Genomic DNA, 144,179 nt, shown 5'->3' with positions numbered 1-144,179 from the left:
AATAGTAATTAAACTTGGAGTAATAAGATGTTTTGATTGATGGTGACAACTTATTTCAAAACAAACGTATCATAATTTATTTATTCAAATGAAAGTGTTTCTACCCAAGTAATCTACTGGGAAGATGACACTCTTATTCCAACAATGCTGCTGTTGTTCAAAACATTTAAAAAATTGTCTTCAGACCTTGTAGTACAACTTAAAAATACTACCCAGCATAATAAATCATCCTTTGCCTGGTGAATTTAATATTTAGAAATCTCTAAAAGATATTTAAAGCCAAGTCTGGTGAGTAGGGTGTGTTGATGAAGATGAACTGTAGAGTTTTTTTGTAACTCTAACAACGTGATCTTTCTTGTATGGCTCATAAACTGTCTTTGACAGCCATTAAATAAGAAGAATTCAAACTAATGTTCTGATTAGTGATGCTCTTTGTAGAAGTCCTTCCAGAACTTCTGTGTGTAAAATATGTGTGAATACAGACTTTACACAGTGTGTCTGTGGCCTTCGGTGACCCCTTCTTTGCCTATTTCTTTCTTTAGGAAATTCCAAGAGGTTGTGGAAACACCTCTTATTTAGCTACTGCTGATTGGAAATCTGGTACCCTCACAAAGTGCTCTGAGGTCCTTGGCAGAAAAAAAACCCCTCTAAAATCAAGGTATGTTGTTCCTGGGATTATTTCCTATTTTTTAGTAGAAGACTCTTCTCGAATGTTCATCTTAAGGCAGCGCTGGAGGAAAATCATAATACATAAACTAGCCATAAATGAGTTCTTCCACTCTGTCCATTCTAGGAAAAGACTTAAATGTAATATAGGTTTGGATTTTTGGTGTGTTTGGCTTTGGGATCGCCCTCCTCTTTGACTTCTTTGGGGCCATTGTGTTGTTCTGCTTACTTTGGGGCTTAGATGTGTGTGTTCTGGCTGGCTCTGTGACTTCCCCCTGTGCTCACCTCTGCTACTGCTCTAGCCTTTATCTCTGATGTCTGCCTTGGCCTCTGGTATGCAGGGCAGTGGGGCAGGTGGAGGGTCATGAGTTAGTAGACGGTGAATTATGGCAGAGCGCCTGCAGGAAAGTTCTGCTCTTATTACTTTTATTGTTGACACATAGACTCTCTCAGTCTTATTTCTTTTATCTGTAAAATGGGGATAATACTCTCTGGCCTCTTCATCCCACACCTGAATCAGGACTTTGCCTTGTTCACCATATCTAGGTTAAGGCTTGGTGCCTAGTAACCACACAATAAATATATGTTGAATAAATGAATAAACATCATATAAAATTCTCCAATTCTGAATGAATTTAAGATATTGCTTTCTGGGAGAGGAGGTTGTACTTTAATCTGTTTTTATTAAACATAAGATAAAATAAAAATGTTTGACAATATTTCTGGCTTGACTTGTTTCTGGCCCTGGGCCATAGAACTATCAGACGAGCACAAGGAATCAGATTATCACAGATTTTTCCATATCAGTACTTACGGGCCTTTCAGAGAACACAGTGTTTTTTCCTAGGCATGGTTTTAGTGGAAAGTGATTATTACTATTTGTTATGTACTTTTAAAGGGAAAATCATTGCATAGACGCTTCATCTAGATTATTTGAATCTCAGTTTTTAAGATTTATGTGAAGAAGATATAGGATGTATGTAGATTTAGTGGATTTCTTAGTCCACTGCACTGTATATTGCCCAGAGACTTCAAAGCAGGGAGACCCCTGGTCTTGGCTTTCAGCCTGGGGAGGGTGAAGGCATCTACAGTCTTGATTCATAGGCATGATATACCCACACATGCATAGACACATGTATACACACATTATCAGGACAGTAGCAGCTCATTTGATGGCTAACCTTGTTGGAAAAGTGAAACTTGAGTGCGTGCTTTTGCCTTTTGTTAAGATTCCTTGTTGCTCTCATGTTGAATCTTACATAACTAGAGCTTACGTATGTCTTTGTTTAAATTACTCAGTGGTAATTTTCCTTCTTTGAACACTCCTATTATTAAAATTTGAAATGTTAGGACATTTTTGCCATTGGTAATCTGTCTGATCCTTTAGCTAAAAACGTCAAGACCACTTGAAACTTGGACTTTTTAGATTTGAATTTTTTAGAGATTTTAGACTTTAAACTTTAGATTTTTGAAAGACAATGAGGTGTATTTACTAGGTTATGTAACAGTGTCATCTGGGTCTGGACCAGCATCCATAGTGAGTCAAGTTTTTGCAGTGAAATGCATGATATGTATACCAAGAGGGACAAATCAAGAATGTAAATAGCCTCGTGGAAATTCAGGTCAGATTTTTGCCACCATATGAGTTTTCAGATCGAGCTAGGTTTGTCACCAAAAGAGTTTAGGAAAAAAAAAACCTTTTGCTTTTTAGAAACTTTTGGTTATCTGAGTTATAGAAAAAGGGTTGTCTAATAATTGTAGACACAATTATTAATTAGCTTTATTTTTTTGGATTTCATTAAGAAGAGAGAAACCTCATTTTATCCAGAGCCTTGTGGAGGGAGGCAGGTGGCTTGCCTTGGGGTCCATTGTCCTCTACAGAAAGCCTACAGTGTTTCTGCTCAGAGTCATTTGAAAATCAGCTCAATGTATTACTTTGTGCAGGCTGTTAAAATGGCTTGGATTCCACTAGAGGGCAGTTGGGCCTTATCTCAGTGGACTTTATGGTTATCAGATCTGGTACCGTCAAACTGGGTAATTTTCGCCATTGACCAACACTCATTTCTGTTTCTATTCAGCATCTGTCTGTCCCACTTCCATCACCTACACTTCTATATGTCACACTTATTCCCACACTTATATCCAGCCTAGGCTGTTCTTCTGAACTCTTACTCAGCATTTTCTTGTTGGCTGTTTTAAAGACCATTGAATCTAGACATGTTGAAGGTTGACCTCAAGAACTCCACTGCCTATTATCCACCCCCAATTCTCTTCTTCCTGTGCTCCTTGGCTCAGGGAAAGTCACCCCTGTCTATTTGCTTATGCAACCCTTGGAACCTAGGCTTCATCCTTGATACTCCCTTTTCCTACATAATTCCTCATCAGAGCCCCTCCATTTTACTTGCCAAATGTCTCTCAAGGTCTTTCTACTTTTGTATGTCTCCACTCCTAGCTACCACCTTCTTTTATTTGGCTACTAGCCACCTAACTGGTCTTCTAGCTCTAGGCTTGTCTTTCTCTCTTCTTCCAAATTCCTCTTTTATCCTCTGCTTTTCCTTCTGCCAACTCTAGACCTTTCAGTCAGTCTCAGCTTCTGTCCTCACACTTGTATATTTCTATCCATTATGAAATGCTGTTTTTCAAAAATGTGAAAGCCCAGTACACTGAGGATGAAGGTAGTAAGACTCAATTTCCCAAGAGAGTAAAGGGAGGTCATATATACAAGTAGTCCTCACTTTGCATGGTTCCTTATATGTATGAATTTCAGTTAGCACAAGTTAGTTAAATAACACCAGTCCAACACCAGTTTCCCAACAACACAGTACAAATTTTAGATCTCTATTTAGTCACTTCCTTTAGAGAAGCCTTCCCCTTGGAGATTTAAGAACATTTTAAAGGCACTCGTAGCTCTCTGTACTTTTTTTCCATGGCACTTATCATAGTTTGTAATTATCTATTTCCTCCTACCTTTCCTCCTTCTCTCCCTCCCTCCCTTCCTTTCTTTCTTCCTTCTGTAAATTAGCTTATTTTTGTCTGCCTTGTTCTTACATTAAAGGGCTGTGAGGTTATACTATCTTCAGCTTGTAACAGTGACTGGGAATTCTCAGTTAATAAAGGCGGAATGAATGAATGAATGGATAAGTGAACAAAAACAGGCCCCATTTATTTTTTCTTATCTACCAGAATCTCGAAAGGTTTTGGTTGAAATAGATTTTACACCTCAGCCCTAGCAATGAAGAGGGAGATATTTGCATTTTAATAAGAAACTAAGAAAGACAGAAAGAAAGGAATTTTAGCGTGGACTTTAGTTTATAGCATACCCTCGTAAAATATTCATTGAATGGATGACAAATCTCTGGTGCTGGAATTGATATGAAGGACATATTTAGGGAAACTGAGTCTTTCCAGTACCTTAAAAAGAATTATTTGAACAATTCAGGATTATGTATAAGAGAAAGTTAAAAAAAAATCGCTCATAATGCATCTTGCTCCCTCTTTTCTATTTTCTTTTATTACTTAAGTAATACATTGATACAGTCTTGTTTTAGATTCCAAACCTTACAGATGTTTGAAAAAATGAAGAATAAAAGATGAAAAACTCTTTCTACCGTCATTTCCATTCCCCTCCCAGAGGAAACCATTATCAAATCAGATGTACATTTTCTCTACTACCCCCTCTACGCATCTCATAGCTGTATATGTGCATGTACTCACATTAAAAAAAAAAAAAATGGAAGAGAGAGAAAAACCACTGAGAAGGCATGAGGGCCACATGGTGGGGGCCACCATGTGAGGCAAAGCAGTCAGTAAAAACACCCTAGTAGGACTGTTAAGGAGAAGAAGAATAACATAGTTAGCCCCAAATTGATGTGCTATAGTGCCCCCTTTCTCTGTGCCCAACCCAAAGCACTCTTCAATAAAGTCTACTTCACACATATATGTGGACATACAAACAGAGCAAAACAAAGCAAAAACCACCAAAAACCCAAAGGCAAAAAGAAAAAAGACCAAAATGAGATCATGTTGTAGGGGAGGAAAAATAATTTCCCCTCTACTCTTCTAGGTTTTTGGCTGAGACCCTCCTGTAATAAAATGATAGACTAATAAGAGAAAAACAAATAGAAGTTTAATAATGTGTATACCTCCTGTGTACATGGGAGACATCCAAGAAGACTGAGTAACTCACTGAAATGGCCCAAGCCACCACCTTAAATACTATCTCCACCTAAAGACAAAAGAAAGAAAGATGTGGGGTGGAGGCAGTGGGGGAGGCCAGTTAGGGGAGGTTACCAGGAAAATCACAGTAAAAACAAGAGTATGGTTGTCTAGAGATTTAAATTCAATCTCCTTTTCCTGGTACAGAGAGGGCAACACCCTTAACAAATGGAGATATCTTTTATAAATGTAAATGTCATTGGTAGTTTGATATACCCTGAGAAAACCATAATTCAAAAGGACACACGTACCCCAATGTTCATTGCAACACTATTTACAATAGCCAGGACATGGAAACAACCTAAATGCCCATCGACAGATGAATGGATAAAGAAGATGTGTAAAATATATACAATGGAATATTACTCAGCAATAAAAAGGAACGAAATTGGGTCATTTGTAGAGATGTGGATGGACCTAGAGTCTGTCATACAGAGTGAAGTAAGCCAGAAAGAGAAAAACAAATATTGTATATTAACACATATATGTGGAATCTAGAAAAATGATACAGATGAACCTATTTGTAGGTCAGGAATAGAGACACAGACATAGAGACCAGACATGTGGACATGGGGGTGGGGAAGGGGAGGGTGGGATGAATTGGGAGATTAGGTTTGACATAAATACACTACCATGTGTAAAATATATAGCTAGTGGGAACCTGATGTATTGCACAGGGAGCTTAGCTCGGTGCTCTGTGATGACCTAGATGGGTGGGATAGGGGGTGGTGGGAGGGAGGTCCAAGAGAGAAGGGATATAGGGTATACATATAGCTGATTCACTTCATTGTACAGCAGAAACTAGCACAACATTGTAAAGCAATTTTACTCCAGTAAAAAAAAAAAAATGTAAATGTCTTACCAAAGGGTAACTTCTACTTGGTTTTCAGAGCTTCTCCCATGTCTGCTGTTTTTTTTAAAAATAACCAGTTCAAAAAAATCCTTATGCCATAGAGGCATATTTTGGGGTGGCATATTCTGCTCCTCCAGTGTTTTTCTTTTTGTTCTGTAACTACGCTCTTCTTAATGAGACTCAGAAGTCTTTCAATATGAAAGACATAAGTTTACCTTATTCGTCTTGATGTTGTCACAGTGCTTCATAATATGGATGTATTAATACTATCATTAATTTACCATTCCTCTATTAATGGAAATACAGCTTCTCCATTTTTTTCAATTACAAACTATGCTTTGTTGAACCTCCTACTTTTGTGCACATATTGAGTCTTCTGTGTGGGTTTCTCAAAGTGGAATTGCTACATCAAAGAGTTAGCACATTCTACATTTTGATAGATATTGTCAAATTGAATCAAGCACACTATTTGAGTGTGCTTGTCTCCACTTGTCAAGACATAATTTTTAAATAATTATTTAAAATAAATAATGTCGTAAAGAAGAGTGACGTCCGATGAGCAGGGTTTGGAGGGTGGTGTGATGAAAATGTTCTAAATATTCTAAAGTTGATAGTGGTGATGGTTGAACATCTCTAAATATACTAAAAGCTACTGAATTGGACACTTTAAGTAGATGTATGGTAATGTGGATTATATCTCAATAAAGTTGTTTTTTAAAAAGCTCTAAAAAAATAAATAAAAAATAAATAAAGTAAATAATGTCATCTGATGGATGAAAAATGTTGTTTCATGTTTCAACAACAATGTTCATTGTTGTTTCGGTGTGCATTTCCCTGATATATAATGTGGATGAGAATCTTTCAGTTTGTTTAGTGGATATATACATATATGTATGTATCAATTATATCTTTTGCCCATTTTTATAAACTTTTGATTTTTCATTTAGAAGAGCTTTCATAGTCATTTGTTTAATCTTGTCAACAAGCATTTATCAACTACAGGCACTGTACAGGCATAATGCTAGGTGCTGGGATTTCAGAGAATACCACACAATATACAATATACAATACCTGCTCTCTTAAGCGTGGGTGGGTTGGAGGAAATACAGACTTTCAAAGAAAATAAATGCAATAAGCTGTTAAAACTGTCATGTTAGACAGACTGCCTATTTACGAATAACTTGGTTGTGGGCAGTTGCTTATAAGTCATCTCAGAGGGAGAAAAATTGAAACTGGCATAACAGTTCATCTCTCTAGTAGCAAATTCACAATGTATTGAAAGTTGCTTACTATTTTTTAGCTTGCTGTTCTACCCTTAAATGAGACTTTTTACATATTTAACTCAGCAGTTATTGCTTATGCTATATTAGTTCTGAAGGCCAGAGAACTAAGAATAAAGGCTCTTTGAAGTAATTTAATGTTTCAATATAGTTTTTTTTCTGTATCTTTAATTGCAATGATGTTCTCACTCAACTAGATCAGAGTCCTTTGATAGCTTCCATGACCTTCCACTGTACACATTTAAGCGGAAATACAAACAGATAGAGCCACACAGACACAGCTGAGCCAAGTGGCATTATGAGAAAGTACTAGACAGGATACTGGTGACTGGAATGCTGTTGAAGAGGACAGGCCAGCTGGGGAGGCCCACAGTCATGAGATCTCTATTTGCCAGTTAAAGCAAAGCAGATTTAATACATCAGTGCTGCAGTTTATTAAGAACCATAGACACCTGAGTAAGTTAGTGAGATAGTAAGTGCCTTACTTATGTCCAGGGAGAGGGTTAATGTTTGTATATCCTTATGGAAAATTGTAAAACTCATCATTTTTGTACAAAAGTTACCAACAATTAATTCTCTTCTTCAAGTGAAAAGCTGGACCAGTGGTTCAAATTTACTGAGAGTGAGCTTGAAACTGAGAAGGACCCTGTGGGGCTCTTGGGCATGCCTTTTTTGTCCCCCCATTTCTTGTAGGCAAGACTCCAGCCTCCATGACCTTCCCTGAGTTCCAAAGGGCAGATTTGAACAGTTGCTAATCAAGGGAGGAGCAGCCAAGAAACCACCTGAGGCAAGATTAAAGGGACCAGAGAAGCTCATCGAGATTAGGCGACAAGACCACCTGAGACGAGATTAAGGCATCACAGGCCCTGCACACACCCTAATCTTGCCAGCAACCCCACCCTTGAACTATTGCCATAAAGCTCTTCATCAAATCCTCCCAGGTTGGGACACATAGTTTTCGAGGGCAGGAGCCCTCTGGGGCCCCCTTTGCCTGGCAAAGCAATAAAGCTATTCTTTTCTACTTCACCCAAAACTCTGTCCCCGAGATTTGATTCGGCCCTGGTGCAGAGGCCGAGCTTTTGGCATCAAGCTCCCTGTGGATTTGGGAAGGCAGAATAGTAGGTAGTCTTATTTCTTTTTAAGTACAATCCCAGTTAGATTGACCAGAAAGAAGATGGGAGGTGGGCAGAATTATTGATCAGGTCAGTACAGAGAAAGTGCATGATGCCTCCTTCCGGGCTCTGTAACTGTGTGTTTGGGGGAGGGTGTCAGAAATATGATAAACCATGAAATATGATAGTACATGCAATAGCTTGTAAATTGTGTGACATTAGTCACAGTTATATTATTTTCCGTAAAAATATAAATCCCAACCACGGGCTTTGATGTTCAGTTATAGAATGAGTTTATAAGCAGCAATCTGATTGGAACAGAACTTGCCTCGAAGCTGTGTTTGTATAGCAAATATCTTATTTTTGTTAAGATTGTATGTGGGTTGGTAGGAAAGGCAGCAATGTAGATTATAGGTCACTACAACACCACATGTACCCTCACCCCTGAAGAGATCCCATGGAAGCACCACTGAACCTCACAAATATTTTGTCAGGATAGACACTGAAAACAGAGATAAACTCTGACCGTCATCTTGGGGTCTACCATTACCAAGTCACATTGAGTGTGGGGTGGTGAAAGAGGGGGAGGGACTGAGAGGGAGACAAAAGCCACAGGCAAATGTTTTTTTCTCACCTGAGGATACTGGTAGAGACTATAGGAGAGATAAAACCCCTCAGATATGAAATTTACCACCTGGCATGAGAGCTATATTAGCTGAACCTGTAGAGGAGGTCTTCCCTTAATTTGATTTAGGTTTCTATAGTGTGGAGGATCTGGAATAGCTTTCAGGGAGCATTTGTCATTCTTATCTCCTTGTTTCCAGATCCCCTAGCTGGGGAAGGCATTTTTTTCACATTCTTCTGAGTTCAAAGAGCTTACTGAACAACAGACACTCAATATTGATTCTTCAATATTATTCCATTATTTATCACACTAGAGCCCATTTGTTTTCACAACACTTAACTAGATTTCCCGGAAATGGAAAAGCCATTTGCTTTTTTATGGATTTACTATCAGTCTGAAACCCAAGACCCTTTCCAATATTTTAATACAAACCAGTCTTACTGACTTAAGTTAAAGGAATGTGTTCAAAGTAGAAATAACACTGATAAAAGAGACTGTCGATATGTCCTGGATAGCACCCAGTCTGACAGCATGACATTTTGGTGGAAGTGACTAAGACATGTTATTAAAAGGAGGTTTTTCTTTCGTGAAATATTTAAAGCATAATTTGCTTTTCACTTGGCAGAATAACAACAACAACAACAACAACAACAACAAAAGAAACCATGTGGCCATTTTTCACTTTGCAAAGCATTCTTTGCAGATGCTAGTTGTTCTTGGATGGCTTCAGTGCACAGACACCATATTCATCTTTTGAATGTTCTCCACCAGGTCCAAGTGGCTGATTGATCCCAGGAATGGGTGAGGCACATCATGCCTTACAGAGGGTTTGGTATTTTATTTGTCTGTAATGTGGCATGCTCAGGAACATATCTGCCTGAAGACTTTCTTTTCGCTGAATCTAGAACCTTGCAGGACTGCAGCATTCTATGTTTCTAATGTAAATTTGGCAGCAGTACCTAGTGCAATGCCTGGTACCTAGTGCAATGCCTGGCACATAGTAGGTGCTGAATGAATGCCCTGAGACAGAGGGTCTAGCTGTTACTCACAACCTAGAAGTGTACTGAAATTCTTGTATTGATTTCTACAACAGCCTTAAACCATGGCCCCGTTTTCGGCTCTATTACCGTTTTGGGCAGGACAATTCTTTGTTGTAGGGGCCGTCCTGTGCATTGTAGGGGGTTTAGCAGCATCCCTGGCCTCTGCGCATTAGATGCTAGTTGCATTCCCCAGATGGGAAAACCAAAAATGTCTTCAGACATTGACAAAGTTTCCCTGGGGTGCAAAAGTTGGAGCTGCTGCCCTAAACTAAGCATACTTGTGTGGAACAGATCTGGTTTTAGGCAAGAGTTGAGTCAGCAGTACTAAATAATGAAATACGATATGAGCGCCCTGGAAATGCCCTTTTGACCAATAATACCTCCCCTGACTGCAGCATCTTCTAGGAAGGCTGACCATAAACATGTTAGCTGGGATAGTTACAGAAGGTTGAGAGCAAATGACTGGGCAGTCAGCCAGGGAAATGGTTCTTTTTTGATTTAAAGAAAAGGACAGTCACTTAGGAGTCATGCAGTCACTTGTAAAAAGCAGGTGTCCAAGAGGTAATGTGATGTATTGGGAGAAAAATGGAAAGGAAATCAGGAGACTTGCACTCTAATCCTGAGTTGGCTCCTGACCAGCTGTGTCTCACAGAGGAACTCTCTTTACTTGGCTGATAACAAGGGGGCTAAACTAAGTGACCCATGAGGTTCTTCCTACGCCTCAGGTGTGAAGAAATTATGGATTTGTTTATCCGTTGAATAGCCTGTTATTACCTATTTTTGCAGAAGAGGAGTGGGGCTTTGAACGAATGCAATGTAGGAATCAGGGAGGTGTTAAATAGGAGTATAGGAAGATCAGTAACGGGGGGTGGGGGATGACAGAATCTAATATGAGGGTAATGGAGTTTGTGCTAAATGGAAGTCAGAATGTACAAGGAAGACCCAGAAGCCATGCGGTTTTGCTTGTGTGTGTGTGTGTGTGTGTGTGTGTGGGTGTGTGTAGGTTGATAGTCGGGGTGCTGAGTCGGCCACAGCTAGCAAGCTAGTCAGTTTCCACATGGCTCCTTAGGGAGGAGAGTTTACTCAGAAGAACAGTCTCTCTTGCCAAATATGAAAACCACCATCATAGGTTACTGACAGCAATGGGCACTCTTGGATGTGTATGAAAGCTCTCACTGGAGCATTCAGCTGATTCGACTGCATTACCTATTTTGCAGATGTACATGTCAAAACAGTCCATAAATATTATGTCTTGTGGAAACCAATGTCATGATTCATTGACTAAAAAAAGTAAAATGGCCTAAAAGATTCTGATATGCAATAATACAGAAACCAGGGTAGGACAAATCTGGCTGGAATTTGAATGTTTGAAGAGTTTTTCAGCCATTTTGGGTTTGATAAAAGAGCAAACTCATTTTATGAAGCAGTCTTACCCTTATTTCTAAACACGATGTGTATTTGAAAGGAAATTCAATCCATATGCTTTTGATTAATCATCAAAATATTATTTCTTAAGAGTTGTTTGATGTCTAAGAAGTATTTAAGCCCTTTGAATAATTTAGAAGAAATATATATGTATATATTTTCTCTTTAAAACAGGAAATCACTTTTTAAAGAGTTTAAATGAGTTTGGACACAAATGAGATTCAGACTTGAAATCCTGACCCTGTGTGATTAGGGAAGGTTTGAAACTTGCCAGGATAGACTCTGCCATTCCTCCCTAAATGTCAGTACCTTCTAATATTATATTGTCAGCAGACTAAAATATTTTGTTATAGTTTTGTCCAACAGAGTAAAATATTTTGTTATAGTTTTCTCCCAAGTCATAGGGTTCATAACCTCAGTAAACTTTGACTCTCTTCTCTCTCCTTTGCATTGGGCTTTGTATCAGGTAAGTCACTAAATTCTCTACCTCTTTTAATCTGCCTCTTTCTCTTGGATTTCTGTTGCCTTCAGCCCTTTCAGGCTTCTGTCACCTCAGGTCTAGATCACAGCATTTATCATCTAGCTGGGTGCCTCCCTCTGTCTAGTCTCTCCTGGCACCAATCAGATGTATATGTTGCTGCCTTTTAATCCTCACCAAAATCTCCTCATTAAATCTTGCCTAAAATTCTCACTTTCCTATTAGAGAACAGTCAGTGTTTCCTAAAGCCCATGAATACTTTAATATGCGTTCAGCGCTTCTCTGCATTCACTGGCCCCAGCGTACTTTTTTTAAAAAAAATTTTTGGCTGAGTTGAGTTTTCATTGCTGCACACAGGCTTTCTCTAGTCGCGGCGAGCAGGGGCTACTCTTCGTTGCAGTGTGCGGGCTTCTCATTGCGGTGGCTTCTCTTGTTGCAGAGCACTGGCTCTAGGCGTGCAGGCTCGGTAGTTGCGGCTCACAGGATCAGTTGCTCCACGGCATGTGGGATCTTCCCGGACCAGGGATCAAACCTGTGTCCCCTGCACTGACAGGCAAATTCTTAACCACTGCGCCACCAGGGAAGTACCCCAGCGTACTTTTCAAACCCATCAGCCAGTACTGACCAGTAGAGAATCTCTTCTCAGGGTGGCTTGGTTACTTTGTGAAACACAAGATTTGGAGGTAGGTCTGAGATGTCCTTTCTCCTTTTCCTCTTACTCATTCAATGAGAACCAATCCTAGTCTCAACTCCTTTCTGGTGACTCCTGCCTGTACTGTTACTCCCTCCTTAGAGTTCATCACTCTCTCTTGCACCACTTGTCTTTCTGAGTTGGTGTCTGATCTGATGCTACTGCGTAGAATTCCTTCACTTCATAGGGGTCTATGCCTTGCCTCCTTATCTAGATGAGAGACTTGGTTCTATAGTGGTGATTCTCCAAGTATAGTTCCTGGACCATAGTAACAGTATCATCTGAGAATTTGTTAGAACTGTAATTTCTTTGGCCCTACCAAGGGCTGCTGAATCAGAAATTCTAGGTGTGGGTCCCAGCTGTATTTTAACAAGCCTTCCGGGTGATTGGATTGCATGCTCAAATTTGAGAACCACTGTTTTAAAGGAAAAGACAAATCTTGTACTTCTTTGTGTCCTGCACAATGCCAGGACAGAGCTGAAATACAGAAGTTATTAAAATTCTAGATAACTTGAATTTTGAGACAAGTTCTCAACGACATGCAAAGAAGAGAATGAAAACACAAGATTTTTTTAAATGAAATTTTAAGAAATAAAAAGCTACTATTTCTTACAGATTGTCATGGAGGATTAAATAGTTTGCAAGTTTATTAATAATCCTTTTAATGAGAATTTCTTCATTTTTCCTTTTTAAAGGATTTTAGTGTTGTTTAGCATTGAGTAATCAGATGATAGAATTCAGTACACTATGTTCCCAGTGTTTTTGAAACTCTAAATCTGTAGTTTATAGATGATTTTTTTCTTTGGAGGTTGGGTGCTTGATGGCCATATGTGAGCCTAGAGAATAATTTCCTTTTCTCCTATTTTTCCTTAAAATCCTTTATTATAGCTTAGAACTCTCATGCGGAGGTGAATGTTGCTACATAATAAAAAAGTAGTGATATACAGAAAAATCAACCCTTTGTGTATGTCTATATGTCACCAGGGAAAAAATAAATTTAACTTATCGTTTCTCAGGAAGTGTAAATGTTGCATTCTCCTCTGTCCTCCTCCAATCAATTTATGCACAGCACCACAGTTTATAGGCTTCATTGCCGTGGTGAGCCTTAACCCAGTCATATTTTTTCTGTACTCCCCAAGAAAGTTGTACAATCAGGGATGAACCCTATAAAGTGCCTGGGTCTGGCAGGCCTGCCTATTGGGCAAGCCCACAATTGCACCAAGCCAGTTTGACAACACTGGTACACATGAGCCCAGGCAGATGACGGAGGAGCCAAGGGCTACCTCAGTTTCCATTGGTAACAACCAGTGAGCCTGGCTTTTGATTAGAGGCAGCAACCGGTTAGTCAGCCTAGCACTGAAGAAAACATTTGTGATTTGGAGTCAGACAGACCTGGATTTGAAGTCCACCTCTCTATCTCTGACTAGCCATTTGCCTCCTATTTTTTCTTTTCTTTTGGAATGAGGTTCTTAGTATCTGTCCTGCAGGGTTGTTGAAGAAGGTATGGCTAATGTGTGTAGAGTGCGTGGCTCAATTTGGAGGCTCAGTAAATGGAGTTATTATTGTTAGTCTCTCATAATTACTGTTTGTAATTTTTAATTTTTAATCTTAAATACATAACTCGAATGAAGTCATCCCCTGCCTGGCTTTTTTGCTTTCAGAGAGCTCTGCTTCTAATTGTTCTTGTCTAACAGTGACTGTGTTACATTGATTTAAAGTGTGTTGAACAATATTTTTTTTTTTTTTTTTTTTTTTGCTTTTTCTTTGCTCCTCTTTACTGAAATTGTACCTATTGAGTTTCTAGAAAGCAGGTGGGTAACTAATCAGTGCTATCATTTATTCAGAAATCTAGTCTGTCTGGACCTTCCTTCTCTTATTGAACTGGTATTTATTGGATGCTTACTCTCTGGCAGGCTCTGAAGATACACAAGTGTGCACGGGGATTAGAGCGTGGTCTATTTAATTTCAGCCAATAGAGAGCAGAAGTAAGAACTTGTGACTAGAATTATCCTATTGTCTGTATTGTCCCTACAAACTTGGATTTCGGAGTTGTGGAAGCAGGTATATGCCTACATGGTGAGATTTTCCAGGACTTAATTCAAGGCATTTCCCCCATCTGTTTGTAGTATACCTGATGTTTCCACCACTAGAGTTCGTGCTTATCAAGGACTAGCTCTTTTAAAGTCTGATGAAGGAGAGTGTGAGCTGGGAATAATACTTACCCCCTGTAGCATTCTGTGAACACATTAATAAAAATTAGCTTACCAGATCGGCAAAGCTACACTTAGTAAAGAATAGAGAAGTAAGAGGATAAACACACTAAAAATTTGCTTTGGTTGGGGAGGCCATCTGGAGAGGATGGCCAGGACAAATGCAGGCAGGCAGGCCAGTGTGGGAGGCCTTGGGCAGTTAGGGTATGTGGTAACCTCCAAGATGGCCCCCAGTGGTTCTCATTTCCTGTTAGTCACACTTGTGTCGTTTCTACCACTTTGAGTGAGGTTAATTTGTAGCCAATAGGACATTATGGAAATGACTCCCAAAGCTAGGTCACATTGAGGCTTCTGCATTACTCACTCTTATATCAATCATTCTGGGGAAAGCCAGCTGCCATGTTGTGAGGATACTCAAGCAGCTTTATAGAGAATTTCTTATGGTGAAGAACTGAGGCCTTCTGCCAACAATCAGCACAAATTAGCTGGGTATATGCATGAAGCATGTTGGAAGTGGATTCTGCAGCCTAAATGAAGCCTTGAGAAGACTGTTGACTCCAATGTCATGAGATACCTGCAGGCAGAACTACCCAGCTAATGCACATTCAAATTCCCGGCCTACAGAAACTCTGTGAAGTAATAAATACTTATTGTTTTAAACCACTAAGTTTTGGGGTAAGTTGTTAAACAGCAATAGATAACTAACACAGGGCCCAGCATATGGCGCTAGATTCCTGGAAGAAAAGAACAAAGTTGAGGGAGATACTGAAAGGGAACATCAGAAAGGTCAAAGGCAGACACTTGTTTACACTTCATAAAGGGTATATAGAGATGGAGCTGGGAATGGTGGTGGGGGAGGAGAAATTGAATTTAATACTCAATTCCCACAGTACATGGAAGAAAAAAAAAAAGGCTAAAGGATGGACATTAGTTTGGGAAGGATGCCTGAATATGAAAACTTGCAAATGGATCTATCTTTCAACACTATGTGAAGTTTTGAAAATTGATTTTTACTTGAGCAACTCTTGGATTTCATCAAACAGTATGATCATAGTATTAGAGGTAAAAAAATTTCTAGAGATCCTTTAGGCCTTCTTTTTCTTTTCCATACAAGACACTAGTTAAAGCCACCAAAGGCTATCTCACCTTTTAAAAGCCAACATGCCAATGAAAGCAGCAGTTTCCAAAGCCTGGCAAAAGGTTTCACATTCATTTAAACAAAAGGGACTCTTTCTAAAATTATCTACAACTATATTAAACTATGGATCAATTTTGTAACACCAGGAAGGACTTAAGTGACATATGAGCATTTAGGTAAGAAGGCTTTGTATTAGAGATTAAAAAACAATTTTTTTTTTTAGACAAATTACTTTCTTTCTAAGTGGTTTTATAACTGTCAGTGTTTTCTGTGTTTTTAGTTGGGGAAAAGGATGAGGTTCTTTGGAGAGGGGCAAGGCAGGAAATCAGTAATGATTCATACCATTTTTTCACATGCTTCTCTGACGAGTTTTAATCACAAATCTGGGTCCACTTGTGTAACAAAAACATTAAAAGAGGGTGTTTTAAACTGTGTCTTTTTATTAATCATGTATTTGGTCTTGTAAACAATACACGCAAGTACATCCTTGTTACGTCATTTGGAAACAGTGATTAACTAACTAGCTGTTTAACTAGGAGACAAGAGTATCTTGCAGTTTTATATGTAGTTCTGAAATAGCTGTGTGTTTTCTTTTGTGCTATTTAATTTGACTTAGGCAAATATTTTAAATTTTAGAATGTCTTTAATTGATTTTTAATTTTAATGATCCTTTCTATCTTCCTAATGGCAATTTCTAAGACTCTGAAGATAGTTTTCTATGCCACAAAAGCCTTTTGAAAGAAGGGCATGTTTATTTGTAAGAAATATACTTTGTTATTTCTAAGTCCCTTTGATATCACTGAAAATGGTTTTACTTTAGTTTTCCCTTCAGCCTCATTGCTTTTCCCCTTTGTTTCTATTGGGATGAGGTAATCCTGGGTTTGTAGAGTCTTTTGTGATGGAAAGGATTATGACCACACAGACACAGCATAATATTTACTAGGAATAAGAGAAAAAGAAATATCAATAGTGCTGCTCACCAAGCATTTGAAAATGCTTGAATCCTTCATTTCCAGAGAGAAAAATGCCAGTTAGCATGTTCATTATTAAATTTGGGTGACTGAAGCATAGTATGTACACATAAATTGTGAACCAAAATTGAGTGGGAAGAGAGGAGTGAAATTTAAAAATTAGTTATGACAAGTGGATGAGGTGGTCTGAAGTTAAGGAGGCCAGCTGCATTAACAATGCACTAATGTAGTGCAGGACATTCATAAGTGGAGTAAGAAGGTTATGTGGCGCTGGGCAAGCTCGACAGATGGGTAGGGGCACATGTGAATACAGTAGCTAGCTCAGTAGTTGTAGCCGAGATTCTAGAGCAGGACTTAGAGACCTTTTTCTATAAAGGACCAGATAGTAAATATTTTAAGCTTGGGGGCCATAAGGTTTCTGTCACAACTGCTCAACTGTGCAGTTGCAGTAGAAAGCTGCCATAGCACATAAATGAATGGACATAATTGTGTTCCAGTAAAACTTTATTTACAAAAACAGGCAGCAGACAAGATTTGGCCTGTGGACTGTAGTTTGCCAGTTCCTGTTCTATAGTGTGTAATTTTTCTTATTTGCTTGTTTGTAGATCAATGCATTACATAATGTTTGAAGCCATTTATAAGAATTTATATAACACTAAATGCTTAAAAATGCATATGACAGATTAGAGGGTCACTGGGACCTGCTGAGATTTTGTGGGTAGGAATAAAGTCAGCTCCAGTGTACACTAGATTGAGTGCACCCATTGCTAGCACCAGGGAATAACTTGGGAGCAAAACCACTGTCTGTGGACCATTCTGTTTCCCTTTCACTGAATATTTAACATAGCCTGTGCCGAGGACCTACTTAGATGCCCTTCCTATTGACATTGGTGGAAGCCTTCCAGGTCCAGTAGCCAGCATCTCTCCCAGTGATCATTCAGAGAGATTATGCTCAATTCCCATTTGACTTTAGGCAAAGAAACCCCTCTTTTCAATGGCTTAGAATACTCTTAGATGCCCTGAGAAGGAAGGTGGGGCCCTCAACACCTAAAGGGGTGATGGTGGGGAAGGAAAATCTCTTGCATCTATACTGGGGTGTGACTAAACAGGGCTAACTCAACCCCTGCATCCCTCACCAAGTGGAATGGGAATAAAACATGCCCTCTATATATGTATATGTCCTTTGACCCTATAATGCCACTTGCCAGGAACCTATCCTAAGAAAAGTTTTAGAGTAGCTGGTAAAGATTTATATATAATATTTGAATTTCAGCCTGATTTATTAAATAAAAAATTGGAAAGAAGTTAAATATCCAACAGCAGGAGAATAGGTAAACACATTATGCTGTATATGAGGTGAAATAATATATTGTCTTTTAAAACTGTTTTTGAAGATAATTTTATGACAGGCAAATGCTCAATATATTTTTAAGTGAATATAGCAGAATAAAGTGTGATCCTAATTTTGTTGAAAAAATATAGCAAAAAGTATAGAAGAAAATACACCATACAGGAGACTGTTAACTATTTACCCAAATCCCTTCTTTACTTCTTCCTGGTATATAGCCACACTACATTTCCTAGCCTTCCTTGCAGTTATGTGTGACCATGTGATTAAGTTCTCTCCAAAGGAATGTGCAATAAATGATGTATTCCACTTTCAGGGCTAACTTATAAAAATCTCCCACATGTTTCTCCTGCTTTTTTCTTTTTAACTACCTTCAGTTGACTAGAATGTCAATACTCAGGGCAACTTTGGAAGTCACATGTTGAAAATGGCAGCATGTCCATCAGCTTAGGTTCATGAGTGAACATGAAGAGGTGAGTTGCCCTGCTGACCTGAGTACTCATCTAGAACTGTCACTTGGAAGAAATACATGCCTGTGATGTTCAGCTAACCATGGTGGTGCCTGATAGGAGAACAGATGTGTGGAAATCCATGTAATACACCCACTGGGGACTTCCAGAAACATTTGGTTGGGGGCAGAAATGGCATGTTTTATAGGAACCCAAAGACTTTCATTAATAAATAGAAGTATAAACTAGTAAAATTTTAGTTACTGTTCAAGTTACCCCATTTGTATCCACATGGTGATGAGGTCTGAGGAAGCTTGAGCTATATGTAGTCTTAAAAATTTTATACTTAAGCATATGTTACATTTTTTAATTGGGAGAGGCAGTGAAAAATACAAATGTATACATGATAAAATGGGAAAATGTAAGTAAATTAAAAATATGGGCCAAGGAAAGCATAAATTAATGTGAAAGATAAAGAACCAATGAAGATACAACATACAAGCCACTGTGTCCTACACAGCTTCTGAAAATTGAGTGTAAGTTAACTGATCTTCTTGTCAACCAAAGTGATTAGTTAAATGATTAATACATCAGTTTCTTATATGTGCAAATGTTTCCTTTGATGATTAGTTCTGAAATTTCTCAGTGAAATTGCTCAGTGAAAAGCAATCTGAAATTGCTTCAAATAGGAAACAATGTCCTCAGCAATAGCCCTAAGAAAATATCAGAATGGGATTTACAGTGCTGCCTCTAGATTAACTAAAAGGACACTGAATCAAAACAAACCTTAGGAAAGAAAATAAAAAGTGAGAGTGCGAGGTACAGCTTGAAAGTAGGACATGGGATGTGATGGCCTCGCTTGATCCAGGAAGTAAAACTCTGTCTGGAGAAATGGTGGGAAATTCTGCCCTTTAAATAGTCCTTCATTAATATCTTTGATCTTCATGAGGCTTTTTTTTTTTTTAATGTCAGTTTATAATGCCCAAATATAAGGTGCTTTAAAAAATTTTTTTAATTGAATGTAGTTGATTTACAGTGTTGTGTTAGCTTCTGGTGTACAGCAAAGTGATTCAGTTATACATATATATATATTCTTTTTCATATTTTTTTCCGTTATGGTTTATGACAGGATATTGAATGTAATTCCCTGTGCTCTACAGTAGGACCTTGTTGCTTATCTACTTTATATATAATAGTTTGTATCTGCTAACCCCAAATTCCTAATATATCCGTCTCCCACCCCTTTCCCCTTTGGTCACCACAAATTTGTTTTCTGTGTCTGTGAGTCTGTTTCTGTTTTGTGAATAAGTTCATTTGTATCGTATTTTAGATTCCACATATAACTGATATCATATGGTATTTGTCTTTCTCTTTCTGAATACTTCACTCAGTATGATAATCTCTAGACCCATCCATGGTGCTGTAAATGGCATTATTTCATTCTTTTTTATGGCTGAGTAGTATTCCATTGTATATATATATACCACATCTTCTTTATCCATTCATCTGTCGATGGACATTTACGTTGCTTCCATGTCTTGGCTATTGTAAACAATGCTGCTATGAACATTGGGGTGCATGTAGCTTTTCAAATTAGAGTTTTCTCTGGATATATGCCCAGGAGTGGGATTGCTGGATCATATGGCAACTCTATTTTTAGTTTTTTAAGGAACCTCCATACAGTTATCCATGGTGGCTGCAGCAATTTACATTCCCACGGATAGTGTGGGAGGGTTCCCTTTACTTCACACCCTCTCCAGCATTTGTTATTTGTAGACTTTTTGATGATGGCCATTCTGACTGGTGTGAGGTGATACCTCACTGTAGTTTAGATTTGTATTTCTGTAGTAATTAGTGATTTTGAGCATCTTTTCATGTGCCTATGGCCATCTGTATGTCTTGTTTGGAGAAATATCTATTTAGCTCTTCTGTCCATTTTTTGATTGGGTTATTGTTGTTTTGTTACTGACTTGTATGAGCTGTTTGTATATTTTGGAAATTAAGCCCTTGTCAGTTGCATCATTTGTGAATATTTTCTCCCAGTCTGTAGGTTGTCTTTTCACTGTTTATGGTTCTCTTTGCTGCTCAAAAGTTTGTAAATTTGATTAGGTCCCATTTGTTTATTTTTGCTTTTCTTTCTATTGCCTTCGGAGATTGACATAAGAAAACGTTGCTATGATTTATGTGAGAGAACGTTTTGCCTATGTTCTCTTCTAGGAGTTTTATGGTGTCCAGTCTTATATTTAAGTCTTTAAGCTATGTTGAGTTTATTTTTGTGTATGGTGTGAGGGAGTGTTATAACTTCGTTGATTTACATGCAGCTGTCCAGCCTTCCCAACAGTACTTGCTGAAGAGACTGTCTTTCCTCCATTGTATATTCTTCCCTCCTTTGTTGAAGATTAATTGGCCATAGGTATGTGGGTTTATTTCTGGGTTCTCCATTCTGTTCAGTTGATTGATATGTCTGCTTTTGTGCCAATACCATGCTGTTGTTTTTTTTTTAAACAACTTTATTGGAGTATAATTGCTTTACAATGGTGTGTTAGTTTCTGCTTTGTAACAAAGTGAATCTGCTATACATATACATATATCCCCATATGTCCTCCCTCTTGCGTCTCCCTCCCACCCTCCCTATCCCACCCCTCTAGGTGGTCACAAAGCACCGAGCTGATCTCCCTGTGCTGTGTGGCTGCTTCCCACTAGCTATCTGTTTTACATTTGGTAGTGTATATATGTCTATGCCACTCTCTCACTTCGTCCCAGCTTACTCCCTGACCCCGTGTCCTCAAGTCCATTCTCTATGTCTGCGTCTTTATTCCTGTGCTGCCCTTAGGTTCTTCAGAACCATTTTTTTTTTTTTTAGATTCCATATATATGTGTTAGCATATGGTATTTGTTCTTCTCTTTCTGACTTACTTCACTCTGTGTGACAGACTCTAGGTCCATCCACCTCACTACAAATAGCTCAATTTTGTTTCTTTTTATGGCTAAGTAATATTCCATTGTATGTATGTGCCACATCTTCTTTACCCATTCATCTGTCGATGGACACTTAGGTTGCTTCCGTGTCCTGGCTATTGTAAATAGAGCTGCAATGAACATTGTGGTACATGACTGTTTTTGAATTATGGCTTTCTCAGGGTATGCGCCCAGTAGTGGGATTGCTGGGTTGTATGGTAGTTCTATTTTTAGTTTTTTAAGGAAGCTCCATATTGGTCTCCATAGTGGCTGTATCAATTTACATTCCCACCAACAGTGCAAGAGGGTTCCCTTTTCTCCACACCCTCTCCAGCATTTACTGTTTGTACATTTTTTGATGATGGCCATTCTGACTGGTGTGAGTTGATACCTCATTGTAGTTTTGATTTGCATTTCTCTAATGACTAGTGATGTTGAGCATTCTTTCATGTGTTTGTTGGCTATCTGTATATCTTCTTTGGAGAAATGTCTATTTAGGTCTTCTGCCCATTTTGGGATTGGATAGTTTTTTTTTGATATTGAGCTGCATGAGCTGCTTGTAAGTTTGGAGATTAATCCTTTGTCAGTTGCTTCATTTGCAAATATTTTCTCCTATTCTGAGGGTTGTCTTTTCGTCTTGTTTATGGTTTCCTTTGCTGTGCAAAAGCTTTTGTTTCATTAGGTCCCACTTGTTTATTTTTGTTTTTATTTCCATTTGTCTAGGAGGTGGGTCAAAAAGGATCTTGCTGTGATTTATGTCAAAGAGTGTTCTGCCTATGTTTTCCTCTAAGAATTTTATAGTGTCTGTCCTTACATTTAGGTCTTTAATCCATTTTGAGTTTATTTTTATGTATGGTGTTAGGGACTGTTCTAATTTCATTGTTTTACATGTAGCTGTCCAGTTTTTCCCAGCACCACTTATTGAAGAGGCTGTCTTTTCTCCATTGTATATTCTTGCCTCCTTGATCAAAGATAAGGTGACCATATGTGCGTGGGTTTATCTCTGGGCTTTCTATCCTGTTCCATTGATGTATATTTCTGTTTTTGTGCCAGTACCATAGTGTCTTGATTACTGTAGCTTTGTAGTATAGTCTGAAGTCTGGGAGCCTGGTTCTTCCAGCTCCGTTTTTCTTTCTCAAGATTGCTTTGGCTATTCAGGGTCTTTTGTGTTTCCATACAAATTGTGAAATTTTTACTTCTAGTTCTGTGAAAAATGCCATTGGTAGTTTGATAGGGATTGCATTGAATCTGTAGATTGCTTTAATGTAGTCATTTTCACAATGTTGATTCTTGCAATCCAAGAACATGGTATATCTCTCCATCTGTTCGTATCATCTTTAATTTCTTTCATCAGTGTCTTATAGTTTTCTGCATACAGGTCTTTTGTCTCCTTAGGTAGGTTTATTCCTAGGTATTTTATTCTTTCTGTTGCAGTGGGAAATGGGAGTGTTTCCTTAATTTCTCTTTCAGATTTTTCATCATTAGTGTATAGGAATGCAAGAGATTTCTATGCATTAATTTTGTATCCTGCTACTTTACCAAATCCATTGATTAGCTCTAGTAGTTTTCTGGTAGCGTCTTTAGGATTCTGTATGTATAGTATCATGTCATCTGCAAACAGTGACAGGTTTACTTCTTCCTTTCCGATTTGGATTCCTTTTATTTCTTTTTTTTCTCTGATTGCTTTGGCTAAAACTTCCAAAACTATGTTGAATAATAGTGGTGAGAGTGGGCAACCTTATCTTGCTCCTGATCTTAGTGGAAATGGTTTCAGTTTTTCACCATTGAGAACGATGTTGGCTGTGGGTTTGTCATATATGGCCTTTATTATGTTGAGGTAAGTTCCCTCTATGCCTACTTTCTGGAGGGTTTTTATCATAAATGGGTGTTGAACTTTGTCGAAAGCCTTTTCTGCATCTGTTGAGATGATTGTATTGTTTTTCTCCTTCAATTTGTTAATATGGTGTATCACATTGATTTGCATATATTGAAGAATCCTTGCATTCCTGGGATAAACCCCACGTGATCATGGTGTATGATCCTTTTAATGAACTGTTGGATTCTGTTTGCTAGTAGTTTGTTGAGGATTTTTGCATCTATGTTCATCAGTGATATTGGCCTGTAGTTTTCTTTCTTTGTGACATCTTTGTCTGGTTTTGGTATGAGGGTGATGGCGGCCTCGTAGAATGAGTTTGGGAGTGTTCCTCCCTCTGCTATATTTTGGAAGAGTTTGAGAAGGATAGGTGTTAGCTCATCTGTAAATATTTTATAGAATTTGCCTGTGAAGCCATCTGGTCCTGGGCTTTTGTTTGTTGGAAGAGTTTTAATCAGTCTCAATTTCAGTGCTTGTGATTGGTCTGTTTATATTTTCTATTTCTTGCTGGTTCAGTCTCGGAAGGTTGTGCTTTTTTAAGAATTTGTCCATTTCTTCCAGGTTGTCCATTTTATTGGCATACAGCTGCTTGTAGTAATCTCTCATGATCCTTTGTATTTCTGCAGTGTCAGTTGTTACTTCTCCTTTTTCATTTCTAATTCTGTTGATTTGAGTCTTCTCCCTTTTTTCCTTGATGAGTCTGGCTAATGGTTTATCAATTTTGTTTATCTTCGCAAAGAACCAGCTTTTAGTTTTATTGATCTTGGCTACTGTTTTCCTCATTTCTTTTTCATTTATTTCTGATCTGATCTTTATGATTTCTTTCCTTCTGCTAACTTGGGGTTTTTTTGTCTTCTTTCTCTAATTGCTTTAGGTGTAAGGTTAGGTTGTTTATTTGAGATGTTTCTTGTTTCTTGAGGTAGGATTGTATTGCTATAAACTTCCTTCTTAGAACTGCTTTTGCTGCATCCCATAGGTTTTGGGTTGTCGTGTTTTCATTGTCATTTGTTTCTAGGTATTTTTTGATTTCCTCTTTGATTTTTTCAGTGATCACTTGGTTATTAAGTAGTGTATTGTTTAGCCTCCATGTGTTTGTATTTTTTACAGATTTTTTCCCTGTAATTGATATCTAGTCTCATAGTGTTGTGGTCAGAAAAGATACTTGATATGATTTCAATTTTCTTAAATTTACTAAGGCTTGATTTGTGACCCAAGCTATGATCTATCCTGGAAAATGTTCCATGAACACTTGAGAAGAAAGTATATTCTCTTGTTTTTGGATGGAATGTCCTATAAATATCAATTAAGTCCATCTTGTTTGATGTATCATTTAAAGCTTGTCTTTCCTTATTTATTTTCATTTTGGATGATCTGTCCTTTGGTGAAAGTGGGGTGTTAAAGTCTCCTAGTATGATTGTGTTACTGTCAGTTTCCCCTTTTGTGGCTGTTAGCATTTGCCTTATGTATTGAGGTGCTCCTATGTTTACCACGCTGTTTTGGTTACTGTAGTTTTGTAGTATTGTCTGAAATCTGGGAGGGTTATTGCTCCAGCTTTGGCAATTCTGAGTCTTCTATGGTTCCATATAAATTTTAGCATTATTTGTTCTAGTTCTGTGAAAATGCCAAATTAGTAATTTGTTAGGGATTGCATTAAATCTATAGATTGCTTTGGGTAGTATGGCCATTTTAACAATATTAATGCTTCCAGTCTGAGAGCATGGAGTATCTTTCCATTTCTTTGTATCATCTTCAATTTCCTCTATCAATGTTGTATAGTTCTCAGCAGATACATCTTTCTCCTTCTTGGTCAGGTTTATTCCTAAGTATTTTATTTTTTTGATGTGATTTTTAAAAGGGAGTTTTTTTTAACTTTCCCTTCCTGATATTTCATTGTTAGTGTAAAGAAATGCAACTGATTTCTGTATGCTAATCTTGTATCCTGCTACGTTGCTGAATTCACTTATCAGTTCTAGTAGTTTTTGTGTGGAGTCTATATATAGTACCATGTCATCTGCCTGTAATGACAGTTTTATCTCTTCCCTTTCAATTTGGATAACTTTTATTTCTTTTTCTTGTCTGACTGCTGTCGCTAGGACTTTCAATACTATGTTGAATAGAAGTTGTGAGATTGGGCATCCTTGTCTTGTTCTAGATTTTAGCAGGAAGGCTTTCAGCTTTTCACTGTTGAGTATTGTGTTGGCTGTGGGTTTGTCATAAATAGCTTTTATTGTGTTGAGATATGTTCCCTCTATACCCACTTTGATAAGAGTTTTTTTTATCATGAATGGATGCTGAATTTTTTTTTTTTTAAACAACAGCTCCTGTTTATTTATTTATTTATTTATTTTTAAATTTGTGGCTGTGTTGGGTCTTCGTTTCTGCATGAGGGTCTTCTCTAGTTGCAGCAAGTGGGGGCCACTCTTCATCGCGGTGCACGGGCCTCTCACTATCGTGGCCTCTTCTGTTGCAGAGCACAGGCTCCAGACGCGCAGGCTCAGCAATTGTGGCTCACGGGCCTAGTCGCTCCGTGGCATGTGGGATCCTCCCAGACCAGGGCTTGAACCCGTGTCCCCTGCATTGGCAGGCAGATTCTCAACCACTGTGCCACCAGGGAAGCCCTGGATGCTGAATTTCATCAAATACTTTTTCTGCATTTATTGAGATGATCATTTGGTTTTTGTCTTTTCTTTTGTTAATGTGGTATGTCACATTAATTGATTTGTGTATGTTGAACCATCCTTGTGACCCTGGGATGATTTCAGCCTTGTTGAATTCATGATGTGTGATCTTTTTTATGTGCTGTTGGATTTGATTTGCTGATATTTTGTTTAGAATTTTTGCATCTATATTCATCAAAGGTATTTGCCTGTAATTTTCTTTTTTGGTAGTGTCTTTGGTGTTGATATCAGGGTGATGATGGCTTCATAGAATGACTTTCGAAGTGTTCCCTCCTCTTTAGTCTTTTGGATGAGTTTGAGAAGGATTAGTATAGGTTCTTCTTTGTGTGTTTGGTAGAATTCCTCAATGAAGCCATTTTGTGAGGCTTTTTAAAGTTGGGCAGCAGGTGATTTTCAAGAGCTTTCCCAGAAACTTCTGTAAACTCTCATCTTTTTCCATTTGTCCACATGTCTGTCTGCAATGATTGCTAGAAAATATTGGCTCTCCTTTCTTTCCTTTTTAGTCTTGCAGTAGTACCTCTTACTGACAGAATTTAACCCAGAACCGTAATTAAAAGGGACTCTGGGAAATGTATTTTTGGGCTTTTCCCTTGTGATAGTAAGGACTTAGAAAGAGGAAGCTCTTTCTGATGTTGAGTGGATAACAGACCATTTGGCACACTGTTGAATATTATGTGTTAGATCTCCTATGTGGTAAGTCAACAAATAGACAAACCAAATTGCCAACAATAGGTAATTCTAATATTATTTGTTTAAAAATCACATTAAAAACAAAATTACATGTGGAAATATTTGTATGTAAATATGAAGGAAAAAAGATATAGATCAATCTGAGAATTAAAAGTACATCAGGGGGCAGGAGTGGGATTTGTAGGACTTGTATATTACCTACATTATCTGATATTTAAAAAAATGAATTTCTGTATATTACTTCTTTAATTAAAAAGAAAAAATAAATGGAATTGTCTTGGGATAATTAGTACCCTAATGTAATAGTTTAAACTAATTTCTATGATATGGTATTCTGGATAGCTCTGAAGGTAAATGGTAGAAAACTTGAATCCTAGTTCAATTTCTGCATTAGCAGAAAACTGTATAACTGTATAGGTAATTTTATATTCCTAGGCCTCTGTTTTCCCAGTTGTGAAACAAGGGGGTTGGGTTACATGATTTCTAAGATCCCTCTGAGCACTGATAGCTTGTAATTCTAGGATTTATTGGAGAGAAATATTAGAAGCATAGAACAGTTCTAGGTGTGGGGAAGAGAAGACACTGCAATGCTGGTCTCTGGGAAGCAGGAGGAACTGCCTGAGGCTACTCAAGATTCAGAAAATAAAAGTTGGCAGTTGAAGGTAACTTGTGTCTACATTAAAACTTCACTGAAGTTCAGCTCTCTTCCTATGAGACATTTGAAGTTACACAGAGAAATTTGTTTTTATGTCTGTGAACAGGGCTTATATTCAGTCAGTTTGCAACAAAATTGCTCTATGGTTTATTTTTGGAGGTCATCCTTTCCGATTGTTTAGGTCTTTTCTGTTTGGATTTGTTGACTTTTAATCCTACCCATACATCATACTTGCACATCTAAAGAGATGTAGTCCTTTCTTATTTCTATTAGGAAGAATCTGGATGTGAAGTCTTGAGGTTTCACCGTTTTATGCTGATTTTTGCAAACAATTCGCATCAGAGCTGAGGATCTACCCTTTCAGGGACTGAAAGACTGAAAGTGAAGGTGAATGTCCTTTAAGTAAAAGTGAAACTAGACGTCTGTTTACACAGCCAAGGAGAATAAATACATAAAGACCAAACAGCATAACAATTGGAGAAAGCCTATTAGTAAAAATCTTATTAGCAAAATTAGATATAAAACCTAAGTTTTCTATTATTTGCTATAATAATAATATGCATTCATATAATTTTTTGGGTAGTATTATTAACTTTTAACATTTATTAGACATCATTTATATGCTCGATACTGAATGCTAGTAAACAGAGTCTTTCAGAGATACTGATTCTAAAAATTTCCAAGAAAAATACTTAGAAAGATTGATAACACAGGCATAGGGGTGAAAAAGGAATTTTGTATATTCATGAATGGGAATAGTCAATATTGAATTAAGCTGTTAATTCTCCCCCAGTTGATTTATAAAGTCATCTCAAACCCAGTCAAAATATCAGTAGACTTTTTGTTTTGTTTTTAGGCAATCTGATTCTAAACTTTATGTGGAAATGCAAAGAATCTAGAAAAACCAAAAAGATTTTAAAAAATAGCAACAAAATTGGAAGACCAGCACTACCTAATTTCGAGACTTATGATGAAGCACTGGTAACCAAGAAAATATGGTATTAGTGTAAAAATAGACCAATAAATCAATGGAACAGAATAAAAAGTCCACAAATGGACCCATGCATATATGGCCAACTAATTTTCAGAAAAGGTTTCAAAGTAGTCCAGTGGGGGAAAGAATGATCTTTTCAGCAAATGGTGGTAGAGCAATTGGATAGATGTGTACAGAGAAATAAACCTCTACCCTTACCTAACATCATATACAAAAATTAACTCAAAATGGATCAGAGACCTAAATATAAGAGCTAAAACTATAAAATTCGTAAAGGCGAACATGTAAGAAAATCTAATGAAACATTTCAGATGGTAAACTTCTTGAGGCTATAAGGACCCATACCACCATTCATCATTTATCTCTCTCTCCTCAGCACCTAGCACAGTGCCTGGCTGTAGAAGATATCCAAGGACTGCAGGAATTAAGATTTAGATTTTTTTTCTCTTGTACGTCACATCTCCAGTATATTCCCTCAGGGTTGGGCTTCACTCCTTTCATACTGTACTGGTGGAGAATGGGGAGCTCCATAGCCTCAACGCCAATGGGAAGTTCCCTGATGCCCCTCTCCTTGGGATTTTCTCAGAGCACTTCCGAACTGAAAGAATGGGACTCTTAATCTTGACTCATAGTTTGGTATTGCCTCAGCTCCTAGTTGATCCTATTCTAGATTGGATCTGGTGATTGTGTTGCTCCCTGGCCACCCAGGTTGAGGCCCTGAGAGAACATAGAGAGTCAGAGTGCTGAGGTTTATCAGTGAGAGGGTGGCTTAGCCCAGGGTAGGCGTTATTCCAAAGGAATATATGGAAAGGCACTTAAATCACCGTAAACAAGTAAAATATTTATTTTTAAAGTATGCACAGGAAGGATGTGATGCTATTTTTATAAGAAGGGCAGAATTTCTTCACTTCCTGTTCTCTGAATTAGAGGTCTCCAATTTACTTTGCTCATAGCCTAGACAAGCCCTAGGAAGAAATACTGCAACTGAGAATTTTTTTGTCTTTCCTTTTTTAAAGTCTCACCATTGTGCTGTTTTCTTAGCACTAGTGACATCTTCACTTAAAACTTTAGCTGATCTAAAAAGAAGATGAAGAGAACCACGAAAACCCCCAAACAATGAACAAAATAGCAATAAGTACATACGTATCAATAATTATTTTAAATGTAAATAGACTAAATGCTGTAATCAAAAGACATAGAGTGGCTGAATGGGTACAGAAACAAGATACACACACATGCTCATACTGCCTATAAGAGACTCATTTTATATCTAAAGACACATATAGACTGAAAGTGAAGGCATGGAAAAAGATATTCCATGCAAACAGAAACAAAAAGAAAGCTGGGGTAGCAATACTATATCAGAAAAAAATAGACTTTAAAACAGACTATAACAAGAAACAAAGAAGTACACTACATAATGATAAAAGGATCATGTAAACAAGAAGATATAAATAACAATTGTAAATATATATGCACCCAACATAGAAGCACCTAAATACATAAAGCAAATGTTAATAGACATCATGGGAGAAATTGACAGTAACAAAATAATAGTGGGGGACTTTAATACCCTACTTACATCAATGGACAGATCATCCAGACAGAAAAACAATGAGGAAACACTGGCCTTAAATGACACATTAGACCGGGTGGACTTAATAGATATATATAAAAAACATTCCATCACAAACCAGCAGAATACACATCCTTTTCAAGTGCACATGGAACGTTCTCCAGAAGAGATCACATGCTAGGACACCAAATAGCTCAGTAAATTTTAGAAGATTGAAATCATATCAGTCATCTTTTCTGACCACAGTGCTCTGAGACTAGACATCAGCTAGAAGAAAAACACTGCAAAAACTCAATAACTTGGAGGCTAAACAATATGCTACTAAACAACCAATGGGTCACTGAAGAAATCAAAGAAGAAATAAAAAAATACCTGGAGACAAATAAAGATGAAAACACAGTGATCCAAAATCTATGGGATGCAGCAGAAGAAGTTTTAAGGGGGAAGTTTAAGGTGATACAAGCCTACCTCAGGAAACAACAAAAATCTCAAGTAAACAACCTAAAGGAACTAGAGAAAGAACAAACAGAGCCCAAAATAAGTAGAAGGAAAGAAATCACAAAGATCAGAGCAGAAATAAATGACATAGAGACTAAAAAACAATAGAAAAGATCACTGAAAAGGAGCTGGTTCTTTGAAAAGATAAAGAAAATTGATGAACCTTTAGCCAGACTCATCAGGAAAAAAGAGAGAGCCCAAATCAGTAAAATCAGAAATGAAAAAGGAGAAGTTACAACTGACACCAGAGAAATATAAAGGGTCATAAGGTATTACTGGGAATAATTTTATGCCAATAAAAAGGACAACCTAGAAGAAATGGACAAATTTCTAGAAATGTATAATCTCCCAAGACTAAATCAAGAGGAAATATAAATTATGAGCAGACCAATTACCAGTAATTTAAAAAATTACCAACAGACAAAAGTACAGGGCTAGATGGCTTCACAGGCTAATTCTACCAAAAATTTAGAGAAGAGTTAACATCTATCCTTCTCAAATTATTCCAAAGTACTGCAGAGGAAGGAATGCTTCCAAACTCATTCTCTGAGGCCAGCATTAACTTGATAGCAAAAACAGACAAAGATAGCACAAAAAGGGAAAATTATAGGCCAGTATCACTGGTGGACATAGATGCAAAAATCCTCAACAAAATATTAGCAAACCATATCCAACAATACATTAAAAAGATCATACAACATGATCAAGTGGGGTTTATCCCAGGAATGCAAGGATGGTTCAGTATCCATGAATCAATCAGTGTGATACACCACGTTAACAAATTGAAGAATAAAAATCATATGATCATCTCAATAGATGCAAAAAAAGAAGTGTTTGACACAATTCCACATCCATTTATGGTAAACACTCTCAACAAAGTGGGTATAGAGGGAACATACCTCCACATGATAAAGGCCATATCACAAGCCCACCGCTAACATCCTACTCAGTGGCGAAAAGCTGAAAGCATTTCCTCTAAGATCAGGAACAAGACAAGGATGCTTACTTTCACCATTTTTATTCAACATAGTAATGGAAGTCCTAGCCAGAGCCATCACACAAGAAAATGAAGTAAAAGGAATCCAACTGAAAAGGAAGAAGTAAAAGTGTCACTGTTTGCAGATGACATGATACTATACATAGAGAATCCTAAAGATACCACCAAAAAACTACTAGAACTCATCAATGAAGTCAGTAAGTTGTAGGTTATGAAATTAATATACAGGAATCTGTTGTGTTTCTATACACTAACAACAAAGTAACAGAAAGAGAAATTAAGAAAACCATCCCATTCATAATCACATCAAAAAGAATAAAACACCTGAGAATAAATCAGACTAAGGAGATAGAAGACCTGTACTTGGAAAACTATAAGGTACTGATGAAAGAAATTGAAGATGACACAAATAGGTAGAAAGATATACCATGCTCATGGATTAGAAGAATTAATAATGTTGAAATGACTATGCTGCGAAAGGCAATCTATAGATTCAGTGCAATCCCTTTCAAAATACCAATGGCTTTTTTCACAGAACTAGAACAAATAATTCTAAAATTTGTATGGAAACACAAAAGACCCTGAATAGCCAAATCTTAAGAAAGAGCAAAACAGTAGGTATCATGCTCCCTTATTTGAAACTATACTACGAAGTTACAGTAATCAAAATAGTATGGTACTGGGACAAAAATAGACATATAGATCAGTGGAACCAAATAGAGAGCCCATAAGTGAACACACACTTATATGGGCAAATAACCTATTACAAAGGAGGTTAGGAATATATAATGGAGAAAACACCTCTTCAGTGGTGTTGGGAAAACTGGACAGCTACATGCAAAAAAATCAAACTGGATTACTTTCTAACACTATATTAAAAAAAATTGTTTTAATTGACTTAAAGACTTAAATGTAAGACCTGAAACCATAACACATCTAAAAGAAAACACAGGCAGTAGGCTTTTTGACATCAGTCTTAGCAATATTTTTTTGAATGTGTCTCCTCAGGCAAGGAAACAAAAGCAAAAATAAACAAATGGGACTACACCAAACTAAAAAGCTTTTTCACAGTGAAGGAAAGTATCAACAAAATGAAAAGGAAGCCTATTGAATGGGAGAAGATATTTGCAAACAGTATATCTGGCAAGGGATTAATGTTCAAAATATACAAAGAACTCATACAACTCAACGTCAAACAAACAAATAACCTGATTAAAAAATAGACGGAGACCCTTAATAGACATTTTTCCAAACAAGGCATACAGATTGACAACAGGCATATGAAAAGATTGGCTCAGTATCACTAATCATCAGGCAAATGCAAATAGAAATTACAATGAAATATCACCTCATACCTGTCAGAATGACTATTATTAAAAAGACAGCAAGGGCTTCCCTGGTGGCGCAGTGGTTGAGAATCTGCCTGCCAATGCAGGGGACACGGGTTCGAGCCCTGGTCTGGGAAGATCCCACATGCCGCGGAGCAACTAGGCCCGTGAGCCACAAATACTGAGCCTGCGCGTCTGGAGCCTGTGCTCCGCAACAAGAGAGGCCGCGATAGTGAGAGGCCCGCGAACCGCGATGAGGAGTGAGTGGCCCCCGCTCGCCGCAACGAAGACCCAACACAGCCAAAAATAAATAAATAAATTAATTAATTAATTAAAAAAAAATAGAAACACTCCTTTAAAAAAAAAAAAAAAAAAAAAAGACAGCAAGGGCTTCCCTGGTGGCGCAGTGGTTGAGAATCTGCCTGCCAATGCAGGGGACACGAGTTCGAGCCCTGGTCTGGGAAGATCCCACATGCCGCAGAGCAACTAGGCCTGTGAGCCACAACTATTGAGCCTGCGTGTCTGGAGCCTGTGCTCCGCAACAAGAGAGGCCGTGACGGTGAGAGGCCTGCGCACCGGGATGAAGAGTGGCCCCTGCTCACCGCAACTAGAGAAAGCCCTCGCACAGAAACGAAGACCCAACACAGCCAAAAATAAGTAAATAAATAAATAAATAAATAAAATTAAAAAAAAAAAAAAAGACAGCAAATAACAAGTGTTGCCAAGGATGTTGAGAAAAGGGAACCCTTGTGCACTGTTGGTGGGAATGTAAATTGGTACAGCCACTATGGAAAACAGTATGGAAATTCCTCAAAAAATTGAAAATAGAACTACCATATGATCCAGCAATTCCACTTCTGAGTATTTATCCAAAGAAAGAAAAAATGCTAACTTGAAAAGATATATGCCCCCCCCTATGTTCATTGCAACATTTTTTACAATAGCCAAGATATGGAAGCAACCTAAGTGCCCATCAGTAGATGAATGGATAAAGAAGATGTGGTATATATATATACAATGAAATATTGCTCATTCATAAAAAAGAATGAAATCTTGCTCTTTGTGACAACATGGATGGACATAGATGGTATTATGTTAAGTGAAATAAGTCAGACAGAGAAAGACAAAGACTATGATTTCACTTATATGTGGAATCTAAGAAAGAAAACAAATGAACAAACATAGCAAAACAGAAACAGAGTCATAGATACAGAGAACAAACAGGTGGTTGCTGGAGGGGAGGGAGGTAGGAGGAAGGAGAGAAATAGGTGAAGGGGGGTTAAGAGGTCCAAACTTTCAGTTACAGAATAAATGAGTCACAGGTGTGGAATGTATAGTGTGGGGAATATAGTCAATAATTATGTAATATCTTTGTATGGTGACAGATGACAATTAGACTTTTGATCATTTTGAAATATATATAAATATCAAAACACTATGTTGTGCACCATAAACTAACATACTATTGTAGGTCAATTATACTTCAAAAACAAGTAAACACATGAATCAACTCATAGAAAAAGAGATGAGATTTGTGGCCATCAGAGGTGGGGGTGGGGGAGGGGAATTAGATGAAGGTAGTCAAAAGGTACAAACTTCCAGTTATAAGATAAATAAGTATGAGAGATGTAATATACAACATGATAAAGATAACACTGCTGTACATTATAAATAAAAGTTATTAAGAGAGTAAACCCCAAGAGCTCTTATCACAAGGAAAAAATATTTTCTGTTTCTTTAATGTATTTATATGAGATGATGGATGTTCACTAAACCTATTGTGGTCATCATTTCATGATGTATATAAGCCAAATCATTATGTTGTACACTTTAAACTTATACATTGGTTATGTCAATCATATCTCTGGAAAAACAAAACAAAACTTTAGCTCATGTAGTCTATGGCAGAGTCCTTGGACTCTGGGGAGCTGTTGTCATTTAGTAACAAAAGTCCTACTCTCAACAGGAATATGTTTGTGGTTTTGACTTGTTAGAAGTGAATGATTGGGGCTTCCCTGGTGGTGCAGTGGTTAAGAATACACCTGCCCATGCAGGGGACACGGGTTCAAGTCCTGGTCCGAGAAGATCCCACACGCCGCAGAGTAACTAAGCCCGTGCACCACAACTACTGAGCCTGCACTCCAGAGCCCACGAACCACAACTACTGAGCCCACGTGCCACAGCTACTGAAGCCCGCACACCTAGAGCCCATGCTCCACAACAAGAGAAACCACTGCAATGAGAAGCCTGCGCACCACAATGAAGAGTAGCCCCTGCTCGCCGTAACTAGAGAAAGCCCGCGCACAGCAATGAAGACCCAACACAGCCAAAAATAAATAAATAAAATAAACAAATTTATAAAAAAAAAAAGAAGTAATGATTGGAAGTTGAGGATGGTTGCTTGGTCAGAGAAGCCTAAAGAGCACGCCTGTACATCTATGAACTTCAGATTGATGCCCTCTTATTAGAGTTCTAAACTTCACATCCTTTGCCTTGATAGTTTTTCATTCCCTTCTCTTGTGGTTCATTCATTGTTTTGTTTTATGTCAGCAGGTGCTTTACTTCCAGGGATACCTTTTTTTCCTTTATGGAATACCAAAAGAGTACTGCCAGATAAGTACTCTTTAATTCAGGTCAAGATTATTCTAAAACCAGAGGAGTTCATCCAGAAGAGGGTCTCCTGCAGGATCTAGAGTTCTTGTAAACACCCTTCTCCCATGCCTTGGCACTTTGATAATCCCACTCCATGTGTCCTAATGCTTACATATGACAATCATTTAAGCAAGAACATTGATAGTTATTAGGTTGTTATAAACCTTGGTAACTAAGTAATTTAGTCCCTTCCTTCTCTAAAATTACTGCATGTATCTGCTTGGACATTGTATAAAAACTTATTTTGGGAGTTAAATTAGCAAAAATTATCTTCAAGCTGGAGGGTTGTATATATATATATAATTTCTTTACAGAGACTGAGTTTGTAAAACTATTTTTGCCTCTGACTATTTTTGCCTTCCCTTACTACCTGCTACTCTAGATGATTTGAGAATAACTGGTCCTTGACTGAGGGACAGTCATTGAGGCAACAGCTGAAGGAACTTCTGGTTTGTACTATGGGAGTTTATGGTTTTCTAAAAATTTCAGAGTATCTATAAGAAGAGCTAGCTTTTTATTTCAGGCACAATAATGTCAATATATTTTGTAACATCTCATTTTACCGCTTTTCACCAAACCAGGTTTCCTGATAGTGTGGTTGACATTTATTTCCCCTCATCCTTTGTGTGACATAAGTAAAGTAGGAAAATGAACAAAAAGTCAAGCAGAAGAAAGGCGTGGAACGTCTTCTCCAATGACCAAAAGTTGATGAACATTTCTTCTGTAGATTTCAAAGAACTAAGATTTGGACTGCTACCATGTTCTCTGCTACTGCTACAACACTGAAGTGTTCATGTATGCTGTTTTTAAAAAATCACTGCTTAGAAAGCAATGTGTGTTGATAGGCTCTAGTATGACCTAGGAGAATGCCACCTGAAGTTCGTGGTGGCTTTTGTGTGCCTGACTTGTCTTCAGTATTGGAGTTTCACCTTAGTGTGCTTGGACTGCCAAAACAAAATACCATAGACTGGGTGACTTAAACAACAGACACTTACTTCTCAAAGTTACAGAGGCTGGAAGTCCAAGATCAATGTGCTGGCAGATTTGGATTTTGGTAAAGGCCCTTTTCCTGGATTGCGGATGGCTATCTTCTTGCTGTACCCTCACATGGTAGAGAGAGAAAGAGGGCTCTGGTTTCTTCCTTTTTTTTTTTAAAAGGGTACTAATCCCATCATGGGAGTTCTATCCTCATGATCTCATATAAACTTAATTACCCCAAAGGCCCCACCTCCAAATACCATTACATTGGGGATTAGAACTTCAACATCTGGATTTTGGGGTGAAGCACACATTTAGTCCATAGCACACCTCTTGCCCTTAGTTGCATGTGGAGTCTTCCAGTGACTTCACTGGATATAAAGCATAAGAACTTGAATAAGAGTTCAGTTGTGCTGTATTATTGGTCCCCAAGAGTAGAGGGTCTTGTAAATTTCAATTCTTATGAATTTGCCCTCAAGGGAAAATTGTATAATTGTGATTAAAATCTGGCATCCAGAGAGGCCCATGTTAAGCATTCCTCATATTTATCGGGGATACCCTGAATAGCACATTGGCAAGAATACTTTTTTTAAGAAAACTATGTCGGGCTGGAAGGATTTTAACATCTACTTTTTGATATAAACAGGTTTTATCCAGCACTTACCAACAACTTGACCTACATTTCATGTGGTACAACAAAAAATTTCAGTGAAAGATAGAAGCCAAGAGTGCTGGATTTAAAGCTAGAAATATTCAAGAGAGGGGGGTGTTTATAGGTGCTTCTTTCTGTTTACCATCTTATAATGGATGTAGTACCAATGAAGATTCTAGGATTTTATTTCAGCCCACATTTAAAATGTTCTGAATAAACGCATGTGGTTTATTTTCACAGTGTTTACCGAGCACAGTTAAACAGCATTCGACGTCTAGGGTTAACCTCAAAATATTATGCATTTTACTGAAGTAGAGTGTAATCTGAGCAGCTCTGGACAGTAGGTGCATTTATTCTGTGCTTTTTTATTCAGTCAGTTCCATTAACTCTACTGAAACCTCACTCTTTAGTTCAGTGATAACTACTTGTAATAAATGATATTTATTGTCCCTCATCTTTCTATTTGGGTGGAGGACAGATATTGTCAGATACTTTGAAAGCCTTTTAGGAAAATAAGGAAGAAGGAGATTTCTTTTCCTTCTAATAATGCAACAGTTTAAGGATGTAGGCTACGTTCCTTAAGCCAGTGATCAGGTATGCCGAGTTGGAGACAGGGATGACTTTGTTGATCCGTGGTCTGTTGCTTACCTCAAGGCCTAGGGAGGTAAGCCCAAGGCTAAGGGCTAGGGGTAATATTTCCCCAACGTTTCCTCAGAGTAGGAAGCAATTGTATGTTGCCTGGTCCTGGCTCTAAGGCTGGAGGAGACACTGCTTTTTCATAGAGATGTGGAGCCTTTCTTCACAGGATTCAAATTCTATCGTAATATTCTCTAGTCAAAATCACAGAAACCTTTTATCTAAGCCCTTTCTTGTTGATTGGGGACAGTTTCTTCCTCTATTCCTTTTAGCATTGACCTTCCTTTGAAATATATAAGGACTCTGTTTTGACTTTAGAACTAGGAAGAAGTGGAGACAGAGTAACAGAGGAACAAATTCCTAAATAACAGAGAAGAAACTTCCTTTTAAAAACCTGAATTTAAAACATCCTCTTGAGCTTTTGGATACGGCATTTTTGAGTTACCTAAACACATTTACTAGTCCCACTTGCTATGAACAGAGTCACTAGTAGGCATTTCTGGATAGATCCATTTCCTCCTCTTTTGCCATATCACCAGGCCACAAGAGTTCTTGTAGTCTTGTTACTTAAAAATTAACGCACAAAAACTAATTCTTATAAAATCTATTAGAAAAAAATTAGAGAACCCACAGCTGATTAAATATCTCTTTAGATTAATCTATAAGAATTTAGGTTCATGTAATTATGCATGTTAATTTATATAAGGATTAGTATTTATAGCATTAAATATATATTGACTGACTCAAGTGCAAAACCAGTCTTACAGCAAACTAAACCTTTCTTGGAGATGTTTTCAGATGTACCTCTGAATGCTCTGCCTAGTAATTTTTACTTAAATGCATGTGTGATGGTTAATTTTATGTGTCAACTTGCCTGGGTTAAGGGGTGCTCTGATAGCTGGTAAAACATTTTTCTGGTGTGTCTATGAGGGTGTTTCTGGAAGAGATTAACATTTCAATTGGTAGACTAAGTAAAGAAGATACTTCACAACAATGTGGGTGGGCATGATCCAATCCACTGACAGCCTGAATAGAACAAAAAAGACAGAGGAAGGGTGAATGTGCTGTCTGCTTAAGCTGGGATATTCATCTTCTCCTGCCCTTGGGCATTGGAACTTCTGGTTCTCAGGCCTTTGGACATGGACTGAATTACACCACTAGCTTTCCTCGTTCTTCAAATTGTACAGGCAGATTGTGGGATGTCTCAGCTTCCATTATTGTGTGAACCTATTCCTATAATAAATCTCTCTCTCTGTGTATATATATGCACACTAATATATGCTGTATTATCTCTCTATATATGTATCTCTCTATATATAGACTAATATATACTGTATTAAGGTTCTCTAGAGAATATCGTATTGGTTCTGTTTTTTGGAGAACCCTAATACAGCATATAAGATATAAACAAAATTACTGAATCTTAAACCCTCATCTTAGTCACGTGCACTGGTTTATTCTCATTCCTCTTCTACTGAAAAGGTTAAATGTGGGACAGTGAAGTAAGACACAGTCTGATTGTGATTTTAGTAATTGTTTATATGTTTATTGGAAATATATCCAATTGAAACAACCTAAAAGTTCAACACTAGCACATTGGTTAGATAAAGATTATCAATATAATATTGAACTATACAATGAACATTATTAAAAATGTGTTGCAAATAAATACTTACTGGAGATGGCATGTGAAGGGCTTTCTGTGGGCACTGGCAATCCCTACAGTCATGGAGACACGGTGGCCCTGAGGTATGAGCAACATAGCCTTTCAGTGAGGATTATTAACCTGAAGTTATAGTCCTCAGTCTCAGTTAATCTGTTTTCTTCACCAGAGTATCCTCACATTTCTTAGCCCAGGATGACCTGCTGGAGTAAACACAAAATCTGGATTAGATAGTTCTTGGGTTGAGTTGTAGAGTTTAAGCATGAACATTTCAGAGCAGTTAGGGCCAGATTCCCATCAAAAGCAACCCCTTGGGAATTTGGAGTACTCAAGTATTAGCCAAGTTAGGGTCTAGTTCAATATTCTTCTGAAATGACACACTGGAATTATTCAGTCAGAGGGAGCTATGGAATGTACCCCACCACGTGATCAGAAAGCCCTGGACTATAAACAATGGAGCTGTTAAGATGCCAAATGGAGATCAGTGACACTTTACATGCTATCATCTTTGTGGCCTCACAACAAACATTGTATTCATTAAAACTTTGCCCTTGGGGTACCTTGACCTAAGTCAATGATGGTTTAAAATACTAGACTAAATCATTTCTAATTCCTTTGGCTTTTATTAGAGTAAAGTTAATCATGATAGACTCATTGGTGTTAATGCCAATGTTATAAGTGCTTTATCAGATTTCTCCACACAATTCATTATGAATTTTTCAGGAGATTCCCAGATGTCCCTGGGATGGAGTTAAGGTAAACATGAACTGGTTCCCCAAGGTTATGATTAGAGCAGTTTGAGCCAATCTGACAAAGCCTCATGTGCCTTTAAGTATAAAGCACCTGCCAAGCCACATGTGCACCAGACCACTGGAATTCCTTGGCATTGTTTTCCTGAGAAGGAGGCTTGGGTAGTGGAACGCTCACCAAACCACTCAATATTTCTTTCTTTTTGTTTTAAAAATAGAAATTCTTACAAAATAAGCCTCATCTCTGGTTTCCAAACCATAAAATTCTGAATTGGGGGCTTTCAGGAATCCACTGTATTTCTGAATGAAATGTCGCTAAGTCCCATCATCATTTTCAACTCTTGCACTCTCTGCAGAGAACTCTGATGGTCTACTGGTACAACCATTTCACTTAGTGAAGTTACTGATATAGAATTAAGGAGAAAGATACAGCACCTTTTCTTTATTTGGGCTACAAGAATTAATTGGCATTTTCCAGGCTTTCTTTTTTTTTACTTGATGGAACAGTAGATATGACACGCAACTGCTCTGTTTCATTTCAGTGAGCAGACTCTGTGAGGAAGAACACACTTAATAACATTCCATGGAATGGAAAAATTAGTCTCCCCTTGATACAAGTATAGTTACAAAGACCTTGTAACCTATCAAGCCTAAGACTTCGGAAAGATAATTTATTGAGTCTTGTTTACTAAAGATTCTGGAATTACTTCATATCAGTTAGGGTCGGTCAGTTGCTTTAACAAACAGACCCCAAAATGTATAATGGTTCAAATATAATACAAGTTTATTTCTTGCCCATATACAAGTGCTGGGCAAGTGAGTAGGTGGGCAGTATCCCTCCCTCACCCAGTCATTCAGGAATCTAGGTTGTTGGCAGCCTTGCCAGCTTCAGCATGTGGTTGCCCCAGGGTGTCTCCGTTAGGGGACAAGAGAGCAAGATACAGATTTTGCATCTCTTTCATTTTCCCTCTCAAGCCATAAGGCAACTTTATACAAATTTGTGTGGGCATAACTGGGCTCTGGGTCCCTTTCACTACATATATGTTCAAATACTGCTTTACTCTTTACCATTATACTATTGAAAGGTAATGCATACAGGCTTGTAAACTACAAAGAATTATCTGATTGTAATTAGGATGAGTGTTAGCATTAGACCCGAAACATTTGGTAGTATTGCTGGGCTAAATCAGAAAAATCACAATTTACTGATTGTAATTCCATTTTACTAAGTAATAATATATATTGATGTATAAAATATGTATAGGTAAAGGCATAAATCCTCATTGTGCAGCTTGATGTATTTTCACAAAAATGAACATCAAGAAATGTAACATAACCCACATTCAGACAATTCTCTTGTGCTTGTTCCTAATCATTACCCCCTCCCTTTTCCCCAGAGATAACTTAAAATTCATATAAATGGACTTATATAGTACAAAAAATTTTTTCTATGAGATTAATGTATATTGTTGTGTGTGGCAGCAGTGTGTTCATTTTTATTATTGTATAGGATTCCATTGTATGAATATGCAACAATATATCTATTTACTCTTCAAGGACATTTTGATTGTTTCCAGTTTTCAGCTATTATGAATAACACTGCTATGAACACTCTTGTATGTGTCCTTTTGTTTGCATATGCGCACATTTCTGTTCAGTATTTACCAAAGAATGAAATTTCTATGTTATTGACTAGATATGTATTCTCTTTCAGTAGATACAGCTAAACCATTTTCAAAGTGGCTGGAACAACTCACTTTCTCAGCAGCAGTGTATTGGAGTTCCAGTTCCTCCACATCCTAGCCAGCACTTACTATTGTTAGTCTTCTTACTTTTAGCCACTCTGTAGTTTCAGATTTTCCTGATGATTAATGAACTTGAGAGCCCTTTCATATGTTTATTAGTCATTGGATATCCAGTTGACCTAACATTATATATTGAAAAGACCCACTTTTCAACACTTATAGTAGAGCAATGGTGTTTTGCCCAGATTCCCATTTATCAAGCCAGTGCACCCATGCCCCCAGATGCTGTGAGTGACAACTGCTAGCAATTCATGCTGCCCACCTTCTTCAGAGAATTGGTCCTCTTCTAATGGGGCTATCTCCCCTGGGCAGTTATATATCCTCTGGGGATGTTCCTCAGCTAGTGAATGACTAATGTGAGGGTGCAAAAGGCTGGCCTCCTTGCCTCAAGAAAGGTCAACCTGTTGTGTGGTTTATGCTTCTGAGCTTCCTCCTGTGGATTAATTTGTAGCCAGCTAACCCTTGTTTGGCTCTTTCTCCTTTCCAATTCTGCCTCATTCTCTTCCTATATAGAATTTTTTCCAAAGTGCACGCTCCCAATAAATCATGTATACTATAAACCCTCTCTCAGGTTTTGCTTCCAGGGAACCCAACCTAATAACAGTTGTTTCTAGAAGTGCTCGTGGGGAGCAGACTCTAAGAATGAGACCCCAGGTTGTGTCACTTTCTGGCAGTATAACAAACACCTCATCATCAGTTCTGATAGTCTGTTATGATATGTAATAGAAGTGCAATTGCTGAGGCTTTCACCTCTGGTGAACTGGGATTGATACAGTGGAAGAATCTGTTCTGGTTTGTATATACAATATTTCTGGCATGTGGGCGGTAGCAGAGAAAGAATAATTACAAGGAGTGTGAAATTGGGTGGCTATTGTTGATTGCCACTGAAAATAGAAAGTCATAGGCTCAGGACAGTCAATCACAAATTTAAAGCAAAGTGTGAAAGTTAGGGGGCATCTTAACCTTCAGAGTGACCTCATTTCCTGCCAGTGGAGCAGAGGTAGAGATGAAGATCAGGCACAGGACCTAATTTTTTAAGCATGGCAGAACTTTGGAAAAGGCTGAATTCTCAGCCTAGCCCCATCTTCTATGCTAAAGATAAGTCCCTGGTAGAGAAGGAGTGAGACCCTAAGACCTGATATGAAGTTGTCTTGGTAGATGAACTTGAGCACCCAGATTCCCTTGTGCTCTCCGGGTTTTCAGAAGTGGCACCAACTCTCCATTGTAGGAAAATACAGTCTCCCTTTCTTGAGGACTATGAGGCAGGTAGCAATATTATGTTGGTTTTCCTCAGGATCTGCCCTCAATTCACCTCCTGACTGCCAGAGCAATACTACTGTTCAATTTCATCATGAACCAGCTAGGCATGTCCTGAGAAAACTAATGGAAGCAGTGATTAGATGTTAAAAGGGTGTCAGTACCTAACTATTATGTTCTGATAGGAATTAGGAGAGTGTTCCTTGGAATAGATCCTGGGGATGTTGGATCAAGGGTGGAGGAGTAATATATGGAGGAGTATGAAGGGTGATTTTTCAACATGAGACTACTGTCCCATGATACAGAATTTAACATATAAATTCTAATATGTGAGATATTCAGATATCTTAGATACTTCTGAGATAATTGTAATAAACTGCTGGATTGCTCTTGGAACCCTATGGAAGGTTATGGCCCACATTAAAACTGCCATGGCAGACAGTGGAGGAATGAATCAAAAAGTTCAGAGACTCTATACTGACAAATTTAATAACTTAGTGCAGTTGACCAATTTCTTAAAAGACATAATCTATCAAAATTTACACAAGGAAAAATAGCTAATCTGAATAGGCCTATATCTAGTAAAGAAATTGAATTGATAATTAATAACCTTACAAAAGAGAAAGCACCAGACCCAGGTGATTTCACTGGTGGAGTCTATCAGATATTTAAGGACGAAATGATATCAGTTCTCTACAATCTCTTCCAGAAAACTGGAGCAGAGAGAACACTTTCTAACTCATTCTATGAGGCTAGCATTACCTAATACCAAAACCAGGCAAAGACATTATAAGAAAGAAAGCTACAGACCAATATCTCAACAGTGTATTAGCAGATCAATTTAAGAATTTTGGACCACATCCAAGTGGGATTTATTGCAGTTGTGCAAGGTTGGTTCAACATTTGAAAATTAATTAATGAAATTCATCACTTCAGTGGGCTAAAGAAGAAAAATTATGTGGTCATATCAATAGATGCAGAAAAATCATTTGACAAAATCCAACACCCATTCATGATAAAAACTCTTAGCAAACTAGAAATAGAGGGATACTTCCTCGACTTGATAAAGAACATCTACAAAAAACCTACAGCTAATAATTAATGATGAGAAACTAGATACGTTTCTCCTAAAATTAGGAACAAGGCAGGGATGTCCCCCCTCTCACTCTTATTCAGTATTGTATTGGAAGTCCTGGCTAATGTAATAAGACAAATAAATAATTAACAGACAAATAAATGAATAAATAATTTACATATTGGGAGGGAAGAAACAAAACTATCTTTGTTCGCAAGTGATATGATAGTCTTTGCAGAATATCCCAAACAACTGATAACAAATACTCTTGGAACTAATAAATGATTAAAGCAAGGTCATAGGGTACAGGTTAATATACAAGAATCAATTGCTTTCCTAGGTATCAGCGATGGACAGTTGGAATTTGAAATTAAAAGCACAACACCAGTTACCTTATAACAAAAATTTAATATTTAGGTATAAATCTAACAAAATATATACAGGACCTATAGGAGGAAAATTATAAAACTCTGATAAAAGAAATCAAAGAAGAGCTAGATAAATGTAGAGATATTCCATGTTTATTGATAGGAAGACTCAATATTGTTAAGAAGTCAGTTCTTCCAAACTTGACCTGTAGATTCAATGCAGTCCCAATCAGGATCCCAGCAAGTTTAGTGGATATTGAAAAGCTGATTATAAAGTTATATGGAGGGGCTTCCCTAGTGTCACAGTGGTTACGACTCTGCCTGCCAAAGCAGGGGACATGGGTTTGAGCCCTGGTCCAGGAAGATCCCACATGCCACGGAGCAACTAAGCCCGCGAGCCACAACTACTGAAGCTCGCGGGCCTAGAGCCCGTGCTCCGCAGCAAGAGAAGCCACCACAGTGAGAAGCCCACACACTGGAATGAAGAGCAGCCCCTGCTCGCCGCAACTAGAGAAAGCCCGCACGCAGCAATGAAGACCCAACACAGCCAAAAATAAATAAATTAAAAATAAATAAGTAAGTTATACAGAAAGGCAAGAGACTCAGAATAGCCAACACAATATTGAGGAAGAACAAAGTCTGAAGACTGACATTACCTGACTTAAAAACATATGATGAAGCTACAATAATTAAGACAGTGTGGTATTAGAAAAAGAATAGACAAGTAGATCAATGGAACAGAATAGAGAGCCCAGAAATATAGTTAACTGACCTTTGATGAAGGATCAAAGGCAATTTGAAGGAGAAAGGATAGTTTTTTCAACAAATGGTGTTGGAACAACTGGACATCCATATGCAAAACAATATAGGCACAGACGTTACGCCTTTCACAAAAATTAACTCAAAATGGATCATAGGCCTAAATTAAAATGTAAAACTGCAAAACTTGTAGAGGATAATATAGGAGAAAATCTAGGTGACCTTGGATTTGGTGATGACTTTTTAGATATATAACCAAAAGCATGATACATGAGAGAAAAAAAAAAAGTTGGAATACACTAAAACAACTTCTCTGTGAAAGATACTGTTAAGAGAATGAAAAGACAAGCCACAGACTATGAGAAAATATTTTTAGAACACATATCTGAAAAAAGACTTGTATCCAAAATATACAAAGAACACTTAAAACTCAACAATAAGAAAACAAACAACTCAATTTAAAAATGGGCCTAAGATTTGGAAGATCCCTCACCAGAGGCAATATACAGATGGCATATAAGCATATGAAAAAATGCTCAACATATGTCACTAAATTTATGCAAATTAAACAGTAATATACCACTATATTACTATATACCTATTAAAATGGTAAGAATCCAAAACACGGACAACACCAAATGCTGGCAAGGATGTGTGGAACAACAGAAACTCTTATTCATTGCTGCTGAGAATGAAATGTGGTACAGCCATTATAGAAGACAGTGTGATAGTTTTTTACAAAGTTTAACATAGTCTTGCCTTATGATCCAGTTATTGCACTCTGAGATATTTACCCAAGTGAGTTGAAAACTTATATCCACACAAAAACCTGCACATGAATGTTTATAACAGCTTTATTCATAATTTCTCAAAACTGAGCCACCAAGATGTCCTTCAGTAGGTGTATAGATGAACAAACTGTGGGACAGCATACCTATTCAGTGATAAAGAGGAATGAGCTATCACACTATGAAGAGACATGAATGCATCTTAAATGCATATTGCTAAGTGAAAGAAGTGAGTGTGAAAAGGCTACATACTGTACGGTTCGAATTATATGACGTCTTGGAAAAGGCAAAACTAGAGATAATAAACAGATCAGTGGTTGCCAGGAGTTTAGGGTTGGGGTTGAACAGGTAAAGTATAAGGATTTTTAGGGGGTGAAACTATTTTCTATAATACTGTAATGGTGAATACATGACACTATGCATTTGTCGAAACCCATAGAACTTTATAGCATGAAGAGTGAAACAATGTATACAATTAAAAAAGTCATTTGGAAAGTTGGAAGATCCCAGATGTAATACAGAAAATGACAAACCAATCTAATTGCTTTGCAAATGTATGAAACACTCTCACCAGAGCGGGTGGGGGAAACAGTGCTGACCTAACTAACTTTGGAAATGAGTGTAGTTTGCCAGAAAGGACTGTACTAAGCTGCTTACTCTAGTTGATAAAATTATTTCTCAGGGGTACAGGTTAACAATTCTGAAACTACTATATATGTATATTAGAGTTTAACAAATACATGACAGATGGTGGGAACAAGGTGTGTTGCTGTTGGAGGTTACAGATAAGCAAGGGAAGGAGACTGGAATTATTCATGGGTAATGGCCTAGAACTGGAGACACTGGTGTGAACTCATGTTTAGCTTAGTATATATACAGATGGTTACATATAGAAATATTTACAGTTATGTGTATATACATACAGGTTACTCTAGACACATATTTCCTTGCTCTGTCAGTTGAGAGGTCCTAGAAGCAAAGTTATCTCAGTAGCAGTGAGCACATCTATCACCCAGATGTTGGTTTCTAATATAATTTTCCAGTAAGAGGAACCAGGGTTCCTTGCAGAAATGGCTGGCTCTAGGACTGGGGCAAGAAATACACAAGATAAGCTTTGGAGTATCTTGCAGTGCTAGAAAGTAAGGAAGTTCTCAGAGTATTAAAAAACCACAATGATAAGGGTCTGTCAAGGGACTTACCTGGTAGCGCAGTGGTTAGGAATCCGCCTGCCAATGCAGGGGACATGGGTTTGATCCCTGGCCCAGGAAGATCCCACATGCCGCAGAGCAACTAAGCCTGTGCGCCACAGCTACTGGAGTCCGTACTCCGAAACAAGAGAGAGGCCACTGTAATGAGAAGCCCACGCACTGCAATGAAGAGTAGCCCCCGCTCACTGCAACTAGAGAAAGCCAGAAAGCCCGCGTGCAGCAACAAAGACCCAACGCAGCCAAAAAAAAAAGGGTCTGTCAAAGGGACATAAGAACAAACTGAAAGAGCTGCCAGTGGCCAAAACTGGAATAATTTGGGCAGCAAAATAAAGTAGAAATGCATTATAACACCAAGTATGAAATAAATATCTGCAAGTCCATACTGATATAAGCAAATGACTGAATAAGTAAATAAATGGGAGAAGGGGCAAATCTCCTCTGCAGAAAAATTCCAAATAATTTCTGTACGTACTCCACCATCAAGGAGTTGGAGGATAACACCTTTGTCCTTTGGTTTGGAATGCATATAATGACTTCCTTCTGCAAGTACAATATGCAAAGGGGGAAAAGAGTATCTTTAGTGGAGAATCCTGACAAACACTATCTCAGGCAAGTGATAAGGTTAACATTAACAGTGAAAGTCATGTTGATAGTATGTACCTTCAATATGATGTGATGAGAATGGCACTTCAACTTAGTGGTTTTCCTCCTCAAAACCCCTAACCCCCATGTAATCATGAGAGAAACATCAGACAGATCTCCACTGATAAAACAGTCTGCAAAATACTTTACCAGTATTCCTCAAAACTGTCAAGATAACCAAAGCCAAGAGTCTCAGAAAGTGTCACAGCTGAGAGGAGTCTTGGGAGACCTGATGACTAAATGTAATATGGTGTTCTGGAACAGAAAAAGGACATTAGGTAAAAAGTAAGGAAATCTGAATAGTATGGACTTTAGTTAATAATAATATATCAATATGGCTCACTAATTATTACAGCTGTAGCATAGAGTTTTAAAATGTTAATAGGGAGAACTGGGTGTGGAGTATATGAGAACTTGCTGTACTATCTTTACAATTTTTATGTAAATCTAAAACTATTCTAAAAATAAAAAGTTTTTTAGAAGTAAAAAACTGAAATCTCCTTGGTTAGAATTTCTTTAGTGACATTTTAATATTGAATAAATCAAATCCCTTGTCTCCAGAAGGTGAAAATGTTAATGGGCTCAACACTCCAATTAAAAGGCAGAGATTACCAGAATAAATTTAAAAAGCAAGTTCTTTTAGAAACTCACCCACTTAAATACAAATACTAGATAAGTTGGGAAAGTAAGTGGATAGAAAAAGATATGTGATGCAAACAGTAAAAAGAAGGCCCCTTGAGCGATTATGTTAATATCAAATAAAATGAACCTTGAAACAAGGAATATAACCAGTCTAACCAGTATAATTAGCTAGTACTTCCAGTAAGATAGTGAATAGGAGGGTGGAAAGAGGATATCCTTACCTTGATCCTTATCTTAAGAAGAAAGCATCCAGTTTCTCACAAATAAGTATAAAGTTAGCTTTAGTTTTTGGTAGATGTTCTTTATCAAATTGAGGAAGTTCCTCCTCCATTTCTCATTTTCTTTGAGTTTTTATTATGGATTTTGTGAAATGCTTTTTCTGTGAGTTGATATAATCATTTGATTTTTCAACTTTAGCCTATTGGTGTGGTGGTACATTAATTTATTTTTGAGTGTTGAATCAGCCTTGCACACTTGATATAAATTCTACTTTGTTGTGTCATATAATTCTTATATATTATTAGATATGATTTGCTAATATTTTTTGAGCATTTTTATATCTATATTCATAAGATATATTGGTCTGTAGCTTTCCTTACTTATAATATCTTTATCTACCTTTGGTATTAGGGTAATACTGGCATTACAGAATGAGTTAGGAAGTGTTCCCTCTGCTTTTACTCTTTGAAAGTAATTGTGAAGGATTGGTATCATTTCTTCATTAAATGTTTGATAGAATTCACCAGTAAAACAATCTTAGCCTGGGGTGTTTTCTTTTTTGGAAGTTTATTAATTGTTTATTTCAATTTAGTAGATGTAGGGATATTCAGGTTATCTATTTTTGTGTGTTTTGATAGTTTTGTATCTTTCAAGGAATTGGTCAGTTTCACCTGAGTTATCAAATTCGTGGGCATAGAGTTGTTTGTAGTATTCCTTTATTACCCTTTATTACTAATCCATGGGATTAGTAATGAGGACTCCTACTTCATTTCTGATATTGGTTATTTGTGTCTTCTCTCTGTAAACCCGGCTATAGGTTTGTCGATTTAATTGATCTTTTCAAAGATCCAGCTTTTGGTTTCACTAATTGTCTCTGTTATTTTCTTGTTCTCAATTTCATTGATTTATGCTCTAATTTTATTATTTTCTTTTGCTTGATTTAGGCTTAAGTTGTTCTTCTTTCATTCCCTAGTTTCTTAAAGAGGTGCTTAAGTTATTGATTTTAGATCTTTTTTCTTTTTATGACGTTTAATGCACTAGGTTTCTTTCTAAGCACTGCTGTTATTATATCCCACAAATTTTGAAAAGTTGAATTTTTATTTCCATTTTGTTCAATATTTTTAATTTCTCTTGAGATTTCTTCTTTAAGCCATGTGTTATTTAGAAGTATGTTTTCCAGTTTCCAAATATTTGGGTATTTTCCAGCTGTCTTTCTGTTGTTGATTTCTCCTCTATCCATTGTAGTCTGAGAACATACTTTGTATGATTTTTATTCTTTTTAGCATGTTAAGGTGTACTTAATGGCTCAGAATGTGATCTGTCTTGCTGAAAATTGCATGTAAGCTTGTAAAGAATGTATTTTGTTGTTGTTGGATGGAATATTCTATAGATGTCAGTTAGATCCAGCTGATTGATAGTGCTGTTGAGTTCAACTATGTCCTTACTGATTTTCTGCCTGCTGGATCTATCAGTTATTGACAGAGGGGTATTAAAGTCTCCAGCTATAACAGTGGATTTGTTGATTTCTCCTTGCTGCTTTATCAGTTTTTGCTGCATGTATTTTGACACTCTGTTGTTAGGTGTGTACATGTTTAGGATTATGTCTTCTTGGAGAATTGATCCCTTTTTATTGTGTAATGTCCATTTTTTCCCTGATAATTTTCCTTGCTCTGAAATCAACTTACCTTACCCAAGATAGGTATTCCAGCTTGTTTTGATTAGTGTTAGTGTGATATATCTTTCCCTATCTTTTTACTTGTCACCTGAGTCTTTATATTTGTAGTGGGTTTTGTGTGGCAGCATATAGTTGGATCTTGGGTTTTTTCTTTTTATATACTCGGACAGTTGTTTTTTAATTGGTATATAGATGCCATTCATGTTCAAAGTGACTACTGATGTAGATGAATTAATATCTACTATGTTTGTAACCATTTTCTATTTATTGCATTTGTTCTTTGTTTCCCTCTTCCCCTGATTTAAACTTATTATTTTATATGATTCTCTTCTGTATTCTATTTCAGTAAACCAATTATACTTCTTTCGAAAAAAATTTGAGTTGTTGCCCTAGCGTTTACAATAGATACATTTTAAACTAATCTAAGCCCACCTCACGTGTGGTGCAGGGGTAGTACAGGTACCTTATAACTGTGCTTCCAGTTTTCCTCTTCAGTTGCCTGTGACATTGGGATCATTCATTTCACTTATCAATATGCTATAATCATCCAATAGATTGTTACTATTATTAATTTAAACAGCTATCTTTTAGATTAAGAATAAGAAAAATAAATTTTACTTTCACTTATTCTTTTGCTGATCTTCTTTTTCTTGTCTAGATCCAACTTTCTGACCTATATAATTTTCCTTCTGCCTAAAGAACTACTTTTAACATGTCTTTTAAGGAGGTCTGTTGTTATTGAATTTCCTCAGCTTTTGTTTTCTTCTGAGAAAATCTTTATTTCTCCTTCACTTTTGAAGGATAATAACTTTGCTGGATGTAGAAGTCTACATTGGTAGTTTTATTTTTCTCAACACTAAAGATTTCACTCCACTCTCTTATTAAGATAATTTATGAGGAGTCTACTGTAATTCTTGTCCTTATTCCTCTAGAGATAAGGTGTTTTTTTTCTCCTCTGGCTTCTTTCAAGGTTTTCTCTTTGTCTTTGGTTTTTTGTAGTTGAATATGATAGCCTAGGGGTGTGTGTGTGTGTGTGTGTGTGTGTGTGTATGTGTTGATAGTTATCCTGCTTGAAGTTGTCTGAGCTTCCTAGATCTGTGGTTTGGTGTCTGTCATAGTTTTGGGAGTTCTTAGGCATTATTATTTCAAATAATTCTTCTGCTCTTTTCTCTCTTTCTTATATTCCTATTATGCATTTGTGACACCTTTTGCAATTATCCTGCAGTTCTTGGATTTTCTGTTCTTTTTTTTTTTTTGTTCTTTTTTCTACTCATGTTTCAGTTTGTGAAATTTATATTGATATATAGATCTTCAAGCTCACTGATTTTTTTCCCCATGGCCATGTTGAGTCTACTGATGAACCCATCAAAGGCATTCTTTGTTTCTGTTAGAATGTTTTTTCTTTTTTTTTTTATTTCTAACATCTCTTTTTGAGTCTTTCTTAGAGTTTCCCTCTTTCTGCTTTTTCCATGTAAAGCCCTTAACATATTACTCATAGTTATTTTAAATTCCTTGTCTCATAATTCCAAAATCTGTGTCATATCTGAATCTGATTCTGATGCTTGGTTTGTCTTTATGGACTGTGTTTTTCTCTTGCCTTTTAGGCATGACTTGTAGTTTTATTCTTGAAATCTAGACATAATGCATGGGGTAATAGGAAATGAGCCTTTTAATGTGAGGTTTTTTGTTAATCTGGCTTAGAGTTGGGTTGCGTTTAATGTTTACTGTAGTTGTAGGTGCCAGAGGCTTTTAATTCCCCTTATGTCTTTGACTTTGTCTCTCCTATTGCCTTTAGGGTTCCCTCAGAACTTCCCATAGACTCCTTAGATAAAGTCTCAATCTTGCAGCTCTTTGAGCTGAATTCACTAATATACTGGAGCCTGGTGGCGTGGTGGAAAGATGTGAAGGAGAATTAGCATTTTATAATCTTGAAATTAAATCTCCTTCCTTTAGTGCATCTATGTCACTGGGCTGTGACCTTCACAAATTGTTCTCCAGTGGTATAGCCCTACTTGAATTCCCTTCCCTAGATGTAGCATCTATTTCCTTGAGGCCATGGCCTGTTTTGACTGCCCTTTTTTTCCACCTTAGTGGGGACTGGAAAGATAGAAGGGACTATATTAGGAGGAATGTAGTTACCCTAGATGGGATAAAGATCTAGGAAAGGCTTTTCGCATGGAAGTAGACCTTTGTTATGGAGAAGGCTCTGAGCATATTTCATAATGATTAGTCTTACCCCATTCCCACCTGCCACAGCCATGAAGAGGTCTTTTTGGGATCCTCGCTGTGATAACCTGGTGGGGTTCCTAGAGGTAAAGCCCATGAAAATTTGGAGGCACCTCTAAGATGAGGCTTTCAGGGGACTTTTACTGTTATGGTAGTCCACACTCAGCCTCCAGCAGTTCATCTAAATTTCCTTTTAAGTGTTTCTACGAGTTTATGGCTCCAGTGGCTTCTGCTCCAGGTAGTCAGTTCTCAGTTGTGACTTTCAGGATTCTTCTGTCTTTCCAGATTTTGGGGTATTGGTGGTTTGCCTTGCAAGTTTAGTTCTCTGATGGTCCAAGAAAAGTCATTGATTTTCAAGTTGTTCACCTTTTTCTTGATATAATGGCAGCAGTGTGGACTTTCAAGCTCTTTACATGTTGGAGCTGAAACTATAAATTGTTAAATGACATTTAATATAATTATTGATGTGATTAGATTTAGGCCTACCAGTTTATTAATTGTTTGATGTTGCCGCCTCTTTTTTTTTTAATAATATTTTATCCTTTAGAGCATTTTTAGGTTCACAGCAAAACTAAACAGAATGCACAGAGATTTCTCATATATCCCGTCCTCACACAAGCATAGCCTCGTCCATTATCAACATCCTCAACCAGAGTGGTACATTTGTTACAATTGATGAACCTACATGGACACATTATTATCACCCAAAGTTCATATTTTATGTTAGGGTTCATTCACTCTTGGTGTTTTGACAAGTGTATAATGACATGTGTCTCCCATTGTAGTATCATACAGAATAGTTTAACAGTCCTAAAATTCCTCTGTGCTTTACTGCTTTTGTTTTTCACTTCCCCTCCCCCCTTTTTTACCTTCAATTTGATTACTTACATATTTTTAGAATTGTGTTTTTAATTTATTATATTGACTTTTAGCTATACTTTTCTTTTTTGTGGTTGTTGTAAGGGATTACAATATACATTTTAAACTTTTTACCATCTTCTTTGATTTAGTATTGTGTAACTTCAGGTAATGATATAGATTCATTGTAATGATATAGATCCATTTACTGTCACTTCAGGTCTGTTGGTAGTTGATTCTCTTAGTTGTCTTTCTTCTGAAATGTCTTTATTTTACCTTCATTCTTGAAAGATTCTTTGCTGTATATAGAATTCTTGGTTGAGAGTTCTTTTGCTTTCAATATTTCAAAGATCTTGTTCCATTGTCTTTTGTCTTCCACAGTTTTGGATGAGAAGTAAGAATAATCTGGATTTTCTAAGGCTGCTTTCAGTATTTTCCCTTTGTATTTGATTTTCAGCACTTTGACTCTAATGTGCTGGCTCTTGGTTTTCTTTGCATTTGTCCTGTTAGAATTAATGATTTCTTAAATCTGTGGACTTACGTCTCTCATCAAATTTGAGAAGTTTTCAACTATTATTTTTTCAAATATTTTTTCTGCTCTATTTCCCTTCTCCTTTCTTTAATATGAGCTTGTGATTTTTTTTTCTTTAGCTTGTTGATGTGGAGGATTATATTAATTAATTTTTAAATGTTGGACCAACCTTGCATACCTGGTGTGGTTTGTAGTTCTTCAAATTCACTATCTTCAATTTCACTAACACTATTCTCTACCATTTTAATTTTATTATAAGCCAATCTTGTGTATTTTTATTTTAGATACTGTGTTTTTCAGTCCAAGAATTTTTTTTTTTTTTTTTAATAGTTTCTGTTTCCTGAGATTTTTATCCTTTCATTAATTTGGAGTGTATTTTCCTTTACCTTTTTGGGCATTGTTAGTCTTTATATTACTCATTTGATAATTCCAACATCTGGTTCAGCTCAGGGTTGGTTTCTGTTTATTGTCTTTTCCCTTGAGAATGGGTCAGATTTCCCTGGTTCTTCATATGTTAAGTAATTTTGGTTTATATCCTGAATACCATGAACATTATATTGTGTATACTCTGAATTCTGTTATATTTCTCCAAATATTATTCATGTTTCTATGTTAGCAGACAGTTTACTTGGTTAGATGCATGTAATCAATTCATTTAAGACTCCATTTTAGGGACTTCCCTGGTGGTCCAGTGGTTAAGAATCTGCCTTCCAATGCAGGGGACGTGCGTTTGATCCCTGGCCGGGAAACTAAGAGCCCACATGCCGCGGGGCAACTAAGCCCATGCGCTGCAACTACTGAGCCCATGCGCTCTGCAGCCCATGTGCCACAACTAGAGAGAAGCCCACGTACTGCAACGAAGAGGCTGTGTATCCCAACAAAAGATCCCGCATGCTGCAATGAAGATCCCGTGTGCTGCACCTGAGACCTGATGCAGCCAAAAATAAATAAATAAATAAATGTTAAAAAAAGACTCCATTTTATTGGTGTTCTCAATAAACTTTGAGAATAACTTTGTCCTTCCTGTGATATGTGGCAGATCATGAGTTTTATTCTTTTAGCTTCAGCTGCAAATTGCTTTGAGTCTGCCATGCACATGCATAGTTCAGAGGTCAGCAAAAGACTAGGGCAAGTTTATATACAGACTTTGGGGTACCCCTTCTTTCAGTCTCTTCTTTCCAGGATTTCCCCTTTATTTTCAAGTGTCTTTGGTTGCTTTGGCTCTGTCCTCTGGTTCTTCAGACCAGAAAGAGGGTTTTCTAACAAAGTTTTAGCCACTCTGTAATATACCATGACAGCAACCTGTTCTCAGAGTAAAACCACACAAATAGAAGACTCACCCTGTACTGTTCCTCTCTTCCAAATTCTAACACCTTTCCAATATCTGGTCTTATTAACTCTGCAGAGCTTTGAGGTAGTTGTTTTTTTTTTTTGTTTTCATCCTTCATTTATATTTGTTATTTTCAGGTACTTTTGTACACTATGAATGTATTCCATCATACTGAAAACAGAACACTCTCAGCCTCTGGCTTCTACTGCCAGAGTCTCTACTATGTACCACAGCTCAGTGACTTCCAATGAAACAGTGCTTAATTTCTGAAATTCCATTGCCTTACCAATAAAATGGAGTCTTAAGTGAATTGAGACATGTAAAATGATGGGCAGCAAAAATAAATATTGATTTTATTTTTTCCCATATTTCCTTCTCCTCTTTCATAGTGAGGTTTGGTCTCTAATCCTGGATTGTCCATGTTCAAAATCCAGCCTGAAACCATATTTCTGGCAGTATGTCTAGAGTAGAGACTCTAACTCTTTTGATTCTACTCTATTTAGGTGAGACCTGCCCCAGCATCCTCAGGTAGTGGGAATAAGTAAGACAGGAAGAAGTTCTCTTAAGACAGTAACTTAAAACTGAACAGCAAACTTCTCTTTTCTTATAAATCCTTTGGTTATTCTCACCACTCTCCCAGTATTAGGCAGTTTTAGTAGATCATTCTTTCTATCAGAACTTCTCTGTGTTGCTCTGCTCCCTTTTCTTCAGATTTTCTCTAGCTAGTTCACTGACCTTTCAAAAGTATTATTCATTTCATTTGCAAAGGAGTTTAGTTATGATCTTGTCTTATTCCCAGTTAATACTCCAAAAGCTTTTTTTTCCCCACAAATAAAATAGCCATCAAGTGTTGGGTTAATTGAACACAGCTGTACTCCAATGAAGAATACTGTGACCAGCTCTTAAGCTAGGATTTTTGTTGCTGTTTTTTTTTAATTCCCATTACATTCACTCTACTAGGGAGTGAAAATGATGTATACAACCTTACAAAATCTTTGCAATTCTGAAATCCAAAAAGCTCTGAAAACTGAACTTTTTTCTGGAAGTTTGGTGCAGATTCATTTGGATGCAGAAACTAACTGCAACTAATGTGAGGCTTTTCAGAGTCTTTAATTATCAATTTAGTGTAAGCATTCGTGCATGTCACTGCAGAAATATTGATGTGCTCAATTATGGGCCATTGTTCCAGATTCTGACATTGGTGTTCCATTATATATATATGGCACCATACCTGTATTACCTATCTAAAATTTGAAAATTTATGAGTTCTAAAACACATCTTTCCCTAAAAGTTTTGGACGAGGGATTGCAGACCTATATTATGGAAAAATGCTTTAGAACATGTTCATGTCTTATATTTTATATTGGAAAATTATATTCCATAAAAGCAATTATTTGGAGGTATATTTACCATGGAGTTAACTAAACAACTCACTAGAAATTAAATTCAAACATAATGAAACTAAGCTAACATTAATTTATATTTAAATGGCAAGAAAAGCAGCACTTAAAAAACCACAACCTACTTGTCAGCAACATACGCTGATTGCCGAAACTGCAGGAATTCTAACTTTCTGCACATCTGCATGCAAAGTAGAAAAATTTCAACATTTCCAAAAATTGAATGATAGTCAGACTTGATAGAAAAAAAAGGTCCTCAGAAAGCCGTTAAGCATGAGTTAATGTTAACTATGAATATATAATTTCAGTATCTTTGATTAGTCCTTTTACTAGTTATAAGGTAATGCCTCTTAGTCATAAGGTGTGTAAAAATGGAAGTCAAAAGAATTTATCTTCTCACTCTTAATACGGGATTTTCATTTTTATGGTTTATTCTTGACTCATTAGAATTATCTGGTAGGCCAGGAACCATACTATAAAAGTCATCTATCTAGAATCATAGTTATCATGTTGAAGAGGTGGTGGTATTTGATGGTTGGATTGAATAAGGATGGTAAGAATAAACTTTTCCAACATAACACAGTCATTGTAAACCTCAGAGTAGGTATAAGCAATGAGATGTCTACTTTGTGGACATTCATGGAATTAACATTAACAAATATAAGGAATATACTCTCTGTGATTGTGCTTTGATGCACTTAACAAGGCCCACAAAACCACCCCAGTTTTCCCACTGTTTTATCACAATTACAGATGGACATTTTAAAATGGTGAAGGAAGGTAAGTTACATTGTAGCAACAAGGATAGGTCAGAACTCTTGAGTTGTTTTGGGTAGATGGATCCATGGTTAGAAGTTTGTAACTTTATAGTATAAAATAAGCCTAATGAATTTTTTATTTTGAGGATTAGGGAGGAGAGAATTTTAATCCAAATAAAAATTTCAGTAAAATTGTGCAATTACTATTTAAACCTCTAAGCTTGAAATTGACACATCTTTGGGGCCCTGACTTAAATCACCATTGCTCTTGGTTAGATGTGTGTGTGTATATATATATATATATATATTTTTTTTTTTTTTTTAGAAGAAAAGATTGACGAGTTTTTATTTATTCAAAGGGACATTTCCAGGTGCATAAAGAAGCCACAAGTTAGTGTTGTTAAAAAAAAAGAAAATCAAACATCTGCTAATCAAGTGATACATTTAATGAAAACCACCTAAGATAGTAAAGGAGACATGAGCTAACTGCAGAGAATTTCTGTCGTAGAATACCTCCCCTCCACTACCACGCTGGACACCACTGCAGGGCAAGTCATGGCCGGTGAAGCAGCGGAGCTGGAGGTGAGGAAGCTCATTGGCCAGATGCACTGAACTCAATGAGGCACGTGGAGATGAGGAACTTGCAGATGTAATATCCCACCTAGATGGATGTGGTTTGGAACCCGTGCTTTGCTGCAAGGGCTGGTAACCCTAGGGCAAGTTATCCAATATCCCCCAAGCAGCCTCATTTGGATCATGTCTGGTTAGACCCTCCTTATTCAAAAAGCAAAAACCAAACCAAAACAAACAAACGAAAAACTCCCCCTGAAGACAATTAAATCAGTCCCTACAGTCTCACTTTCTCTTCCTTTCTTCAACCCTTTTACAAAGGATAATACAGGGGCGACAGTTCTGAGCTCTCAGGAAATAGGGTCTTAGATGCTTTTGGAGGTTGAGAGGCTAGAACGGCAGTCTAGAAATTCCTTTCATCTTATGGCACTGATTTAGTTTAGACTTGATTTCTCCTCCTCTCGCTCCACCCGTGCTCTCTCACCCCCAGACGGACATATTGGCATCAAATAGCTCTAGCTTTCAATCTGTACTGGGATTTGCCAGCAGAAGAGACATTGGTCGTTGTCATCCTTAAGTTCCCACTCCACCACCAGTTTTATAGAGGGGTATTCACTCTTCACAGGTAGTTTATTCAGGTAGCTATAGGTCTTGTCTTTTACAGTGGGGCAGCTGATTCCACTCTTAAAACCATCAGGCTCAGGAATAGGAAAGGGAATTGCGACGCCCATCACAATGCCATGCACCACAGCTTTGCTACTTTGAGACTGAGTGCTACTGGTGAACGTGACATTGACACTGTAAGACTGTCCTTTGTGCAGTTGGCAGGGCTGGGTGGAGCATGGGTTCACATTCTCTCCCTTTATAACTCCGACCCCAGAACCGCAGTCCTTGAAATGCACCGGCTTGGCCAGGGCGGAGGCGCTGAGTGCCAGGAACAGGAACGCGGCGCCCAAGAAACGCATCGCAGCTAAGACTGCAAGCTCAAGGGAAAGAGATGTATATATTTTTATTTTTCTTGGTTTTCTTGGATTAAAGAGCTGTATAAGGCTTGATCTTTCATTATTTTCTTGGTTACTCTCTCAGGTTTCTTTTCTCAGATATTTAATGGCTGGCTCTTTTTGTTCAGGCGTTAGTTTAAATATCACCATCACTTTCTTTCCCTGATTCTTCCCTTGTTTTATTTTCATCACACTTTTTTTCATAACACTTAAAACTGTGTTAAATGTTTATTTCTAGTCTCTCCTCATACCCTGCCCCATGTAGGCTCCAGGAGGGCAGTAACCTTGTGCCCTCTACTAAACTGCTAGTGCAAGAACAGTGTCTAACACAGAAGAGGCACTTAATAAATATTTGTTGAATAAATGAATTAATGTGTGAATGAACAGATCAGAGTCAGAGTGCAGGAAAATTACAAATAATTGCAATGGGTGAAAATACCAGTTTCACTGTTAGTTAACTATATCTTGGATATTTCAAATGTCCAATATACATTTATAATTGAAGTGTTTAGATTTTAGCTTAAAGACTTTAAAGCTGGGAGTGATCCTCAAAACACTAAAAATAGAACTACCATTTGATCCAGCAATTCCACTCCTGGGTGTATATCCAAAGAAAATAAAAATACTAATTCAAAAAGATACATGTATCCAAATGTTCATGGCAGTATTATTTACTATAGCCAAGATATGGAAGCATCCTAAGTGTCCAGCAGCAGATGAATGGTTAAAGAAGATGTGGTATGTATGTGTGTATACAGACACACACACACACAAGGGAATACTACTCAGCCATAAAAAAGAATAAAATTTTGCCATTTGCAGCAACATGGATGGACTTAGAGGGCATTATGCTAAGTGAAATAAGTCAGAGAAAGACAAGTACTGTATGTTATCACTTGTATGTGGAATCTAAAAAATAAAACAAAGGAATGAATATAACAAAACAGAAATAGACTCAGCTACAGAGAACAAACTAGTGGTTACCAGTGGGGAAAGGGAAAGAGGGAGGGGCAAGGTAAGGGTAGGGGATTAGGAGGTACAAACTACTATGTATAAAATAAATAAGCTACCAGGATATATTGTACAGCACAGGGTATTAAAAAAAAAAACCTGGAGTGAATAATGAAAGTACTGCCCTCTAGCAATGTCTCAAAAATCGCTGTGATTCTTTAAAATGCTTACCTCTAACAGTACACATCTAAAAATGGCAGTCAACTTATTAGCATAGCATTCAGAGATATGAAGCCTAGTGATTCCCAAGGCTGGCAAAGTCTTTATTCCTTCTCTCCTTTTTCTGATTCCTCACTACAGAAGGCTGGATAAAGTTGAACTGTGTTCCTGGTGAGTCTGGCCAGGGTTGGGCTGATGTCCTGTGGGTTAGGACAACTCATGCCAGAATCAAGAAGTAGAATATTTTTGATTTTAAAGGATAAATATGAGCTTCAAGAATAAAAATGGTAGTATATTGGGTAAAAAATGGAATAGGAATAGGAAATAAAACCAAGGCCAGTAACAGAGTAAGGTGGTCCAAGAAAATTGTGACAAGAGTCTATGACTCATTGCTTCTGTCCACTAAACTATACGATGCATCGGGAGATTGACCCCCTGTGAAGGAACAGATTTGAGTAAGGCATAAAGGTAGATATATTGGAAAGAACACTAAACTTGTCCTCTAGTCCTTAAGATATACAGTCTGAGGAAATGATCTAACTTGTTTGAGTATGTTTCCACATTCATAATATGCAAATATATACTTCAAAGTGTGTGTGTGAAAATTAAACAAAATTAATTTCTCCTGGTACCTAGAGGATTTGTTAAGTTTGTTGAAATGTTGTGAATGCTATATCAATATTTAAGGTCTACTCACCTTTTGAAAAGCCATAAACTTGGAATATAGCCAAGGGTATTGAGATAGCAATCTTAAGGTTCATTATTATTCAAACATGTATTGAGCACTAGTTTGTGTAAAGTACCTTACGAAGTGCTCATGACTCAAAGATAAAAGGAATATAATCTAATAGAGAAATTAAGATATGTATAATGCTGTCATTAAAAAAAATATCTTCCAGCTATAATGCTGTAAATAACTGCAATTTAAAATAGAAAGTGATTAGTACAAGAAGAGAAGATAAAAGTGCCATAAGCATTAGAAGACAAAGTGAGAATGTTCATCTGAGGCTATGTGGAAACACAGGGAAGGCAAAATGGAGAGTGAAATGTGGATGACATTTCTTTTACAAATCAATGTGGCACAGGTATATTCTAAATGATAGTTTTATGTGCATATTTTTTCTGATCTTTCACTCTAACATTTCAAAATTTGTTTTCCTGTAGTTGTATAATGAATTTAAAAATTTTCTTTCTCTTCTTAAAAAATAATTTTTGCCATTTACACTCTATAATGTAGCTGTTAAACCTGTGATGATGTGTAAGGAGATCTGGGTGAGCCCAGAATAGTCTTAACAATAGATTAAATTGAGTGGCTTCAATTCTTCTGATAGAAAATGTGAGATTGTCACACTTGAGAACTAGTTTGTCAGCAACATAAACAGTTGGCCTTGGGAACATCTCGTTCTAAAGCAAATGCTCAGAGTATCTTGATTTAAGCAAATTTACTTAGAAAGTGAGTGGGGTCGAATTTTATGCAACTGTTTGATTAAGTTTGACATTATTGTGAGAGGGATACTTACTAAAAAGTAAGGCTGCAACAGACAGAGAAGTTCCAGAAGAGAGATTTTTTTAAAATATAGAACATGGAAACCATTTGAAAGTAAAAGTTAGTGAAGTCATGGAAATTGTTAACCTTTGGAAGACAATTTCAAATTCTGTTCAGGAAAAAGTCATGTACAGCTCAACTACCTCTCTGGGATTTGAATTTCAACCCCTCTTACTTAGTTGCTTTCGGATCCCCACAAATATTGTTTACTATCCAAAAATCTTCTTGGACTGAAAAAATATCACAGTCCTGACTTCCTATAATTACAGCTTGTACCATCATTTACATGAAAAAGTTATACAAAAATTGAATTACTTGGAGTGGGGGAGGCTAGTCTGAATTGTTGAAAAGTTCAAACATTAGAGTTAGAGAAAAGCATCATTATTTTTCAAAGGCACGGAATAATTTGAATTACCTGTAAACAAAGCTTTGTTAAGGCAAGAGAAGGCCTGCTGTGTTTTGGTGAATAGATAAGATGGCATTTGAAATAACACATTAATTGTTTACATACAAATGAATGCTGTTACATAGTGCTTGAAAACAGTTTGTTCTCTTAGGTAGGTCAAGCATACCCCCATGAAACCTTGTTTACATCAGAGAGATTTAACTAACTTAAGTTGCTTTCTTTACAAATATTGCAAAGGAAGCCAAAGTCAGATATCACAAATTCCAAATTAATGGAGTTCAAATTGATGAGAGGGTGTTGCCTTTTACTTATGTGTTAAAGTTTATGATATTTTGCTATTCTTAATCAGTTGATAATCTGAATGTATCCACTGGTTGAAAACAATTGTATAGAATATTTGGAATACTTTACTAAAAAAAACTTCAGATGTAATATGGATGCAAGATTCTGGATCATGGCCTCACTCCATCAACCTATAGCTTAATTCTCCCATATTTTAAAGGCATGAACACTCAGCTGTGAGATGTAATGGGCAGAGGTGCTGGAATACTCAGGTCACCACCATGTTGTGTTTTTGACATCTCTGCCCCACCTATATGCCTGAGCTTACTCAAAAGGCAAACAATGGGAGAAACAAGCCAACGTTGAAGTTCCTTTATATTCTTTTACCCTCACTTCACCTCTGTGAATGACCTTAAAAATTACTCTAGGTAATGCCAGCCATGCTCTTTGCAATCTGTTTCCCTGAGGACACTTGTCACAAAACAGGTCTGCAGTGCATGCTGTCTTCCTTGGAAATTTTCCTTTGAGTTTTTTCCTTTTCTTTTCTTTTTTCATCTTTGCCTGAATCTGATGGGATGAATCCTCATTGCCAGGATTAGTAGAAGCCAAACTGTAATCTCTCTTCTAGTACAACACATACAATAACAATATTGTAGCTTTGAGCCAGAATTTGAACCGTCTTGATTTATTAAAAAAAGAAAAAGAAAAATTGTTGACTTAAAGATGAACTAGAACTTTATTTTCAGACCAAAGAATAAAATGAAATCAATCCCTTCGGTTTTTCTTTTCTTTACTTCTTTTCTTGGGGGTGACTTCATTATTAAATAAAACCACTTTATAAGTGAAACAAAACCCATGTACAAATGACTGAAATAAACGAAACAAGATTTATCTTCTTTCTTTTTTCACCCAAGGAATTGTTTCTGAAGATCTGAAGACTTAAACATGATTCCCTAAAATAACCAGCTAGCAGTTCTGCAAAACAGAAAGCAAAATAAATACATCTTCTTAGAAGTCAGTTATAATTTCCCTTCTGACTTTTTTTTCTCTTTTGCTTACATGCTCCCTAACCCCTATCCTTCTCTGTCCCTGTTCCACATCCTTTGGAGCCAAGGATCTGGAAAAAAAAAAGTTGCCTGGTAAAGCATCTGGTCTGCCCTCTCCTTGGCAGCTGACACTGCCACTTGAAATATTTCTCATACAGATAATTTCAGGAAACTGCTGAATTAATGCCTTAAGATGACATTGATCCATAAGAGATCCCTAATAATTGCTGCTAATAGGTCTGGTTTTGTGGTGGATTTAATGTATTAGAAATAAGTTGTACCTAAATTTGAAGAGAACAGTTCAGGTTGACCTGATTTCCTTTGGTTTCTTTTCAAAGAAATGGTAGTTTACATCCTAGAAAGTTTATAGTTTTCTTACATTAATGGACTTTTAGGTTATACTTGGTATTTAACTATGAGCCTGTCCCTGGTGCCATGACCTTTATGGCCAATATGGACAAATTAAGCCCTTTGTTTAATTATCCTCTAGTTAAAAATTTAGAGGGACTGATGTCTTGATAGTAGAATGATCTTACTTTCTGATTTCAGGTCACAATGGATTTAGGTCTAGCAAGACCTTTGTCTGAGGCTTGTAATCTTGATGAGTTTTTCTATGTCTTCGCTGATCTATGTTTTTCTTCCTTTTGAGACCAGTGATGTCTGACCACTGGTTCACAAGATTAGGTTCTAATGCTTGCATCTAACTCCAACTCCCGACTTAGAGTTATTTCTCTGCATAAACTGGGTAACACAGTGTACCTTACTGAAGGTGGACAAAATTGAGAAGAAATTTGCTTCTGGTCAAACCTGTGATACTTCCTTCTCAGAGGACCTTTCAAGTAGGTTTATTTATGAGTTCAGATTTTAGATAATCAGCCTCACTAAGAAAATCAAATTTTTTTTTTGTCCCTGCTTCAACCCTAGAATTATCCTTTTCTCCAAAGAGTTCTGGTTCTTTTTATGGAGGATGGCATTAGAAACTGCCATCCTGGGTGCTGAGTGGTAGAGCACAGTTTTGACATTTTATTTTAGAAGCTGACCTAGAAGGACTCTGGCATGGTGGTAGTACTGAGCCACATCAGTTCATGTAACTTTTATTCCTCCTGAATAACTTGATTCCAATGTCTATTTTGAATCTTCTAGAAAAAAATTAAAAACTTAATATTTAGGGAGGAGAGTGCCTCTGTTAAAAAATCCATAGCAGGTATATGCCACACATCCTTTCTGACTGATGGCAGTGTGTACTTTTTTGATTGATGTAACATATCTACCTTGATAAATTCCCTCTCATCAGTTAAAACCTGTACTAAGTTATACTAAAGCCACTAATGAATTGTTGTCTTTTCTGTGATGAGGAGATGGTGTAATTTTTTGCATATATATAAATAGGTGCTTTAAGTATTTCAGTAAGACATTTCAGGTTAAAAAAGATAAAGTAATGAAATAGACTTCCATCTCTCCCAACCCAGCTTAAGAAATAAGACTTTTCAGATACTACTCCCTTCGTCCTTGACAGAGGTAACCATGATATTAAGTTTTTATGCATGTTTTTATATTTTGCTAACTTTGCATGTGTCTTAAACAATATGTAATATTGTTTTGTATATTTTAACTTTATATAAATGTTCACATACCATATACAGCTTCACCCTTTTATTCTACTTAACTATATATTTTTGATATTTTTCCATGTTGTATTAGTTTATTCATTTTCGTTGCTATAATTTAATTGTATGAAAATAGTGTAATTTTTTCATTCATTCTCTTGTTGATGATGCTCATTAAGGATGTTTCTAATTTTTTTTTTTTTAATTAATACAAGCACTGGTGTAGTGAACAACCTTGGGGAAAAAATTCTTAGTTTGAATTAGCATACCAAAGTATTTCCTCATTGTTGCTGTCATTAAGCATATGTGTAATGTTGAAAATGCGTTGCTGATTTCACGATTTCTATATTATTCTGATGTAAGTAGTCTTGTTTAATGAGATCCTCGGTATTGATAATTTTTCGTTCTTTCAGATATGGAGATAAAATGGTGGTCAAGTCACAATCTTGACATTTAAATCGCTTACCTTATTGTAGGGTTTTTCAAGCTGCCAGTCAAAAAACATTAGTTTGCAATAAAATCTTATTAGTGGGATACATACACATGCATGCACGCACACACGCACACACACACACATTTATACATGTACACATATGTATTTATCGTTGGTCCTCATTATTTGTGGATTTTGTATTTGTGAATTTGCTTACTCCCTAAAATTTGTCTGTAACCCCAAAACCAATACTAATGCTGCATTTGCAATCATTTGCAGACATGCAGAGAGCATCAAAAATTTTGAATCTGCCAATGGCACATGGTCCTGACTGAGATCAAACAAGGCAATACTCTACCTTTATAGTCTACCTTTTTGTTTCAGCTCTCATACTGTAAGAGAGCTGTAAGTATCCTTTTTGCAGTCTAGTTAGTCTCATCTTTTTTGCATTTTCTTTGGTGATTTCAGTGTTTCAAATGGCCCCCAAGCATAGTGTTGAAGTGCTGTTTAGTGTTCCTGAGGCAAGAAGGCTGTGGTGTGCCTTATGGAGAAAATATATGTCTTGGATAAGCTCTGTCCAGGCGTGAGTCATAGTGCTGTCTGCCTGAGTTCAGTGTTAATGAATCAACAATATCTGTTAAATTAGATGTCTTTTAAGACAGACATACATAAAATAAGGTTGTGTACTGATTGGTTGATGAAAATCAACCAATGTGTACCAAGGGAACTTAATGTTGTATTTTCCCTGGAAACAGTGGCTTAGTGTTTGCTAATTCATTGTTCACAGTGACATTACAGAACACTTTATAGAATTGACTATATAGTTTATAACAGAAAATATCAGAATATATTTCACATTGTGGGTAAAAGTTCTATTATCTGACATTTTGTTTCATATATATGTGTATATATGTGAATACATATGTCTGTGTGGTCTGAGTAATTACGTAAAACTATGCAAAAATTATGTAAAATAGATTTCTTACTCTTGCTCATGGTAGAATGTTTCAAGCCAATGATCTGTGATAATTTTGGGTGATAGAATTTAAGTTTAAGTTTTGATTGATTGTGTACATTGATGAAACTAGAGGTCGGCTAGGTTGATTTGTATAAGTCATTTAATGAGAAGTATACATTGCAAAATTCTAAATAATTTTCTATAAATAATAGCTCCCTTTTCAAGAGATCCAGAAAAATTATTAAATCTATAAACAGTCCTCAATTCAACTAAATTTCTTTGGGATCTGCAGCAGCTCAGGCTGGTATATCTTAAAGCTTCTAAATTTCTAAAGTGTCAGGGTCACACCAGGATTTCACTGCAGGTCTGTAGTGCTCCAAGTCAAAGGGACATATAGTACTCCTGGTAGGAACTAGAAAGAGTCTTTCCACTTGATTTCTTATGCATGAATACAACCCTGGAAAAACACAATCAAGGAAAAGAGAATGGGAAGATTATATGAGCTACTTGAGAACAGTCTACTTGATGCTGATGATTGGCAGTGCTCTGGTGAGGTTGTTAGTGAGTGTTTGGAGCATATCAAATGTTATTCATTTCAACACTTGGAGTCAGTAAAACTTAAATTATGTAAACATTCTTTGGATCTTATCATTGAATCTCATGTTTCCTTATTATCTCCTCTTTAATATCCAATACTAATAGCCATTAAAAGAGGGTTTGTTGTAAACCACTGCAATAGAAAGTCTAATGTCTTTAGATTGCCCTAATAAAGACTGAAAAATAATCTTTAAAACTGGCACTGTGGATGTAATGGAAACAGACATGACTTGAAATTTGTATGTGAACAGTTGCATCCTCTTACATCACCTAGACCTGCTTTATTCATAATGTGTTTCAGTCCATCAGAAAAGCAATGCCAAAATATTAACAATGCAAGCTTTTGAAGGCTTGCTTCACTGTATTACACTGTATCATCTTTGGCTTAATCTTTAAAGTTTAGTTTTTATGTTTCTTCTTAGGTAGAAAATTCTTTCCCTGAGGGGATGTCATTCACACCATCAGTGGGTAGGTGCTAAGGGATGCAGTAGACTCTAAATTATATTTAGCCAGTTTTATTGCCCTTTCTGCTGGAATTCCTGCACCTTCTCTGGTCTCAATTGGTTCTTGATGACATTTGGCTCTTAATTGGTCTCCACTAAGATGGGGAGCAGCCCATTTTAGTGCTATTTTAACATTAGGTTGTAGTCCACAGAGTCCTTGCAGTCTAGTAAAAACCAACTGAGCTTCTCTTAAAACCAATTTCCTCACTGGAAGGTTTCAAGTAATTTCCATAGACTTATACTTGGGTCCCCCAAGTTCTTTTGGGAGATAAACCTTTCTGGGTCAGTGGCTCTAGTTAAAGGTTGTATATTTCAAGCAGGTGCCTCTCAATCTAAAGAACTGTGGCTAGAGTAAAGAATGATTTTGAAATTTCCATTTTTAACTCTTCCTGTCTGGCTGCCTTACTTACCAGATAGCTTAAATGTATTGCTGTGTCACTGTTGTGCATTGACTCAGCTACACTCTGACCTTAGATTTACCTCAAAGCACTCAAGCCAAAGGAAGTAGTTAAGTAGGAGCTAGAGCAAACAAATAGACCCACATGCCGTATATGTTTACTATAATCACCTGCTTAAATGGAGGCACTGGTGATGCAGCTAGGAATTCTTTCTGCATTAATAAAAGAGAGATTTCTGATGATATATAATAGCAAAAATAATGCTGGCTAGGAACAGTGGCTGCCTCAGGCAAACTGGGTATCTAGAGTAAAGGGGGAGGGAGGAAGGGGGAGACATATTTCACTGAACACACTTTTGGACTTTGTGCAATGTTTGTGTATTATCTATTCAAAAATAAAAAATACGAAAGAGGTAGCTATAAATAAAGACAAAGAGAAGGGAGAGGACAAAGTAATTCTGCCTAATTACTTTGACTAAAAAGGAAGCATGGGAATACTGGTTTTTAGGAGAGATTTTTTTTTGTTGTTATTGTGGTTTGGCTTCTGACGTGTTTGCAACTTTTCAGAACTTAAGGTAAACGTCTGGGTGGATACTTGGATGAACTTTTCTGCAGATACAATTTAAGGCAAGAACTTGGCTTTTGCTCACATGCAATATCAAGCATGTGCCATTTTGGATCTCAGGTTTCAGTGGACATTTATCATAGAATCAAAGAGTAAAAAGGATGCTAAAGACCATCATTTAGAATTAATATATATCTTTCTTCCCCTTTTTACAAATAAGAAAGCTGATGCTGAGGAGCCACACCAAGAAACATTCAAGGTTACGGAGGCCTTCAAGAGCTGGGTGTGATGCCGTGTCAGGGGCTCTTTCCCCTATATAGTTGTACCTGGTGACTTACTTGAATAGAAGATAGTTGGTGAATGCAAGCATACTTAAAGGCAGAATTTGTTGTCAGTGTTGGGGAAGCCCAAAGATTGTGATAAAGTGTTTTAAGTTAATAGAAGAAGTCATACTGAAGATAATGGGACAATGTAAAATGCAGTTCAACTTCATTTTACCACTGGGGTGGAAATTTATACGGGAATGGACAGATTTTATGCAGTCATGGACATCCTTATAGTCTTGCACCCAGTGTGAGAATTACTAATTTTGCTTTCTTTGTCCATGTGTGTTTGCTTTTGTGCCCCCAGGAAAGTGGGAATAGAAACAACAAGACCTTTCTAGGAGTGCAGGCTAGATGGCTTGCTCTTCCAAGACCTCCAAGGAGCAGGATATTGGAGAAATCCTATATTAGAATGGAATTTTAGGTGATTAAAATTCAAAAGATCTTGTGAGGGTGGATCAAGAAGCATGTGAGAGAAGGCAATTGTGTTGTTCATTGTAGATACCAGTTCTTAAGATAGGAATCTTAACCGAAAGGGGAGTGGGCCGCTCTAAGAGGGACGTTCACTATTGGAGCTGTGTTAGATTGTGCTGAAGGAAGGGGTTGTGGTCTGGACCAGAAGTGACTTGACTTGTCTATTTTACCTGTATTTTGCAAGGACCTCTGAAGTCATCTTCCTGACCCTGTGCTCTTGTCACTGCAACCCATCTGGAAGGCAGCTGTGCTCACCACTGTACCACCAATGTGCAACCCATCTGCAAGTGGCTGGTAGAATACACTTTAGGAAATGCATTTCTGCTCTAGTCAGTATTAAAGTCCTATAATGGCTCCTCATTGCTTTTGGTGTAAAGTTAAAATTCCTTAATGAGACTTGCAAAGGCCTTTACAAGTCGAGCCCTGTCAGCATCCCAGCCCCATTGTCCTCCATTCGCCAGCAAGCCTGTAAGTCCAGCTTCTCTGAACTGCTTGCAATGCCTTGGACATACCGTGGTCTATCACGTCTCTGGAACCTGGTTACCTGCAATTGTAAGATGCCTCCCCTTCCTTTTTTTACAACCCATTTCTTACTTGTGCTTGGTGTTTCAGTTCAAGCACCATTTCATCTATTATTTATTCATCAAGCATTATTGTCACTGGGGATTTAAAGATGAGTAAAACATGGTCCCTGCTCTGGAGGAGCTTTCAGCCTGTGGGTGGTAGATATTTAAACAAATGAGCTAGTTACAGACCTATGCACAGGTCACAGTAAGGTATACAAGAGGAACAGAAGTATTCTTTGTTCCCTCCATGATGCCAAAGGCCCCCTACTAGTACTCTCATAGTCGTTAAGCCACTAAACCTGCATACACACATATCATTTGAATCCTAATCATTGGCTTATTTTCTTTTCGAATGGGAACTACCTCATTGATTTCTAAATCTTCAGCTCCTGCTACATTATTGGCTTGTGGTAGGTACCTCAAGAATGTTTTCTTCCTAAGTGAATAAGTGTAGGAGTGATTACACCCACAGGAAGTGTTGGAACTCTGTGTAATCCAGCCAGTGGTAGAGAGCTGGACCAATAAAGGTCATGGAGAATCAGGCCCAGAATCTGTGGCATAGCAGGCCAAATCTACCCATAAGCTCAAATTATGAGGGACAAAAATTCAAGGGTCTGCAGAGGAAGCCATTCTGCAGAGAAGAGAATAGAGCAGATGTCAGAAAGAAGTAGAAACAAGAAACCCTACAGGCAGGAAAGAAGGGGAGGGAGAGAGGTGCTGGTTGTCTCTGAAGAGTCAGGAGAGCCAGTCCCATCCAACCCAGCTGAACTTCATTTCTGGGAGAGCTCCGTGTGCCTAACAAGATGTCATGTTTCCCCTCCCTCACACCTTCCCTACTCTTTTATTTATTTAATTTTTAGTGAGCTTAATTAAATTTTTGTTCCATGCGACCCCAAGGCATTTGACTACATGTTATTAATATATTGAGATTTTTAGAACAGCATAGCAATAGTCAACACATAATTCATGAACTTGTGAGGATACTTTTCCCCGCTGACTATAGTTCAATCAGCTGTCACATATTTACATTTAAAAAACATTTCTGGATAAATTAAACAATTTTGAAGAGTTTGTTAGTCTTGTTATTTGAAAATGAGAATGACCTAGACTACTATGGCCAAGATAAGGAATGAAATGAATCAATTATTTGCATGGTAAATGGCAATATAACCCAAGAACATTTGGAAAGACTTTGAGTGTAAGCCATAAGAATAAAGTGACCTATTATAATAACAAGGTCAGATGTATAGGGATATTAGTAAAACCAAGAAATTACTGATATTTTTGAAGAAAGAAAATAAATTTTGACTGATTATCTTAGAATTCAGGTTTAGAATAAACAAACATAAATTCATCAGTTATGTCAAACTTTTCTAATTATTCCAAGCTAAAATAATTTGGAGGTATTTTTTTTTTTTTTAATTTTTTTTTATTTTATTATTTATTTATTATTTATTTTTGGCTGTGTTGGGTCTTCGTTTCTGTGCGAGGGCTCCCTCCAGTTGCAGCAAGCGGGGGCCACCCCTCATCGCGATGCGCGGGCCTCTCACTATGGCGGCCTCTCTTGTTGCGGAGCACAGGCTCCAGACGCGCAGGCTCAGCAATTGTGGCTCACGGGCCCAGCCGCTCCGCGGCATGTGGGATCCTCCCAGACCAGGGCTCGAACCCGTGTCCCCTGCTTAGCAGGCAGACTCTCAACCACTGCGCCACCAGGGAAGCCCCTGGAGGTATTTTTAAAACTTCTAAATTTGTATAAGTATATACAAGAAAAAGAAATCTGTGTTTCCTTCTTTTAGGAAACATATAACCTACATGCTATGCTTAATTGCAGAAACTTCATATCCTATGTTCTAGTACATCTATCCTTTTAAGAAGGAATGAGAGGCTTGAAGAATGAATAGAGCATATTTCCCACTCTCGTGGCTATGTTGATGAACCTCTCACAATTTGTATTTGACTGGGTCAGATTTGAACTCCCTACCATACAAAGCAGACAGGAAAGCCTCATATATGTGGGATACTAGGCTAGTCCCAGGGACAGTAGACCTTTGTTGTCCCTTCTAGGTCCAAGACCTGACTTGGAATTTTCAAGCAGTGCACAATCTTAACATTCAGGGCAGTAAAAATAGCTGTGACTAATTTGATTATATGTAGGACATTAATGATTACAAACATTTATTAATAATATATGCTTCATGCTAGTAATTAATATTTAAGGAAGTAGTTTATATATCCCAACTTACAGAGGAAGAAAACCAAGGCCCATGTAAAGGAATTATACTCCAATAAAGATGTTAAAAAAAAAGAAAAAAGATGCTCAGGTTGAGAAAAATTTTAAAAAAGAAAAAAGAAAGAAAACCAAGGCCCAAAAAGAATCTTAGAGTTGGGCTTTTAAATCTTATTTTTTGCATTTCAGTTAGTCTATTGATTATTTACTCAGTGCTTCCAAACTGATGTGCTTAAAATCAATTTCAAATTCTAACACTTTGGTTGAAATTCACCTTGAAAACTATGGTATACTGTTGGAGGAAGGCTGTTGGTATGCTGTTGGATGAGATCTGAAGGAGAAAGGTGGCAGTGGTGTGCAAGGTCTGGGAAGAGAGTGTGCCATTGACCAGCACTTCCTCCTTTCTTGGTCCTCCACACTCCTTTGGTGACAGATGGCCCCAGTGAAGGTCTGCATTCTCAAACATCCATTGGTTTTGGCTTGAAGATTCTCTTTTCCACAGAGCTTGTTGAATTTTTCTTGCCCAGTCATAGAAAGAGGAGGTGTATTATATGTTCTTTTTTTTTTTTCCTGGAAGAAACTAATAATTCATATAGTGTGCAAGCCTTCAACCAAGAGTTACATCATTTAAAAGGGAGGGATACCATATATTCACGTTGAGCTTTCTTCTGTGATCTAAATCATATTCTGTCCATATTGACTTTCATATGAATGCTCAAGTTAAGGAAGAAGGCTGAAAATGTCCTAGCACTTTTGCAAAAATAACTCAAATTAACTGTTAAAAATGAGACAGACATCATTTGAACATTTGATATTATAGAGTTATTGTTAATTGTTTTAGTTGGCATAATGATATTGGCTATTTTAAAAGTGTAATTATTAGATAGAGATGCTGGAATGTTTGTGGATGACATAATATGATATCTGAGATTTGCTTTGAAATAATGTGGAAGGGAGAAGTAGATGGGGGCATGGGTGAACTAAGATTTAACCATTGATTGATACTTGTTGAATCTGAGTCCTGGGTATATAGGAGTTCATTATTAATTCTGTCTACTTTTGTTAGCATTTAAAACTTTCTGTAATAAAAAGCTAAAAGATAAAGTCAGAGTTTTAAAATGCTCTATAGGTAACATGCGATTTTCTTCTCCCTGCTGTCAAGTCAGGTCTCGGACCCAGTAAATGTAGGTTGAATAGAGAGAAGAACAAGACCAGGCTGGTTACTGGAGGGTGTAATTGTTTGTGTGTTTTTTGTGTGTGTGTAGCCATGTGTTTAGTCACATGTGTATATAGATCATTGATTAAGTGAAAATTTTAAAATACATATCACAGCTTAATTGTGTATATTAAAATTAACATACTGTTTTTAGATTAATGTATTGAATTAACGCTTCTTGTTCATTTTGTAGTTATGTGCAACTGTATAATAGCACTTGAGATGTGGAAATATCTTTAGTTCACGTATTTATTAGCTGTTCCATCAGCAAGTTTGCAGGTAAACATTATTACTTTTGCTTAATCACTGAAAAGAAGTTTTAAGAAAGACTGAATAATTTTCCTAACATTCACTGAGTTAGTAGGATAAGCAGAAAATGAAACACTGTTAGTGATATTTTTAGTTTTCAGTTTACTAATCTTCATGTTATCCTAACATTCTCATGAGTTTTAGTCACAATTTTTGTTTTTTACTATAACAAAATCAAATACTTTAAAACTTAGGCATCATGGAACAAGTTCAGATAATGAAGTGCCAGCTGGATTTTGGCACCATTCCTTGCATATTTGTCATCAAGAGTCAAAAGTAATAAGGAAGAAATTAGGCAGATAAAAGCAGTTTGGTTTCGCAGGAACGGAATTGACGTACAGTCAGTGCTGTGGAATTCGGAATTCTGCCATTACAACTACCATTACCATCCTTTCTAATCAGTTTCAGCAGATACGTTGGGTTGAATTAACATCCGGAAATCCTCTACTACAATGAAACTCAACATTTCTGCTTAAGTCTACAATGTTTAGTCATAGCTCATGTTTATTCTTTTTACGTTCTGAAACTATTATACATGGCCTGTCATTGAATTACTTTCAATTAGTGTTCCCTTGTTGAGTTTTGCCAGGAAGGCTGCCCAATCTTTTGACCAACTTAATATGGAGTTAGGAGGCATTTTGGAGAGAGTGCTGTACTTCTTTTTATAACAGTGTTTTCAAAGGCAAAGTTTTAACCCAAATTCTCTTTGCCCGCCTCTCTGATTTCACTGACTTTAGTAAAAGATGATACTTTTTTTAAGATAATTTATCTGTTATGTTTAACCACCAAATACACCTCCTTTTTAGATTTTAGTTGGAGTAACTCTCTATTACTTCTCCCAATTTCTTAGATATGATTAAGCAGAGCACATTTTATAGCTATTTATGTGGACTTGGAGGGAGTTCACAATTTCTGTTAAGGGAGAGTTACTACTTTGCCTAGAATAGATGTGGAACATGTATAGTACATTTGAGATGTCCGTGGGCTAGAATGAGGAGCCCCCAAATAGGTGGCAGAGTTGATAGCTGTTATCTTCCTACATATAGTTTGTTTATTTCTCTCTGTTTGTGCCTAATTCACCCTTTCAGCACCAAGTTGACAAAAGATTCCATAGGGATAGTCTTTTTTGATGTCAGTGGGTAGAGTTGTGGGCAACAGACAAACAGAGATGGAGGCAACAAACAAAATCCAAGGATAATTTTTGCTTGTGATAACTTTTAAGTGATCTTGAAGATATGATACCAGTTTCTATACCGTGGTAACCTATGCAGTTGTTCTAGTCAGTTTGCTGGTGACAACATTCCAAATGTCATGGACAAGTTGCACTTCTGTGCCTTTTCCTGAATCCAGATGATTGGTTTCGAAACTGGGGAGTTTCTGCCATCTTCAATGAAAGAGGCTAAGGAAAAAGGAAAAGTATTATAATAATGACACACCATGGTCACATTATTCTTCTCTGGCCACTGAAGAGCACATTATAATAATGGAGGTATTAATTCCTGCTTGTCACACCATGAAACAAAGATACAATAATGATCAGGGTTCTAAATGGCAAATTTCACTCTGGTAAGTAAATTACTCTGCAAGCATTAACCCTTAAAGAAGCACAGAAGGGATAAAAGCAAGAACAGGGAAATTTTCACAGTGTACCTAAGGTCATGTAGACAATTGCTTGAATTTAATTGTCCTCCATTTGCCCTGTAATAGACTGAGACCCTCATTTGTGTGTCAGTTGGAACCACCAAGTAACAGTTTCTCTGTAGCATGGAGCCAGGTGACAGCATGACCAGTAGTTTTTAGTGGTGATGTTACTATTAGAAGTCAGATCCCACCACAAAAATATACTCCAGTAAGATATCAGTAGGAATAGAAATCCAAGAACTGTTCTTTTCCAAAGTTGTTCTCTTAGAATTAGTTGGGTCTTTTTGATGTGAAAGGATCAATACATTTTAGAAAATGCCTAACTTTCTATTGAATAATTCATTTGATGCATGATAAAGTTGGTTCAGAAAAGTCTGGAGTTGCCATCTATATAGCTTTCACCCAAATGATGAGGAATAAAACAGAATAACCACTGCCCTAGGTGCCCAAACACATAAGTTATTCATGGGAGTTCTCAGCAGTCACCATGGAAAATAAAAAAACAAAACCCAAAAACCACTTTTTGCACAATTCTTGACCAAGCATTGAAAAGCATGATATGAAATGCTTATGAAACACCTTACAGACACATATTAACATTCTTATTAACCTGATCTTGGCTCAATAAACTTGTGCCACAAAGAAATATGACATCTGTGGAACATATAAGCTCAGTAGTTGGGTCGCAAAAATACTAAACAGAGACCTAAAGTCACTTGGAAATGTTTACTTTTATTTAAAAACAGAATTCTCAAGTGCCTCTCTGCTTTCTGGTTTCATCCAGGACAAGAATGAAAATACTGAAATGTGGCAGGATTTCTAACAGAATGAAAGCCAAGAAACACTGAAAACACAGTCTTGAGATTTCCGGTTTAATTTCCAGGACAAAGAGATTCATTGTCAGTTTATAGCATCTCTGCTACATAGATACCTGGATCAGCAAAAGCTATTTGACCTCTCTGGGGTCACCCGGTGCCCCATTTTAGCTCTGATTTTGCACTGCTCTTCCCAGTAGTGTTCTGGGATGAGGCCAGCCTCTCTTTACCACAGTGGCTCCTAAGCATTCCCAGAGGAAGAAATGGAAAATATTTGGGATTTTTCTTCTATACTTTCACATTAGTTTATTCTCAGAGCACTTACCATTTGTGTTTGAGCCACATGTTGGGTAAAGAAATATGGAAGAAACGTTTAACTACTTTTTTCCCTAAAGAGCATTATCGTATTTTTGTTAGTATAGTGTTTTGTTTTGCTTTGACACATGGCTTCTGTAAAAATTTCAGTCAGTCTTACTCTTTGAATTTAAGTACCCAATTCAAGGGAATAAAAACAAACACCAAAGCATGACTTTTTCGTATTATGAATGTAGTTGCTTTCCATGTCAGTCTTTTTATGATATTAGTCAACTCATTAGCTTATATCTATTATATGTAACACAAAAGAATGTATCAATTTTGCAAATTTATGACAAAATTCATCAGTACTCTGGATTTCACTTAGCACTATTTTTCACAAATGCCATTTCCTTTTCTTGCAACCTTACTTCATTCTTATGCTTGAATGTGGGAATAAGTTAAGAAAGGCAAGCTTTTGTTAACAACTAGTACTTTCATATCACCTTGGCATAGACAATTACATGAAATAAGACAAAGAAGGAACTGCAGAGGGAAACAGAGGTTATTAAATTTGGTTAAGGGATGGCAACATGTTCTCTGCTGTCCTGATTTGTTTTGGGCCAGAATGCACTGAACAGATGTTATTGATTTATTGCTAAAAGTTGTTTCTGGCTATGTTCTGACATATCACTGTATCTTATGATACTTCGCTGTATCTTTCATACCCATTTATTTTTTAACATTCCCATAGCCACCACCCTGTGTCAACTTTTCGCACCTTACACTTTAAAAATCAGCTATAGCCTCCTAACTAGAAATTGCAAGCTCAGGTGACTGTCCACAAGAACAGAAGGATTAAGCTGGGAACAAGCTGACCTGAGAGAGGCTGGGCTCAGCAGATAAAACCCCTTTTGGGATCAACTTACTGTCCATTGGACTTCCAGTTGAACCACCACTGCTGAGTGGCTCTACACCCATTGTATTTTACTGCCTGCACCACTGCCTCCCACCAGATTCCTCCAGTGACTCAGCCACTAAACTGAAAGCTCCTGGTTTTCCTCCAGTTTGGCAGGTAGGAATGACTGTTCTTTCATGTTCCACCCTGGCCTCTGTCCCTGGTTTTCGCTCTTCATTTATATTTCCCAGTCTCCTTCAGCTCTGCATCTTCTTTAAACAACCAGCACTTTACAACATGGGACTTCAGTTTTCCATGACAATTAACAGTGAAAATTATGGCAGAATATGGTTCCTCTTGATACTCAGGTATCAGCCACCAAGGGAACTGTTCTGGTAATTTGTCTTCTCTGTACAATGCTTGTTCTCTTTTCAGAGATATTCACCAGTTATGTTTTGATAAATGCAAATTGGTCTCTCTATTGGAAGGGAAGGTGAATTGTACTAAAGAATACTTTTTTATCTGGTGAATTATCAGAATGGATGAGGAGGTTTCTAGATTAGAAGAATCTGCCAGGTTACATGACATCTTTTAGTGCACTGGCTTTTTATGTTCTGGCACACTTTAAAGAGACAAAGTCAGCTCATAACACATCAGTACTCTATTGCCATTCATTCCATGGCCTTGCCTCCTTTATTTTTGGGTTTTCTGATTGATCACTGAAGGAAGCATGTTGTACAGTAAGTGATATCTTGATCTTTGGCTCTTTGGCTAACTCTTTTCTGTGCTAGGTGTTCTGCTCTGCTCCTAGTTTCATACTAATCTTTGCTTTTTCCTTCTGGTATCTTTTGATACCAGATAAGCCATAGACATGACAGTCCTTTAGGCACAAATTGCCAAAGTCATCTTGCTTTTAACTTTGCCCTATTTCAGCTTGCCCTCGATCCTTGACTTATCTCCCAGTTTTGACCTATCTGCTATTCTTGGACATATCAGCTAATTGTGCTTTTCCCAGCTCTGTCTCCCTTTGTGGTTGAAACTCATTCCTCGGGCTCTTTTCAATCTCAGTCACATGGGGTGGGATTTCCTCTTGCCCTGTCCCCAGCTCTTGAGACCCTAAAACTTGATAAGTCTTACTTTTCTGGCCCAGAGGATATTCATCTTCCAGTAAGGGCCTTCTGATAGGAAACACTGATAACTCTTCATTTACCTCTCCAAATTCATTCTTTGCCCTTCTCTGCCCAGCTTTGTTTCTCAAGAGCTGGACCTCATTATGGGCTGTACCACCTAAGCTCTCATGCCTTGTGGTTTCCGTTTGGGTTCAGCAGTGCTGGAGATTAGCAGACACGAGATAAGGAAAGATGGAGTTTTATTTTCTCTGCTTCTCCTTTACCTGTAGTCACAGCTATTTTTAATTAGTTGGCACTGCTCTTATGGCTCTGGTTCTCACTGGGTAACATGATCATCTTTTTGTCTCATTTAGTGTAGAGGGAGTAAAAGCTTTCTAGTAGCTAGTCCTTGCATGTTTCACCATCCCTCATTGGTAACTTAATCTCACCCACAGTTTTGTAAATTGTTGCATCATTATACTTTTTTTAATTAGTCATTTGATTGTACCATCTGTTTCTTGCGGGATCCCTGACTGATACATGGGTGTTGAGAAGACACAAAGTGTGTGTACTTGATGGTAATAGGTCTTTGTGAATGTGACTGCCCTTTGGGGGATAGTGATGTGAAGGTCACAATATATGTCTCAGAGTTATATGTACATTCATCTTAGGCAGGTGGAAAAACAGGAACTGCGAGGAGAGGATTGTTTGAGGAATATAGAGAGTTAGGATTTTCTCTCTGAGGGGATGAAATATTAAGATGGGTACACTTGAATAGCCTTCTACTCTTCTGCTGTTAGTAATTTAGGGAATAGGCACAGTGACCGCCATAGAATAGCCATAGGGAAGGTTAGAGCAAAAGCTGAGCGTGTGTGCATGAATCAGCCGGTCCACGCAGAGAGGACTTGGACTGCTTTCCTCCTTTGGAGGTAATGAATGTCTGCCATACTGGAGTCAACTAATGAATTAAGTGTAAAACTGCATAACTTTGGGGATTAGCTTTTTCCTCTCCTGAGGCAGAAAAAGAGCAGTGGGCAAAGCTCTATCAGCATCTCAGCTGGGGAGTGGGTAAGAGCATTTTAGCTGAATAGCACATGGAGGATGTAACAGAGTCTTTTTATTTTTTTTTTCCCACAAAGGTTGTTTTATTGAGGTTGTAATGAGAAATTTATTCATTCAGATGGCTTTTGTATGGTCTTAATTTTCATAATAAAAAATTTGGTAGCTGAACTTAGGAAATGTGAACATGGTACTCTTTCATACTTGAGAAAATGAAAAAGATGAGAAAGTTACAGTAAAGTGTGTTACAAATTTGTCTGAACTTACTGGGCATCACTGTATCCACCTATGACAGAAAAAACAGGGGAAGAGGGTCATCAAACTCATTAATATAACTGATGATGCACAGATTTCCATTAAATTGGTTTTAATTTCTGAGTTATCCCTATCAACAGTTTACCTTATTCCAAAGCTTCATGTTTATTACCGAAGAATCAGAGAGTTTAAAAACTGGAAGGGAATCTTAAAGATGCCCAGGCCTAACTATTTATTTTTCCCATAATCAAACCAATACCTGGAGAGGTGATGAGACTTGAATCTGCAGTCTTGTTCCATGTGAGCAGTCAATGGCACCCCTTTGTTTTTAAGATAAAAATCAAAACTCCTTAACTGGAAACACAAGGACCTCGATGATCCTGCCTGAACACCCCACCACTGCCTGTTCCCTTTCAGTCTGACTAAGAGTTAGGAGGATTTCTCCAGTCAGTTCAAATATCACCTCCTCAGCAAAGGTTTCTCCAACGTCTCTCTTTCTTTTTCCTCTCACACTGAATGATAAATCCCAAGAAAACAGGCTTATTCTTGTCTGTATCCCCAGTGTTTGCATACTGCTTTGCCTGTAGTAGATGCTCAAGAAATATTTTTTTAGTTGATAGTTGAAATAACTGTATGACATTTGAGTAATTTAACATCATTTGGACAGACATCAGTCTGATTCTCTCCTCATTCTTGTCCCTTTAGCCAAACTTTTATCTATGTCCTCTAATTTCCTAATAACTTTTAACTCTGTCCTGCTTTCTTTATCCCACTTGCCATTGCTATATTTTAGATAGGGAGTGGCTCACTTCTGTGTGATTGTGAACATCCCTTAACTGACGTCCACATTTCTGTTTTTGACCTCCTTCAGAGTTCTGCCACCTATCTTTTATAATAGATCTAGAAGCCTACAACTTCTCATCACCTCCTTTGCTGCTCCCCTGCTTTGAATTGTTGTCACCTCTTGAACAGAGTCATTTTTGATGGTGCTATAGACTTTAGTGGCTTTGTGTTTTATAGGCTGAGCAGGAAAAAGTGCCCATGGGCATGCATCTAGTGAAGAGTAATGACAAAAGATGCTGGGTCTTTCAAGAGCTGTGAGGCTATAGGAACGACAGAAAAAGTGGGGCTAGTAAGAAGCTGAATCATCCTGATGTGCCCTCACTTTTTAGGGAGGCCTCCTTAGTGACATAGCAACGGTGCTACATTCAAAGTTCAATTCAACCCCGAATGTGGGTTAGCAGATTACTGCCTTAGTCCACTGGGCTATAATCCTAACTTATCTCTGAACCTTTAAAGCGATCAGATTGCAGAAAATTTGGGGTATTCAATCACTGTTTGCAGACTCTGGTATTTTTGTCAAAAACATTGAACTATACAGCCAAATTTAAGTGGGGAGTGTGGGAATTATCTGGTAAATTATTCTGTGCCAACAGTTAAATGGGATCATTCTGGACCCAAGTTGATTTTTTTTGGCCTATTCAGCCAATCTGAATTGGCTGTCTATGACAGACCAGATTTAACAGATCACGGGCTTTTAGACAAGGGACTATCGTTAGCAGAATGACATAGAGTCATTTTTAGGGAAATCATGAAATCCCTTCTGTTTCAGCTGGAGTTAAAAAGGAAGGGTGAAGAACAATATACATGTAACTTTTTTTTGGCACTAAGTGCTTAAATACTGATTGAAAACTAGTGTTAAAAAAAAGAAGTTCCATGTTCTAAAGTTTTAGGTCATAGAGAAAAATTAATAACAGTAAATATTCATCTTTTGACCTATGTCAATAGAAATGGCTGATGATACAGACTCATTTCACCCGATTTCCATTCTGTGTTCAGTGAGCAGAGATAATTTCAGACAAGTCTCCCTGTCTTTGCCCTGAATTAAATCTCTACCTTCTGTGTTTCTCCAGTTCTTCCCTACTCAGTAAAGAACCACACAACCCACACTCATAGTGAACAAAGCTATTATTTAATGGAATCTTTCCACTGTGAAACCAAATTATTTTAATTGGCTTAAAATAATACTAAATGCTGAAAGCCAAGTACATGACCTCTGGACTTGCTGGTGTTTAAGATATCATACTCTTCATACTTTCTAGTGAGAGTCTCAGACCCGTCTCTGAAGAAGGGCCAAATGTAAATAAATTCATAGTGTTTAGATTAAGGTTTTGCCAATGTATATTATGTCTCATATAAGCTCTTATTATATAACTTCCTTCTTTGGGTTGTACAGAGTTCTTGTTTGTTGACATTCAGGTTGTGTCTAAAAAGTGTATTTTTGATTTATCCTACTCACCTAGGCAGAGTGCCCGGGACCTTAGGGGATCTGGTTTATAATTCGTGGTTTATTTTTTGTGGTTGTATATTTCCTACATTTTGTTCATGTGCCCTTGGACTTCTTAGGGAAAGCTTGACAGCTCATTTTTATAAATCAATAAATAAGTAAGTAATACATCATGGATCAAAGGCCACAGCAGCAGCACCGTAGGGGGAATTATATTGTCCTAGGCACTTATGTACTTATAATGATGATATCCTTGGACCCAAGGCCTAACACATTTTTCATTAGAACTATTAGATTCCATACAAGATCAACAATTACAAACATTCTAGTGAAGACGATTAAAATTCAACAGGCTTCTTTTACAAGCTTCAGAGTTTAGTATTCTTATGTCTTCCTCTTTGGCCTGACTTATTTCTGTATTTCAGAATTCCCTTGTTTGACTTCCAAAAGCTACTCTATTAATACCTCTTAAACCCAGAGGCATAACTGAAGAAGAATGAAAACTTGGAATTCTCGAATCTTTAATGGACCTTTCAGGAGCCAGTTCCAGCTTTGGAATTCCATCCAGGAGCAAGCATGCCTATCACTCCACTTGCTCCAGGTTTAACTTTAGAACCTCTAGTCCAAGAGGGGATTTTATCTCTTGTAAAATCCATCAAGTTTCCTTTGGGAAGAAAGGAATGAGCTTGAAGAGGGGGTTACTCCTCAGGAGCTGTAACCTAAAATGTACCTGCTGCATATGTAGATATTCATCTGCTGTATTTAGCACCGTCTCCCAGACCCCAACACAGTGCCCCAGCACAGAGGAGGACTCACACATGATTTGTTGAATCCATGAATGAATAAATACAATTTTTAAAAGCTGGTAGAAAACCCAACAATTTAATAGATAGTCTTACATCTCTGACTTACACATGTATCACCTATACTTCAAAGCAAAACAAAGGGACATTTTATGAATAAAAGAAAATACAGGAAGATTGAAAAAAAGAGAGGCAAAGGGGAAAAGAGAGAAGAAACAAGACTACAGCACTTTATTCTGATAATGTGTTTGAATATTTTGGTATGCTAGTTGCTTAGTTTTCTGTCTAATTGTCTTGTTTTGGCCTTTTCTTCCTGTTTTGTGGTCAAGTACTGGGCAGACTTAACCAAAATTGTGATCATTGAAATTTGTTCTAAAAGCATCTTCATCCCTTTCATTGTTTTATTCCCAAATAGTTAGGTTAGTAATATCAACAGCAATAAAAATAGCTCACACATTTTAAAAAATTTAGAGCACTTTTAAAATTTAATGTACTTATTAATATGTTTGGGTCTACATGTACCATAATATATTTGTGTTCTATTTGCCTTTCTATTCTGTTTCCTGTTTTTCCCCCTTTCTTTTTGATTAAGCATTTTTTTCCCATTTTTTCCTTTCTACTGACTTCTATGTTACACTCTTTTTACTATTATTATTAATAGTAATGTTAGTAACAGTGACAATGTTATTGTTATTACTATTAATGTTATGTTAACATTAGATTTACCCAGATACTTTTCATTTTTTTTTTCATTTCTTTCTTTTTTTAAATTGAAGTATAGTTGATTTACAGTGTTGTGTTAATTTCTGCTGTACAGCAAAGTGACTCAGTTATACATACATACACATTCTTTTTTATATTCTTTTCCATTATGGTTTATTACAGGATATTGAATATAGTTCCCTGTGCTATACAGTAGGACCTTGTTGTTTATCCGTTCTGTGTACAATAATTTGCATCTGCTAACCCCAAACTCCCAATCCATCTCTCTCCCACCCCCCTCTCCCTCTTGGCGACCACAAGCCTGTTTTCTATGTCTGTGAGTCTGTTTCTGTTTCATAGATAATTTGTTTGTGTCATATTTTAGATTCCACATATAAGTGATATCATATGGTATTTGTCTTTCTCTGTCTGACTTACTTCACTTAGTATGATAATCTCCAGGTCCATCCATGTTGCTGCAAAGGGCATTATTTCATTCTTTTTTATGGCTGAGAAGTATTCCATTGTATATATGTACCACGTCTTCTTTATCCATTCATCTGTCGATGGACATTTCGGTTGCTTCCACATCTTGGCTATTATAAATAGTGCTGCTATGAACATAGGGGCGCGTGTGTCTTTTTGAATTATAGTTCTGTCCAGATATATGTCCAGGAGTGGGATTGCTGGATCATATGGCAACTCTACTTTTAGTTTTCTGAGGAACCTCCATACTGTTTTCCACAGAGGCTGCACCGACTTACCTTCTCACCAACAGAGTAGGAGGGTTCCCTTTTTTCCACACCCACTCCAGCATTTGTTATTTGTAGACTTTTTAACGATGGCCATTCTGACCAGTACCTCATTGTAGTTTTGATTTGAATTTCTCTAATAATTAGCAATGTTGAGCATCTTTTCTAGCACCTGTTGGCCATCTGTATGTCTTCTTTGGTAGCTCACACATTGGGAAGACTTACTTTGTGCCAGGCATTAGCCTAAGGGTGCTGTATGCAGAACTGCACGGCATCTTCATGACTACCCTATAAAGTAGATGCCATGATATCTTGCATTCTTCAGACAAGGAGACTGTGATGAGGAGGTGGAAAAGAGTTAAGTTCCTTTGCCCGAGGTCACGCAGCACCCATGAAGCAGATTTGAAACCGGGCAGCCTTTCCCCACACCCTCTTGCTGGGTGCCCAGTGTCTTCAGTGCGTCCTCTTGGTGCACTCAGCCCTCATCACAGTGCTCACTCTAGCTGTGAAGCCTCAGGAGTCCTACGGTGTACCCGGATGGACTTTCCTCATCTCATTCTCTTCAAAACTTGAGTTGCTGTGTGTTCTTCAGAGCCCTCCTCTGAGAAATAAATCCTTGCTAATGGATTAAGAGCTGAGACTGAGTCAATTTGTTGTTATTCCAAGGAAATTCATTTATATATTTAACAGAGGCTCCCTAAAGATTGTGCTTCACCCAGAGGAGTGACTACAATATTGAGAAGTTCTGACAGTTGGTAAATCTTTGGGGGAGGGATACTAATTTGGTCCAGGCTGACTTTTCAGTGCCCTTCACATCACATTAAAAAAGCAGATGCCGTTTCGGCATATGTTCTGGAAAGATGTGACGAGGGAGAAAGTGTTGCATGTTCCTTTATTATTTATAAGTAATTCTAGTCAGGCTCATTCATATGTATGTACTCATTTCCCCTTTTGGCTGTGAGAGCACCCAGGGAAGTTTGCCTGTATCCTTTGGGGTTTCTTGGGAAAGAGGGCAGTTTGACGCCGGAAAAAGAGAGACTGCATTGCCCTTTCTGATCGACATTTGCACTGATGCAGCAAGCAAACAAGTTTCTCTGTGGGTGGGTGTGTTCTAAATCAATTCAGAATTCTTTCTTTAGTGATATTGTTTGTTGTGGTATATGTATGTGGATAGAGAAGAGGAGAGAGAAGGGGAGAGAGATAGAGAGACAGAGAGAGACTATGAATAAAACCCTGGATTAAATTTGGAATTGAGTTTAAATTTGTGCCTTTCTATGAGATATATGGGAAATAAAAATTTCAATCTTGAATTAACTGATTTCAACTCTAACTGTATATATAGAGTCCAGTAGTCATGATAGGAAGCTCAGAAATAAAGCACAAATGGTGGAAAGAACAATGGTCTTTTAAGTCGGAAGGCCTGGGTTCTTGGACTCACCCTGCTGGATCTTAGCTGTGAGAACTGGGGCCAGTTAACTCTCGTCTCTGATACTCAGGAGACCCTCTTGGTTTGGACATGTTATAATTCTATGATTCAGTGATTTAAACCTTTGCCATTTGTAAACCTTTACTTCAAGGACCTCACCAGCTGTCTTAGGTTGAGTTCCCAAGAAGCAGACCCTGAGACAAAGATTCCTATGCAAGTGATTTTTAAAGGAGGTGTCACAGGGAAGATCAGTAAATGAATGGGAAGCAGGACAGGAAGAGTAGAAAGCAAAACAAAGGTTCCCCTTCGGCAAAGTCCTGTAGAATGTCTATCAGTCTTACCCACAAGGGAGCTCTGGAGTGTTAATTGTGCCTCAGAAGTGTCATTACATGAGGCAAGGGAGCTGGCTTTTCTACCCCTGTCACTTGTTAAGGGCCACCTTGTTTCCCCTGCTCCCTCTCTACTCAATTCCCTGAACTTCTGGTTTCTCCCAGGCATGAATGCAAAGGGACTCTAGTGGACTGAGGGCAGTTTTCCTAAAAAGAGTGAGTGCTGGCTGCTGGAAGTGAAAACATACCCAAAAGGGAATGGTGCACAAACATGGTGGAAAGAGATCTGAGGAGAGCTGGGTGGGGCACCATTCTGCTCCACCCTACCATACTTTGTGAAAATGGCTAAGTTCCTGTCAACTTATATTTACATGGGGAGAAGAAAGATGGTAAATTAGACTTAGAAAGCAGCCACTCTCTTTCCAGGACTCACCAGTGAAGCCAAATGTCATTGTCAAACCAAAGCGACTCTTATCCTCAAATGTGAGTGCTAACAAAGTTTCAGGAGATACGGGAAAGGCACCAAGATTATCTAATACGATGTAGAACTTAGATTCCCTCTGAGGTCGGTATAACATTTTTTATATAAGGCAGGGACAGCCTTAGGACAAAAGTTGTCTGCTCTGTGTGTGGTGTCCAGGATATTATAAATGAGTATACTCTAAAAAGTAATCACATGAAGGGTAAAAATGAACTGAGAAAAGGTAACTGGGGGAATCTATGCATATGCAAATATTCTTAAAAGCAAAGATATTTATGTTCAGTTTTCAGGCAATGGTTTTATTCTTTCCTCAGAGATACTTATTATGTTTTTTAATGAGTTACTCATTTTCTTTCAAAACACCTACATACTTAAAATGTTTTCTTTATGAATCAATTTTTTATTTGACAGAAGTGAAGATACTTGTGCCCATAAAAAATGCCATGTGTTTTTGAAGTGTTAGAAAAAACAGCTCTTTGGCACTAAACAAAGCTGAGGCAGGAATGTAGGAGAGCAGCTGCAGAATGACAGAAAAAATGTAAGATAATGAGACATGTGAGAGAATGTATAATTTAATGTGAAGCTTGAAGCAAATGGCGGGAGGAGGAACATAAATGAGAAAACAGTTAAAAATAGTGACTAAAATGACTTTAAATCCAATAAAACATAAAATGAATCAATTAGTGCCTAAACGATACAGAGGAGGCATGATGCTGTGAAAGAGTCTGGAAAAGGCTGACAGATTTTTAGTCTATGAATTTAAATTCATAGGACCAACAATTTCTCTGCCTAGAGAGATTTATCTGCTGTTTTTTCTTCTTATACTAGTTGACAAAATGACTTCCTTTCTTTTCCACTTTCTGAGATGTGAATCAATCTGTTATAAAAGCCTTAGTTTTCAGTTTTCTGAAAACATTCCACAAGATGTATAATAAAATGTGTTCAAGTTTTAGAAAATTCTTGTAACTCCCGCCAAACTGTGGCTCTTTCTGTATATGGATATTAGAGGTGCTTCTTAGGAATTGATCAGAGTTGGCTCATTGTGGGAGGTTGATGGAATTCTGGGGAATGATGGCAAGTAGCAAGTGGCTCTCTATGATGTCTTTTTACTTCTTCCTGGTTTTTATATTGTATATGAGCCTGAGTATTAGATCCTGTAACAATAACATTCAGAGTCTCTGCAGTGAGTGCTTACTCCATGGGAAGTTATGGAAAGCTTTTAAGAACCTTGAAAGCCTTTAAGAACAGGCTGACTATATCTGTCTTACTGGAACGGTTTACCTGAAGCTTATGTTCATGAAGTTGAAGCTTGGACGACTTCTAGAAACCCTTCTTGTTTCTAGGAAAATAGAGTGTTCCCCATAACAAGTGCTCATTCAATGCTGGTTGAATATATGAAGGGATAAAATAGTATGAAAATGAGGTTCATGGGTAGTTATGCTAACAAAATGACGTTTTCACCTTAGAATATAAATAAGAAGTCTTTTATTTTTAACTAAAGTCCAGTCTAGCAAATATCTTTCTCACGCTTAGTTTTTTACATTTTCAAGATTCTGTCAATTCATTTTCTAATAGATGTATGCTTCTAATGGGTTAGTGTATCAGTTTTTCTTCAGTTTTCCTCCAAATTGATGGTATGTGTAATAATCAACTTAGCACTGAGGAAGTATGATAGATGAATGTTTCATTATAAGAGTTTTGAAAATTTTCTCATATTATCTCATCCATTGCAAGAATATACTTTGTGGAGAAGTCCATACCAGAATTTTGTGAGCAGCTATGGTCTTCTATTCCTATCTATTCATATTAAGGTAATATTTCTAAAATATGGTCTATGAACTCACTACCTCAGAATCACCTTGAATGCTTGTAAAAATTCAGATTCCTGGGCTTCAAAACAAACCAGTGAAATAGAATTTTAGGGCCTAGGCTCTGAAATCTTCATTTTTTCCAAGCTCTCAAGGTAATTCTTGTGAAAAGTTGAGAACCACTGGCCTGAAGTATAGGGTGTACCCCAGGCAGAATCGTGCAGTAGGCTTTGTCTTCAGAGATGTTTGACTGTTCCTCCCCGTTCCTCCCCTGCCTCCAGCACCTGTGGTGGTTATTTCAGTCCTCCAAAATGTATTTTATTATGAATTTACACTAATGCATCCATGACTTGATTTGTTGACCGTCCTAGATTGTGTATTTTAAAAACAGGACTGATGAGGATGGTACAGTAGGCCTAAAAGTGACTGGCTGTCTAATGGTGGACTTTTAGCCACTGGAACAAAGGATTTGTCTGCAGGGAGGGGAAGCCTCCTCGGCAACCATCCATCGCATCACTAATGCAACAGCCAGCCAGCCGTTCACCTGCTTACCAGGTGGCCCTTTTAAAGTCACTTCGTGCGAGGTCCCAGGACACAGGAGTCTGAGTAGGGATGAGGCAAAACCAACTGCAGTCTTTTCTTTCCCACTGTCCCTTTAAAAGTATTTAATTAGGGAAAATTCTTTTCCTGCCCCAGATGAAAACTTGTGCAGTTCCATGACATTTTGGTCCTTTAAAGTAAAAGAATGCATTCTCAATGGAGTCATTCACTGTGTCTGGTTTCATGTAATAATCAAAACTTTGAACTTGATTTAAAACTCAATCTTCCCTTTTCCCCAGCTAGGCTTTGCTTTGGGCTGTCTGCTCACAGTGGCCTTTCTCCCTCTTCTCCCACATCTGGCATTTCTCTTCATCTCCTAGCTTGATAACTACCAATTTCTTATCCTGCCAGGATTGAACTAAGGGGACATGGAAGGGCAAGAGAGACAGGAAAGTTCTTACTTGATTGGTACTACTTAGGATGGTCTGACGTTCTTCAGTCAGTTCTTCAGAAACTGCCACTGAGCACATGTGATGGCATATCTTGTGGTATGAGTGATGCATTTTTCTCAAGTTGGCCCATGTTTTTCTGTCCTCCCTCCTTCTTTCCCTCCCTCCTTTCTTATCTTTCTCTGCCTTTTCTTTTTCCTTTTTTTTTTTTTTTTAACCTTTTTTCTTTGCTGGATCACTCCACACAGATTAAGGTGTGATCCTCTTAAGCAGTTTTTAAGTGGTTTCAAATCAAATCAAAGGCTCCCTTCCTTTTATGTTTACACACATGCCTCCTTTTCCCTCAGCAAATCCTGGGAATGCAGGCAGATTACATAGTACAAAGCACACTCTCTTTGCCTTGGACTAGCTAGCCAGCTGTTTCAGTTATCTATTGCTGTGTAACAAACAACTCATACAGTGGTTCAAAATAACCGTGATTTATTATTTCTAATGGTTTTGAGTTGATTGGGTGGTTTCTTTGCCTGTTTTGCCTGGGTTTACTCATGAGCTGCATTCAGCTGGAGGGTTGGCTGGGCCAGAAGACCCAAGATGGCCTCATTCGTACATCTAACAGGTGATGCTGGCTGCTGCCTGGGATGTCTCTCTTTCTCTCAACCCACCTCACCCACCTGCCAGTGTCGTTCAGCAAGTGAGATTGACTTCCTAAGTGGTAGGCTCGGTACAGTGCCTCAAGAGACAACAGTAGAAGTTGCAAAGCCTCTTAAGGCTTAGACTTCTAAGTCACATAACATCACTGTTTTACATTTTATTGGTCAAAGCAAGTCCAAGGCCAGCCTAGATTCAAGGGGTAAGGAAATAGAAACCATGTCTTGATGGAGGAAGTGACAAAATCACAATGCAAAAGAGCTTAAATATCAAGATGAGAGGAATTTGTGGTCATATTTTGCAATCTACCACACTGACGTTTTAGAGTTTTTCAGTTTATGTCAAATATCAGTTCACTGTGTCTCTGTTACTGCAGAAAACATATATCAAGCTCTCTGAGTGGTTCCACTGAAGAAAATTCCTCATCCTGGGTTTGAGAGCAGGCAAAACAAGGTACAACAGGACACACAGAACAGTTCATTCCAAAGAAATCCTCCTTATAAACATCTTCCTAATTTTTGATACGCTTATTCTTTTATACCATCAGCATGAATGAGCATCATGTAATATGTTTATGGATGACTCCTTTGTAAATTCTTTATGTAGTCTCAGACCTCCTTTGAAATGCAATATTTATTGTATTTTGGTGCCTTCACCCAAACTTTATTTTAACATTTTCTTGTACTTATTTGAAAAAGATTTCCAAAGTGAGCTTCTCTAACTTCTGAGCAAATAGTAACGACTAGGGCAGCTTTGGAGTCATATGGGCCAGAGTTTGACTCACAGATTTGCCACTTAACTTCTGTCTGATCCTTACATGATCACCTGTGCAATGGGACTAATAAGACATACCTCATGCAAGGCTTAAGCTCATTTTGACAGTCTCATTCCTCTTTGCCAGTGATTTGTCTCCAGCCCTGTGTGACCCGGTTCTGGCTTATCACATGTAAGGTGAAGTCTGCGAGGGGTTTCCAAGAGAGATATAAAAGATGAGGTCTTTTCCTTTGATCCTTTTTCCTCCGTTTCTTAGTTTGGATACTATTATATGATACCAAGAGCTAAGGCAGTCATCTTGTGACTAACCGGTGACAAGCCTAAGGACAAAAGGCCATTTCACTGAGAACAGTGGAGAGGTGTGATTGGCAGAAGATCCTGGCTGAGCCACTGAACTAACCCTAAAATGCCACTCCTGGGATTCTTGTTATGTGGTAGAGTTAACTATCTTTATTGTTTTGTTACTGATGGTTGCGTATTTTACTTGCGGCCAAAGCATACTAATTGATATAGTGGTTGTTATTGGATGTAGGAAAGGGATTAGTACCCAAGATGAGTTAAAAAATAAGTAAAAAAAGACTGAGAGAGTTAAAATGACTAAGCCATTCTGTCAGTCAGTAGCTGATAGGAACCCTGAGACTCTGACCTCCACCTTCTAGGTCATTTCCAGTCAGCAAATATTTATTGAGCATCTACTAAATGCAAGTCCCTAGAAGGCACCTTCTCCATCTCTGGGCCTGAATATCAGGAGGCAGCCTAATGTGGGGAAAACAAGGTGGCAAAGTGAAAAGAACACAAGTATCAGATCCAGAGACAGGCCAATGTGATTTGGGTCAAGTCTCCTTCCTCTTCTGAGCCAGATGCAGGTGTGCTGACCTAGCACAGTTGTGACAAGGATAAAATGAAAAATTAAGCAAGGTAATTCCTATGAATCCTGTCTCAAGGTTGAGTCCATACTAGCCTTCTTAAGATGTTGGCAAAGTGTTTGGACTGCTATTGGTTTCCCAAAGACTGTTGAAGGAGGACACAATTCCTCTGAAAGGCAATTTGGAGTCTTGGAGCAAGAAGATAAGCTAAACCAAGTCTGTCTGGGGAAGTCTCTATCCCAAGTGCAAACTCAAGGGCCAGAGGCCAGCTCTAGTTGATGATAAGAGTGGTAGGTGGGACTGAAGGGGGTGTTTGGAAACTAGTGTGAGTAAGATTTCAGGAAGATGGCTGCAAACAACCTCAGGGTGTCTCTGGCCTGCCTGGATGTGTGGGTGTAGAAAGCCGGCAAGCCAGATGTAGAGTTTTCAAGTGTGCACAGGGTGCTTTGAGCAGAGAAGCTCAAGAAGCTTTCTCCTGGAACTGATCCAGATGTCAGAAAATCCTTCCTCCTCCTTCTCCCCATTGTTGTAAAAATCTCTACTGGGAAATAGGAGCATGTTCTGGGTATCAAGGAGGTTGAAATAGGCTTCATGCCCGGGTAGAGCAGAGTTAGTCTTTGGATGGGCGGGAACTGTGTCAGCCTGCAGAGAACTGACCCAGGGAACTTGGGTGGCAAGGATTAGTAAGAATCTGTGGAAGATTGGGCTCCCTGAAAACAGATCTGAGCTAGAGATTTGCATGCAGGAGATTCACTGGGAGTGCTTTCAGGAGCGCTATCTGTAAAGGAGTGAGGGAAGCAGGATTGGTAAGGGGAAGAGGTACGCTTCAGCACAGTGGCAACAGAGGCCTCAGCCAAGGCAGGCAGAGCTCTGGAACTGTGAGCACCCTGGAGGAAAGGGGCCCTTGCTGTAACCAAGCATTGGATACAGGCTGTCTGAGGAGGGGGTACAACCTTGGGTAAGGCAGCTTTCTTTGGCTGAGCACAAATCTCAGAGAGGAACCCAGCTCTGAGCCATTGGCAACCAGCGTTCCCTACAGCTAGAAGAAGGAGTGAGTTAGTCTTGAGGGGGGGGATCTGGCATATCTTAGCATTCACTATAAAACCCAACTCTTGCCTCCTGCTAGCCAATGTGACCCGATACAAGGGCTTCATAACTCCTCTCAGCCCAGTCTGTCTTAAGCCATGTAAATTTGTATCAATATGTAGTTGTTGATTAAAAAAATGTTCACAGTGTTTTTGTTTGCAAGTTTCTGAGTACTTGGCCTGTCTGTCTGTAATTAGTATCTCTTACTGTTTTAGGAAGGGATTCTGCCCCAGATATGGTCCTGAGGGCGCACCCACCCCCAGCCAGCCCCCAGCAAAAGGGAAAAGCAAGAAGAACTCTATGGTAAGTGTTCTACAATAACCATACCCAGAGCTCTCCTTTAGAAGCGCATGTCTGTCAATGTCAGTCAGATATGGGGGAGGATATTCAATCTCACCCTACTTATAAGTAGGGAAAATTTATCACTACTTCTTAGTAGACCCTACTCCTTATTAAAGTAAGGAAACTTGGCCTTTATGTGATCTTGACGCACATTTGCAAAATGGCCAAAATTTTATTACATTATCTTAAAAAGGTATGTGTTAAAAGCCTCAGGTCAAATTCTGTCCCTCTCTTCCAGCTGTCACAATAATAATCAGTAAATGCAACATATGATACAATTGGTCTCTAAGATTGGTATTAACTATTATATTGATGTTAGCACCCGAGATAAACATTTAATGAGTGACTACTATGCGACCTATAGTAAACACTTTCTATGTATTTTAATACAGGCACCAGCTCTACCAATTAGATACAGTTATATCCTCAGTTCATACATGATGATATTGAAAGGTGGAGATGAGGTGATTTGCCCAAGCTTACGCAGCTAGTAAGTGGCAGAGCTGTGGTTGGAACCTAGGTAGTCGAATGTCAAAGCTTGAGAATTTTCCTTCTACAGCACACTGATGATCATCCAGTCCTATCCCTCAAGAGGCTAATGAGCAGGATATGAGTAAACATCTGAGATCTAGAAAATAAAATTCTATTACACTTAAGGAAATTAAAAATAAGGAAATAATCTTAAGGTTTTTTTTTTAAGTGCATAGGATCAGTATTTGAAGATCATTCACACATCAGCTGCTTCCCATTTCAATTGTAGTTTGATATCATGGGTGATTGTTCAGTGCAAACCCTCCATCTGAGGCAGATCAGACAGAGTCCTAACAGTAATAACCTTTAAATCAAGTAAGTTTACTCCAAATGTTCCCAACATAGCCCAAAGCCAGAAAAGTTCACAGCTCTACATTAAAATGTTAGAAAAAGATCACGTTGCAGCAGCTGCTTATGTGGATTACCTAGTCTAGCCGTTCTGCTAAGACTTAAAAAAACCTGTCTGAGTTGCAGGAAGAAAAAAAAGCAAGCCTCTAAAATATCAAGTTGGTGCCTGTTGGTAGAGCTGTGATTTCCCATTTGTTGCCCCAGAAGACTCAGGTGTATCTGAAATAAAAAGTCAAGATGTTTTTCCAGACTCTAAGGCTGTGGAGGGTTTGGTTTTGTTTCTGTACTTCCCCCCACCATGTCCTATGCTGTTTCCAGAATCATTGGCTTCCCTTGACAATTTTTTTAATCCTTGAAATGTTTCACAGCAATCCAAAGCACATTAGGAACTCTCAGTTCCTAATGCTGTGAGAACTCTCCCTTCTCAAAGCAATTTTATGCAACTTCTTTTAATACTTTACAAAGAAATAAGGTCAAATGGACTTGGCCTCTACCAGTGTCTTCTGACTAAAGGCCAGTGATACTATTACTGTGCGTGTGTGTGCTCGCGCGCGCGCACGTGCACACCTGACCCTTTGGAAATTTAATGCATCTTAACACTGATTAAGATTTTTATCTTCAAGCAAGAAGAAACTTTTGGAAATGATGGCTATATTCATTTTCTCAATTGTGGTGATGGCTTTATGAGTGTACACATATGGCAAAACTTACCATGTTATGTAATTAAATCATATGCAGTTTTTTGTGTGCCATTTATACCTCAAGAAGAGTATTATTCTGAGATGGTCCCTAAAATAAGTCATGTGGGAAAAATAAATCAGCCTCTGTGTGAGAGTAAACAAAATCCTGTCCCCTCTTGGGATCTTTCAGAGGTGTAGAAAATCATGTTTTAAAGACATAGTGAATTTAGGCAGGATTTAATAAACTTATAAGAAAAGTTACTGCAGGTTTGTTGCTTTAGATCTAATTTTTGCATAATATCATATTATATTTGAAACTCAAATTAGAGCTACCAACCTGAACAAAAGACCTGGGAAAAAATATCTCTGTGCTTCTTTTGAGAAATGTCATAGTCTGAGAAAATAAATCGGGATAACTGTGGAAAAAATAAGATTTTTATCTACAGAACATCAAAGCATGGTCTGTAAAGCATGGTATGATCTCCGTTTTACAGAAGGGGATACTGAAGTACAATCCTAGAAAAGCCCTCGCAACAAGATTAGAAACTGCGGTGAGGATTTTCAGTTATCAAGTTAACTATCTCTTCCGGAGCTCCTTACGTTCCCCTTTCTCTCCACAGTGCTGCTTTTAGCAGCATTGGTTTCTTGCCTTTCCTTGTTACTGTGGTTATTGTTGGGGTCAATCACAGTCAGAAAAATGATGAAAGTAGATCGTACAATAGCATATTTCTTTGTGTGGTGATGTTAAAGACCTGGTTTCTGACATCATTCATTTAGTTCCAGTATAATCATCTAGACTCAGAGGTGGAAATGATATTCTTTTCAGGGTTCAGAGATTTGCTGAGAGGGGAGAGAGTGTTAGAGTATAAGGGTTCTGCCCCGCACTACAACCTTTTTCATCACACGAACAAAGTAAAAGTTAAATTGTCAATCTAGTTTGAGGATGTTTATGAAAAGTTCTGAATTACCTATAAAGTGTCTGTGAATCTGAAACAGAGAGATCATGTTTCTCATCTTGTTGCTTGCAAGTTCAGAGTATTTAGCTTCTGCTGTGAAATGTTTTCTCAACTTGAAATACCAGGGTTCCTCACGCATGGAGAGAAGTGGCATAAAAATGCACACAACTGATGTCACATCAAGAAAGGCCAATGAAATTCATGGTGTTGCTCCTGGAAGATAAACAGACTAAAAATAATCAGTATGGTAGACCTCTTGGTTTACCCTTTGCATAGTTTATTGGCTAAGATTTTCTTGGGCCACATGCAGCTTACACCTGAACTACAGTGGTTAACCAAACAGGGTTTGAGTTTTCAGACTTAGCAGGGACTTGGAGGTAATCATTCCAGTGTCATTGTTCAAGGATGTCAATGAGAAATAAGGATCCTTCTTTTTTCTTCTTTCTTGTTCTACCATCCTTAATATATGGCTTTCATCCTCATGGACTTAAGTTCTACTTCTAGGAATTATGTTCAAATTTCAGACTAAGGACAAAAGCAAAAAACAAAAGGCACATGTGAGCTTACTCTGTCTCTTTTTAATAATAATAATAGTAATAATAGCAACAACAACAATTTAAAAAACATTTTCCAGAATCTCATGTAATAGAGTTGCTTTTATGTCTCGTTGGCCAGAACTGGGTCACATAACCACAGCTAGCTACAGGGAGTTGAAGGAAGTATTTTAAAGTGGTAATATAGCCACTCTGAATTTTTGATTTTTGTTAGTAAGGAAAAAGTATAGAATAGTTGTTGGGTGGGAAAGGAAAATTAGGAATAGGATTAATGCCTGTGGGAAGGAAAGGACATACCTTTTTTTTTTTTTTTTTTAACATTATACTTCACGTGTTATATAAATTCAAATAGTCCATCTTCTACAAAGTTTCTCTTCACTCTCATTTGTTTTCTCTGGATTCCTATGGTACTTTGTCCTTTACTTTAAATAGAGTGTCATCGATCCCATTGTATTCATGCCTATTTTCTTCATTTAGACAGTGAGCTCCTTGAGGATAGAGACCTAGTCTAATTTACCTTTGTAATCTCATCATTTACTACTGTGACCGGCACACTAGTAGGAAATAAAAGGTTACTTGAATAAATATAAGGACAAGGTAAGCGGTGGTAGGTCGTGATCCCTAGGAAATGGACTCTGAGATTCTGGGGTGTATATACATGCCTCTTTCTGAGATTTCCTCGAATCCAGTCTCACATTCTTTCTCCTTATAAGCACTTGAGCAGTCACAAATTCTTTCCCCCACCTGTCCTTCTCAACCTAAGATTCTGCATATACTCTTACCTTGGGCCAGTTTCTTTCTACTCAAAGTGGGTGACCAGCACTGCCTGAAATCCTGTCCTTTGGAAGGATTACTCCCCACTTTGAGTAAGGTATGAGCTCAAGCAATAACCCAGTGTTGACTTGTACCACACACCAAGCTGACTCCTCTGTCAATAAAGTTCATTTGTTTCCTTCTCAAAAGGGATCCCCACTCCTAATGCAGCCAAAGGTGTAAGCTGAGGGACAGGCTTGGGTGCAAAAATTGTGGATGACATGGGGTCTGGCTGTTTGTTGAGGCAGTTTACTTGTACTTTCTGGCCCTGCTTGTGCCTGGTCTCTAATGTTCCACTTCTATCTTATGACTTTGATTTGACTGGTCTGAAAGAACAAATGTGGCCTACTTTTGTAAATAAAGGTTTATTGTAATACAGCCACACCTATTCACTATCTACTGTTTATGTCTATGTCTGCTTTCATGTTACTGATGCAACAGCAGAGGTGAGTAGATGTGATAGCAACCCCATGGCCCAGAAAGCCTAAAATATTTACTATCTGGCCTTTTATAGAAAAAGCCAGCTGATCCCTGGCTCAGGGAAATTTGGGAATTCAAGATTTTTTTATTGGAGTATAGTTGATATACAATATTATATGTTACAGGTGTACAGTGTAGTGATTCACAATTTTTGAAGGTTATATTCCATTTATAGTTATTATAAAATATTTGCTATATTCCCTGTGTTGTACAATATGTCCTTGTAGCTTATTTTATATCTAATAGTTTGTACTTCTTAATTCCCTACCTCTATATTGCCCCTCCCCCTCCCGTCTCCCCACTGGTAACCACTAGTTTGTTCTCTGTATCTGTGAGTGCTTCTTTTTTTGTTATATTCACTAGTTTGTTGTATTTTTTAAATTCACATATAAGTGATATTATACAGCATTTGTCTTTCTCTGTCTGACCTATTTCACTTAGCATAATGCCCTCCAAGTCCATCCATGTCACTGCAAATGGCAAAATTTTTATTCTTTTTTATCACTGAGTAATATTTCAGTGTGTGTGTGTGTGTGTGTGTGTGTGTGTGTGTGTGTGTGTGTGTGTATGGCACATCTTCTTTATCCATTCACCTATTGATGGACACTTAGATTGCTTCCATATCTTGGTAATTATAATAATGTTGCTATGAACATTGGGGGTGCATGTCTCTTTTCAGAGATTTTTGACCAAATCTACTCAAATGTTCTCATCTCAGTTTTCGGGGTTCCATTTTTTCCCAATCAGGACCTTGGCCTTGGTAAAACAGGCCTGCTAAAGCTGAGAATTCAGCTTTCTTAGTACCTGTGCTCCTGCAGTCATTAAGTACTGAGTTTGATCCTCAGTCTTTTCTGCCCTTCGGCTGTAGGAGATGAGAATCTCTTTGTAAGCCAAAATGCCCCATCTTTCACATTTCACCTTATATTGGTGATTAATCACCCTCAGCCTTCCATTGTCTTTCTCCAGGGTATCAGTGGTCCAGAGCAACAGCCATCCAGTTTCATAGTCCTTGTGAACCTCTCAAATGCCTTAGGTGTTATATTTGTTAGTGCATTTCCTTCTCCCAATATCCTGACCCAGTTCATACTCAGGGCTTCCTTCATGGGTTTGCAACCTGTGGAGTTGCACGGGGCCCTGTGCTTAGAAATGTCCCACACTTGGTTTAATACTATGCTGTCACCATCTTGAAATTCTTAATAATTTTATCTTTGCACTGTATTTTGTAAGTGAAGTCTGATGGGGCAGTGGAACCTGTGCATGAACAGCGGAGATAGGTGCACCATGCGTGTCCACCATTCTGTGCCATTCCATTAGTGCAAAGCATTTGCTGTGCTCCATGAACTCAGAATTCTCCAGCATACGTGGGAGTTCAGGGAGATGCAAAGCAAGGAAAAGGTAAGTAAGACTGTAGCTGAGTGAGAGGTGGGGACCGGGATGATGCAAGGAAAGAGAAAGATAGGACATAATTTCTTTTCTTTTCAGTCGTTCTTTACTCATCAGTAAGCCAAAGGTAGTGTTGGTAGAATGTGTGTATTAAGAAGTGAAACTAACAGTTGGGTTATTTTTGTGCTGTTTTTCCACTGTTCTGCTAAGAACGAAGTATATATTCGAGTGTAAGCTAGGAGCTATGAATTGTGTCATTTCTATAATTCTGCATACGAGGTAAATAATCTTATATCTGCATTTAAAACTGATATTGCACAATATAAAGATAAGTGGTAGGACTCAAGTTAATAATTAAAAATTTTAATCGACAACAGTAGATAGCAAATTAAAATCCCATGAGAAGTCAGAGACTGCAGAAGAAAGGGAAAAACTTTATAAAGAATCTCTGGCAGCATTGTTTATTCCCGGTTTTTTTTTTTTCCTTGAACAAGGGGCCCCACATTTTAATTTTGCACTGGGTCCTGCAAATTACATAGGTGGTCCTTTCACCACTGTGAAGTTATTTTGCAGTTGAATTACATGCTAAGGGCAATCAGTGCACCACCTACCACTAGTCTTCATTGCTGGCCAGTCAGTGAGGGATCCAGCTCCAAAATCTCCTTTCAGAGTCTAGTTCCCAGGACAGCATCTGGGAGCTGTCTGAGGTTTGGTTCCCCACGAGGAAAGCTCTGAGATGGAGATTTGCTCATAGGTGCTGCCAGGTATGATTTCAGAAATATCTGCATAGAGGTGAGGGAAGAAGGGAGGCAGAGGGAGAAGTTGCATTGTAACGCAATTGTGACAGGAGCTTCAGATGATCTTATGGGGAGTTCTGGAGCTGGGATGGACCTTTGGAGTTGTTCCAGTTGAGGCCAGGGGCCTGGACCTTTCTCCCCTCATGTTGATCAGGCATTGGATGCAGGCTGCGCCCAGGGAGTGGGTCATTCTCCCTCAGCTGAGGGCAGTTCCTGGAGAAGCGTTTAGTTGTTAGTCCCAGCAGCTAACACGCACAGCAGCAGGGGGATGAGCAACTCCTAAAGGGGGTCTGGGCAGCTCAGAGTAGTGTCCACTGAGCAAGGCCCACGAAACAGCCCCAAACAGGAGGACATCAACAGATTCCAAAAGAAACAAAGATTCCCTCTGTCTTCCAGTTTTTAAAAAGTCAGACAGTGTAGAGCAGACAAGAAGAATGCTGCTGTCACATTCACCATATAATTACTTCAGTGGTTTAACTATGAGTATTAAAATAGAGTCAGGCCGATATCAGTTTTAGTACAAGAAAACTATTACTTAAAAAAAAAATTCCCTCCCCACCACCTTTTCTTCAGGCTCAAAGCCTATTCTATCCAGAGTCTTGACTTATGGAGAAATGTGGAAACTAGCATACTCTTACTAAAAGTGTTACCCTTGGGCTTCCCTGGTGGTGCAGTGGTTAAGAATCCGCCTGCCAGTGCAGGGGACACTGGTTCGAGCCCTGGTCCGGGAAGATCCCACATGCCGCGGAGCAACTAAGCCCGTGCGCCACAACTACTGAGCCTGTGCTCTAGAGCCCACGAGCCACAACTACTGAGCTCGCGTGCTGCAACTACTGAAGCCCGCGTGGCTAGAGCCCATGCTCCACAACAAGAGAATCCACCGCAATGAGAAGCCCAAGCACTGCAACTAAGAGGAGCCCACACTCGCCACAACTAGAGGAGGCTTGCGCGCAGCAGCGAGGACCCGACACAGCCAAAAATGAATAAATAAAATAAATAAATTTAAAAAAGAAAGTGTTACCCTTGTAGCTCTATTACACTAGGAAAGAACTCAGACATATCAACTGCATAAGACAAGTGTTAGGGCCCACAGTCCAAACCTTACAAAACTGTCTGCAGTGTATAGCACAGTTTTAGAATTAAAAATAAAATGTTTCCCTTATGATTGATGAGATTACATAGGGGCTGGGTTGAGATGGCATGTGCATGTGTGTGAGTATATTGGTTGGGGGTAGAGTGGAAGGGACACACTTTACAAGTTTGAACTGGGTAAGCCCAAAGGGATCATGCTTGGCCTAGGTCCCAGGGTACAAGTTTGTACTGGACCATGAAAGATGATTCTTGGTCGTGTGTGTGTGACACCTGGTGTAGAGGCTGAAAGGAAGGCATGCCTTGTCAGGGATTTTCCCAGATGCTTTCTGGATTTCTCCACCATTGTCAGCAGCGCCTCCTTTTAGACATACAAATCATGTATACCATGCATTGCCAGGGCACCACTGGTTCTGGGAGTAGCCTGCTAATTGTTCTTTTTCACTGGTATAATCCTGGGGAAAGGGAAAGATCGGCAAGAAATCAACTTTTACAAGAACTCTATTTCTTGGTTTGAAGGAAAAAAATCAGGTCCTTTGGGCATTGGATAGAATATCCAAGGTTATGGGGAGAGGCAGGCTCTGTCTCTCTGTTGGCCTAACTGTCCTGCTCAGGGTAGTAAGGTCAGAAGAAGCCAAACTTTCAGGGGAATAGAGGAAAGCTCAAAGCTCTAGCCATGGATAGGAGAGACAGCTTGAACTTCTCAGGCCCCCTTTACCTTGCTGCTCTTCCTCTTTCTTTTTTCTTCCTAAAACAGCAAGTTTTAGGAAGAAGAGGGTAAGAGGGTACCTCTAGGGTACCCTCTGCCTGTATTGAGGTTCCCAGTTGCTTCTCTGTAGACAAAGGTCTCTGGTTGTGCCAATGTCATTGACGCTCCGCTTTGTTTGAGGAAGTACTGCTTCCATGTCTGTGCACCCAGGCACTGCTAGGAGAAGACGCTCCATTTCCTCAGACACAGGTTTCTCCACAGCTGATCACTCTCGGCCACCTTGTTCCAGTACTTGTTAACTTGGGAGACCTGTAGTACGCTGAATGCATCCAGCAATGAAGAGAGTCTCAACATTGGCATGTCAGGCAACAGGTCCCCCATCTTCTGCATCCCGAGCCCGAATATGGGCAGGCTGGTGGGGGTGTTGGAGAATGATATTTAACCACCAGTTATAATCTTGATAAAGGAACAGAGTAGCACTCATTTTGGACTTTGCGGTTGGCTTGTTCCATATAGTTAGGTAGAGCATGGATTGCCATTAAATGAATTTGAAATAGAGGAAAAGTGTTTCATGAGGTAGGGAGAGATGCTGACACATTCTTGCTGCATTTTGAAAGACCAAACTTGGACTAAAGTCTTATCATCATAAGCAGAGCAGATTGTCCATTAGGGTATCTACTGGAAGACAGTACCTCAGAAACTCCCCCAGGGCTTACATACATCTTCAAACAAAATTCTGATTCCGGAGATTAAAATTCTCATAAAAGAGGAAAAGATCTCACAAATACCTCCTTGAGAAGGCATTCGGCCACTGTACTTTTTCCTTATCAGTTACTGTCCCCCCTCACCCCTCTCGCCGTCTAGTTTTTCTAGCTCCTAGGAAACAAAATTGTCATAGCATTCAAGATACCTTCTCTTCTCATAAAACAATAATCACACTGTAAACCCCAAGAATGCTGCAATAGGTGTCTCTGGTTCTTTACTAATGCCGCTAGTATTTGTCTAGCCTTAGAAAAGCTTTTGGCTCAGTGTCCTACTCATATTTTTGGGCTATAGCTTGCTAGAATTGTCAGGACAAGTAAAACATTTCCCTTTCAGCATTCATTACAAGAAAAAAAAAGTCCTATTGTATTTCTTAAAAGTGACTTGTGACTCATCTCCTTTTTTGGGATAGAGATATTTATAGCTTGAGATTTGGTTAGTGGTATACTTTTTGGTTGTGAAAAGTAATGCAAATGATTAGAGACTGAGAGATGCTGAAAATGGTATGAGTTTTATTCATTCATTTGCCACACCTACAGGATGCAGAAGAACTGTCTAGAAATGTTTTAATGAATAAATCTTATGCGCTCTTAGTATAACTCCCGAATTTAAGATTGAACTCTAAATTCCAGGTGCAGTTCATATTGAGGCAAAGGAATAAATTGCCACATTAGTGCAGACTTACTTTGACTAATATTTTTTCATTTTATTAAAAAAATGAAAATAGCTTTATTGTTTCTTTATAATTGTTAGTAAATGTTTATATTCTTAAATTATATTTACAGGCAGGAAAAAAGCCAGTCACACATGCTATTGCAAACATTTCAGAAAAGACAGTGACATATAAGGAAAAAACCATAAATGTTCATAATCTCACCATCCAGGGGTAATCGGCATTACGTTAGTAGTTTTTAGCCTTACAGTGTATTTTTGTATTTATACATACGGAGGTATAACTTGCCAGCATGGGATTGTATGGTATATGGTGTGCGGCTTGCTTTTTTTATTCCTCAGTAAATGAGCCTCATCGTTTTTAGGGAATAGATAGATACACTTGTGAAATACATCTCTCTTTAGACTGCTTGCTATGGCAAAAGTGGAACCATTTCATAGCAAATGAATTATTCATCATTTTCTTAGCAGTTTGATGGAAAGACTGGATAGGCAGAGGAAACAGCAAATTTTTGCTTTGAACTTCTTCTTGCTTAATTATATTAAAGGAATATTTCTGGGGACAAAGGGTTTTTTGACTGTCATAGAGCCAAACAGAATGATCAAGAACTGTCAAAAGGCCTCTCAGGGTATAATAGTTCGTGGGTTTCCTGGGGGACTTGCTGGGGCCTCTTAGGAAATAATAGGGTGTATTTCTCCACAAACATTAGTCTGAGTCTTCTGTTTGTTAGAAGAGCATATGAAATGTATCTGTGAACTTTTTGTTTTTGGATTGCCAAAAGTCTAAATCTAACACTATAATGTTACCGACTTCCAGATTTTTCCCTTTCATTTTTATTTCTAGCTGTGTATAGAACCCAAACTGAATGAAGGCTAGGAATGGGGGTGGGAGGGTTATAAATACATTATGTTTGAAAGTTCTTGCCTTATGCAGACAAGGTCAAAGTTCATTTTAGTCAAAATGTAGTTAGCTTGTTTTTTCCCACCTTGAATCACGTGTTGCTTGTGTAAACAAAAGGAGATTACACAGTGAAATTAGAATCCAGTAAAAACTTACCTGTTTGGGGCTTTGTAAGACATAGTCGTCCAAACTTGTCAAGTACTACCAAAGGTGAGAAATCTAAGTTGGTTGAAATTTGGCTGTGTTTCCGGAGCCTGAACTGGATTAGTAAGTGAGTACCTGGACTGAGTCATGATGTGAATGTTCAACAGCACTTACAGGGTGTGACTGCACTGTGTCACTGCACATGTGCACGTGGCCTTCCAAGTTGATCCAAAGGGATGCCTCTTTGCTTTTTCATGGTCACCTCCCATATTTCTGAAGTGAAGCTTATAACCCAGAGAGGATAAAATTCCTGGGAAAATAGTTGAAAGACTTTGAAATTACCAGCAGTCTTGGCTTATGCTATCACATGACTCTGAAAGCCTTTTGCTGATAGAGTCACAGGGCTGGAAATGATGGAAAGAGGTCACTTAGTTCATTTTCCTGCCCAAGGCAGAACTATAAGTGTACACTGGTGGTCTTGCTTCTTGTTAAAATGGTGTGTTTTTTTTGTTTTTTTGTTTTTAACAAGAAAACACCTTTTTTTCTCAGTAATTACTAACTTGTGTTTACTTTTGTTTTAGTCACAGTAACTTTGTCTCAGGTTTGTTGGAGAACAAAAAGAGTTACCAGATACTGAGTGATTAGGTTTCTCATAGAATTAGTTTGTACCACTGATGAAATTAAGTAGTCAAAATGATCTAATACGATAAAAGCAAGTTAAGGTAGTTATAAGTACACACACACACACACACACACATACACGTTATATTACTAATGCCACGAGTAATGGCATATTGTCACAGACATATTTTCGAAAATCAGTTTTTCAGTAATTAAGTTAAAGTTTGGGAAAAAGTGTATGAAAATCTCCTGGAGCATTTTGGCACATCCAGAGCTCTTGCCCTACATTCAACTGTGAAAACAATCAACTTTTCACATATTTCTCATTCATAAAAACAACCAATTCTGGAAGAAAGAAATGGAATTCATAACATTTTTTGAGGCTTTCCTAAGTTGAATTCATAGTTTAAAAAAAAACAAAAAACTTTTATGCTTTGCTTCTTCTATTTCTGCCTCCAAAATATACTTCGAACAAAAAGTCTCATGCAAATCAATGCCAGATTTTCTGGTCACTTGGAATGAACCGCAGACCAAAATAAACTCACATATAAGCACTACCCACAAGAAGATTACAGCTGCATTATACATAAACAGTTAAAAAGCAAGTTAAAAGTTAACGTAAGACTCTTGCAGATGGTGCATAATGGATTACCAGATAGTGATAAGGACAACTGCTTGAGGCCAAAGGGGGAAGAATATCAGTCATATCATCTCTACGATAAAAGTGAGTCAGAATAGACAACCTTTAGGGACCCCTTCAGGTTATAATTGAATGATACTCACCGATTCACAGTCAGTGTGATGTGGCATGACTGGATTCACTCAAGTTATAATTCTCTCTTTGGAGTTACGGAGAAAACATAAAGAAAAGTCTCTTTCTTTAGGAGTGTATTGCCTTTACTGTTTATTGTTGCTGCTATGAGAGACAGACATATAAAGATATAAATAATGTACAGAATTTATCTTGATACTGTGTCTTTACATACAGCCAACCATGAAGCCCATACTCAGTAAAAATAAGCACAGAGTTTTCAACCCCCTTTGGAGGTAGCCGTCTTGGCCCACTTGTTCCCTTCTACCTTTGCTCTTCATGACCTGTTTCATCACTGCTCACTATATCACCCTTGCTCTGATCTTTTTGGATTTATCTCCATGTGATTGCCTTTGAACTTGGTGGCAACTTTGGCTTTGATAATTTTAACTCTGGGTAGTCTCTAGGGCACATCTGCTACTGGCTTTTGGCTTTTCTGACTATTGAACCCTCTGTCTTGTCATCAAATCCTCCCTAGTCTCAGAACCTACAGGGCTGTGTTTGGATTATATTTTGAAGGATGAACTGAATTCACAAAAGATAAAGTGGAAGAACATTCCAAACCAAGGCAATAACATATTCAAAGGTAAAAAATCCTGAAAGAAGTTGGCACATTCACTATGCTGTGATGGTATATTCAGATATTAGATCATCTTCAGAGGGACTTCTGTGGCTCCATATACAATTTGATGGCTTGACTCTTGGCAGAACTCATAAAGGGAGAGCCTAGTAGTGGGCATTTGATTTTATGGAATAATTATCTGGGCAGAGAACATATATTGTAAATCATCTACATATACCAAGGTGAAGTGAGTGTGGATGAAGTCACCAAAGGAGAGTGTGCAAAGTAAAGTAAGAAGAGAAGTCAGGAAAGCGGCTGAGGAACATAAATGTCGAGGCAATTGAAGCTTATCATCAACTAGGATATGGCACCAGTGTGAGCCTCATTGGTTAGCAGGGACATCACTAGAATTTGACATTGAAACAGGAGGTAGGGTACGTTCACAAAGAGATGTTTAGTTTTGATTGACAATATTTATCATTAATAGTACCATTAGTAAAGGTGAGGCATAATTACAAAGTGATGCCAGATGGACAAATGGTAGCATTTAAAAAAGATCTTTCATGGGATACCTCAAAGAGTGACATTCCTAATTTACAAACTGGCAGTAAGATCCAAAGTAGAGATAATGAGATACTCAGGGAAACCTTCAGATGAACAATATGCTAAATCATGTTTTGCTATTTTTTTTTCAAATTCTCACATTCGGACTTCAGTACATATATTGCCATATTTTATTTTTTTAGGCTGTTCTTTTTCCATAGGGCTATGGATCCCTAAAATTTATATTCTCACTCTAGGTTGGAGATAATGGCAGTCAGAAACTGTTAGATAAGATCAATTAGTCAGTTTACTCAGGCAAGGAGTGGGGTTAAACTTGGGTGTGCCACTAAAATGGACCTCATCCGATAATACGATGCCTCACTGCCAAACTTCATGAATCTCCAAAGCTCTCTCTAGTCTACAGGGCATTCTTTGATTGTCTCTAATTCTTGCACAAAAACAAACACACAAACAAACAATATGGAAATATACTCATTTCTTTTCTTCCAATATACGTAAGCTTTTTGCTTCTTCATTGACAGCTGGTTGGCCTCCTGAGACATGGTTCTGAGCAATATCCAGAAACAAGATTAGTGCCTGAGGAGGAACATTGTGAAATCAGTAAGAAAGCAACCTTGCTGATCCAAAGGAGCAAAATAGTTCTTTGGTTGGTGAGTGTTCCAAGCAAAAATGCTTAAAGGGTCCGGAGAGTTCTACTTCTCACCTGACTCAGGGTCAGTTAAATTTCATTTCTGTTGAGTCTTGGATCATGAATGGGTGAAACTGTTGCTCACTGTAGGGCAGCTCACTCATTTCCTTTGTTACATGCTCTTGTTTTGCCATGAACACTAAGTGACCTCAAACACATTTTTTTCTAAAATTGTAGCAACAAGGGACTTGAAAAAAAATGAAACTCATGAGACAGCTATCTCTCTTGGCTCCTGAAAAGGCTGCTTCTTAGTCGCCCCAGGAAAGATGAAATGATGTTACTGACCCCATTTCTCAACAATGATAAATGGATTGCTTCGGCAATAAATGCAAGGATACTGGCTAAGAATGCTTTCAGAGCTTTATTTTTGCCTTATATGTTTATCATGGATTCAACCAATTAAAAGCTGAACCAAACTAGAGCTCAAAACATCACTTTTTCTTAAATGTTGCAAGGATTTCAAATATAAAATCACTAAAGACCTCATATGCACATTGAATGTCTCTTCCCCTCCCCCAAGTTCCATGTAAATAAAGTATATTTCTTGCATTCTACCATTAACTGTGCCAGATTATCAAGTTTTCTCCTGAACAAAGTTTGGATGCTTTCATTACAATTTCCTTGTAATATAATTATGACATTTTGAAGGAAATAAGAAGTCATCAGGAAACATTTAAAAAGATTACTGGCAAAGATATCTGCCTAATTCTGGAAGAAATCAGGTTTAGATTAAGCAACAGAAATGATAGAAAGAACTATATCTCTTATTTGGTAATTCGGAGAGACAAGGAATCTTTACTCCCTGCAAAAGGCAAACAAAATCCTCCATCTCTAAAAAAATCATTAAATAAAAGTTCTTTATGGTGGCAGGTGGCGCTGATAGAAAGCCTCAGGAATTTTTTTGTTTGTTTATTTTTGTGTTGATTTATAGCTTGCATTTTTTCAAAAATGATTTCAGGTTACCAAGAGAATATGCTTGAAAGATTCAAAAGGTTGTTACAGAAAAGATCAACGTATGTGACTTAGCATTTGTGGTTCTGAAATAGATATGAACTTTTCTTAATGTGATAATTTGAAGGAAAATTCCTTTCTATATTTATTTTTCTATCTACCTACTTTGGTGTTTATTTAATAAATATTTATTTATTTATTTTTTAAGATTTATTTTATTTTTTTTGATGTGGACCATTTTTAAAGTCTTTATTGAATTTGTTACAATATTGCTTCTGTTTCATGTTTTGAGTTTTTTTTGGCCACAGGGCATGTGGGATCTTAGCTCCCCGACCAGGGATCGAACCTGCACTCCCTGCATTGGAAGGCGAAGTGTTAACCACTGGACCACCAAGGAAATCCCAACAAATATTTATTGATTATGTTCTTTGCACAGTTTGAAGCACTGGGGACCAAAGAAAGTGTAAGATTGAGGTGAGCCTTCAGCTGTTGTATGTGGGAGATGAGTTGAGTGGTCTCCACTTTGCTGAAAATTCGCATAATTATTATTTATGATCAAAGAGAAAATTGTTCTCATAATCATCAGATGTTTGTTTCACTAGACCAGTGTTCCCCCAAACTTGGCTAATCATCAAATCATCAGAGACACTTGAAAAACATAACTATTCCTAGCCCTCATCCTTGAATCTTTAATTCAAGGCCTGGCTGGTGGGGATGGGAATCTCTAGTTTTAACAGACAGCCAGGTGAGTTGGCTACTTAGCAAAGTGTCAACTACATGGTATAAGAGTATAAACTCTGTCCAGGCAGGGACCACGTCTTATTTACCTTGGTGTTTAGTGCTTAGCATCGTGCTGGGCACATAAGAGGCACTCGATAAATGTTTGTTAAACAGAACAGTAGACATCTCCACAAATAGCCTTTCTGGAAGGCCTCACTTCTTGTTATAGTTCTAACTTCATGCTGTCTGTGCTCTTCATTCCTTGATGCTTTTCCCACATGGTATAAATACTCCTCTCTGCTCACCAACTCTTAGCATCGTCATGTCATCTTTCATCTTGATCAAAAACATCAGTTTGAATAGAAAATTAATTACCCATCAGGATATTACTCATTTCTTTTGGCCTTCAGCCGGAGGATCTTTATGTAGCATATCAGTGTCTACAGACCTGGGTGTAGATTGGCATTAAGAATGTTATAACTTGTGTTTATGTAATATCTTTCTCTTAGGACTGAAATCATTCTTCAGGCATTATTTAGCAAGTACAATCTATTCATCCCTCTGTAGGTGCGTATGTTGTCCTAAGGATGCCTTACACATGAGTCTAGTTGATTGGACCACCAAGAATTTAGTGGCAATGATTCTTCCACCTGGCTGCTGGGCCTCAGGGTGCCTGAAAAAGGTGTGTCCCAACAAGCAAAGGCATCTCCCCTTCAGACAGGCAATAGTTTGACACTTAGTTTATAACTAGGTGTTACCTTACCTGGAGGGGTGAAACAAGGCTGGGGCAGGCCAAGGGAGGAGTGTCTTGGCAAAGAGGATGTGGTCAATGGTAGAAGCTTGTGACAGACTGACCTGAATCTTAGATGGGAAGACAGGAAGAATCTGATCCAACAGGTCAGAACTGACAACTGGTAGAAAGTGAAATTGAAGATTGGCATGCTGAAGAGATTTCCCTGAGGTCACTGACTAGTTGACACAACCATGGATAAAACTGAACTTTGACCTAAAATCCAGTCACCAGACCACATCCTGTAGATACTCAACATCCTCGAAGGTCTAATCAGTCAACTAACTTGTCTGGGCAAGGCTAATTGAAAGTTAGTCTTCTGAGAAGTCCCCCTATCCCGCCATTGAGCCCTAGATTCTAGGAGAAAAATTCCTGAGGTTATTCATCCCATTGCTTCTTGGAACACATACATGGAAGAACATGTCTTAGTCAAGATAAATTTCCTTAGACAATTATCAAGCACTGATACTCTTACTGACAAGGCATGTATTTCTATACTGTTGGTTAGTAACTGATACCAGCTAGCATCAGATAATATTACATCAAATTTCTCTTCATTTGTGGTTAGACTTTTGCATATTCTGAGAAGACAGGTATGAATCACAGGTATTCAGCTATCTAACAAGTTCCCAGTATTTGCCAATCTCTGTAGGAACTTGAAGTTTTCCCAGTTGGCTTAGAGCCAGTGGGCCCTGCAGGCACTGTAAGGTGCTTATGGAAACCCAGTGTGTGCAGATTACTTCCAGGGTCGCTGAACCTCAGGGATGATAAATGCTTTATGGAGTAAAGAATGCTAAGAAGACGTTTAGTCCTCTCCTCCACGACTCTAGCTGCCCCCCAGATGTAAATCTTACTCAGTATTTTAATTGAACTTGTTAACCCCTTATTAAGGTTGTGACTTATGGCGTGAGAATTAGCTATTTCAGGGAGTTTATAATTTTCCCTTCAGAAACAGAAATCTAATGACATAATCATTGAAGAGGATTTTTCTAGAATGGAAAATGGGAAGTCTCATTTTCAGTACAAGGGGAGAGTTAAATGCTGCATGTAGCAGAGTGACAATCCCATCTATCATTTTGACTCATTACATGATGTTGTATGAGCTCTTTTACTCCTTTCCCTGGTCTCTGATAAACCTTAGGAAAAGCCTGTTATAGAGTCCAGGCTTCATGAAGCTACATTTGTTAAGTACCTCCTAACAGCAGGAAATTTATTCCTCATTACACCTCTGTAGGATAGATATTTTCACTGCCATTTTACCACAAAAACTAAGCCTGAGAGACATTAAATAATTTTCTAAGATCACACAGTTATCAAGAGGCAGTGGTAGGCCTTGAATCTTATCCGTGTCTGCCTGGCTTCAGAACCCAAGCAGCATGACTTGTAACAGGAGGTTGGGGAAATAGATGAGTTGAAAGACCATAGTTTTTGGCTTGGCTTCACAACCAAGTGTGTGGATATATGAAATTTTATTCTTTCCAGTATCTGTGCTCATCTGTACACTGCTAGCTCTCATTTTATTCCACAGATTAATTTGTGAGGGGCCTATTGATAGCTCTGGTACCAAAGTTTCGACCGCAATGAGAGACCCAAGGATGTCAAGGAAAAAACTCAAAGCAGCCATATTCAGTTACGGAAGACAGAGACGAAGAGGTTTGACACAGGGGACACTCTCTGAAAGTGAATGTTTAGGTAACTGCCCGTCTGGCCCTTGCATTTTGTCTTCTAAACTCCTGTGTTTAGTGGTTGGGTGTAGTTCCAAGGGTTGTTCTGTCTTTCTAAAGCCTTTAGAGAATTTCCTGGCCTGCCTTGTTGGAGTCAAACAGTGGTTTAAGGCAGTGGCTAATTAAAGAACTGCTGGTGATCCCTTTTAAGGTTTTCTAAACTATTAAGTGTTCTGAGAACTAGGGTAAAGTGCTCTAAAGATTTAAGATTTCACCTTTGTAGAACTATATGACCTGAAAATATAAACTTTATAAAAAAATAAATCAGAAAAGTCACTGTATAAGTTAGCTTCTCTGAATAAAAGAGTAATTTCTGCTTTTCATTTTACTTGGGATGTTTTCTAGTGGATCCAAAATAGGATTTAATCTTCAGAAACTTGTTTTTCACCTAGTTTTAATGGGCCATACCTGTCTCCTACAGCATCCCACAGTGGCCAGGGTCTGATGTTGTCTGTTAGAAGATTTATGTTTTTGTCTGGGTTCTCCCATTAGTTAGCTGTGTGTCCTTGAGCAAGTCTCCTAACCTTTCTGAGTTTCATTATTTGTAAATGAGGACACTGGGGTCTTTGACATCTTATAATCTCTGCCAGGTCTATATTCCGTGATCTTATGGTATACCATTTGGTTTCTGGTTTAAAAAAAATCCCTAAACTAATGATTTACCTATAGAATTATAATGTTACATTTATGATTACTATTAACAATTCCTTCTTAATTGTTTTCTAAATGCTATGATATGAATTTATGAGTCATTGGGAAGAGCTCAGGAAATAGAACCTTACATACACATTTTTATTTAAGGGGAAGAGTATGTGTTTCCAAGTATTTTAATGAAGAATCAAATGTTGAACTTGTCCGTTTAGCTGTTTAACTCATCCAAAGAGATACATGGGCTGTGGGAAGCTGGGAGTGGCTTTAATTTTATTCAGGAACAAACATTTTATTTCATGATATTTTAGTGTTGGAATTGTAATCATGTCTGTGTTCTAGTCTACTTTTCTTTCTGGCCAAATAAGCAGATACGTTGTTTTACATAGTAAGGGTGTTGATGGTTTTTGAAAGGAAAACAATCTGATTTTTGAGCAGATTGTTTTTTATGGGTCAGCACTTTTGTGACTGTAACAGACTGTGACTGATTAAGACAAATGGTTGTTGGATGACTTGAAGGAAGGAGAGGTTTATTCAATGAGCAACTAGAGAGGGTAATAATTCTGGCTTTTGAGAGCAGCAGGAGTCTCTAGCCATCGAACACAAATTCTAGCTATAGACACCAAGGCTTGGCAATATCAAGTCTCATTTGGAAAACTTTTTTCTTACACTGGGACATGTCAGATTCCCAGTTGAAAAGGAGGTCTACTGAAGATACCCTAATTAAAGATAATTCTGATAAGACTAAAGAGACATGATAACTAAATGCAAGGAATGGTCTTAGATTGAATTCTGGACTGAAAAAAATTGTGTAAAGAACGTCACTGGGACAAATGGCAAAACTGGATTTTTGACTCTGGATTAGAAAATAAAATGATAACTAAATTCTGATTTTAGTTATCATACTGTGGTTATGTCAGAGAATGCTTTTGTTCTTAGGAAGTATAGATGGAAGTATTTAGGAGGAAAGGGGCATGATGTATACAACCTATTGTTAAACTGTTCATAAAGAATAATATACATACATAGGATAGTAACTCATAAAGCAATTTCGCTTGCAACTTCTTTTGTAAGTTTGAAAGTAAAATGTTACCATAAAGAGAAAAAACTTTCCTGATTTTTCAGAATTGGGGGAAATGTTAACAAATTCATCACATTCCCTTTGGCCAGGACCAGCAAGCTGGTGAACTTCTAAACTTAGAAATTCAAGGATTTAGATGAAAATAAAAGCCTTAAGCTTATTGGTACCATGAAACCATAAGCCTTGCCCTCTCTCCTTACTTAATATCGCAACCTGTTCTTTTGTATCATTATCCTTTGTCCTGGATCAGTCTGGGTAAGAGCTTGAGTTAATCAGTTCCACTCTTTCAGAAAGTCTTTGTAATACCTTGACCTAAGTCAGAAGAAATATGTGTAAAATCTCCCCAGGAACTGGGGAAGACTTCAGTATTTTTCAAGCTAGTGGGCCTTTTTTGTTGTAAGCCAAGGACTGTAGATTATATTTCACATCTCTCTCACCCAGCTTAGTCTCTTCTCCCTTTTCTCACTATAAAGGGAAAAACCCCGAAATCCTGGCTTTTGTGAAGCCGTTCGTGTGTGTGTATGGTGGTGCAGTTTCAACCACCCCAATCACCAGGAACAATAATGCACAATTAATATTGTGCAACAGTCTGTTGCCCTCCTAAGGGTCAAATTAAAATTGACGCATCTAATCATGTTTTCACTGAGACTCATGCAAGTTGCTGGGAGAAGGCATCGGTGGGCTATAGAAAGAGGGCAACCCGTTAGGGTCTTTTATTTTAACAGGAGTATTTGTTTTTACATGTGGCTTTTCATTGCTCCTGGAGTATTAACAACATAATGCTGAAGATACCAGGCTCATATTTGCAATTCCCACCCAAAGAGCTACCTTTGATCTCATCTGGAGTTCATATTCTGGGAGTCTTGGGGAATAAAAGTCTTTTCTTGCTACTTCATGGCTGTAAAAGCATGTCTGATTTGGGGGCTTCACATAAGCTGTCTGTGAAGTAGAGGCTGCTTTGAAAGAATCTGGTCAGCTGTAACATTCCTGGAGGAGCAGGGTGTTCAGAGAACACGATTCTTCTTCGAAACAAAGATCCTCATCAGAGTTGTGAGGCCGAAGGAGGTTAGAAGGATACTTTTGCCTTCAGGGTGTCCCATCTCAGCCTCTGGGTACTAGTCTGGGCAGGTAACCAGGCTGAGCAGGCTGTGCTTTAGCTGACACCTTCAGGATGAACAGACAGGGAGAAACTTGTAGTCATTTTTCTTGGCAGAAGCCACAACCCAGCCCAAGTTAATTATGTCTGAGGAGAAGAATAGTGTCTGGGCACCTGCAATTTTCAATTTGGTACCTCATTTTCCAGTGCCAAGTATTCTATCAAGCCATTCACATGTGTCTTCACAAAGTCCCTTCCTGGTTTCTCATCAGACAATGGGAACTCTGAGTTTAGAAACTTCTCTGTGATTGTCACTGTTTACTGAGAACTTCATATGTGCCAGAGCTGATTAAATAGCTCTACATACATCCTGTCTTTTAATCTTGATAACAATCCTTTGAAGGAGGTATTATTATTGCTCCCACTTAGTAGTTGAGAAAACTGAAGCTTAGAGAATATCTTGCCCCAAATCACATGACTGAATATTGTGGAACTGGTGCTTCGCATCAAGCCTGCCAGACTGAAACACTCAAGATTTATATAAAGTTCTGTCTAGGAATAAATGTTTCTTCTCTTAACATACCTATGAATTAGAGGATGGGCATTTTTGGGTCTGATTTTGTAGCCAGACCTAACTTAGGGGTTTTCCCCAGAACTACAGATTGTTAGAGCTAAACACAGAACTGCTCCTCTCTATATTATTTAAATCTGTTCCTTTTCCTAATAATAAACGTCATTGGCAATGTATTGTCTTTAGAAAGGCTCTGACTTAAGGATTAGGAAAGGCGATAAAATTACCTTCAAAAGTGTATAACTTGCTGCTCAACTGACTCCTTCCCCACAAACCGTAAATATGCAAGTCTCTCATCTAAAAACAAAACAAAACAAACAAAACAAGAAAGCAAACAAAAATCACCTCTCTCAATCCTACATCCTCCTTTATCTACAGTCCTATCTGTCTCTTTCTCTTAGCAGTCAAGTTTCTTGGGAAAAAAGTGTTGACAGTTACAGTTTCCGTTTTTTGGCATTCTGCTCATTCTTAAACCTACTGCAATCTGTCTCCTACACACATCTCCACACTGCACTAACACTTTTCTGGAAAGGTCATCAATTTCCCCAACGTCAAAGTCAATGTATCCTCCCCCCTCCAATATTTTTTATAAAATTTTCAATCATTCAGAAAAGTTAAAAGAACTATACAGGGCATAGTTCTAGCCATATACCTAACCTCTAAATTCTACAAATAATGTTTTACTGTATTTTCTTTATCTGTCTGTCCTTCCATCCATCCATCAATCCATCCAGTTCAAAGTAAGTTGCAAGCTTCAGTGTACTTCACTTCTAAGAGTGCATGTCATTGACTAGAGTTCAATGCATTCTTTTTAATATTCTTCTTTCCTGACTTTAACTTCTCATGGTATCTTGTCACATCTCTGTGCTGAAACTCCCAAACCCAGGCTTAACCATTTCCGACACTGGTATCCAATTATCTAATGAACAGTCAGATATCAGAGTCTTCTTATAATTCTCTTTTGCTTGACACTGTTTCTTCTTTCTCTCTTTGGCCTTTCCCTTTCAATATATTTTCTGTCCCTTTTTCTCTCACCCACTCCTTAAACATTGTGTGTTTGATCTCTCTGACTTGGCTATTCTCTCATATCTCCATCATTTCCCTGTATCTTAGGTTTTGTTCCCTATGAAACAGATTATATGATAGAGGTTTGCATGTAGGAAGTTGGTTGGGGGAGTGCTCTTAGGAACAATACAAAGTGAAGGAAGCAGGATGCCATTATTACAGAGGGCACAGCTGCCTCCAGGTAGAGCTCTGGAATTTGAACAGCTCTTTAAAACTGTCCCAAATCAAGGCAAGGCGGCTAGGCCTTTTATCCTTGTATCAAGCAGTGATTAGAAACCCACTGTTCACCTTGGGCCTTTTTGATGAGGCTTCTGTGGTGTTATGCTAAACTAAAACCCAGAGTTTGGGAAATCACTGCTATGAGTTGTTATGTACTATGGCTTGCCCTGGTTAGAGACTGCACCTTCTCTGAAAATTACTGTTTGCTCAAGGAAACCTGTGTGTGTGTGTGTGTGTGTGTGTGTGTGTGTGTGTGTGTGTGTGTGTGTGTGTGTGTGTGTGTGTCTATTCAAAGTTACCAATGAGAAACTAAAGGATTTAAGAAGAAAATAAGGAGGAGGACATATCTTTATTACCCACTAGCAGAGAGACCCTGAAGTGGGCCTAGACTGGGAAATAGGTATGTCACATATGGCAGTGTAGGCTGTGTACCGCAAAACTCCAGGGATTGCCTTTCATCTGGTAACTAAACCTATTACTGTCCCATTCAACTGATCTGTCTTCCTCAATTATTTTATGAGACAAATTCACACTCTTGAATTTTATATTTTACTTCCCCTCATTTTTATCCTTACTGATTTTTTGTCTACTTGTTCTATAAATTATTGAGAAAAGGTATGTTGAAACGTCTGACTATAATTGTGGATTGTCTGTTTCTTCTTTTAAGTTCTATTGGTTTTTGCTTCACGTATCTTCAAACACTGTTTTTAAGAGGCTTATATATTTATGATTAATATGGCCTCTTGACTCCTTTATCATTATTAAATGTTCCTATTTATCCCTGATATTTCCTGTTCTGAAGTTTACTTTCTCTGATATTAATAGAATCACTTCAGCTTTCTTATGCTTACTGTTTGCATAGTATATATTTTTCCATCCTTTTCTTTTTAACCTATCTGAGTCTTTTATTTAAAGTGAGTCTTGTGGAAACAGCATATCATTGGGTTTTACCTTTATGACGCAACCTGATGATCTATGCCTTTTAATTGGAATGTTTAGGCCATTTACATTTAATCTGGTTGTTGTAGTTTGGTTTAAATTTATCACCTTGTTATTTGTTTTTTATTTATCCTGTATCTCCTTTGTTCCCTTTTCCCTTTTTTCTTTCTTTTTTTTAAATTTTAAACATCTTTATTGGAGTATAATTGCTTTACAGTGGTGTGTTAGTTTCTGCTTTATAACAAAGCGAATCAGCTATACTATAGTTGCCTTCTTTCTTGAATTGACTATTTTGTATGATTGCATTTTTCTACCATTGATTCATTGATAATAACTCTTTGTTTCATATTTTTGGCAGTTGCAGTAGAATTTATAGTACGCATTTTTAACTTATCACAGTTTACCTTCAAATAATGTTATACCACTTCATATTCAGTGCAAGAATCTTACATTTTCACCTCCCATCCTTTGTGGTATTCTATATATAAAACCTACAATAGACTGTTATCATTATTGCTTTAACTTTTATTTTTTTAAAAGATAAAAAATTTCTTTATATTTACTCTCACATTTACTATTCCTGGTGCTCTTTATTCCTTTGTGTAAATCCAAATTTCCATCTGGTATCATTTTCCTTCTGCCTGAAGAACTTCCTGTAGTACAGCTCTGTTGGTGATGAATTCTCTCAGCTTTTGTTTGTCCCAACAATCTTTATTTTGCCTTCATTCTTGAAAAATATTTTCACTGGATGTAGAATTCTACGTTGACACTTGTTTTCTTCCATCACTTTAAAGATGTCATATCATGAAAAGCAAGCCCTGGAGTTTTGTGTTACACAGCCTGCATCACCATATGTAGCAATCCCGTGTCCCAATCCAGGCACACTTCAGGGCCTCTCTGCTAGTGTGTGATAAAGATATGTCTTCCTCCCCCAATGCTTCTTGAATTCTTCTTGTTTCCTACTGGCAACTTGGGATAGAACACACACACACACAAACACACACACACACACACAGACACGTTTCCTTGATCAAATCATAATTCTCAGAGATGGTATAGTCTAATTCACTATTGAAGCAGAGAAAGATTTTCCTCAAGTCAATGTTATCTGCCTGTAGGACTTTATGTAATCCTGAAGAGAACATTCAATTCCCCTTTTCTAAAGTTTGGATTCCATATACTATGTGTCTTGCCTTGCACAAGATATTAGGTTAATAGTATGAATGGGTAACAGGGTTATCTTCTGACATACTCTTTTGCTTACACAAAGAATTGGCAAAAATTTTGAAGTGATAGTTTTTTCTTAAATTGGGCCACATCAAGTTTTTAATCTGTTCCTAATCAGAGGATATGTGACTGTATGTTTATTTTTCACTTTCAATTATACTTATATAATATCATTCCTCTCCTCTTAAAGATGAGACTGATTATTTTCTCCTTTGGGATCTCATTGTATCCTGAAAATTAGTCATAACACCTGTAACATTTCACTGCATTTATTTATTTACACATCACTTTTTATTCTATATATCTGTAGAAGACAAAAATCAGTAATTTGTTTTTGTTTCTAGAACATTGCATAATACATGAGACATAATCTAAGAAATATTTGTTGATTGAATTAATGAATGAATGAAGCCCTGTGTAATTATTTTGGTGCTATTGCCTAAATCATGATATTAATTGAGGATGTATGTTGGTCATTATTGTTCAAAGAGTTTTGATTTTAGCACTATTAGCATGATTTTGTAATATGTATAGTCAGTCAGTTTTGTGAAAACAATATGAAAATTACAGCAAGGAGTATGTTTGGTGAAATAAACCTGTAATCTTTGTGAATATCTTTCAGTGTAGTCAAAACACTTGGAGAAGTTAGTAGTTGCTTTTTTTTTTTTTTTTTGTATCCAGTTTTTATTTTTTATTTTTTTTTAACATCTTTATTGGAGTATAATTGCTTTACAATGGTGTGTTAGTTTCTGCTTTATAACAAAGTGAATCAGTTATACATATACATACGTTCCCATATCTCTTCCCTCTTAAATCTCCCTCCCTCCCACCCTCCCTATCCCACCCCTCTAGCTGGTCACAAAGCACCGAGCTGATCTCCCTGTGCTATGCGGCTACTTCCCGCTAGCTATCTGTTTTACGTTTGGTAGTGTATGTATGTCCATGCCACTCTCTGGACAGCTACATGTAAAAGAATAGTAGTTGCTTTTTGAGGATGTCTGCTGGTGAAAAAAATGAAAGACCTAGTAGGAACTAGATGGAGAAGTGGTTTGAAGTGGTTAAATTCTTTAATATATGAGGCCAAGCCATGATATAAAAATGTACAAAAAGGGATTGGAAACATGGCAGTGGTGTAGATCCTTTGAGAATTCAGGCCTGTTCATTTAAACCTCTCCAGATTGGCACCAGAGGGGCCAGGAAATTAGGGCAGAAGAGTCTCTGCTATCTCAACTTTTTTGCCTGGAGTCCAAGTAGAATGCTTTGGCAGAACCCTAGAGACCAGTAGTTTGTCCAATCTAAATATATTGAAAGTTACCCTTAGGAATGAACAGTAGCTTACTGATTCTTGATACAGTCCACAGAAAGTTTAATTTGTTTATTTTATAAGGTGGTCAAACATCCATCCACAGTTTCCAGAGTTAATATCACAACAGCAACACAATAGGACTCATGTATACAAAACTATTTGGAAAAGAGAAAAGGAAACAGAACATTGCTTTATGCATGTTACCAATGGACTCCTGGGAGGACATTTATTGGAGGTAAACAGGGACGTTCAGAATTTTGTGTAATTTAGTTTGGGAGCTGTTTGTACTGAGAGAACCTTGGCAAGGACTACGAACTGTGGACTCTGACTTAACTTTATTTTTCAGAAAAGGAACAGTCTTGCATGTTAAGAGGACAACAGAATTAACACTAATCTGCCCACTTTTTGGGTCACATCTGTGCTGCAGATTTGGCTGTAAATGGAGTGGTTGCATTTCCTAGTCCTAGATCTGAGAAAACATGTTCATGAGTTATTATGATTATAAATACAGCCTATAAAAATGCATACATGTGTGTTCAAACACAAGCATAGATGCCCTCACATGTACCTCCTCATAAATGGTGCTACAATTGTAACATAAGCTATAATAGATCTTGTTGGTTGCTATTTACGTATATGTTTTTTCCTCCAACAAGTGACTGAAATTTAGAAGTTATTTGTAAGCTAGTTATAGCTAGAACCATAAACTCAGAAACTTTCAGGACAGAGTGTATTTTATTTAATTTATTTATTTATTTTCTCTTTAACAGATGGTTTTTTTTTTTTTTTGGTCCAGATTTTCTTTTATTTATTTCTTTGTACAGTAGGTTCTTATTAGTTATCCATTTAATACACATCAGTGCATATATGTTAATCCCAATCTCCCAATTCATCCCCCCACCCCCGCCACCCCCCACCACTTCCCCCCTTGGTATCCATATGTTTGTTCTCTACATCTGTGTCTCCATGTCTGCCCTGCAAACCGGTTCATTGGTACAATTTTTCTAGGTTCAACATATATGCGTTAATATACGATATTTATTTTACTCTTTCTGACTTACTTTACTCTGTATGACAGCCTCTAGATCCATCCACCTCTCTACAAATGACCCAATTTCGTTCATTTTTATGGCTAAGTAATACTCCATTGTATATATGTACCACATCTTCTTTATCCATTACTCTGTCAATGGGCATTTAGGTTGCTTTCATGACCTGGCTATTGTAAATAGTGCTGCAGTGAACATTGGGGTGCATGTGTCTTTTTGAATGATGGTTCTCTCTGGGTATATGCCCAGTAGTGGGATTGCTGGGTCATATGGTAATTCTATTTTTAGTTTTTTAAGGAACCTCCGTACTGTCCTCCATAGTGGCTGTATCAATTTACATTCCCACCAACAGTGCAGGAGGGTTCCCTTTTCTCCACACCCTCTCCAGCATTTGTTGTTTGTAGATTTTCTGATGATGCCCATTCTAACTGGTATGAGGTGATACCTCATTGTAGTTTTGATTTGCATTTCTTTAATAATTAGTGATGTTGAGCAGCTTTTCATGTGCTTCTTGGCCATCTGTATGTCTCCTTTGGAGAAATGTCTATTTAGATCTTCTGCCCATTTTTGGATTGGGTTGTTTCTTTTTTTAATATTGAGCTGCGTGAGCTGTTTATATATTTTGGAGATGACTCCTTTGTCCGTTGATTCATTTGCAAATACTTTCTTCCATTCTGAGGGTTGTCTTTTTGTCTTGCTTATGGTTTCCTTTGCTGTGCAAATGCTTTTAAGTTTCATTAGGTCCCATTTGTTTATTTTTGTTTTTATTTCCATTACTCTAGGAGGTGGATCAAAAAAGGTCTTGCTGTGATTTATGTCAAAGAGTGTTCTTCCTATATTTTCCTCTAAGAGTTTTATAGTATCCAGTCTTACATTTAGGTCTCTAATCCATTTTGAGTTTATTTTTGTGTATGGTGTTAGGGAGTGTTCTAATTTCATTCTTTCACATGTAGCTGTCCAGTTTTCCCAGCACCACTTATTGAAGAGACTGTCTTTACTCCATTATATATCCTTGCCTCCTTTGTCATAGATTAGTTGACCATAGGTGCGTAGGTTTATCTCTGGGCATTCTGTCTTGTTCCATTGATCTATATTTCTGTTTTTGTGCCAGTACCATGCTGTCTTGATTACTGTAGCTCTGTAGTATGCTCTGAAGTCAGGGAGTCTGATTGCTCCAGCTCTGTTTTTTTCCTTCAAGACTGCTTTGTCTATTCGGGGTCTTTTGTGTCTCCATACAAATTTTAAGACTTTTTCTTCTAGTTCTGTAAAATATGCCATTGGTAATTTGATAGGGAGTGCATTGAATCTGTAGATTGCTTTGGGTAGTATAGTTATTTTCACAATATTGATTCTTCCAGTCCAAGAACATGGTATATCTCTCCACCTGTTTGTATCGTCTTTAATTTCTCTCATCAGTGTCTTATAGTCTTCTGCAAACAGGTCTTTTGTCTCCTTAGGTAGGTTTATTCCTAGGTATTTTATTCTTTTTGTTGCAGTGATAAATGGGAGTGTTTCCTTAATTTCCCTTTCAGATTTTTCATCATTATTGTGTAGGAATGCAAGAGATTTCTGTGCATTAATTTTGTATCCTGCAACTTTACCAAATTCATTGATTAGCACTAGTAGTTTTCTGGTGGCATCTTTAGGATTCTCTATGTATAGTATCATGTCATCTGCAAACAGTGACAGTTTTACTTCTTCTTTTCCAATTTGGATTCCTTTTATTTCTTTTTCTTCTCTGATTGCTGTTGAATACCTAGGACTTCCAAAACTCTGTTGAATAACAGTTGCGAGAGTGGACATCCTTGTCTTGTTCCTGATCTTAGAGGAAATGCTTTCAGTTTTTCACCATTGAGAATGATGTTTGCTGTGGGTTTGTCATATATGGCCTTTATTATGTTGAGGTAGGTTCCCTCTATGCCCACTTTCTGGAGAGTTTTTATCATAAATGAGTGTTGAATTTTGTCAAAAGATTTTTCTGCTTCTACTGAGGTGATCATATGGTTTTTATTCTTCAATTTGTTAATATGGGGTATCACATTGATTGATTTGCGTATATTGAAGAACCCTTGCATCCCTGGGATAAATCCCACTTGATCATGGTGTATGATCCTTTTAATGTGTTGTTGGATTCTGTTTGCTAGTATTTTGTTGAGGATTTTTGCATCTATATTCATCAGTGATATTGGTCTGTAATTTTCTTTTTTTGTAGTATCTTTGTCTGGTTTTGGTATCAGGGTGATGGTGGCCTCATAGAATGAGTTTGGGAGTGTTCCTTCCTCCTCAATTTTTTGGAAGAGTTTGAGAAGGATGGGTGTTAGCTCTTCTCTAAATGTTTGATAGAATTCATCTGTGAAGCCATCTGGTCCTGGACTTTTGTTTGTTGGAAGATTTTTAATCACAGTCTCAATTTCATTACTTGTGATTGGTCTGTTCATATTTTCTGCTTCTTCCTGGTTCAGTCTTGGAAGGTTATACCTTTCTAAGAATTTGTCCATTTCTTCCAGGTTGTCCATTTTATTGGCATAGAGTTGCTTGTAGTAGTCTCTTAGGATGCTTTGTATTTCTGCAGTGTCTGTTGTAACTTCTTTTTCATTTCTAATTTTATTGATTTGAGTCCTCTCCCTCTTTTTCTTGATGAGTCTGGCTAATGGTTTATCAATTTTGTTTATCTTCTCAAAGAACCAGCTTTTAGTTTTATTGATCTTTGCTATTGTTTTCTTTGTTTCTCTTTCATTTATTTCTGCTCTGATCTTTATGATTTCTTTCCTTCTGCTAACTTTGGGTTTTGTTTGTTCTTCTTTCTCTCGTTCCTTTAGGTGTAAGGTTAGATTGTTTACTTGATATTTTTCTTGTTTCTTGAGGTAGGGTTCTATTGCTATAAACTTCCCTCTTAGAACTGCTTTTGCTGCATCCCATAGGTTTTGGATTGTCGTGTTTTTGTTGTCATTTGCTCTAGGTATTTTTTTATTTCCTGTTTGATTTCTTCAGTGATCTCTTTGTTATTTAGTAACGTATTGTTTAGCCTCCGTGTGTTTGTGTTTTGTACTTTTTTTCCCTGTTATTGATTTCTAATCCCATAGCGTTGTGATCAGAAAAGATGCTTGATATTATTTCAATTTTCTTAAATTTACTGAGGCTTGATTTGTGACCCCAAGATGTGACCTATCCTGGAGAATGTTCCATGCGCACTTGAGAAGAAAGTGTAATCTGCTGTTTTTGGATGGAATGTCCTATAAGTATCAATTAAATCTATTCGGTCTATTGTGGAATGTTTAAATTTAAAGCTTGTGTTTCCTTATTAATTTTCTGCTTGGATGATCTGTCCATTGGTGTAAGTGAGGTGTTAAAGTCCCCCACTATTATTGTGTTACTGTCGATTTCCTCTTTTATAGCTGTTAGCAGTTGCCTTATGTATTGAGGTGCTCCTATGTTGGGTGCATATGTATTTATAATTGTTATATCTTCTTCTTGGATTGATCCCTTGATCATTATGTAATGTCCTTCCTTGTCTCTTATGACAGTTTTTATTTTAAAGTCTATTTTATCTGATATGAGTATTGCTTCTCCAGCTTTCTCTTGATTTCCATTTGCCTGGAATATCTTTTTCCATCCCTTCACTTTCAGTCTGTATGTGTCCCTAGGTCTGAAGTGGGTCTCTTGTAGACAGCATATATATGGGTCTTGTTTTTGTATCCATTCAGCAAGCCTGTGTCTTTTGGTTGGAGCATTTAATCCATTCACGTTTAAGGTAATTATCGATATGTATGTTCCTATGACCATTTTCTTAATTGTTTTGGGTTTGTTTTTGTAGGTCCTTTTCTTCTCTTGTGTTTCCCACTTAGAGAAGTTCCTTTCGCATTTGTTGTAGAGCTGGTTTGGTGGTGCTGAATTCTCTTAGCTTTTGCTTGTCTGTAAAGCTTTTGATTGCTCCATCGAATCTGAATGAGATCCTTGCCGGGTAGAGTAATCTTGGTTGTAGGTTCTTCCCTTTCATCACTTTAAGGGTATCATGCCACTCCCTTCTGGCTTGTAGAGTTTCTGCTGAGAAATCAGCTGTTAACCTTATGGGAGTTCCCTTGTATGGTATTTGTCATATTTCCCTTGCTGCATTCAATAATTTTTCTTTGTCTTTAATTTTTGCCAATTTGATTACTATGTGTCTCGGCGTGTTTCTTCTTAGGTTTATCCTGCCTGGGACTCTCTGTGCTTCCTGGACTTAGGTGGCTATTTCCTTTCCCATGTTAGGGAAGTTTTCGACTCTAATCTCTTCAAATATTTTCTCGGGTCCTTTCTCTCTCTCTTCTCCTTCTGGGACCCCTATAATGTGAATGTTGTTGCATTTAATGTTGCCCCAGAGGTCTCTTAGGCCGTCTTCATTTCTTTTCATTCTTTTTTCTTTATTCTGTTCTGCAGCAGTGAATTCCACCATTCTGTCTTCCAGGTCACTTATCCGTTCTTCTGCCTCGGTTATTCTGCTACTGATTCCTTCTAGTGTAGTTTTCACTTCAGTTATTGTATTGTTGATCTCTGTTTGTTTGTTCTTTAATTCTTCTAGGTCTTTGTTAAACATTTCTTGCATCTTCTCGATATTTGCCTCCATTCTTTTTCCGAGGTTCTGGATCATCTTCACTATCATTATTCTGAATTCTTTTTCTGAAAGTTTGCCTATCTCCATTTCATTTGGTTGTTTTTCTGGAGTTTTATCTCATTCCTTCATCTGGTACATAGCCCTCTGCCTTTTCATCTTGTCTATCTTTCTGTGAATGTGGTTTTTGTTCCACAGGCTGCAGGATTGTAGTTCTTCTTGCTTCTGCTGTCTGCCCTCTGGTGGATGAGGCTATCTAAGAGGCTTGTGCAAGTTTCCTGATGGGAGGGACTGGTGGTGGGTAGAGCTGGCTGTTGCTCTGGCGGGTAGAGCTGGCTGTTGCTCTGGCGGGCAGAGCTCAGTAAAACTTTAATCCACTTCTCTGCTGATGGGTGGGACTGGGTTCCCTCCCTGTTGGTTGTTTGACCTGAGGCGACCCAACACTGGAGGCTACCCGTGCTCTTTGGTGGGGCTAATTGCAGACTCTGGGTGGGCTCACGCCAAGGAGTACTTCCCAGAACTTCTGCTGCCAGTGTCCTTTGTCCTTGTCCTCATGGTGAGACACAGCCACCCCCCGCCTCTGCAGAAGACCCTCCAACACTAGCAGGTAGGTCTGGTTCAGTCTCCTGTGGGGTCACTAGTCCTTCCTCTCAGTCCAACGCCCGCACATTACTTTGTGTGTGCCCTCCAAGCGTGGAGTCTCTGTTTCCCCCAGTCCTGTTGAAGTCCTACAATCAAATCCCACTAGCCTTCAAAGTCTGATTCTCTAGGAATTCCTCCTCCCGTTGCCAGACCCCCTGGTTGGGAAGCCTGACATGCGGCTCAGAACCTTCAGTCCAGTGGGTGAACTTCTGTGGTATAAGTGTTCTCCAGTCTGTGAGTCACCTACCCAGCAGTTATTGGATTTGATTTTATTGTGATTGCGCTCCTCCTACCGTCTCATTTGGCTTCTCCTTTGTCTTTAGATGTGGGGTATCTTTTTTGGTGAGTTCCAGTGTGTTCCTGTCGATGATTGTTTAGCAGTTAGTTGTGATTCTGGTGTTCTTGCAAGAGGGAGTGAGAGCACGTCCTTCTACTCCGCCATCTTGAGCCAATCCCCGACAGAGTGTGTTTTAATTTGATGACCCTAACTTTTGGTGTATGTGCTTCAGTTTGCTTTATTTTACTCCTGTGTGCAAACAAATCAGATTGTGCAGGATTGTGTCAGGTTGTGTGGGACATGTGCAGCTGATAGACTTCTTCAGACATGATTTATAGGGCAGTAGTGGCCTCTTTAGCATATAATGTAAGATCTGAGCCCTCAATTGAGAAGTCTCAATGATGGTCCTCAGTGTGTTCTGTCTTGGAGCCTTGCAGTTGTGCTCATCACATCAGAGTGTATTGCAGTTATGGATCTTCAAGATTGAGCATAGCTCATGCCCAAATAGGAATTATTCTTGCAATTTTATTTTAATACATTTTAAGTCCAGAAATCCAGTTCCCCTTTTATCTGTTTCTAAGAGACTAAATAACATGGCCATGACTGTCTTGAAAATTTTGCATAGTGATTTAAAGCATGTTCTCTGGAGTTAGAGAGCTTGATTTTGTCAGCTGGTACTACTACTTATAAGGTCTCTATTTCCTTATTCGTGATATGTGGCTATTAATGACATCCAGATTATAAGGTTGTTTTGAGGAGGCTGTAAAGTGCCTCTCACAGTGCTTGGTATCTCGTAAGCACTCAGTAAACGTAAGCTATCCTTATTAAAACAATTATTATTATAGTTCTACTACAAGAAGGGTTTAAGTAATATCTATCATCTATTTACTGAGAAAGGTCTGTTGATGTACTGGTAAATGTCTAGCTTCATGGAAGATCAGGTAAATGTAAATTGCAGTGTTATGTGCATCACAGACACAGGGAAAGAAGCCAAGTACAGCCATAAATTTCACTAGGGCTTTATTTTTTTAAAGCATAATGGTATGAGAAAGCTAAGTCAAATAAAAAGCATTATGAAATCAGCACTATTTTAATATCACGTTAGCAATTACATGGGATTATCCTAGAGTGATTTCCAAATGACTTATTCTGTAACCCAAACCAGTGCATTTTGTACACACATACACAAGCATACACTTGCACGTGAGCATGTAGCATCCAGTCATTGATTTAGGAACAAAGACTCCCCGAGGGAGTTTCAAAAACTCTGCTATGTCCCAGCATGCTATTCTATATTTTACGTCCATTTCTGAGTCAGCAGAAACATGTGTAAAATCATATAAAGTCTGATAACTCCCCTGCTATCCTATGAAGCCAGAACCCACATATGGGGGTGGTGTGAATTACTTATCCTCTCCTAGGTCTGGAACATGTCATTACCACAAAATTCATTCCCTATGCAATCATCAGGGTCGATGGTAATATAAGAACAGTTGGGGCATGAAACCACAGTAGATTGTCAGGATTGTCTAGCATATGGTGGATCAGAAACAGAGGTATTGCCTTCTGATCTCTGGGGAAGTAATATTGTACTGTAGGCTGCGCAACAGGCCACTAACGTTGGGGCTGAAAATTCTAATCATTCTTTTGTCACTAACCTGTGGTGTCATCTGCAGCTAGTCACTTGGTTTTTTTATATGTAGCTGAGCATACACTGAGAGTCCTATCTATATGGTTGCAAATAGTCTTCAGACCAAGCAAGCATTAAAGCAAAATTAGGAAGTCTCATTCCACAGTCCTTGGGTTGTAAGGGACAGATCAACAGACCATTCTAGTAAGGAGCAAAGGCTATTCAGTCCCACTTTGCCTACTAAAATGTTGTGGGAGGATGATGATATAAACCAGCTGTTCAACTCTCTTTATTCTGTGGAGTGGCATTCCTGCAGATTTATCTACTTGGTATGGATTCTGTGGTCCTTTTCAGTGGCTCTCAGTTTCCTCAGGGTATTGCAGAATAATGGGAAGGAATCAGTATAATACAGTGGGAAAGAACTTGGGCTTTGGAGACAGATAGTCAAGCGTTTGAATCCCAGTTCTGCCATTTACCATTGCCTGACCTTGAGCAAGTCACTTAACCTTTTTCAACTGTCTGCTTATCTATAAAATGGTAAAAATAATTGAACCTTCCTCATGGTGTGGTTATGTGGGTATAGAAAATCCTTGATATATTGCTTAGTTCATAGTTAACTGTTAATAAATGTAAGGTGATGATATTGTTATGCATTTAAATGGATGAGGTAGTTACCATTTTAGACTATGGAACTATAGCTCAGACTTCATAGGTATTAATCCCTAGGAGATTCTGAGGATTATCTGCCAGGAGGATTTCATGAGCCTAGGAAAACAGAGTGAGACTTTGAGGATGGTGGATGATCAGTTAGTGTCAGCAGTATGAGGTGTTGCAGGAAATCTCCAATCCTGAAACAGTTTAATAATATTTATTCCCAAAGGTTGCTGCAAAATGTATATGAGATAGGGTATACAAAGTACCAAGCACAGTGCTTTGTATGCAGCAGGCAGTTAAAGACATTTTCCTTCTCTTATTTCTTGGGAATAGTTGCCTTGGGCCTGCAGCTTGGGTTTGTCTCAGGGTAGCTGGGGCCACTGTAGTAGCTGGCTCTATCTCAGGGGTTCACAGCAGGTGCTTGGGCCCAAAATGGATTCCACCTGGAGGACTCCTAGGATATTGGATTGGTTACAAGACTGCTTCAGAGAGAGGGATCCTTTGAGAGGAAGGCAGTATGATATATGAGAAAGAGCCCAAGGAAAACTAATCTGAACTGTTGTGTTCTAATCTTAGTTCCACCACGTACTGGCCTTGTGACCTGAGTGTTTTACCAATAATCTCCTAAATGTTGTTTTTTCATCATTAAAACGGAGGGAATACTCTAGGCCATGGAGTCTGTGGTGATACTATAAAAACCAAATGTGAAAATGAGACTTAATGAGAATGCTTTGAAGATGAATAGATACAAATAAATGGAAGATGGGAAGTAAGTATGTTGTAATCAACTGGAGTCCCTCAAGCAGTACAAAGCTAGATCTTGATCAGGTTGTTGGAAGTGGTTGTGGATAACGTCTAGCTCAAGGTTGTTCCTCCTGAAACCTCTACCTGCACTTCTCATATGGGTCTAAGCTCGCGAAAGTAGCTCAGCTCAAATGCCATCTCCTCCATTAAGTCTCCTTTGATTCCCTGCCCCCACTGCCTCAATGCTGAAAATAATTGCTAAGATTTCTAAACATCTATACTCCCTTATCTGTGTTAGCACTGTCCAATAGAGATATAATATGAGCCACATAAGTAATTTTACATTTTCTGGTAGCCACATTAAAATGTTGAAGAGAAACAGGTCTGAGTAATTTAAATATTTTATTTAATTAAATATTTTATTTAATTTTAATACTTTAAATATTCTATTGATGCAAATATTATAATTTCAACATGTAATCAATATAAAACTATTTAATGAGTTATTTTACGATGCTTTTTTCATATTAAGTCTTCATAGTCCGATGTGTACTTTACATTTACTGCACATCTCAACTTAGACAAGCCAAACTTCAAGTGCTCAATGGCCACGTGTGGCCAGTAGCTACCATATAGTCAGCACAAGTGTCTGCCTTTCATGTGACATTGAGGTGTGTCCTGTGTTTGAAGTATTTATGTAAATGCTACAGGTGTGTTATTAAACTGTGGACTTCTTAAGGACATGGTCCCTGTGTGATTTGTCTTTGTTTCCTTCACAATGCACAGCACTTCACTTTGCATGCAGTAGGTACTCACTCAGTGGATTGAATGAATTAATATATTAACAAAGGAAGGTACAAACTAATGAATAAAAGAAATGGAAACCCTGAAGAGCCAGTTCTTAAGAAATCTGTGAAATATCATTTTAATTGACATAGTCATATGATCTCTTAGAACTACTATTCAATGCAACCAATATTTACCCAGTACCTACTCTGAGTAAGGCAGACATGTACTAAGTGCTGCAGGGTCTACCATGTTGAATAAAGATACAGTTCTTGCTCTAAGTGACCTTAGTTGCAGAGGCCCCTAAGTTGGAGATAAATTACAATGTTCTAGGTACCAGCTTTGAAAAAGGAAACATAACTCATCATGCTGTTCAGTAATCTAGGGTCTTGGACATGTAAGGAGTTGAATGTATTTGCCTAGAAATTTGCCATTTTAACTATGCCAAAGAACTTTTATAAAAGATGTGTTTTTTTCTCATATCCTGTTATTTTAGAGGCAAATAAAATGAGGGAATATTTTAAATTCACATTACCAACTTGCAGTAAGTTATCCCTGAGGAACTTAAGAACTTGATATTATTTTGTGCTTCAGGGGAAAAAATTGACACTGAGTGCTATAAATATATCAAGAGCTAATCCAGTTCAATGGCGTGGTCATGTAAATTACCTGGGAGAGTTTCAAAATCCATGTTCTGGCCCAGAATACTTGGTTATGTGTTTGGGCTTTTAGTCAGTAAAAAATGTTTACTTGTCTGATGCTTTTCCTGAATTGGGAGTTCTTTGAGGGTCAGGACTATCTGTCTGTCTGCCTGCCTATCTATCTTATCTATCTATCTATCTATCTATCTATCTATCTATCTATCTACTTACCTACCTATGACCTATCCATCTCTCTATTCAGTTGTGCACCTAGCACAATTCCTGGCACATATTTGGAATTCAATAAATGTCTGTTGAGTGAATAATGCAAAGTAAAATCCATGATGATTTTCGTTTGTGATTCATTACATGTATCCTCTGAGATTAGGAGTCTGCATTTGCCAGATGAGGAGAAAATGTGAATGACCAGGGTTGTGTACTCTATATACTCTCTTATTCATGACTAACCATGTTCGCAGATTTGTGGTGTACTTTCCTATAATGTTTTTATTTCCTCACATCTTTTCCCCTTCATATGACTCACATTATTACAACCCTTACATATTAATCATTTCAAAACCACAGTACTCTGAATCATTGATGGATCCTGGGTTATAATGAAATACATCCACTAGGAAGTGAGAGCACTTCTAGGAAACAAGTTGGCGCCACGTGGCTCTTTTGATAAGGTTCCAGGCTACCAACCTGAGTTCATCTAGAGGAAGTGTTGGAATCGATCTTCAGTATTCCTGTAGGTACCTAAGAAGTACAAGAGTGGTTATGAATACTGGCAGAGTTTCTCAAACTCTTGTTTGAGTGTGAATATATTGCCCTTTAAACTTATTTCAATCACTTTATGCTTTTTATAATTAAAGCGTATAGTATATGAGTGAGAAATGAGTTTTTACATAGCAACTCCACAGTGGACATCAAACTGGCTTCCTTTTCCTGCTCCAGATTCATTTGTGTGGCATTAGGGGCTGAACTGTGGTTTGTTTATAGATGTAGAACTTGGTTGTCAAACTCTCTTAGGCCAGAAGTCTTTAATCTTCCTATCTAACCGTCTTAACATAGGTTATGTTTGTTTTCATAAACATACTAGTAAAAGAGTTGAAGCAGCTTGGGCTCTGTGAGAGAGAAATGTGCTAACTGAATAAATGAATGGATTATTGGAAGGCTCTAGAGTGAGTGTTTTACTGGTGTGAAATCAAAGGCTGTGTAATCTCCATTGATGTTTAAGTGTCACAATATTCTCCTTACAGACTGGGCAGGTTACTCATTGAGTCAACCTCGAATTTAAGGCACTCTACATCTTTTATGTTATTACTCACCATTAATATCTCAGCACTTTCATTTTTCACAGTTAAGGAGAATTTGCTTTTAATTTTTCTTTTAAAAACATGTAGTACATGAGCCAATTCTTTGGAAACTTTTTCAGTTTCTTCTAGGATTATAAAGCTCTACAGGATCTCAACTTCCTTTTGACCAATTTGGTAACATAGCTTACCTTGCCAGATTATTGAAAATTGGGACTCATTGGTTATAATGAAAACCAACATTATCATTCCACATGCTCCCATCCAAACCCATTCTGTGGATCTAGTTTTTCCCTGCCCCTGGCCCCATATTTTTACCATTCCCTCTTAGGAATCTTTTCCCTTTCAGTTACAAGAAGAGTTTCATTTTGGAATGAATGTGTCATGCCTGTTGTAGTAGTTAAAAGACAAACAAATGCTGGGCCTCAGTCCAAATCAAAGCTTGGTTTCTCCCTGACTTAGGCCTGCTTCAGTCAGCCTGCAGGACCAAGGGAGGGCTGATGGCTTTTCTACTTCCCCTGCCTTGTTCTTCTCTTCCTCTACTCCTAATTCCCATGTGGTTTTGGCTCCTGCAAAGTGGAGGAAAGATGGGGCCAGGAGAGTTATAGTTGAAGGACACAGCAGCAATCTGACACTTAGTTCCTCTGTTGAGGGAGTTGTTTAAATCAAACTCTTTGCCCTGGGGGTGCTCTGTGGGTTCTCCAGAGATGCCACTGCATCTGATATACCTCTCTTGATTCAGGCAGAATCTTGCTTTCAGCTGGTCACATGACCTCTTAAATCTCTTTCTTTTCCTGGCAAATAATCTCTTAGGTGGTGTTTGTTGTGGATTGAATTGTGTTCCCCTAAAAGATATATTGAAGTCCCAGCCCCTGACACTTGTGAATGTGACCTTATTTGGAAATAAGATCTTTGTAAATGTAATTCACTTAAGATGATTTCATTAGAGTGGACCCTTATCCAATATGACTGGTGTCCTTATAGGAGGAGAAGACAGAGGCACACAGGAAGAACACCATGTCATGACAGAGGCAGAAATTAGAGTGATGCAACTGCAACTTAAGGAGTGCCAGGGACTGACAGCCACCACCAGAAGCTAAGAAGAAGCAAAGAAGGATTCTATCTATAGACTCAGAGAGAGCATGGTCCTGCTGATACCTTGACTTCAGCCTTGCAGCCTCCAGAACTGGGAGAGAATAATCTGTATTTTAAGAACTCTATTTGTACTACTTTGTTATAGCAGCTCTAGGAAACTAACACGGACAGAATCCCTTTTGAGATGACTCCATCGTGACTTTCCCAATGCAGGTTTCCAGGAATTATGAATCTTTAATCTACCATTGGTAAATTGGAAAGCAGCAACTTTCCAGCTTTGCTTTCCATGTGAGTTAGGTAGCAGTCCATTGTGTGTCCTAGACTGCAGGGGACACACTTTCCCCCATGGGGGGAGTAGGAACTGCCAGTGAGCCAACACCCTTTAATTTCCAACAACTTCGACCCTTTTGCAGCCTTTCTTGGGTAGTAGGCTGCAGATAGGAAACACATTACAGGATCTGCACAGATCAGTTAGCATCTCACTTTAGAGATTGGGAGTATTTGCACCTGTTCTTTTAGTTTATGCCTCTTGGAGCCTCTGCCAAAACTGTAACAGAAATGTCCTACTTTAGATAAAAGCAAAAATAAACAAATGGGACCTAATTTAACTGAAAAGCTTTGGCACAGTAAAAGAAGCTATAAATAAAACAAAAAGACAACCTACAGAATGGAGGAAAATATCTGCACATGATGTGACTGACAAGGGGTTAATTTCCAAAATATATAAACGGCTCATACAGCTCAATATCAAAAAAAAAACAAAAAAACAACCAACTTAATCAAAAAATGAGCAGAAGAACTAAATAGATACTTCTCCGAAGAAGACATACAGCTGGCCAACAGGCATATGAAAAGATGCTCAGCATTGCTAATTATTAGAGAAATGCAAGTCAAAACTACAATGAGGTATTACCTCACATCAGTCATAATGGCCATCATCAAAAAGTCTACAAATAATAAGTGCTGAAGAGGGTGTAGAGAAAGGGGACCCTCCTACACTGTTGGTGGGAATGTAAATTGGTGCAGTCACTATGGAGAACAGTAAGGAGGTTCCTTAAAAAACTAAAAATAGAGCTACCATATGATCCAGCAATCCCACTCCTGGGCATACATGCAGAAAAGATGAATACTCTAATTCGAAAAGATACACACACACCAGTGTTCATAGCAGCACTATTTACAATAACCAAGACATGGAAGCAACCTAAATGTCAATCTTCAGGTGAATGGGTGAAGATATATATACACATATACACACACACACACATAATGGAATATTACTCTGTCTTAAAAAAAGAATGAAATAATGCCATTTGCAGCAACTTGGATGGACCTAGAGATTATCATATTAAGTAAAGTGAGTCAGATAGAGAAAGACAAATATCATATGATTTCACTTATATGTGGAGTCTAAAATATGACACAAATGAACTTATTTATAAAACAGAAATAGACTCAGAGACATGGAAAACAAATTTATGGCTACCAAAGGGGAAAGGGCAGAGGGAGGGATAAATTAGCAGTTTGGGATTAACAGATACACACTACTGTATATAAAATAGATAAACAACAAGGACCTACTGTATAGCACAGGGAATTATACTGAATATCTTGTAATAACCTATAATGGAAAAGAATCTGAAAAAGAATAGATATATATGTATATGTATGATTGAGTCACTTTTCTGTACACCTGAAACTAACACAACATTGTAAATCAACTATTCTTCAATTAAAAAGAAGTACCACTTTAACATTCTGATTTAAGTCTAAATTAATTTCTGTTAGATTTTCAAGTTATTGATATTAATTTGGGAAAGTGGTTTTTTTTTAAGTTAAAAAATTCTCTCTCTATATTTGTAGTTATATTCCCTTTCTGGTTCTTAGGTTGCTTATATTTGGTTTCTCTCTCTCTTTTTTTCCTCTATCAAACTTGCTGACCTTTATTTTGTATTATGTATTAGTCTTTTTAAAGAATCAGCTTTTGATTTTATTGATAATTTTACCAATATATTTGTTATTGTCAATGTCATCAATTTTTTGTTTTAATTTTTATTAATTTCTAAATTCTTTTGTTTATTTAGTTGTTGCTTAACCTCTAGAGATGGAGGCTTAGTTAGTTTTTATGAGAGTTTTTTTTTCCTAAGTGCATGTTTTTCCTGAGTGTCAGTTTAGCTGTGTAGCAGAGATGCTCATCCAGTGGTCATCTGCTCTGCCTTTTCCTCTTTCCCACTTCCTAAGAGGATCTTGCATTTGCTTAGGAATCTCGCCTACGTTTAGCTATATAGGTTGCTACATTCTTTTCTAAATAGTTTTCAACTTCCATTTGATCTCTCCTTTAATCCAAATATTATTTAGAAGACTTTGGTTTTCCTGGTTGACACTCAGGAACTGCTGTTGACCTTTTGTTGTTACCTTTTAGGTCACTGACCTTTTGAAATCAACTTTTAAATTTTAATCGGACTTTATTTTATTGGATTTCAGTAACATTTTTATTTTAATCAGGTAATATGATCTGTATGACTTTGCTTTGAAAATTTGTCAACATTTCCTCTATTTCCTAATACAAGGTAAATTTTTGTGAATGTTCCATGTGTTGTTCTGTTTGTTGGGTACAAAGTTCTATAACAATTTATAGATTAAGCAGTTTGATTCTGTATTACAAATTCTCTATATCTTTATTTGTTAATTTTTAAAGATACATGCATTAATGTCCCACTGTGGTTGTGGAACTATCAGTTTTTCTGTTTATTTTTATAAGATTTTGATGTCACAGTTAAGTTGTTAAGAGCATAAATATCCAGGACCCTAATAAAGTTTTAATAGATTTTATATTTCATTAATATGAAATATCCATCTTTGTCCTCTTTAGTAATTTTTATTCTGAATTCTATTTTATCTCATATTAATGTTACTATACCTGCTGTTTAAAAAAATTTTTTTATTGTGGTAAGAACAGTTAACATGAGTTTTACCTTCTTAACAAATTTTTCAGCAAAGGAAACAATCAACAGAGTGAAAAGGCAACCTATGGAATGGGAGAAAATATTTGCAAATCATTGATCTGATAAGGGATTATTCTCCAAAATATACAAGGAACTCCTACAAATCAATAGCAAAAACAAAAAAATATAAAAAAACAAACAAACAAAAGAAACCCCTAATAACCTGGTTAAAAAACGGGCTAAGGACTTGAACAGACATTTCTCCAAAGCCACAGTACAAATGGACAACAGGTATATGAAAAACTGCTCAATGTCTCTAATCATCAGGAAAATGCAAATCAGAATGACAATGAGATCACCTCACACCTGTCAGGATGGCTTTCATCAAAACACAAAAGACAGTTGTCAGTGAGGATGTGTAGAAATTGGAACCCTTGCACACTATTTGTGGGAATGCAAAATGGTGTAGCCACTATGGAAAACTCTTTCTGCTATTCCTTTGTTAACATTGCTTTAAATACCTTTTTGCCTTTCTTTATTTTTAACCTCTCTATGCTTTGATCTCTGGAAAAGAATATATGGCTGTAATATATCCTCAATATGAGAATCTTTGGTTTTTTTTAATACATGAATTTAACCCATGACCATTTATCATGGTTACTGATATACTAGAACATGTTCCTGCAATCATATTTTATGGTTTCTCTGTTGTATGCTTTCTTAGTGTTTCTTTTTCTTTACTGCTTTTTGTGTGATTTAGTTCTCTTTGTTCCATTATTCCTCTAAATGATTTGGAAGTAATACGTCCTCTTAGTGGTTAGCCTTAAGTTAAATCAATAGCTAGAGTTGATCAGTATCTATATTTCTCCTACTAGTACAACAAGAACAACACCAATCTTTGTGATATCTCTCCCTGTTCTTTGTCACATACCCCTCATTTCTTTCACTTTCTTTATACCCTTGCAACCCTGCAGCATACAGTCAGTCGGTTTCACCTAATTTTTCCATCCATAGGGTAGGGTAGATGAGTTGGGGGTAGGTAATTTCAGGTTCTTCAGTTCTTCTGCATTGCTGGTGGAGATCTTAAGTGCTTAAAGTCCTTGAGACTGAAATAGCTAAGACAAATTTCCAGTGATAATATTGGCAATCTCTTGTAACGTAATTTTGATGAATTATTTATTCTAACACAGTCTTTGTATTCTTGATCTAATCAAAGAGTCAGTCCCATGAAGCCAAGAGAAGGGAATGTAGAGAGAAAAGAAAGGGGAGTGGAGAAAACACCTTTCATGCCACAGCATTTAAAACATATGTATCACAAAATAAACTGTAAACAAAATAAAGACCAAATCTATAGGCAGAAAAAGGTTTGTTATACCTAAATATATAAAACCTTTATATCAAGACTGCTTCTGAAACATTAAGAAACAGAACAGGACATGAAAGATAATTTGCTGAAAAAATACAAATATATATATATATATATGTATGATGGACATCATTAATAAGTAGTGAAAAATAAATTTAAGCTACAGTGAGATGCTTTTTGTTTGCTTCAGGAATTGGCAAAAACTGTTTTAAATGAATGAGAATACCAAGTGTTGAAGAGGATGTGGGAAAACTGGTACAACCTTTAAAAAATTTTGGTTATTTCTATTAATATAAAATGTAAATGACTTATAACTCTAGGGGACCAGGATCTCACTGCTAAGAATTGACTTCATGGAAATAATATATATACTGTTTAAAGACATCCTTTCTTTGAAGGATGACTATTGAAGATGACACAAACAGATGGAAAGATATACCACGCTCTTGGATTAGAAGAATCAATATTGTTAAAATGACCATATTACCAAGGCAATCTACAGATTCATTGCAATCCCTATCAAATTACTAATGGCATTTTTCACAGAACTAGAGCAAAAAAATTTTTAATTTGTATGGAAACATAGAAGACCTAGAATAGCCAAAACAATCTGGAGAAAAAAAAAAATTGGAGCTGGAGGAATCAGGCTCCCTGACTTCAGACTACACTACAAAGCTACAGTAATCAAAACAGTATGGTACTGGCACAAAAACAGACATATAGATCAATGGAACAGGATAGAAAGCTCAGAAATAACCCCTGCAGTTCAATTAATCTATGACAGAGGAGACAAGAATGGACAACTACATGTAAAAGAATGGACATGCTACATGTAAAAGTATGAAATTAGAACACTCCCTAACACCATACATAAAAATAAACTCAAAATGGATTAAAGACCTAAATGTAAGGCCAGACACTATAAAACCCTTAGAGGAAAGCATAGGCAGAATACTCTTTGACATAAATTGCAGCAGTATCTTTTTGGATCCACCTCCTAGATGAATGGAAATAAAAACAAAAATAAACAAATGGGACCTAATTAAACTTAAAAGCTTTTGCACAGCAAAGGAAGCCATAAATAAACAAAAAAAGACAACCTACCGACTGGGAGAAAATATTTGCAAACGATGCTACCGACACAGGACTAACTTCCAAGATATACAAACACCTCAAACAGCTTAATATCAGAAAAACAAAGACAAAGACAAGTTTCCGTATAGCTAAAAATGATGTTACTAAAGTGCTATCTGTAGTATGCTCAGTTTCCCAATTGAAGAGATGACTTAACTGAGTCAAATTTATTCTCTCAACTGATCCTTTTTGTCATCAAAAGCTAGCATTTGCCATATACACCAGGGGAAAAGAGACTGGGATAAATAAAAATCTGTAAATGAAAAAAAAAAAATAACCCAACCAAAAAATGGGCAGAGGACCTAAATATCCATTTCTCCAAAGAAGACATACAGATGGCTAACAGGCACATGAAAAGATGCTCAACATCGCTGATTTTTAGAGAAATGCAAATCAAAACTACAATGAAGTATCACTTCACCCCAGTCAGAATGGCTATCAACAAAAAGTCTACAGATAATAAATGCTGGAGAGGGTATGGAGAAAAAGGAACCCTCCTACACTGTTGGTGGGAATGTAAATTGGTGCAGCCACTATGAAGAACAGTATGAAGGTTCCTTAAAAAAACTAAAAGTAAAGTTATCATATGATTCAGCAATCCCACTCCTGGGCATACACACCGAAAAGACAAAAACTCTAATTCAAAAAAATACATGCACCCCTGTGTTCATAGCAGCACTATTTACAGTAGCCAAGACATGAAAGTAACCTAAATGTCCATCAACAGATGAATGGATAAAGAAGATGGTATATATATACAATAGAACATTATTCAGTCTTAAAGAACAATGAAATAATGCCATTTGCAGCAACATGGTTGCACCTAGAGATTATCATATTAAGTGAAGTATGTCTGACTGAGAAAGACAAATATCATATGATATCACTTATGTGTGGAATCTAAAAAAATGATACAAATGAATTTATTTACAAAACAGAAATAGACTCAGAGACATAGAAAACAAATTTATGGTTACCAAAGGGGATGGGAGGGAGGGAGATAAATTAGGAGTTTGGGATTAATATATACACACTACTGTATATAAAACAGGTAAACAACAAGGACTTACTGTATAGCACAGGGAACTATACTCAATATCTTGTAATAACCTATAATAGAAAAGAATCTGAAAAAGAATGTGTGTGTGTGTGTGTGTGTGTAGATGAATCACATTTTAAAAAAATTTTTGTTGGAGTATAGTTGCTTTACAATGTTGTGTTAGTTTCTACTGTACAGCAAAGTGAATCAGTATAAATATATCCCCTCTTTTTTGGATTTCCTTCCCATTTAGGTCACCACAGAGCACTGAGTAGAGTTCCCTGTGCTATACAGTAGGTTCTCATTAGTTATCTATTTTATACAAAGTATCAATAATGTATATATGTCAATCTCAATCTCCCAATTCATCACACCCCCCCCCTTGGTATCCATACATTTGTTCTCTACATCTGTGTCTTTATTTCTGCTTTGTAAATAAGATTCTCTGTACCATTTTTTTTCCGATTCCATATATATGTGTTAATATACAATATTTGTTTTTCTCTTTCTGACTTTTTTCACTCTGTGTGACAGTCTCTAGGTCCATCCACGTCTCTACGAATGACCCAATTATATTCCTTTTTATGGCTGAGTAATATTCCATTGTATATATGTACCACATCTTCTTTATCCATTACTCTGTTCATGGACATTTAGGTTGTTTCCATGTCCTGGCTACTGTAAATAGTGCTGTAGTGGACATTGGGGTGCATGTGTCTTTTTGAATTATGGTTTTCTCTGGGTATATGCCCAGTAGTGGGATTGCTGGGTCACATGGTAGTTCTATTTTTAGTTTGTTAAGGAATCTCCATACTGTTCTTCATAGAGGCTGTATCAATTTACATTCCCACCAACAGTGCAAGAGGGTTCCCTTTTCTCCACACCCTCTCCACCATTTATTGTTTGTAGACTTCTTGTTGATGGCCATTCTAACCAGTGTGAGGTGATATCTCATTATAGTTTTGATTTGCATTTCTCTAATAATTGGTGATGTTGAGCATCTTTTCATGTGCCTGTCAGCCATCTGTATGTCTTCTTTGGCGAAATGTCTATTTAGGTCTTCTGCCTATTTTTTTATTGGGTTGTTTGTTTTTCTGATATTGAGCTACATGAGCTATTTGTATATTTTGGAGATTAATTCTTTTTCAGTTGCTTCGTTTGCAAATATTTTCTCCCATTCTCAGGGTTGTCTTTTTGTCTTGTTTATGGTTTCCTTTGCTGGGCAAAAGCTTTGAAGTTTCATTAGGTCCCATTTGTTTATTTTTGTTTTTATTCTCATTACTCTAGGAGGTGAGTCAAAAAAGATCTTGCTGTGATTTATGTCAAAGAGTGTTCTGCCTATGTTTTCCTTTAAGAGTTTTATAGTGTCTGGTCTTACATTTAGGTCTTTAATTCATTTTGAGTTTATTTTTGTGTATGGTGTTAGGGAGTGTTCTAATTTCATTCTTTTACATGTAGCTGTCCAGTTTTCCCAGCACCACTTATTGAAGAGTCTGTCTTTGCTCCATTTTATATTCTGTCCTCCTCTGTCATAGATTAGGTGTCCATAGTTGCATGGGTTTATCTCTGGGCTTTCTATCCTGTTCCATTGATCTATATTTCTGTTTTTGTGCCAGTACCATACTGTCTTGATTACTGTAGCTTTGTGGTATAGTCTGAAGTCAGGGAGTCTGATTCCTCCAGCTCTGATTTCTTTTCTCAAGATTGCTTTTGCTATTCAAGGTCTTTTGTGTTTCTATGCAAATTATAAAATTTTTTGTTCTAGTTATGTGAAAAATGCCATTGATAATTTGATAGGGATTGCATTGAATCTGTAGATTGCTTTGGGTAGTATAGTCATTTTCACAATATTGATTCTTCCAATCCAAGAACATGGTATATCTCTCCATCTGTTTGTGTCATCTTTGATTTCTTTCATCAATATTTTATAGTTTCCTGCATACAGGTCTTTTGCAGCCTTAGATAGGTTTATTCTTACGTATTTTATTCTTTTTGTTGCAATGTAAATGAGATTGTTTCCTTAATTTCTTTTTCTGATCTTTTGTTGTTAGTGTATAGGAATGCAAGAGAGTTCAGTGTATTAATTTTGTATCCTGTGACTTTACTAAATTCATTGATTAGCACTGGTAGCTTTCTGGTGGCATCTTTAGGATTCTCTAGATATAGTATCATGTCATCTGCAAACAGCGACAGTTTTACTTCTTCTTTTCTGATTTGGATTCCTTTTGTTTCTTTTTCTTCTCTGATGGTCATGGCTAGGACTTCCAAAACTACGTTGAATAATAGTGGTGAGAGTGGCTCTCTGGTCTGGTTCCTAATTTTAGAGGAAATGCTTTCAGTTTTTCACCATTGAGAATAATGTTTGCTGTGGGTTTGTCATATATGGCCTTTATTATGTTGAGGTAGGTTCCCTCTATGCCCACTTTCTGGAGAGTTTTTATCATAAATGGGCGTTGAATTTGTCAAAAGCTTTTTCTGCATGTATTGAGATGATCATATGGTGTTCATTCTTCAATTTGTTAATATGGTGTATCACATTGATTGATTTTTGTATACTGAAGAATCCTTGCATCCCTGGGATAAATCCCACTTGATCATGGTGTATGATCCTTTTAATGTGTTGTTGGATTTGGCTTGCTAGTATTTTGTTGAGGATTTTTGCGTCTATGTTCATCAGTGATATTGGACTTTGATTTTCTTTTTCTGTGATATCTCTGTCTGGTTTTGGTATCAGGATGATGGTGGCCTTGTAAAATGAGTTTGGAAGTGTTCCTCCCTCTGCAATTTTTTTGGAAGAGTTTGAGAAAGATAGGTGTTAGCTCTTCTCTAAATGTTTGATAGAATTCACCTACAAAGCCATCTGATCCTGGACTTTTGTTTGTATGAAGATTTTTAATCACAGTTTCAATTTCATTACTCGTGATTGGTCTATTCATATTTTCTGTTTCTTCCTGGTTCAGTCTTGGAAGGTTGTACCTTTCTAAGAATTTGTCCATTTCTTCCAGGTTGTCCATTTTATTGGCATAGAGTTGCTTCTAGTAGTCGCTTATGATTCTTTGTACTTCTGTGGTGTCCGTTGTAACTTTTCCTTTTTCATTTCTAATTTTATTGATTTGAGTCCTCTCCCTCTTTTTCTTGATGAGTCTGGCTAATGGTTTATCAATTTTGTTTATCTTCTCAAAGAACCAGCTTTTAGGTTTATTGATCTTTGCTATCTTTTTTTTTGTTTGTTTCTCTTTCATTCATTTCTGCTCTGATCTTTACAATTTCTTTCCTTCTACTAACTTTGGGTTTTGTTTGTTCTTCTTTCACTAGTTCCTTTAGGTGTAAGGTTAGGTTGTTTATTTGGGATTTTTCCTGTTTCTTGAGGTAGGCTTGTATAGCTATAAACTTCCCTCTTAGAACTGCTTTTGCTGCATCCCATAGGTTTTGGGTTATAGTGTTTTCGTTGTCTTTTGTTTCTAGGTATTTTTTGATATCCTCTTTGATTTCTTCAATTATCTGTTGGTTATTTAGTAGCATATTGTTTAGCCTCCATGTGTTTTTGTTTTTTACATTTATTTTCCTGTAATTGATTTCTAATCTTATAGCGTTGTGGTCAGAAAAGATGCTTGATATTATTTCAATTTTCTTAAATTTACCAAGGCTTGATTTGTGACCCAAGATATGATCTATCCTGGAGAATGTTCCATGTGCACTTGAGAAGAAAGTGTTTTCTGCTGCTTTTGGATGGAATGTTCTATAAATATCAATTAAGCCTATCTGGTCTGATGTGTCATTTAAGGCTTGTCTTTCCTTATTAATTTTCTATCTGGATGATCTATCCATTGGTGTAAGTGGAGAGTTAAAGTCCCCCACTATTATTTTGGTACTGTCAATTTCCCCTTTTATGGCTGTTAGCATTTGCCTTATGTATCGAGGTGTTCCTATGTTGGGTGCATAAATATTTACAATTTTTATATCTTCTTCTTGGATTGATCCCTTCATCATTATGTACAGTCCTTCCTTGTCTCTTATGACAGTTTTTATTTTAAAGTCTCTTTTGTCTGATATGAGTATTGCTACTCCAGCTTTCTTTTGATTTCCGTTTTCATGAAATATCTTTTTCCATCCCCTCACTTTCAGTCTTTATGTGTCCCTAGGTCTGAATTGGGTCTCTTATAGACAATAGATATATGGGTCTTGTTTTTGTATCCATTTAGCCAGTCTATGTCTTTTGGTTGGAGCACATATTCCATTTACATTCAAGGTAATTAGCGATATGTATGTCCCTATTACCATTTTCTTAATTGTTTTGGGTTTGTTTTTGTAGGTCTTTTTCTTCTCTTGTGTTTCCTGCCTAGAAAAGTTCTTTTATTTAGCATTTGTTGCAAAGCTGGTCTGATGGTGCTGACTTCGCTTAGCTTTTACTTTTCTGTAAAGCTTTTGATTTCTCCATCAAATCTGAGTGAGAGCCTTGCTGGGAAGAGTAATCTTGGCTGTAGTTTTTTCCCTTTCATCACTTTAAATATATCTTGCCACTCCTAAATATGTCTTGCCGCTCCTAAATATATCTTGCCACTCCCTTCTGGCCTGCAGAGTTTCTGCTGAAAGATCAGCTGATAACCTTATGGGGATTCCCTTGTATGTTATTTGTTGCTTTTCCCTTGCTGCTTTTAATATTTTTTCTTTGTATTTAATATTTGATAGT

At 37.6% G+C, this 144,179-nt stretch overlaps 1 long non-coding RNA gene and 1 pseudogene across 2 annotated transcripts; one reads left to right on the top strand and one right to left on the bottom strand.

The window, feature by feature from the left end:
- Positions 1 to 58,049: 58,049 nt before the first annotated feature.
- On the bottom strand, positions 58,050 to 59,257 carry LOC309623897 (NPC intracellular cholesterol transporter 2 pseudogene; annotated as a pseudogene). Its single transcript has one exon. The product of its transcript is annotated as an NPC intracellular cholesterol transporter 2 pseudogene (transcript).
- A 4,974-nt stretch (positions 59,258 to 64,231) lies between these two features.
- LOC309624420 lies at positions 64,232 to 143,498 on the top strand. Its single transcript, XR_014241902.1, has 4 exons — positions 64,232 to 71,468; positions 71,793 to 107,208; positions 108,506 to 111,399; positions 132,895 to 143,498. It is a non-coding gene; the product is annotated as an uncharacterized lncRNA (long non-coding RNA).
- The last annotated feature ends 681 nt before the right edge of the window (positions 143,499 to 144,179 follow it).

This window comes from Balaenoptera borealis, assembly GCF_965194805.1.
Source record: "Balaenoptera borealis genome assembly, chromosome: 2".
Classification (NCBI taxonomy): Eukaryota; Metazoa; Chordata; class Mammalia; order Artiodactyla; family Balaenopteridae; genus Balaenoptera; species Balaenoptera borealis.
The sequence above is the reverse complement of the archived record's forward strand: the minus strand, read 5'-3'. Positions and strand labels throughout refer to the sequence as shown.